This window comes from Cryptomeria japonica, chromosome 4 (genome assembly GCF_030272615.1).
Source record: "Cryptomeria japonica chromosome 4, Sugi_1.0, whole genome shotgun sequence".
Lineage (NCBI taxonomy): Eukaryota > Viridiplantae > Streptophyta > Pinopsida > Cupressales > Cupressaceae > Cryptomeria > Cryptomeria japonica.
In genome coordinates this window covers 22,761,743-22,905,921 of record NC_081408.1, presented here as the reverse complement: position 1 = coordinate 22,905,921, position 144,179 = coordinate 22,761,743, and the positions used below count along the sequence as shown (strand labels likewise).

The 144,179-nt window shown below is 35.2% G+C and overlaps 1 protein-coding gene across 6 annotated transcripts; it reads right to left on the bottom strand.

The window, feature by feature from the left end:
* Nucleotides 1-61,481: 61,481 nt before the first annotated feature.
* LOC131030845 (protein DETOXIFICATION 40) lies at nucleotides 61,482-123,328 on the bottom strand. Of its 6 annotated transcripts, XM_059219532.1 has the most exons (11): nucleotides 100,586-100,713; nucleotides 100,199-100,480; nucleotides 96,663-96,986; nucleotides 88,839-89,383; nucleotides 85,216-85,302; nucleotides 84,979-85,035; nucleotides 84,643-84,881; nucleotides 84,416-84,534; nucleotides 84,147-84,233; nucleotides 61,739-61,819; nucleotides 61,482-61,648 (listed from the first exon to the last, which is right to left on the bottom strand). In XM_059219532.1, exons 1-11 carry the CDS (start codon nucleotides 100,595-100,597, stop codon nucleotides 61,643-61,645), a joined length of 1,839 nt encoding a protein of 612 aa, XP_059075515.1. In that variant the 5' UTR covers nucleotides 100,598-100,713; the 3' UTR covers nucleotides 61,482-61,642. The 6 variants fall into 6 exon arrangements, with proteins under 6 accessions (XP_059075515.1, XP_059075516.1, XP_059075517.1 ...); XM_059219533.1 differs by lacking the exon at nucleotides 84,147-84,233 and having other exon boundaries at nucleotides 100,586-100,723; XM_059219534.1 differs by lacking the exon at nucleotides 96,663-96,986 and having other exon boundaries at nucleotides 100,586-100,681.
* Between the last annotated feature and the right edge of the window lie 20,851 nt (nucleotides 123,329-144,179).

The following is a 144,179-nucleotide window of genomic DNA, read 5'->3' as shown; positions in this document are numbered from 1 at the left end:
TTGACTTGTTAGGATCAACCTCGCAAGAGGATTAAACACTCAGATGTTGAGCTACCTGGTTAAAGGATTTATAATGTAAGGTCTGTTAGGACCTACCCAGCTAAGGGATTTTCAATGTTGCAACTGTTAGGGAACAACAGTGAATGATTTGGATATAGCACTTAGCTGCTTGCTTGATCAGATCCAATTCTACTCCAAATCTACAACACTCTGATAGATTTCTCACACTATAGTTCAACTTCACACTCTTCTCAAAAACCACTGACACAACAAACATCAACTGTACCGACAAAAAATAACCTTTACAACTTAATCGGTTACTAAACCCTAAAGCTTACAACAAAGATCATCACAGATCTCTTACAAATCATTATAGATCATCACATGGATCATTTCAATCAATTACAAATCAATATCAACCGTTGAGTGATTGTAACTCATCATAGCAACTCGATTTGATACAAAGTCAAACCCTTAGCTCATTTTGCTAAGCACTTTGCACATTCCCAAGAAATTCACTCTTGATTGCACCAAAACATAATTCAAACACCTCATGCGGGTTGTGCCATGTCATCACCAACATTTGAACTTGATGTAGATCACCGCCAAACCAAAAAATCATTACCGGTTAAGTCAATTCTTTACTGGTCCTTAAACCCTTCTTAAACCCTAGCAACAATATAACAGAAATCATAAACATGACTTCCTGTGACCAAAACATGACACGGTTATGGTCAGATACATATTACAATGATACAAACTCACACACCAAACCGCAACACTTAAATCATCACCAATCACTAGATCTAATCAAAAATATTTCCTCGTTTACCGGTTAAGGTCCTAATTCCCAGTTTCTTGTTTCTATACCGATTAGCTCTTTACGGTAGACCAAAAATACTAAGATGAAAAAATACAACATATTAAACATCAGTTGCCATCAATGACAACATATATAACTAATGAATATCATCAAGCAAATCAATCTAAATCTCTTCATCACAACTCAACTATATCATCACCAACAATCCTATACCGGTCCAACCATCATTCTCCATCTGCATCATCAGTTATGCCAATCATGCCAACATTCTCCCCCTTTGTCATTGATGGAAAAACCAACATAATCAACTGTCAATAGCACTCATCATGTTGTTGTTAGGTCTCGGAGACAATTGAGAGGGGGGGTGAATCAGTTGTCAAATTAAAAAAAAAAAACTTAACCAACTTAATGCTTAATACTGGTAAACCAGATTAATATGCTGGTAGACAGTTTTAATAGTTAATTGCTATACCGATAAGGATTAGTGCATGAAACATAAAGACAAAGTCATCCACAACACATAACTCCAATATTTGTACGTGGAAACCCTGTAAGGGGAAAAACCACAGTGGGAAACCTTACCCACAATCATATGATACTACTGCAGATAGTAAGTGTACATAAATGGGGTCTGCACATGCAGAAAGGCCAAGCACCTAGAGCTCACTACTCAATCACAAAAAGGGAGTCACACTGACTATAGTTGGATGGTTAAATCCAATAAGAATGTACTGCACAAAATAGCATCTTCATATGCTGGATTCAGTACCGATGTAGTTCTGATTGTCTTCACAAAAGCCCTTCTAGTTTTCACCCGCATTGCTAACTTCTTCTCTTCTATCACCCTGCCAATTTTCATTCTTTTTCGAGAGATCGTCCGATTTTTCAAAAAAAAATTGGCCTATCTCTCGAGGGGGCATACCACCCACTAAATTAACATTTATGGGGCATATTCTTCACACCTATTTTTCTTTCTTTGAAACGACGCGATAAACCGCACCGTCTCAAAGAGGGGCAAATGTAGTCACATAAATTTGTCCAATTTAATTAAATGGATATTTGCTATTTATTTGATTAAAAATCCACTAGCCATCAGTTAATTAAATTAATGTTTAATTAATACATCTTCAAACATTCTCCTATTAATTAAATAAATTATTCAATTTATTTTAATTAATTCATTAAACCAAATTCACAATCAATTAAATGAATAAATCATATTTATTTCATTTAATCCCCTATTCCTCTTATAAATAAATTAAATAAAACATTTATTTAAATCATTTATCCCCCCCCCACTTGCATTTTCCTACACATGCAACTTGCACACATTTATTGAAATAAATTAATTTATTTTAAATAAAAATCCTATTTTCTCTCACCCACCAAACCCACTTGCAAATCTAATCCCCTTCTAGATTATTCTAACCCCTTCCTAATTAGCCCAACCCATTCCTTAATTATTGTCACATTCCTAAGCAACTTGGAGTCACTTCTCAAAGACTTCAAAGTCTTTAAAAAGCATTTGGAGGTTCAACAATTTAACCTCCAAAGTCTTCTAAAACCACTAATGGCTCTTACATGACCGTTAATGGCTCTTACATAGGCATTTATGGTTATTTCAACTTCCACTCATGTGTCTCCTCAAGCACTTATTGCTTTGACCATGTTTATCCCTTTTTCCTTTGCACAAGAGTTTATCCATTGGATAAAAGCTTTATTCTTTGAATAAAGAGTTTATTGATTCAACTAACCTTGACCTTAACTCCCAAGTCATGTGAAACATTTAATGCTTATTCCCTCTCCTCTCAACCTATCTCACATTGACACTTGTCATCCTGGGATTGGGTTGAAAGCCCTCACATGGATCTCAAATCATTCAATCCTAACCCTTGTTGAGATTACTCAATCTCGACCATCCATTGCTCCATTTTTTCTATAAATAGAGCCCATTTCTTCAGAATCCAGATCCTGAAAACTTGTATGCATTTAAGCTATAGTGAATTTTAGAGAGCATTTTAGCATAATCAACTCATATATTGTCATTTTGGTTAAAATTAATCATTTTAGTATCAATAGCATAGTATTAGCTTTTTATTCACATTTAGAGCAAATACTTCAATCTCAAACCTCCATAAGCATCCATAGTGCAAAAATCTACTGAAAGCTACACTAGTTTGGAACTTGGAGAGGAGAGGAACAAAGGAGAAGGAGCCAAGAGTATGGTAGAAGGCATTTGGAGATGTCTTCTTGCATTTACATTCGTAGTTAAATGTTTTACCTTGTACTTGGTGTCTCTTTTGATATGCCTGCTTAGATTAGTTCTTGGTTGAATAACACTAATGATTTCTTGTGTGTTTTTGTGTGTTATATGACTACAGGTTTTGATCTAACACCTTGTCCTTTTTGCAGAACATCAATAATTAATTATCTCCATAGTGTGTCGTGCTGATCTGTTTCCAAGAAAGAATGCTCCATCAGTGGTGCTTTTTCTATCATCCACATATCCTACCCAATTTGCATTTGTGTATGCACATAATTCAAAGTTTTCATCTCTAGGATACCATAATCCAAGATTTGTAGCACCTTGTAAGTACCGGAAAATCTTCTTTACTGCTGATTCATGATTTTCTCTAGGATTACTTTGAGATCTTGAAACAATACATACTGCATTCATATTATCAGGTCTGGTTTGTGTCAAATACAGTAAACCTCCTGTCATAGATTTGTATCTATTTGGATTAATAGGTGTAGTTTCATCCCTTTGTGATAATTTGTCATTTGTTGTTATAGGTGTACTTACTAGTTTAGAGTTCTCCATCCCAAATTTCTTTAGTAACTCTTTTAAGTACTTGGATTGACTCAAGAATATACCTTTATCAGTCTGTGAAATCTGCAATCCTAAAAAGAATTTTATTTCTCCAATCATAGATATTTCAAATTCTTGTTGCATTTTAATAGAAAATTCTTTACATAATCCATCTTCTCCTCAAAAGATTATATCATCAACAAATACTTCTATAATCAAGATGTCATCATTAGTTACTTTATAATATAAATTGTTGTCTGCATTTCCTTTAGTAAAACCAATCTTCAAAAGATACTTATCCAATCTTGCATACCAAGCTCTTGGAGCTTGTTTCAATCCATACGGAGCTTTTCTTAACTTGCAAACCATATCATTGTCATATGTCAAAAAAAATCCATCAGGTTGTTCAACATAGACTTCCTCTTCAAGATCTCCATTCAAAAATGCACATTTAATATCCATTTGATAAACTTTGTAGTTCTTGTGTGCTGCAAAAGCCAAAAATAATCTGACTGCCTCAATTCTAGCTACCGGTGCAAAGGTTTCATTGTAATCAACTCCTTCCTTCTCAGAATATCCCTTACACACTAGTCTTGCTTTATTTATAACAACCTTACCATCTTCATTAAGTTTGTTTCTGAATACCCATTTGGTTCCAATTACATTTTTATCTTTAGGTCGGGGAACTAATGTCCAAGTGTTATTTTTCTCAATTTGTTCTAATTCTTCTTCCATAGCTTTAATCCAAAATTTATCTTCACATGTCTCATTAACAGATGATGGTTCAATTTGAGAAATAAGACATACCTCTTCATTTTCCAATCTTCCTCTTGTCATAACTCCTTTAAACTTGTTTTCAATTATCTGATCTTCAGAATGATTTAGTCTTACATACCAGGGTGTCTTTGTTTGTTGTGGTTCCTCAGTTACTGTGGAATCCTCAGATGATACTGAGGTAACTGGATCTTCATTCTGTACTGGTGGATTTAGTGTAGGTTCATTTTCCAAAATTTTTGTTGCCGGTTCAGAGTCTATATACCTTGAAGTTCCTCTGAATTGTTCATCAATCTTTACATTTGTACTTTTAACAATTTTCTGCAATCTTTTGTTAAAACATCTATATGTCTTGCTCTTAGATGAATAACCAAGAAATATTCCTTCATCACTTCTAGGATCAATTTTTTCAATATACTCATCTCTTCTGATATAACATTTACATCCAAAAATTCTTAAATATTTAAGAGTAGGAGTATTACCAAACCATAGTTCATGAGGGGTCTTATCGGTTTCACCTTTGATGTGAACTTTGTTGAATGTATAGACCACTGTACTAACTGCTTCTCTCCAATATACATGTGGTAGGTTTTCTTCTGATAACATACTTCTTGCCGCATCCAAGATAGTTTTGTTTTTCCTTTCAACAACTCCATTCTGCTATGGTGTCCAAGGTGCTGATAGTTGTCTTCTGATTCCATTCACTTCACATAATGTATTAAATTATTAAGATGTAAATTCTCCTCCTTGATCTGGTCTTAGACATTTGATTTTCTTACTGGTTTCATTTTCAACCTTTTCTCTGAATAGTTTAAACTTTCCAAGTGCTTCTGATTTTTCTCTAAGAAAAGTAACCCAACACATTCTAGAGTAATCATCAATGATTAGCATGGAATATCTATCACCTTGTAAGCTTTTAGTTCTAGCTGGACCACATAAATCGGTGTGAATCAAATCAAGAGAATTATTGGATTTTTCTTGAATACTTTTGAAACTAGCTCTAACTTGTTTTCCAAATTGACATTCCTTACATAATGTATTCTGAGGTTTGATAATTTTAGGTAAATCTTTAACTGCCTTAGTAGTACTGATTTTCACCATGCAATCAAAGTTTACATGACAGAGTCTCTTATACCATAACCAACTTTCATCTATATGTGCAATCAAGCATGTCTTTTCACTGTTATTCAAATGAAAGATATTACCTCTAGTCTGATTACCGGTTGCAATTTCCAAACTAGTTCTGTTCATGATTTTGCATTTTCCATTTTTAAATTGTAACTGAAATCCTTTCTCAACTAATTGACCAACACTCAAAAGATTATGCTTTAATCCTTCAACATAGTAGACATTGTTAGTGTTATGCTTACCATCAAGAGATATTGTACCCTTACCTTTGATTGTGCAAGCTTTGTCATCTCCAAATCTCACTAAGCCTCCATTGTATTCTTGAAAGTTCAAGAATTTACCTTTGTCTCCTGTCATATGATGTGAGCATCCTGAATCAATGATCCATTCATCTTTTACTTCAACTTTAGCTGCCAAGGCCTGTACTACCAGTTGAGTAGTAGGTGTCAGTTGATCTTCCGTTATAGCAACAAAAACCCATCCATTGTCTACTGGATCCTCATCAGAATCATCAGCCACACCTTCATCAGCAATGTAACAAGATTTGTCTTTATTCTTCTTAAATCTATATCTCTGATATTCAAGGTTAGGCTTGTATGTTCTTCTAGCTTCTTCTCTTATTCTAGCATGTCTATCAGGGCATCTTGAAGCCATATGACCAATCTTATTGTAGTTAAAATGTTTAAAGGGTTCTTTACCTTCATACTTATTTCCAACTGGACCTTTAGGCATTTTCCTTGCAAATAGTGCTTCAAGTTCTTTAAGTTCTTCATTCTCTTTCTTGCTTTCTTCAAGTTCTCTTGCATAAAAGGCTTTCCAATCAGATTTGTCAAATGATGGAGTAGATAATAATGATGCTTTAAAGGCCAAATCTGTCTTTATAGTAGCAACAGGACCAAATTCTTCAATTTCAAAAGCTGAAAGTTTCCCAATCAATGTATCCCTAGTAACTGATGTATTAGGCATTGTTCTTAACTCATTTATAGCAGTGACTTTCATTTTATATTCCGGTGGCAATCCTCTTAAAACTTTTGAAACAATTTCATCTTCACTTAAGGTTCCTCCACAACATTTAATACCCAAAACAATCTCATTTACTCTTTCCATAAAAACATAAATCCTTTCATCTTCTTCCATTTTCAGATGTTCATACCTAACTCAGAATCTTTCAAGTTTTGCAATTTTGACTGTGGAATCTCCTTTATTCAGTGCTTCCAAATGATCCCAAATAGCTTTAGCAGTAGACCTATCCATGATTTGTTGATCTGATAATGTGCTCAAAAGTGCTTCTCTTGCTTTGCAATCATTTTCCTCATCTTTAGTGAAGTTAGCTGGACTAGGCTGACCTTGTATAGCAGCAATATAACCATTCTTTGTAACATCCCAGATGTCCTTTCCAATGCAATTTAGATGTGCCTCCATTCTGATCTTCCATATGCCATAGTTGGCTCCATCAAGTTTAGGACTGTCCTTCCTAAAATAGCTAGTAGACATTGGATCTCCTCAAGCTGTTAAACTTCTACAAAAGAGGACTAAGCTTTGATACCAATTGTTAGGTCTCGGAGACAACTGAGAGGGGGGGGTGAATAAGTTGTCAAATAAAAAAAAAGAACTTAACCAACTTAATGCTTAATACCGATAAACCAGATTAATATGCCGGTAGACAGTTTTAATAGTTAATTGCTATACTGGTAAGGATTAGTGCATGAAACATATGTTGGCATTATAACAGACAAGAAGAGATTGTTGGCATTTCAATAAGGATATTGAGAAGGTTGTTGATGATTATGGATATAACTAGTTAAGGATGTTTACTATCTTAACAATATTATTTTGTCATTGATGTCAAGAAATTGATTTTCTGATTTAATTTGATGTTACCATATCTTAAGAAGTATGTTTTGAAGAGAATTAAGATGTCAGTAAAAGACACAGAAAGAATGTGATGAATAAGGGGAGGAATAATTTATTCAATAAGCAACTATTACCGAGTTAGACAATGATGAGATCATGATGTTTAGATTGTTTTGATATCCTACTTATGCTATTGTTTGTAAGGTTAATACTATACTATGTTACCGAGAAAGGAACCTAGTCAGTAAACCCTAAGGTTATCGCTATTGGTTAATGAAGGCAGAATGTCTACCAAGTGAAGTTTAGTATTTACCGAGTTGCAACCGAGTAATAACATAATGCATTAGATGAATACATACGATATTTAATGATAGAAGCTGATGAGTTGGATATGATTAAATGATTGATACAACGTGTATGAAGTTTGTTAAGGATCTATGGCATTGAAAGATTGGCAAAATGATCTACAACTTAGATTGAACCGCAATACCCCAGCACAAGTTCCAAGAAATATATGCAAGTTTCAAGGTGAGGTAAAACATTTTCAGACTGAAGGATACATTGAACCTAGTCAAGATTGAAGATCTGATGGCTATGATTGATCATGGGAAATGTGATCAAAGAGATTAAGCGGTTAGCAAATTGTTTATAAATAAGGAACTGTTGATAAACAATGGATGTAGGCAAGTGTAAGCATAGGGATGCTACATAGTGATTACCAAGCACAGAAGCTTGAAGACCTGTTTGAATAACATAGTAGAGGAGCCTAGCAAAGGGACAAGATAAGTCCTATGACTAGATTATATTGAGCAAATAAGAATCTGCTTTAGCATTTTAGATGCAAAGTTGCAAACATACTCATTACTATTGTTTATTTGTAAGTGACAGAAAATCTCTTAACCGAGTGGACTTAATAGTTTTGTTTGTAAATCCTCTAGCAAGGTGACATTCTGATTGAGTGTTTGAAACCCTTTAACAAGGTCACCTCTAACAAGGTGAAGATCCTAATAGATATGAGGGAAATCCCTTAACCGGGTCACATCTAGCAATGTGTTTGTAATCTTTAACATGATTTTCTTTTAACCCAACATACTCTAGAAGAGTATATTTTTTAGTGGATCCGAAATCCCATAGTGGTTTTTCCCTATTTGGGTTTCCACGTTAAATCTGGTGTTATATGTTTTGTGGTGTTATTTGTTTATGAGTTTACATGTTTTACAGTTTTTGGTTAAGTTGCTAAAGTATAAGTTACCGAGGTTGAATCTATTGATTTTATGGAAGTTTAAATTTGTATGATTCACCCCCCCCCTCATCTTATTAGCTATTGGCATCTATACTTTACATCAAGTATCAGAATTAACAACATAAAGACAAAGTCATCCACAACACATAACACCAATATTTGTACGTGGAAACCCTGTAAGGGAAAAAACCACGGTGGGAAACCTTACCCACAATCAAATGATACTACTGTAGATAGTAAGTGTACATAAATGGGGTCTACACATGCAGAAAAGCCAAGTGCCTAGAGCTCACTACTCAATCACAAAAAAGGGAGTCACACTAACTACAGTTGGATGGTTAAATCCAATAAGAATGTACTGCATAAAATAGCATCTTCATATGCTGGATTCAGTACCGGTGTAGTTTTGATTGTCTTCACAAAAACCCTCCTTCAATCTTCAAATGATGTCTACATGTATAGCTCTCCTTATTCTCGCATATACCTTTTCACAATCCTTTTTTGTATTCCACACTTGATCTTTCAAATAAGATCTTACATTTATACCATAACCTAAGACCAATTTTAGTAGGTTGGCTCTACAAGATATTACAATAAAAATATTTTACAAACAATACAATATCTGATGCAATAACCGATTCAACATGTCGTCTTGATGCATTTACAATAATAATTAATCATCTCCATAGTGTGTCATGTTAATCTGGAAAAGATAAACCTTCCAGTGTAACCCTGGACCTATTTGTCGGTAACAACAAATGTGCAAATATGAATATACTAATAAACAAAACTCTAGGTTAAAGTGTCCACATGATGTCTTCGACATAACCATGTGTTCTCCATATCATTCCAAGTGTCGGTGATCACTATATCTTGCCGGTGTACTAGATACCGGTGACTATGCATGAGTCACTTTCTTGTCAGTGAATGTTGTTGATTCTCCAAAGTGCCAGAGTTGATAAGTGTTTAGTAGGTGTTGACATCAATGACAAAACCATACCAAAATACCAACAGCTGTAATCATCTGAAACTTCTCTGTTGCACTTCATTCTTCTATCGGTCCTTCTTCTCATTCTTCTGCCCTAATTCTTTTCCTCAAGAACTAATACATTTCCCCCTATTTGTTATAGTTCATCTCCCTTATCATACTTCTTCTCCTAGTTATAATACTTCTCCCCCTTTGACAACATTGCCAAAGGTGCATATGTATCACCGGTTATCAAAATTGTTGATGTCTTCAACATTTCTGCAAATCTCATCTAAGCTACCCCCCCTGCGGAGTAGCCACCATTTCATCAATCCATAGTAAAAGGTTTTCAATAAGCATACTGGATTGATGTATCTCCTGCATCCTAGTTTTTCTTGTGTAGGGGTACCCCTAATTTATCTATGAGGTACTCAAAGGTAATCTTCAGCAATGGTTTTGTAAATATGTCTGCTAACTACTCTTTTCTTTTCACATACTCCATTCCGACTTGTTTCTCCTATACTCTTTCCCTTAGAAAGTGATATTTCAATTCTATGTGTTTAGTTCTTGCATATAACACAAGATTTTTTGAAATATTAATTTCACTTGTATTGTCACTATAAATAGTTACCGGTTTAGACATATCAAATCTAAAACCTTCTAACACATGTCTCATCAAGATTGCCTACGTGCAATTCATTAATGCTAGAACATACTCTGCCTCCACTATTGATTGTGAAACACAAGTTTTCTTCTTACTTGTCCAAGCAACCAATCTACCTCCAAGAAGAAATGTTCCACTGGTAGTGCTTTTCCAGTCATCAACATTGTCTGCCCAATCTGCATTAGTAAACACATTCAAAGTAAAATCTCCTTTATAAGGATACCATAAACCATAATCTAGTGTGCCTTTCAGGTATCACAATATCCTTTTCACCGCTACCAAGTCAGTCTCCTTGGGATCTTTCTTAAATCTAGCAACCAAACCAATATCATGTGCAATATCAGGCCTACTGTGAACAACATAATGCAACTTACTAATCATTGACCTATATTCTTTCCCATCAATAGAAGGTGAATAATCTTGTTTTGACAATTTACAGCCTATCACCATCAAAGTACCAACTAGTTTACAATCTTCCATGCCAAATTTTTTCAACACTTCCTTTACATACTTATTCTGACAGATAAATATTCCACCATCCAATTGTTGAACCTGCAACCCAATGAAAACTTTAATCTCACCAATAAGAGACATCTCAAATTCTTTCTTCATCTCCTCAACAAAAGCCATACATAAATCATCATCACCTGCAAAAATTATGTCATCCACAAATACTTTAGCTATCAACACTTTGTCTCCATCAATCTTAAGATATATGTTACTATCCTCACTGGTACGCTGGAATCCTATCTTGATCAGGTGTATATGCAATCTTTCAAACCATTCTCTTGGTGCCTGCTTCAATCCATACAACGCCTTATGTAATTTGCAAACCATATCTTTATCTTCAGACAAAGAAAATCCATCAGGTTGTTCTATGTACACTTCTTCCTCAAGGATGCCATTAAGAAAAGAAGATTTAGCATCCATCTAGTAGACCTTAAATCCTTTCAATGCAGCATAAGAAAGTAACATTCTTACACCTTCCAATCTTGCTACAGATGCAAAGTTTTCTCCATAATCTTCTCCTTCTTCTTATACATAGCATTTGCATACCAACCTTTCCTTCATCATTCAACTTATTTCTAAAGACCCATTTAGTGCTTATCACATTCTTTTATTTTGGTCTAGGAACAAGTGAACATGTCTTGTTCTTCTCTATCTGATCCAATTCTTCATTCATAGCATTAATCCAGTCATCATCCTTCAATGGCTCTCTTACTCTTTTAGGCTCAATAGATTAAATTAGACAGGAGTTTTCTTTGATTTTCCTTCTTGTTTGTACACCAACATTTTTATCTCCAATAATTTGGTCTTCTGAATGATTCAGTCTGACATATCTTGGTATTACCGATTTCAGTGATGTGCCTTCTGCTTCATGTTCTTCATCACTTTCTTCATTTACAGGTTGGGTACCTAATTCTGCATTGTTTTGTTCATCATCATTCTGCACTTCCAGTTCTATAAACATAAGTTTTTCTTCATCTTTATCATGTTTAGATCTGCTGGTCTCATTAGGTTTTCCAGAGAGTTCATCAATCTTAACATTTAAACTCTCAATGATCTTCTTAGTTCTCTTGCTATAACATTTGAAATCCTTACTCTTTGAAGTGTAACCGAGAAATAAACCTTCATCACACTTAGCATCAAATTTTCCAGTGAAATTATCACGTTTAATGAAACATTTACTCCCAATTTTTTTGAAATAGCTTACATTAGGAGTCTTGTCATGCCATAATTCATAAGGTGTTTTGTTTTTACCTCTCTTGACAAGTACCCGGTTCAAAGTGTAAACAACAGTGCTAATTGCTTCTCTCCAAAACATTTTCAGTACTTCACCTTGAATCAACATGGTTCTATCAGCTTCAACAATTGTTCTATTCATTCTCTCTTCTATCCCATTCTATTGTGGAGTTATAGGAGCTAAAATCTGTCTCTTGATTCCATGTTCATCCAAAAACTTCACAAACTCATCAAAAGTAAATTCTCCTCCCCAGTCAAATCTCAAACATTTCAAATTCTTTATGGTTTCTTTCTCAACTAAAGCTTTAAATGCTTTGAATTTACTGAATTCCTTAGACTTTTCTCTTAGAAAAGCAACCCACATCATCTTGGAAAAATCATCAGTGAAAATCATTAAATATCTATCACCATAATAGCTCTTAGTCCTCATAGGACCTTAAACATCAGTATGAACTAGATCAAGAATATTCTCTGAAGAGAAAGACTTACTTTTGAAAGATACAAAATTCATCTTTCCCATCTGACAGTCTTTACATAACACATCATCTAGTTTAACAAGCTGGGGAAAAGCTCTCACAATACTTGATTTACTAACCTTTATCAAATTGTCAAAATTCACATGATAAAACCTCTTGTGCCATAGCCAGTTGTCTTCAATCTTTGCCACCAAACAATTATTCACATTAGTATTCAAATGAAAAAGATTACCTCTTGTCTTCTTTCTAGTAGCAATCAATTCTCCATTATTGCCAAGAATCCTACACACTCCACTCTTAAATTCAAGAACATATCCCTTATCATTTAATTTATCAACACTTAAAAGGTTATGTTTTAATCCATCAACCCAAAACACATCATCTGAATTAATTTTTCCATTTAGTTAAATAAATCCCTTAACTTTAACCATGTAGGGTGAGTTGTTACCAAACCTTACTATACCTCCATCAAATTCTTCAAGGAATAAGAACTTATTTCTATCACCAGTCATGTGGTGTGAGCAACCACTATCTATTATCCATTCATCACTGCTATCCATGTGAGATTCTAAAGCCTTTTCATCAATCAGGTCTTCCTTTTTAGCAACAAAGGCTATCTCCTCATTGTCACCTTCTTATGATTCTTCATCAGTCACACCTTCATCCACTGCAACATAGCATTTCTTCTTTCCTTTTCCTTTAAATTTCTTGAACTTTTCCTTTTTATCACCGTTAGGACAATTTGCAGCAATGTGTCCAATCTTATTCCAGGAAAAATACTTCAAGGGTAATTTACCTTTATACTTATTGGTGCCTCTAGGGAATGTTTTAGCCAATAATGCCTCAAGTTCCATCAGATGATCTTCATCATCACCATCAACTCTTCTACCACCATGACTAGATTTGCAGTCATGATCATGACAAATATCCTTTCCTATCCTCACAGATGTATTGGTAACAAAAGATTTAAAAGAAGATTCAGACGGTTTTGAAACACTATTATCAAAGTTGTTTAACTCAAATGCAGTCAAATTTCCAATAAGAGAATCAACAGTGAATTTATCTTTAGAAATAGATCTCAGTTCTTGTATTGCATAAACTCTAATAGCATATTGTGGTAAGAGAGTTCTAAGCATTTTACTAACAACAACATCATCATCAATCTTACCTCCAACACTCTTAATACCACCTACAACTTCTTTAATCCTTTGACCATATTGTGCAATGTTCTCACCATCAACCATTTTCATATCATCAAACTTATCTCTTAAACTTTCTTCTTTTGCTCTTTGTACATGTTCATCTCCTCCATAAATCAAGTCTAATTTCTCCCATACCTCAAATGCAGTTTCTAATCCATGAACATCTATATATTCAGAGTTAGACAAAGTACTTATAATTGTTTCAAGTGCCTAGATGTTTTCTTGTTGGTCTTTAAGCTCATTCAGTGTCTGATGGTATGATGAAAGAACAAGGATCCGGTCAACTACTGAGAGGGTGTGTGAATCAGTAGATAGAAAAACTGATAAACTTCACCAATCTCTTAATCAATCTCTAAAAGTAAACTTAGAACTATCAATGCAATATCACTATCAAGATAAATATTGTCAAGCTAAACCGGTTGACTCTAATAACAGATTAATAGTAAACAACTTGTAACTCACAAACATCCAGATACTTTTACTGACATAAGTAAAGCTTCATTTCATATTTCTACTGGTTATCATAACATATCAAAGTGGATTAATTAGTTAAGAAAATCAACCATAGAAAACATAACCACAAAAAAATTCACCACTTGACACAATATTTTTGATGTGGAAACCCAAATGGGAAAAACCACGGTGAGATGAGACTCACAAGATAACTATCTGAACTCTTCTGAAGTTCGCCTTGTTAGGAGCCAAGCATGTTAAAGCTTTTACAAAAAGTCCTATTAAGAAATGATCCTGTTAGGGACCACCCGATTAAGGGATTGACTATAATGCCTTGTTAGAAGCAATTCCCTGTGAGGAGTAACCTTTGTAAAGGATTTAGAATCCAAGCTAATTGATCGCCTTGTTAGAGGATTTGAATAACACCAAGCTTATTAGAGCTTACCTGGTTAGGGGATTTAACTGTTGTAATTGTTAGAAGACAACAAGAGTTTGTTGATCTGTTTGAATAGCACTACACTTGCTTGTTCAGATCCTTTTCATGCTCCTATCCACCTTTACTCAAACTGCAAATACATCATCCGGTTCGACAACTACACACTCAACTAAAACTTTGCCAACTCTGAAACTAAACAACTCATCGACCTTATAAACATATCAACTAGGTTGGTAACACAACAAAATCCTAATTCTCATATAGAGATTACAAACAAGTTGGTTCAACAGTTGGATTACATAATAATCTCTACACATCATTCAAGAAAGCCTCGATCGCTCCTTGATCACCGCTTCATCGAACTTATTAACTCATCACGTGCTTTGCATTACATGTAGTAGACTTTCTCATTCCCAAGACAAAAACTGTTACCTCAACCTACCAAATCACTTTGAAACTCTCTTCATACAATATGCATATGTGTTATAATCATTATCACTCATTATCAGATCATAAACCAATATAACCAATTCACCAAACTTAATCAGTTAGGGTTTATCAAAACAACAGGTAGGGTTTACCGGTTCAACACTCCAAAATTAGCAATACCAGTTCACTCCACAAACTTACCTATCGGTTATAGTTTCCTTTCACTAGCTCTTCCTACCGGTTACAAAACAACATTACAATAATATCATTATCGGTTTAATTGACATCAATGACAACATAACATTTCATTAATGCAATCTTCATGCAAATGTCAACAATCTCCCCCTTTGGCATTGATGTCAATACAAATATCAATACCATTGATTGATGTGATTGTGAATAGGAATCCTGGTTTATATTTTACCATGTACTCTTCTTGTCTTCATCTTGTCACTGATTCTTCTCCCATAATCACATAGTTCTTCTCCCCCTTTGACAACAATGCCAAATTTAAAGTAAAACATACAATGTAAAACTCATTGTTCAGCATCAACAATGTGCAACTTGATGCTGCCCCTATGGAATAACTCCACTTCTACACCAATCTTGCTGTAAAATTCTACAAGTAGCTTCGGGACTCATGTACTCTACATCATGCTTAATTTACCTCATGAAGGGGTACAACCCCTAGCTGACTTCTAAGATACTCAAAAGTAGTATTAGGTAGAGGTTTAGTAGAGATATCTTCAAGTTGCTCCTTGTTAGAAACATGCTCCAAGATCATATCTTTGCTCTGCACTTTTTCCCTCAAGAATTGATACTTCAATTCATTATGCTTGGTTTGTGCATGCAAGATAGGGTTCTTTGAAATATTTATGGCACCGGTATTATTACATAAGATCTGTACAGGTTCTGTAAACTTCATCTTGAAACCTTCTAAAATGTGCCTCATCCAGATAGCCTAGGTACAATTCATATAAGTTGCAACATACTCAGCTTCAGCAGTAGACTGTGAAATACAACTCTGCTTCTTGCTACTCCATGAAACAAGTCTTCCTCCCAGAAAGAATGCTCCACCGGTTGTACTTTTCCAGTCATCAACATTACCTGCCCAGTCTGCATCTGTGTACACCTTCAAATCAAAGTTTCCTTCATATAGATACCATAATCCATAGTCAATAGTACCTTTCAAATATCTGAATATCCTCTTGGTTGCTATCAAATGTGTTTCCTTTAGATTCTTCTGAAATCTTGCAACTATATTAACTGCATGAGCTATATCTGGTCTTCTGTGAACAACATAGTGCATTTTTCCAATCATTGACCTATACTCTTTCTCATCAACAAATGTGGCCTCATCTTCCTTAGACAACTTACACACTATAACCATTAGTGTCCCAATTGGTTTACAATCACTCATACCAAATGTCTTTAATACCTCCTTCACATACTTAGACTGTGAAAATACCACTCTTCATTTGCTATATATGCAAACCTATGAAATTTTTTATCTCTCCAACTAGAGACATTTCAAACTCACTTTTCATTTCATTTGCAAATTCATTTCTCATGTCATCATTCCCTCCAAATATGATATCATCTACAAACACTTTACTAACCAGTATCTTATCTCCTTCAAATTTGAGATATATTTTGCTATCTTCACTAGTTCTTTGAAAACCTATCTTCATCAAGTGTGAATGAAGCCTTTCATACCATGCTCTTGGTGCTTTCTTTAATCCATATAATGCCTTATGCAACTTACATACCATGTCAATCTCATTAGTCAGAGCATAACCATCTGGCTGCTCAATGTATACTTTTTCTTCCAGTATTCCATTCAAAAATGTTGACTTTACATCCATTTGGTATACTTTGAATCCCTTGTGTGTTACAAATGCAAGTAAAGTTCCGACACCTTCTAGTCTAGCCACTGGTGCAAAAGTCTCACCATAATCATCTCCTTCTTCTTGTGCATAACCTTTGCAAACCAATCTAGCTTTGTTGTGAACTAAAACACCATCTTCATTCAGCTTGTTCCTGAAAACCCACTTAGTACCTATTACATTTTTATTTACCAGTTGGGGTACTAGAGTCCAAGTGTTTTTCTTCTCAATTTGTTCAAGCTCCTCCACTATAGCTTTAACCCAGTTATCATCTCCAAATGCTTCCTTAGAAGTTCTAGGCTCAATAGTGGAGATCATGCAAGAATTCTCTCTGATTATTCTTCTGGTCAATACTCCAACATCCTTATCTCCAATAATTTGCTGAGGATTGTGATTGAGTCTCACATGCCTCCAAATAACATGATCATTATCTTTAGGTTCTTCTTCATTGTTATCATCATCTTCTTCTGAATCTACCTATTCCAGTTGAATTGGTACAACAACATTCTCTTTACTGGTTTTAGGTTTCACAGGTTCAGGTTTCAAAAACAAAATGTATGGATCTTCATCCTTTTTCTCCACACTAGTTTCCCTTGAGACTTCAAGATAATCATCCACTCTAACATCAACACTCTTAATGATTCTTTGTGTCTGGTTGTTATAAAATTTGTAGGCCTTACTCTTGGTGGAATAACCAAGAAATAAACCTTCATCACTTTTAGCCTCAAACTTGCTAATATAGTCACCTCTTAATAAAATAGTTGCTACCAAATATCTTGAAATAACCAACATTAGGTGATCTACCATACCAGTATTCATTGTGTAGATAGTTGTGCTGACAGCTTCTCTCTAGAAAGTTTTCACTACACCTCCTTGTATCAACATCATCCTAGCAACTTCAACAATTGACCGGTTGTTTCTCTCTGCAATACCATTATGTTGTGGTGTCCTCGGTGTAGAAAGCTATCGTTTGATACCATTCTCTTCACAATATCTAGTGAATTCCTCAGAAGTGAATTCTTTACCTTGATCAGTCCTCACACACTTTATCTTCTTTCCACTCTCCTTTTCAGCTAAGGCCCTGAATGCCTTGAACTTACTAAATGCCTCTGTTTTATCCTTCAAGAATGTGACCCACATCATCCTTGAGAAATCATCAGTGAAGATCATGAAATATCTATCACCTTGAATACTTTTAGTCCTTATTGGTCCACAGAGGTCTATATGAACCAAATCTAACAAATGTTTTGCTAAAAAATATTTGCTCTTGAAAGTTGAGGATGTCATCGTTCCCAACTGACATTCCTTACATAGAGAATTAACTGGTTTGTCCAACTGAGACAAACCTCTCACTGTCTTTGACTTACTCACTTTAACAATGTTATCAAAATTTATATGACAAAATCTCCTATGCCAAAGCCAACTATCATCTACTTTAGCAATTAAATAGTTGCTGACTTTAGGATTCGGGTGAAACAAGTTACCTTTAGTCTTCTTTCCGGTTGCAATTAGTTCACCTTTGCTCCCATAGATTTTGAACATACCATTTTTAAACTCCAATGGATATCCTTGTTAGATTCAATGACAGTCCCAAAGACACTGAGAGGGGGGGGGGGGGGGGTGAATCAATGTCTAACTGGTTTAATGAATATTTGAACTTATTTATAACTTTGCAACCCAAAACAGTTTACCGGTAAACAAGAATTAATGCAGTAAACATAAATAACAAAGACAACATAGAGACACACCATAACACAAGATATTTTAACAAGGAAACCCGGAGTGGGAAAAACCTTGGTGGGATTTGTGACCCACAATATTTACTCAGTAGCCAATGAATAAATACTACTTACAATAAGGGCCTGCACATGTAGGAAAGCCAACTACCTGGAGCGCACTGCTCAAAAGAGTCTCACTAACTACAATATGAATAATTAAATCCAATACAATATATTGCTCAAAATTGCATCTCTAATGCCTGGTTCAGTACCGGTTTAAGCTTAGTTAGATACCTTAACCAAAACTTTCAATGTCCACTATATCACCTCATACAATAATTATATTCTTCCATTACTTTTTCTTACGAAATGACCTATGAGATCTCATACATATATGAGTCTATACAATTTACCAAGTCAACTTACAAATAGTTAATTACATTTACAAAACAATTCACATAAATAAAACGTTATCCCATGTCAGCCTGAGTGCCGGTATACTTCATTTCCGGTGTAAACTAGATGCCAGTGAAAGTGTCTGCCAGTGCCGGTCTATGATATCTGTGATGTCGATGCATCTAAAGAAACCTATTACCAGTTGGTTTCCAGTTGGTTGCCATCAATGAAAACATCAACTATTCTCATTAGAGTGTAGAATGCCAAAAATCTCCCCCTTTGGCATTGATGGCAACACTCATGAGAAAAATCAAAACTGTTATCCTAAAACTGAAATCCAAAATGATGTTCTCCCCCTAAGCAAGTGATCTCCTCTGTACATGCATTTTTCTCTCCACTACTCCCTATTTTTCTCTATACTACTACTCTCCCTTTGACATCAATGACAAAGGATGTCAAAAAGAATCAAAAATGCAAAAATGCTACCTCATCGCCTGTAACCGGTTGGTTATGTTGGTGTAAATAATCATTCATCTTAGATATTATTACACTTACTTAAGTTTACTTAGGAAATGCATTTCATAGTAGTTTGGGTATGAGACACTTGGGTGTTTGTGCCACATTGGGATAGTGTGTGTAGGAGAATTTCCACCTTTTATGGTGTTGATCTTGTTGCACATTCAGTGGGTGATCCACCTCATGTGGACTATTATATTGTTTCTCCTACCTACCCTTGTTTCTTATTGAGCCACATGTCATGTTTGTGTGCTCACATATCCATAAGCCTTGCCTATATAAGCAGGCTCATCTACATTGTATGTAAATGGAACAATTGATCATTTATCTATTGATGAGAATACAATTTATTCTTATCCTATATTTTATCTCTCTATTGTATTTTTCATTGAGCTCTTGATCTTGGCAAAATCTCACAGGTTACAATCTAAAAAATATCTGCCAAGACTAGGTTCAAACTCTACATAAACTTGTTGCTGTCAGTTAGAGTGGCTTCAGTTTGCTGGATCATACCCGTGAGATAGTTCATTAGCTGCTCCGGTGATCATTCTCCAAGAATTGTTGCCTTAGTCAGTTCATCTCTCAGAGTAACTAGACTATCTAACCTTGGACTAAGGTTATTCTTTAGTTCCTGGGCCTTCAGCCTTATCCTTGCCTTCTCTTTCTCAAGTTTCTCCAACTTCTCCTTAAAAACTACCATTTCCTGCTCAAAAACTGAGATAAGTTCAGATGAACCTATCATGTTGTTCACTATATCATCAATCTCTTTTTGTGTCTTCTTGATCTCCTCATCAATGTCCTATGTCAAATAGTGAGGTTTACATGCTTCTCTATATAGCTCCTGTAGTCACATAAATCTGTCCATTTTAATTAAATGAATATTTCGTATTTATTTGATTAAAAATCCACTAGCCATCAATTAATTAAATTAATATTTAATTAATTCATCCCCAAACATTCTTCTATTAATTAAATAAATTATTCAATTTATTTTAATTAATTCATTAAAATCCAATTCCAATCAATTAAATAAATAAATCAATTTATTTAATTAAATCCCCCTTTCCCTCTTTTAAATAAATTAACATTTATTTAAATCATTTTAAAACCCCCCCCACTTGCATTTTCCTACAAATGCAACTTGCACACATTTATTGAAATAAATGAATTTTTATTTTAAATAAAATCCTATTTTCCCTCACCCACCAAATCCACTTGCAAAATCTAATCCCCTTCTAGATTCTTCTAACCCCTTCCTAATTAGCCTAGTCCATCCCCTAATTATTGTCACATTCCTAAGCAAAATGGAGTCACTTCTCAAATGGCCCAAAGTCTTGGATAACCATTGAAGGTTTTCAACCTTCAACCACCAAAAACCCCAAAGTCTTTGAAAACCATTAAAGGCTTCCAACTTTCAACCACTTAATCCACAAAGTCTTCAATAACCATTAATGGTTAACCCAAACCCTCCTACATGGTTAAAACATTTGTTTTGACTCAACCTCTACCCAACCCAAGGGTCTCATCAGGTCATTAATGCTTTGACCATGATTATCTCTTAATCATTTGCACAAAGGTTTATCCTTGGATTAACTCCTAATCCAGTGGGTAATCCTAATTTAGGCTTGACCCTTAGCCTTTAGATAACCATGAAGTCTTCTCAGGCATTCAATGCCTCCAACCCCTTTCTTTCAACCCAATCTTGTGTTGACACTTGTCACTATTTTATTGGTGCAAATTGTGCACATGGATCCCCAACTTTCAAGCTTGACCTTTGATTAAACCTTTCAATCCTGGCCATCCATTGCTCCATTTTTCCTATAAATAGAGCCCATTCCTTCATAATCCAGATCCTGAAAACTTGTATGCATTTAGACTATAGCCATTTTAGAGAGCATTTAGCATAGCATTAACTAAATCTTGTCTTTTTGGTTAAAATACATCATTTTAGCATTAAAATAGCTTTTTATTTCATGTTTAGAGCTATTCTACAATCTCAATCCTCCATAAGCATCCATAGTGCAAAAAGCTGCTGAGAGCTACACTATTTTGGAACTTGGAGAGGAGAGGAACAAGGGAGAAAGGAGCTAATATCATGTTAAGAGATAGTTGGAGATATCTCATTGTCTTACTTCTTTAGTTAGATTCATTAGCATGTTTTTAGTGTCTCCTTTGGAATGCCTTCATGTTTTAGTTTTTGATTGATTAACTCTAACATCTTGTGTGTTTTGTGTTCTTTGATCTTAGACTAACCTTGTGCCATTTAGGAGGGCATCAGCTCCTTATACTCCAAAATTGTAGAATTAAGTATCAGTAAAAGTGTGTCCAAGTGATCGGTACATTTCTTTATAGTTTTCTCAAAGAATGTATTTTCTCGTTGTCAAATCTCTCCTTAATGGTATCCTCATTCACCTTTTCCAGAGTTAGAACATTTTCAGCAATAAATTTGGACAATGTGTCCAATTTACCTAAAGAATCATTAATGTGATCTATCTTACAAGTAGGTGCAATCATTTTCAAGATAGGTAAAGTGTTATCAATAGCCTTAAATGCTAAGGCATTGCAATCTGTTATCCTCTTGATAGAATCCAAAAGAACATCTATGATGTTAGTTGGGCTGAATTCTCCTGCTGATGTGCCAGATTGTCCAATTACCTTTATTATTTGTTCCTTATTGCCAAAAATTTGTTGTTCTTTACTTACATTTTCTTCTGGTGGATCTGTCTGTGTTTGTACCTCTGCCTTTGATGGTTTCTCAATTTGATTAAGCACCTCTGCAACTGCCAGTTTCCCAGATTCAACATGAACCTCTGCCTCAGATTGTTTCTTAGTCTATACAACTGCCAGTTTCTCCGATTCATCTTGCACTGTGTTAGTTGTCTTATCCTCTATAGGTTTCTCAATTTCTGGTTGCTCTTCTTGAGTTGATATCTCAGTGTTCTGAGAGTCTAAAGTGTGTATCGGTTTCTCAGAGACCTTTACATTTTCAATGTTAGCTGCCTGTTCCTTATTTACAACAATGTTTATATCTTGTGTATCTACATTCATTGTGAAAAGTATCTCAGACTATGGGTTAGTATCATCATGAGTTATACCTTCAGAAGCCATATCCGGTGGACTATCTGTGTGTACCAGAGGGATATCTTGAGGTGGCGGTCGAAGATTATATGTAATCTTTATAGTAGGGACACCACCCATTTTACCTTTTCCCTTGTCTTTCTGATATACCTTGAATGTCTTGTCCATTTTTGGTCTGTTTCTTTCCTCTTTCTCTTCCTTCTCAACAAAGAATATTTCCCAGCTATCTGCAGTCTCATATGCAATTTCCTTAACCCTTAAAGCCATTAGGCTTACTTACCAGTGTGCACTGACAAATACTGTCTGGTTAGCTTCTATATAAGCTCATCTATCTCTTCTTTAGAGTTTACTGGATGTACAACCAAAAGTGCTTGAGCTTTCAATTTCTTATCCAGTTCCATCACAAGTAGCCTTTTAGCTTCCAATCTCATGTATAAATCATTAGGTAAATCTTTAGTTAATTCTATCAAAACTTTCTTGTAAATATCCAAATGTAAAATAATGCTTTCTTCAATAGTTGCTTTGTCAGAATCCTTAAAAGAATTATACAATTTTTTTACATTTACCAGATTGCCATCTTGAGTTATTTCATTTAGTAGATCATCCAGTGTAGGGGTAATCGGTGTTTGTTTCTTCTCTGGTGTAAGCTTCTTCTGCGGTTCCCTAACTGCCTGTTGCTTCTTCCTTAGCGTCCTAGTTTTCATAGGAGGAGGAGAAGGTACCGGTGGGGTTTTCCTTTTCCTTTCCACTCTCTTAAACTCAACAACCTTTCCACTATCAGTATCAGAAGATGTCACAACTGGTAAAACATGTGCTTCTGGTTCCAGTCCTTTAAGTTCACTAGCTGATATACCATTGATATTCATGACATTTTCCTTAATTTTACTAGCCTTCTTAGAGGCGTCTCTGATAAACTTATCTCTTTTCTTCTTTTCTTTCTGCATAGATACATTACTTGCAATAGTTTCTACCTTACCTAATATTCCTTTAGATGGCTCCCTAGGTGTATCAAGTAGAGCTTTTGCATATGTTTCCAGAACAGGCAAGTCTACCTCATAACCCATCTCTGTAACCCAAATAGTTCTAGGGCTTACTGCTTCCATCCAAGTCTCATCTCTTTTAATAATAAAATAGATTTGCTTGTCATATTTATCAACTATGCTCTATGGTGATCTCTCTCTTGCTCTCATCTTAGTTTGAAAAGATTTGAAGTAATATGCAATGTTCTTATCACAGTCAGTGCCTATACCGGTGAAAGCTTTTTGTATTTGTTTTCCTATCGAGATGTCATAACCAAAATCTTTGTGACCTATGTCGGGTATCTCTTTGGTAAAGTATAGCATTAATCATACTAGTAGGTTCCCAAAACAAAAAGTACCTTATCTCCCTTAATCTTCTTCAAATTGTCAATTAGTTCATCTTTAAGCCATTCACAAACATCTATCTTAGCATTATTGTTCACCATCTCATATGCACTATGAATACAAAGGCTAGAAACTGAATTCAATCTATTGGCATGTGTTGCTTTATATCCAAGTATCATACTAACACATCTCACATTTATATCCTTAACATCATTAACTCTAAGTGACCTGCTATCAGATGTGGCTCCGGTTAAGCTTGTCACACTCTTGTTAGGTATTTTCTTGGTTTTATTAGGTCTACTACCGATTGAGTGTAAAAAGTGATTGCCTTAATTGCTTCCTTGGTTATCTTTCAAACAGATTCTAACCACATGAACTCTCCATGGACTCTGCTTAATACAAGTCGAACAACTTCCTTTGGAAATTCAGGAATGTTCAGTATTTCTACAAAACCTGTCTTCCACAATCTTATGTTCAGGTTTAATCACACGTTGTTCATCGGTAATAACCTCATTAAACATTTTCTTCAAATCCTCAATCCCTATGTCTTCTATGTTGCAATGGATGTAGATTATAGGGTCTTCTGCAAATGCGTCACCCTTCGGAATTTTTGAAAAAGCTCTGACAGAATCATCCTGCTTTGCAATCTCCGGGATACTCTTAAACATGGGTCTAGGGCGTTTGATGTTTTCAACAATGATAGGTTTTTCAATAAACTCAGGAACAGAAGATGAAGTTGTCATTTTGATAAATACCTCTTCACTTGATATTCTCTAAATGTCTGAAAAATCACTTCGCTGCTTCGCCTTAGAATGCCCTTGCTCAATTTCACGCTCTCTGAATGCTTGAATGCTTGGTGAGTCAAAATGAGGGTTTTCTGGTGCTTTACAGCCAAAAAGGTTCTTTAAAACCATATTAAATGCTCATCGATTAAGTGAAAACTTAGCATATCTGCCAGTAAAGAAGAAATGTGTCTTCTTCCCATCAATCGAGGGTAAAATGCATGATTTTCAATTTATTGTAATACCCCCTAAGGATTATTCCTTAATCAGATGAAGAATCTCCTACTAGTGGAGGGTTACTCTGGTCTACTGGTGCAGAGACAGTTTCATCAACTTTCTAATCTACCTTCTTAATCCATTATTTTGAAAATTCTTGCTTTATTTCATTTACCTATTCTTTTCCCTTCACACTAGATCCTTTATTGTTCACCGGTATAGTCTTGCTTCTAAAACATTTTGCAATATGTCCAATCTTTTTACATACATAATAAGTTACATTATTCCTCTGAATAGATTTTCCATAGCCTTGACCATTTTGTGTTCTGCATTGATTAGATAAATGCCCAAATCTACCACAAACATAGCATTTTACATTCATTCTGCAATTTTCTGAATTGTAACCAACTTTATTGCATTTGGAACATTGACCGGTGGGTAAGTTTGTATTTTTATTATTTCTAAATCTGCACTGATTTTCTCTATGACCATATTTATCACAAATTGAACATTTCCCATTAAATTAATAAGCATTAGGTTGTCTTACCGGTATACTGTGATCTTGATTGTTTGCAGTCCTGAAACCTTCTCCATGTTCAAATCCAAGTCCAATTGTATCTCCATTAGGTTTATGTCTTTTCAGCATGTCATCAAGTCTTTTTGAAATTTTCTTGAATTTGTCTTTGTGTTCATTTGTAGTGATCAACTCATTTTCAAGAATTCCAACTTGTCTCACAAGCTCAACTTTATCATGTTGCATCTGAATCAGATTTGTCTTTAGCATATCAATTTCATGATTGAGTCTTAGAATTTCATTACCTCCATCATTAAGTCTCCTATTCAAGTCTTCTTCATTCTTCTTCCTATCTTCAATATCCTTACATAACCTCATAGTCATATCTTGCATTTCATTCCTCATATTAGTGTTCTCTTGTCTCAATTTGTTTGCAATATCACTAAGAGTTTCCTTTTCATCATCATGTTTCTGCATTTGCTCATGAAGTTATTTTCTCTTATTTTGTGCAATAACTGGGTTCTCCTGAAGTCCTTTAATGAATTCCTTAGCATTCCTCAGATCATCTTCAAGTTTGGTATTCTTCAATTTTTCTGCATCAAAATCTTCAAGAGCTCCTTCCAACTGTTTTCTTAAGTTCTCCATCTGTACCAATTTCAAAATCTTCCTGAAGTTGTTAGGATTTTTCAAATAGAGGACCAGGCTCTGATACCAATTGTTAGATTCAATGACATTCCCAAAGACACTGAGAGGTGGGGGGGTGAATTAGTGTCTAATTGGTTTAATGAATATTTGAACTTATTTATAACTTTGCAACCCAAAACAATGTACCGGTAAACAAGAATTAATGCAGTAAACACAAATAACATAGACAACATAGAAACACACCATAATACAAGATATTTTAACGAGGAAACCCAGTGTGGGAAAAACCTCGATGGGATTTGTGAGCCACGATATTTATTGGCCAATGAATAAATACTACTTACAATAAGGGCCTGTACATGCAGGAAGGCCAACTGCTTGGAGCGCAATGCTCAAAAGAGTCTCATTGACTACAATATGGATAATTAAATCCAATACAATGTACTGCTCAAAATAGCATCTCTAATGCCTGGTTCAGTACCGGTTTAAGCTCAGTTAGATACCTTAACCAAAACCTTTGTTGTCCACTATATCACCTCATACAATAATTATATTCTTCCATTATTTTTCCTTACAAAATGACCTATGAGATCTCATGCATATATGAGTCTATACAATATACCAAATCGGCTTACAAATAGTTAATTACATTTACAAAACAATTCACATAAACAAAACTTTATCCCATGTCGGCCTGAGTGTCGTTATACTTCATTTCCGATGTAAATTGGATGCCGGTGAAAGTGCCTGTCGGTGCCAGTGTCTACCAGTGTATGATATCTGTGATGTCGGTGCATGTGTAGAAACCTGTTGCTGATTGGTTGCCAGTTGGTTTCCATCAATGACAACATCAACTATTCTCATTAGAAATTAGAATGCCAACAATCCTTTGTCATTGAGTTGGGCAACACTCAACAAATTGTGCTTTAGACCTTCAACCCAGTAGACACCATCTGCACTGCTCTTTCCATTAAGAGAAATAGTTCCCTTACTTTAACCATGCAGGGTGAGTCATTACCAAATCTTACAACTCTGCCATCAAATTCCTTCATAGAAATTTCTAAAGCCTTTTGATTAGATATTTCCTTTTTAATGGATACAAACACAATGTCTTCATTAGCATCACCATCAGATTCCTCATCAGTGATACCACCATCAACTGCAATAAGACAATCTATTTTTCCTTTTCCCTTGTACTTCTTGAAATTCTCTCGCTTGTGATCATTATCATCATTAGGATAGTTAGTAGCTATGTGTCCAATCTTGTTGCATGCAAAACATTTCAAAGGTAATTTAACTCTATATTTGTTGGTACCTCTAGGCAGCTGCTTGGCCAACAATGCTTCAAGCTCAACCAGATTGTCTTCATCATGTTCTACAAGATATTTACCTCAAATTGTTAGGCTTAGATCTTAGAGGACCTGAGATGCTCTGATACCAATTTATGGTATGATGAAAGAACAAGGATCCGGTCAACTACTGCAGGGGGGGGTGAATTAGTAGATAGAAAAACTAGTAAACTTCACCAATCTCAAAATCAATCTCTCGAAAAAAACTTAGAACTTATCAATGCAATATCACTGTCAAGATAAAAACAATCGAGCTAAACCGGTTGACTGTTACAAAAGATTAACAATAAACAACTTGTAACTCACAAACATCCAAATACTTTTACTAACATAAGTAAAACTTCATTTCATATTGTTGTCGGTTATCATGAGATATTTGTTAGAATAACCGGTGGACAATTGAGAGGGGGGGGGTGTGAATCAGTTGTCAGCAGATTATATTAATCAAACCACTTTATAACCTTTAACAGAAGCACATAAACTTGAATACCGGAATATCAAAAATAGATACCGATAAGCAATAAAAATTAAGAATAAAACAAAGAATTAATACAATACAACCATACCACATAACACCATGATTTGTATGTGGAAAACCTGGTAAAGGGAAAATCCATGGTGGGAAGCCTACCCATAGTCAGATGATTCTTCTACAGAAAGTATGTGATACAATAAGGGGCCTGCACATGCAGGAAGGCACACTACCTAGAGCGTACTGCTCATTAAAAAGGAGTCTAATTGACTATAGAAAGGTTATAACCACCTCACGATAATTGGACAATAATCCAGAAGAATGAATTGCCAGTGATAGTGTCTAGCATGCCTGATTACAGTCACAATTAAGCTCAATACTGGAGGCCTTTGACCTCTTACATAAACCCAATTCGATCACCTATGATAGACCAAATCTCCTTCACATATGATATTTCATTCCATGACCACGAACATTACAACCACAATCTACAATGAGATCTTACATCAATTTATACCAACCCTAAGGCCTAAACCAATTAGATCGGCCACCTAAAAGATATTACAATAAGATCATTACATACATCCATATTACAATGATATGCCATGTCGACTTTAGACCAAAACAACATTAACCAATCCATAAAACATCCCGATAACATGTAGAGAACACGTTAACATGATACCAGTCCATAACCTAGATAGGTACCAGAGTTAAATAGATTCATCACACCAAAGTGATGTCTCCAACCAGTCGAGGCACGAACAAGGATAACCTTTTGCATCCTGAATTCCATCTAGAAGCCACACCAACACCATTTATGCATCTTGTCAAAAATTCTCAGTAAAAGCTATGTCGGTAAAACCTTAAACCCTTACCAGTGACACTAGTTCTTCTATAGATAACCAAAATCTGTCTGTCGGTAACCAACCATAACAACTAGTGTTGACATCAATGACAAAACATCAATGCAACACATAATCAATTCCTCCATAATGCCATCAATCTCCCTCTTTGGCAGTGATGGCAACACTAGATGTGAAAAAGAAAACATCTAAGTGCCAAGAAATGCCAAACATTTCTCATAGAAGATATAACAATGAAAAACTAAAAAATCCTAGCAACTCCCCCTGAAGAGTGCAGTCCAATCTGAAAATGATCTAATTTTTCATATATAACTCTCCCCCTTTGACATCAATGCCAAAGATATGACATAGATATCAAAATCCTGTGAATCTCAGAGATGACTACTCCCCCTGAGTAGTAGCACCACTACATCAACCCAGAGCAAATGATAAAGTTGATGCATACCAGACTAATGTACTGCTCCATCAGTTAAGTTTTTGGCAGAGGGGTAGATACCCCTAACCTGTCTCTCAAATATTCAAATGATTCCTTAGATAGCGGTTTAGTGAATATATCTGCAATTTGCTCTTTAGTGTTCACATAAACTAGTTTGACTTTCTTTTCTTCCATCTTGTCCTTCAGAAAGTTATATTTTATGGATATGTGCTTAGTCTTAGAATGAAATACCATATCCTTAGACATGTCAATAGCTATAGAGTTATCACAATAGATAACTATCGGTTCACTACAACTTACCTTGATATCCTTCAACATTTGCTTCATCCACAAGAATTGAGTGCAATTAGTTGCTGATGCAACATATTCAGCTTCTGCAGTAGACAAAGAAATGCATGATTATTTTTTGTTGATCCATGAAACCAATTTCTTTCCAAGAAAGAAAGCTCCACCAGAAGTTCTCTTCATGTCATCAGTATCTCCTTCCCAATCTGAATCTGTATATGCACATAAAGTGACATTATCATCTCTAGAATACCATAAGCCATATTTTGTTGTTCCTTGCAAATGCCAGAATATTCTCTTTACTGCACATTCATGATTTTCTTTAGGATTACTTTGATATCTTGAAACAATACTTACTGCATTCATAATATTTGGTCTAGTCTGAGTTACATATAACAAGCCACCAATCAAGACTTATACCTTGTCGAATTTACCGGTGCATATGTGTCTTTGATAGATAATTTCTCACTTGTCACCATAGGAGTACTTACTGGTTTGGAATTATCCATACCAAAATTCTTCAATAATTCCCTTAGATACTTAGTTTGAGAGATAAAAATGCCTTTGTTAGTTTGAGTAATTTGCAAACCTAAGAAAAATCTCATCTCACCAATCATTGACTTTTCAAATTCATCCTTCATGTATTATTAGAGAATTCCATGCACAATTTATCTTCACCTCCAAAAATGATATCATCAACAAATACTTCAATAATCAGAATATCATCATCAGTGATCTTGTAATATAAATTACTGTCAGCACTGCCTTTAGTAAAACCAAGATTCAAAAGATATTTAGCCAACCTTACATACCAAGCTCTAGGAGCTTGTTTCAATCCATATAATGCTTTCCTTAACCTGCAAACCATATCTTTGTCATTTGTCAGTGAAAATCCATCAACCTGCTCAATGTATACTTCTTCCTCAAGTTCACCATTCAAAAATGCGCATTTAACATCCATCTGATAGACCTTATAGTTCTTGTATGTTGCATAGGCAAGAAATAGTCTAACTACTTCAATTCTAGCTATAGGTGCAAATGTCTCATCATGATCAATTCCTTCCATTTGAGAATATCCTTTACAAACTAGTCTAGTCTTGTTTCTTACAACCTGACCATCCTCATTTAGTTTATTTCTTAAAACCCATTTAGTTCCAATAATATTCTTATTTTTAGGCTGGGGAACTAAATTCCAAGTCTCATTCTTCTCTATTTTATCTAATTCATCTTCCATAGCTTTTAACCAATGTTTATCTTTACAAGCTTCGATAACAGATGTTGGTTCAATTTGAGAAATAAGACATACCTCTTCATTTGCCAGTCTTCTTCTTGTCATAACTCCCTTGTTCCTATCTCCAATGATTTGATCTTCAGAATGATTTAACCTTATATACCTTGGTGTCTTTTGAACTTCAGGTTCACTGTTCTGATCATCAGTCACGGTTGAATTTTCTTGTACTGGTTGAGGCATTGTCATCTTAGTTATGATCATTTCCACTGTCGGTTCCTTGTCAGATGATATAGATTGATCTCTGTATCGCTCATCCACTTTCACATTTGCACTCTCCACAATTTTCTGCAATCTTTTGTTATAACATCTATATGCTTTTCTCTGAATTGAATATCCAAGAAATATCCCTTCATCACATCTAGGATCAAACTTCCCAATTGAATCATCCCTTTTGATATAACATTTACTTCCAAAAATTCTAAAATATTTAACAGTAGGTGTATGTCCAAACCATAATTCATAAGGAGTCTTACCAGTTTCACCTTTGATATGAACTCTATTGAATGTGTAGACTAATGTACTCACTGCTTCTCTCCAGTATATGTGAGGCAATTTGGCTTCCATCATCATGGTTCTTTCTGCGTCCAAAATGGTTCTATTCTTCCTTACCACTACTCCATTATACTGAGGAGTCTGGGGTGTAGATAACTGTCTCCTAATTCCATTTGTCTCACAATAGCTACTAAATTCATGAGAAGTGAACTCACCGCCTTGATATGATCTTAGACATTTGATTTTCAATCCAGTTTTTGTTTCCACCTTTGCTTTAAAGATCTTGAATTTTTCAAAGGCTTCAGACTTCTCCCTTAGAAAAGTCACCCACATCATTCTAGAATAATCATCAATTATTAGCATGAAGTACTTGTCATCTTTTGGTCCTTGCTGGACCACATAAGTTAGTGTGAATCAAATCAAGCACATCATTAGATTTATCATGTATGCTCTTAAAAGAAGTTCTAACTTGCTTTCCCGATTGGCATTCCTTACATACCGGATTATGAGGCTTTATAATCTTAGGTATATCTCTAATTGCCTTTGTTGAACTGATCTTAACAATAAATTAACATGACACAACCTCTTATGCCATAACCAAATCTCATCAATATGAGCAATCAAACATGTCTTATTACCAATATTCAAGTGAAAGATATTACCTACAGTCTGAGTACCAGTTGCAATCTCCAAACCAGTTTTGTTAATGATTTTGCTTTTTTATCTTTGAACTGAAGTTGGAATCCCTTATCTACCAATTTTCCAACACTTAAAAGATTATTATTTATACCTTCTACAAAATAGACATTATCAATATTATGCTTTCCATCCAAAGAAATAATACCTTTACCTTTGATCATACATGCTTTGTCATCCCCAAATTTGACTTGACTGCCATTGTATTCTTGCAGGGACATAAATTTTATTTTATCTCCAGTCATATGATGTGAGCATCCACTATCAATTACCCATTCATCCTTGTCTTCAACTTTTTCTACCAAGGCCTTTTCTTCATTCTTGATAGCCGGTTCCGATTCATCTTCCTTTAAAGCATATAACACCCATTCCTTTCCATTTCTAGATCCACTAGCAGAGTCTCCTATTGTTTCATCTTCTGAGTCATCACTTACTCCTTCCTCATCCGCTATGTAGCATTGTTTGTTTTTCTTGAATCTATATCTATTCTGATTAGGCTTAAATGATTTCTTAACTCTTTCTTCAAATCTTACATTCCTTTCAAGACATCTAGATGCAAAATGACCAATCTTATTACATGCAAAACATTTAAAAGGTGCTTTTCTTTCATACTTACTTCCCGTCGGTCCTTTAGGTACTCTTCTAGCAAATAAGGCTTCAAGTTTCTCAAATTCTTCATCCTCTTTCCTCATATCTTCCAATTCTTTTGCATATAGGGCTTTCCAATCACTTTTGTTGGTAGATGATGATGCATGAAAAAAGGTTCAGACTTTGCAGCTCTAGAGGGTCCAAATTCTTCAAGCTCAAAAGCAAATAATTTCTTAATCAGAATGTCTTTGTTAACTAAAGTGTTTTCCATTATTCTCAATTCATTAATTGCAGTAGCCTTCATCTTGTAAGTCAGTGGTAGGGCTCTCAAGACTTTAGAAACTATTTCATCTTCACTCAAAGATCCTCCACAATATTGAATTCCCACGACAATCTCATTTACTCTTTCCATAAATGTAGCAATTCTTTCATTATCTTTCATCTTCAAGTTCTCATATCTTACCTAATAACCATCAAGTTTAGCAATTTTCATAGTAGCGTCACCTTCATTCAGAGTTTTCAATTTATCCCACATAACCTTTGCAGATGATTTATCAATCAATCCCATGATTTGCAGATCAATGAGTGCACACAAGACAACTTCTCTAGCTCTGCAATCATTTTCAATATTCTTGTCCAAGTCTGCAGGAGCAGGATTCCTAGATGTCAGATCATAAGGTGTATAATCTTTCTCAGTTATCTCCCAAATATCCTTGCCAAGACATCTAAGATGAGTCTCCATTCGGATTTTCCATAGCCCATAGTTTGTTCCATCAAGTTTAGGAATTTCTCTTCTGAAAATAGTTGTCAGTGGATTTGAAGTATTAGTTGCCATAGAATCTACCTCAAGAGGTTAAGCTTCTACAAAAGAGGAGCAAAGTTCTGATACAAATTGTTAGAATAACTAGTGGACAACTGAGAGGGGAGGGGGGGTGATCAGTTGTCAACAGATTATATTAATCAAACCACTTTATAATCTTTAACCAAAGCACATAAACTTGAATACCGGAATAGCAGAAATAGATAGCGGTAAGCAATAAAACTTAAGAATAAAACATATAATTAACACAATGCAACCGTACCACATAACACCATGATTTGTATGTGGAAAACCCGGTAAAGGGAAAAAAACACAGTGGGAAGCCTACCCATAGTCAGATGATACTTCTGCAGAAAGTATGTGATACAATACGGGGCCTACACATGCAGGAAGGCACACTACCTAGAGCATACTGCTAATTACAAACGAGTCTCACTGACTACAGAGAGGTTATAACCACCTCAAGATAATTGGACAACAATCTAGAAGAATGAACTGCCATTGATAGCATCTACCATGCTTGATTACAGTCCCAGTTAATCTCAATATTGGAGGCCTTTGACCTCTTACATTAGCCCAATTCAATCACCAATGATTGACCAAATCTCCTTCGCATATGATATTTCATTCCATGACCATGAATATTACAACCACGATCTGCAATGAGATCTTACATCAATTTATACCAATCCTAAGGCCTAAACCAATTAGGTCGGCTACCTAAAAAATATTACAATAAGATCATTACATACATCCATATTACAATGATATGCCATGTCAGCTTTAGACCAAAAACACATTAACCAATCCATAAAACATCCCAGTAATGTGTAGAGAACACGTTAACATGATACCGATCCATAAACTAGATAGGTACCAGACCTAAATAGATTCATCATGCCATAGCGATGTCTCCAACCAGTCGAGGCACAATCAAGGATCACCTTTTGCATCCTGAATTCCATCTAGAAGCCGCACCAACACCACTTATGCATCCTGTCAAATATTCTCAGTAAAAGCTATGTCAGTAAAACCTTAAACCCTTACCAGTGACACTAGTTCTTCTGCCGATAACCAAAATTTGTCTGACGGTAACCAACCATAATAGCTAGTGTTGACATCAATAACAAAACATGAATGCAACACATAATCAATTCCTCCAAATTGCCAACAATATCAAAGTGGATTAAGTAGTTAAACAAATCAACCATAGAAAGCATAACCACAAAAACATTCGCCACTTCACATAATATTTTTGACGTGGAAACCCCAATGGGAAAAACCATGGTGAGATGAGACTCACAAGATAACTATCTGAACTCTTCTAAAGTTCACCCTGTTAGGAGCCAAGCCTGTTAAAGCTTTAACAAAAAGTCTTGTTAATAACTGATCCTGTTAGGGACCACCCAATTAAGGGATTGACTATAATGCCTTGTTAGAAGCAATACCTTTTGAGGAGTAACCTTTTTAAAGGATTTAGAATCCAAACTAATGGATCACCTTGTTAGAGGATTTGAATAACACCAAGCTTATTAGAGCTTACCCGGTTAGTGGATTTAACTATTATAATTGTTAGAAGACAACATGAGTTTGTTGATCTATTTGAATAGCACTTCACTTGCTTGTTTAAATCCTTTTCATGCTCCTATATATCTTTACTCAAAATGCAAATACATCATCCGATTCGGCAACCACACACTCAACTAAAACTTTGCCAACTCTGAAACTAAACAACTCATTGATCTTATAAACAAATCAACTAGGTCAGTAACACAACAAAAACCTAATTCTCACATAGAGATTAAAAACAAGGTGGTTCAAGTATGACAGTTGGATTACATAACAATCTCTACACATCACTCAAGAAAGCCTCGACCGCTCCTTGATCACCGCTTCATCGAACTTAGTAACTCATCGTGCACTTTGCATTACATGCAGTATACTTGCTCATTCCCAAGACAAAAATCGTTACCTCAACATGCCAAATCACTTTGAAACTCTCTTCATACAATATACATACGTGTCATAATCATTACTGCTCATTATCAGATCATAAACCAATATAACTAATTCACCAAACTTAATCAGTTAGGGTTTATCAAAACAACAGATAGGGTTTACGGGTTCAACACTCCAAACATAGCAATACCGGTTCAGTCCACAAACTTACCTACCGGTTACAGTTTCCTTTCACTAGCTCTTCCTATCGGTTACAAAACAACATTACAATAATATCATTACAGGTTTAATTGACATCAATGACAACATAACATATCATTAATGCAATCTTCATGTGAATTGCAACAGTGTCAAGGGACTGGTAGTAGGAGCAATATACTTGTTTACCACATGATTTCAGTATTGAGAACCCAATCCTTTAATTTATATCTTCTTCTAGTCTTTCCATATCTGGTCGCTATCCTTGGTAAACTTGAGACCCTCTTTCTTCATCATTTTACTTAGGATCTTTCCCTCAAGCTATTAGGCTTTCTGCACACAGACGACCAAAGCTCTGATACCAATTGGCAATCTTAGAGGATCCGATTAATATTGAGAGGGGGGGTGAATCTGTTAGATAGTTCAAATAATCAGAACACGTAAGATAAATACCAGAATGCATAAACTAGTTACCAAGATAGAAAAATATACCAATTAAGCACAAACAACAATTAGAAAATAGATACCATCCACATGACACTAATATTTGTACGTGGAAAACCCAGTAAAGGGAAAAAATATGGTGGGAAGCCTATCCACAGTCATATAATACTTTTGTAGTAAGTATGTGATTACAAATTCATAGGCATGCACATAAAAATCCAGACTACAATCTGGAAGAAAGAATGAACTGCAATGATAGCATCTCCTACGCCTTAATAAAGTTCTGGTTAAGCTCAATACTGGAGGACTTAATCCTCTTGCATAAACCCAACTCGATCACCAATGATCGATCATATCCTCTACATGAATGATTATTACATTATTCCCTCCTATACCATCTTATATATTCCATCATGGTCTATAATGAGATCATACACATATATATACAAACCCTCGACCATAAACAATAAGTTTGGGCACCAGACACTAAAGCAATTACATAATTACAAAATATGTCAACCTGAGACCAAACAAATATTATCCAACCCATAAGACATCTCAGAAACACATCGAGAAGTCCCAACAACGCATTACATTAAGTCGGTCCATAACCTAGATAATACTGGACCCAATTTAGGTCCACACACGCTAAAGCAAAGATCCCAATCAACCAAGTCTTGAACACGATCACCATCAGCACCCTGAATCTCTGCTAGAAGTTGCACCAACACCACTCATGCATAACATCAAAAGATCTTCAACAAAGATCTGTCGGTGAAACCCTCACCAGATCAACAAACCAATCTTTCTAGCATATAAGATAGCATCTGATCACCAAATCAAAACAAAACTAACTAAACATGAATCTTAGTAGCATTAATAGCAGATCTAAGCCAATTCCATAAGCCAAAGCATACCAAAGTATACCGTATCAACATGATCTAATCCAACCAGAAACCAAACAACTTACCAGGACCAAAAGGATACCAGTAAAGCAGCCAAAGCAGCTAGTGTTGACATCAATGACAAAACATTAATTCAACACATAATCAATTCCTCTAAATGGCCAACAATCTCCCCCTTTGGCATATATGGCAACACTAGATGTGAAAAATATCCAAGTGCCAAGAAATGTCAAATAAATCTCCCACACAAGAATGTACCAATGAACTTCTGATCCATACTCTCCTTGTAGATAATATCATAGTTAAGTTCTGCAAATTTCTCCCCCTATTGTATATATTTCCTTAAGTTTTTCACATGAATATCTCTCCCCCTTTGACATCAATGCTAGAAATCTGACATAAATATCAAAGCAAAATCATAAACCACTGAATCACAAGACTAAATACTCCCCCTGAGTAGTAGCATCACCACATCAATCTAGAATGAATAATATCTCTGATAATGCATACCAAACTAATGGCAAATAGCATCAATTGGTTTTCTGCTAGGGGGGTAGAAACTCCTAATCTGTCTCTGAGGTACTCAAATCATTCTTTAGGCAAAGGTTTAGTGAAGATGTCTACAATCTTCTCTTTAGTGTTCACATAAACCAATCTACATTTTATTCCACCTTCTCCTTCAAAAATTTATACTCAATAGATATGTGTTTTGTTTTAGAGTGAAATACCAGATTATAGGGCTTCACAATCTTAGGTATATCTCTAACTGCCTTGGTTGAACTGATCTTTACCATGCAATTAAAATTCACATGACATAGCCTTTTATGCCAACGCAAACTGTCATCAATTTGTGCAATCAAACATGTCTTCTCACCGGAATTCAAATCAAATATATTACCTTTTGTCTGAGTACCAGTTGCAATCTCCAATCCAGATCTATTAATGATTTTGCATTTTCCATCCTTGAAATGTAATTAAAATACCTTTTCCACCAATTGTCCTACACTCAAAATATTATGCCTTAAACCTTCAACATAATAAACATTATCAATATTGTGCTTACCATCTAATGATATAGTTCCTCTTCCTTTGATCATGCATGCTTTATCATCTCCAAATCTAACTAGACCATCATCAAATTCTTGTAAAGATAGAAACTTCCTTTATCTCCAATCATATGATGTGAATATCCATTGTCAATTACCCATTCATCCTTATATTCAATTTTAGCAGCAAGGGCCTTCTCTTCAGTTACATTCTCTTCTAGTGCCGAATCATCTTCCTTGATATCCAAGAACACCCATTCCTTTCCATTGTCGAAACCACTAGTATATTCTTGTGTCGTTTCATCATCAGAATCAATCACACCTTCCTCATCCGCAAAGTAACATGATTTATCTTTGTTTTTCCTGTACTTATGCTTGTTCTTATATCTAGGATTAGGCCTAAAAGATCTTCTAGCTCTTTCTTCAAATCTTGAATTCCTTTCAGGACATCTAGATGCAAAATGACCTATCTTATTACATGCAAAACATTTAAAAGGTGATTTTCCTTCATACTTACTTCCTACCGGTCCTTTAGGTACTCTTCTAGCAAATAGGGCTTCAATTTGCTCAAATTATTCAAATTTTCTCTTCATATCATCTAATTCCTTTGCATACAAAGCTTTCCAATCTTTCTTTCGAGTTGATGATGTAAATGAATGAAAAGCAGGCTCAAACTTCACAGCTCCAGAAGGTCCAAATTCTTTAAGCTCAAAAGCAAATAATTTCCCAACCAAGGTATCCCTATTGACAAAGGTGTTAGCCATTGTTCTCAATTCATTAATTGCAATAGCCTTCATCTTATAAGCCGGTGGTAAAGCTCTCAGAACTTTAGAAACTATTTCATCTTCACTCAGAGATCCACCACAACATTGAATTCCCATGACAATTTTATTTACCCTTTCCATGAATGCAGTAATCCTTTCATCTTCTTCCATCTTCAAATTTTTATATCTCACCCAATAACCATCAAGTTTAGCAATCTTAACAGTAGGGTCACCTTCATTTAGAGTCTCCAACTTGTCCCATATAGCCTTTGCTGATGATTTTTCAGTCAATCCCATTATTTGTTGATCGAAAAGTGCACACAAGAGGGCTTCTCTAACTCTACAATCATTCTCAAGCTCTTTATCCAAGTTTGTCAGAGGAGGATTGACAAATGCCAGTTTGAAAGGAGTAACACCATTCTCAGTGATCTTCAAGATTTCCTTACCAACACATCTCAGATGAGTCTCCATCTGAATCTTCCATACTCTGTAATTTATTCCATCAAGCCTAGGAATTTCTCTCTGAAAGACAACTGCAGGTGAACTAGATGAACTTGAACTATTAGTCACCATAGGATCTTCCTCAAGTGGTTAAGCGTCTGTAGAGAGGACCAGAGCTCTGATACCAATTGTTAGACATTTCAAATAACCGGAAGATAATTGAGAGGGGGGATGAATCCGTTGTCACCAGATTATCGAAACCTTAAGAAAATAAACTTAATATCGGAACACATAAGATCAATACCGAAATGCACAAACCAATTACCGAGATAGCAGATATACCAATTAAGCACAAATAGAAATTAGAGAATAGATACCATCCACATGAGACCAAGATTTATACGTGGAAAACCAGGTAAAGGGAAAAACCACGGTGGGAAGCCTACCCATAGCCAGATAACACTTTTACAATAAGTATGTGATTACAAATTGAGGGGCCTACACTTGAAGGAAGGTCAACAGCCTAGAGCACACTACTCATTACAAAAGGAGTCTCACTGACTACATAAAAATTCCTACTACAATTGGAAGAAATAATGAACTGCAATGATAGCATATGTTATGCCTGAATACAGTTCCGGTTAAACTCAATACCGGAGGACTTAATCCTCTTGCATAAACCCAACTCGATCACCAATGATTGACCATATCCTCTACATGAATGATTATTACATTATTCGCTCCCATACCATCTTATATATTCCATCATGGTCTACAATGAGATCATACACATATATATACAAACCCTCGACCATAAACAATAAGGTCAGCCACCAGACACTAAAGCAATTACATAATTACAAAACATGTCAACCTGAGACCAAAGAAATATTATCCAACCCATAAGAAATCTTGGAAACACATCAAGAAGTCCCAATAACACGTTACATTAAGCCGATCCATAACCTAGATAGTATTGGACCCAATTTCGGTCCACACACGCTAAAGCAATGATCCTAATCAGCCAAGTCTCGAACACGATCACCATCAGCACCCTGAATCTCTACAAGAATTCACACCAACACCACTTATGCATAACATCAAAAGATCTTCAACAAAGATCTATCGGTGAAACCCTCACCAGATCAACAAATAAAGATTACTAGCATATTGTTGGCAATTTGGTGGAATTGATTATGTGTTGCATTGATGTTTTGTCAATGATGTCAACACTAGTTGTTTGGATGTTTTACCAGCACCCTTCTGGTCTCGGTAGGTTGAGTGGTTTCTGGTTAACTTGGATCCAGCATGATTCGGTATAATTTGGTGATGGGAATGGCTTGTTCATGATACTTATACTCTTACTTGGTCAGTTGGTTTTGGTTTGGTGATTGGATGCTATCCTGCTTGCTTAGAAGATTGGTTTTTGGTTCTGGTGAGGGTTTCATCGGCAGAGCATTTGGTGGAGATCTTTGATGAATTTCATAAGTGGTCTTGGTGCATCTTCTGATAGAGTTTCAAAATGTTGTTGGTGATCATGTTTCAGACTTGGTGGATGGAGATCATTGCTGAAGTGTGTGGACCTATGCTTGGTTTCGGTTGATCTAGATTATGGACCAACATTAATGTAACATGTGGATAGGACCTATTGTTGTATTTATGGGATGTCTTATGTGTTGATATTACTTGTTTGGTCTAAGGCCAACATTGTTTGTAGTTATGTAATTGGTTTATTATCTAGTGGCCAACTTGATTGTTTATGGTCGAGGGTTTGTATAAATAAGATGTAAGATCTCATTATAGATCATCATGGTTAATGTAAGAGGTCATGGTCAAGGAATCTAATGTGCAAATAATGCAATATCATTTAGGCAGAGGAGTTGGTCGATCATTGTAGATTGAATTGGGTTTGCGTAAGAGGATTTAGTCCTCCGATATGGAGCTTAACCGGAACTATACTCAGGCATAGGAGATGCTATCTTTTGTAGTTCAACACTTCTCCGAATTGTAGTCAGGATTTATATGTAGTTAGTGAGGCTCCTTTTGTGATGAGTAGTGTGCTCTAGGTTGTTGGCCTTCCTACAAGTGCAGACCCCTTCATTGTAATTCACATACTTACTACAAAAGTATTATCCGATTGTGGGTAGGCTTCCCACCGTGGTTTTTCCCTTTACCGGGTTTTCCACGTATAAATCTTGGTATCATGTGGTTGGTATTTATTATGTGATTATTGTTTATGCTTAATTGGTTTATCTTCTATTTTGGTATTAATGTTTTGGGTTCCAGTATTAAATTTTTAATTGTTAATGCTTCCGGTAATCTATGACAATTGATTCACCCCCCCTCTCTCATTTGTCTTCTAGTTATTTGAACTGTCTAACAATTGGTAACAGAGCTTTGGTCTTCTCTACACAAAGCTTAACCGCTTGAAGAATATCCTATGGTGACTAATAGTTCAAGTTCATCCAGTTCTTTTGGAGCTATCTTTAGAAGGGATATACTGAGGCTTGAAGGAACAAACTACACAGTATGGAAGATTCAAATGGAGACTCATCCGAGATGTCTTGGCAATGAGATTTGGGAGATCACGCAGAATGGTCTCACACCCTATAATACGAGATCTGGCAATCCTCCTTAGGCAAACCTAGACAAGGAGCTTGAGAATGATTGTAGAGAAAGAGAAGCCTTCTTGTATGCACTTTTGATCATCAAATAATGGGATTAACTGACAAGTCATCTAGAAAGGCTATATGGGAAAAGTTGCAGACTCTTAATGAAAGTGACCCTACAGTGAAGATTGCCAAACTTAATGGTTACCGAATGAGATATGAAAACCTAAAGATGGAAGAAGATGAAAGGATTACTGCATTCATGGAAAGGGTAAATGAGATTGTTATGGGAATTCAATGTTGTGGTGGAACACCGAGTGAAGATGAGATTGTTTTTAAAGTCCTAAGAGCCCTACCACCGACTTACAAAATGAAGGCTACTACTATTAATGAATTGAGAACAATGGTTAATACATATGTCAACATAGATACTTTGGCTGGGAAACTATTTTCTTTTGAGCTTGAGGAATTTGGACCTTCTAGAGTTGTGAAGATGAACCTTCTTTTCATGCATCTACATCTACAACCGGTAAGCAAGACTAGAAAACTTTATATGCAAAATAATTAGAAGATGTGAAGAGAGAAGATGATGAGTTTGAGAAACTTCAAGCACTATTTGCTAGAAGAGTACCGAAAGGATCGGTAGGAAGTAAGTATGAAGGAAAATCACCATTTAAATGTTTTGCATGCAATAAGATTGGTCATTTTGCATCTAGATGTTCTGAAAGAAATTCAAAATTTGAAGAAAGAGTTAAGAGATCATTTAAGCCTAACCCTAGATATCAGAACAAGTATAGATTCAAGAAAAACATAGACAAATCATGATACATAGCTGATTAGGAAGGCATTACTGATTCAGATGATGAACCGGCAGAAGACTCTGATAGTGGATCCGGCAATGGGAAGGAATGAGTATTCCTGGCTATCAAGGAAGATGATCCAACACTAGAAGAGAATGTACCTGAGGAAAAGACACTTGCTGCTAAAATTGAGGACAAGGATGAATGGGTAATTTACAGTGGTTGTTCACATCATATGACTGGAGATAAAGGGAAGTTTTTGTCTTTGCAAGAGTTTGATGGTGGACTAGTTAGATTTGGAGATGACAAGACATGCATGATTAAAGGAAAAGGAACTATGTCATTGGATGGTAAGAACAATACTGACAATATTTATTATGTTGAAGGATATAAAGGTGGATTGTGATGCACTGGTAGTTATTCACTATGATAACTCTACTACTATTGATATATCAAAGAATCTAGTATTTCATTCTAAGACAAAGCACATATATATCAAGTATAAATTTTGAAGGAGAAGGTGGAAGAAAATGAAGTTAGACTGGTTTATGTGAACACTAAAGAACATATTTCAAATATTTTCACTAAACCTTTATCCAAGGAATCATTTGAGTACTTGAGAGACAAATTGGGGGTTTCTACCCCTCCGACAGAGACTTGATTGATGCAGTTTGGCATCAATCTGGCATGCATTATCAGAGATACTATTAATTTCGGCACTGTGGGATGCTACTGCTCAGGGGGAGTAGTCAGCTTTGAGATTCAGAGGCTTATGTTTTTTCTTTGATATTTCTATCATATTTCTGGCATTGATGTCAAAGGGGGAGAGATAGTGATGTGAAAAAGTAAATATCAAAGGGGGAGAGATATTGATATTCAAAGCTATATGTAGGTGATTTTTGGTTGTCTTCCACAGGGGGAGGCTTGTTTGGTATTTCTTGGTACTTAGATGTTTTTCACATCTATTGTTGCCATCAATGCCAAAGGGAGAGATTGTTGGCCATTTAGTGGAATTGATTATGTGTTTCATTCATGTCAACACTAGATGTTTGGATGGTTTACTGGCACCCTTCTGGTCCTAGTAAGTTGAGTGGTTTCTGGTTAACTTGGATCCAGCATGATCCGGTAGACTTTGGTGTAATCTAGTGATGGGATTGTCTTGTTCATGATACTTATAATCTTATTTGGTCAGTTGGATTTGCTGTGGTGATTGGATGCTATCATGCTTTCTTAGAAGATTGGTTTCTGGTTTTGGCGAGGGTTTCACTGACAAAGCATTTGGTGGAGATCTTTGATGAATTGCATAAGTGGTGTTGGTGCAACTTCTGATAGAGTTTCAGGAAGCTGTTGGTGATCATGTTTGAGACTGTTAGGATTAATGATAGTCCCAAAGACACTAAGAGGGGGGGTGAATCAATTTCTAACTGGTTAGCAAAATATGTAAACTCATTAAGAATTTTGCATCCCAAAACAGTGTACCAGTAAATAAGAATTAATACAAAAAATAAGAATAAAAGAGACAGCATAGAGAACACACCATAACACAAGATATTTAATGAGGAAACCCAGTGTGGGAAAAACCTCGGTGGGATTTGTGACCTAATATATTTGGTCACTGGCCAATGAATAAATATTACTTACAATGAGGGGCCTACACATGCAGGAAGGCCAACTATGTAGAGCTCACTGCTCAATAAGAGTCACACTGACTACAAAAGTGGATTATGAAATCCAATACAATGTACTGCTTCAAATCAGCATCAACTATGCCAGGTTTAGTACCGGTTTAAGCTCAGTCTATAACCAAAACTTTCACTGTCAACTATGTCACCTTATACAAAAATATTATCCATCTATCCTCTCATACATACTTCCTTACTACACAAAATGACCTATAAGTGTTAGGGATCCCACAGATACTAAGAGGGGGGGGTGAATCGGTATCTAACCGGTAATTAGAATTTCTTAACTTAAAACATGCAGAACATAATATAACAGTGTACCGGTATGCAAGAAATAATGCAATAAATAGAATCAAGAACATCCACATGAAAAGTACACCATAACACAGGATTTTAACGAGGAAACCTGGTGTGGGAAAAACCTCAGTGGGATTTGTGACCCACAATATTCACTCACTGGCCAATAAGAGAATATTACTTACAATAGGGGCCTGCACATGTAGGAAGGCCAATTGCCTAGAGCTCACTGCTCACTGGGAAGTCTCACTGACTTACAAATAAGGATTATACAAATCCAATAACTTGTACTACTTTACAATAGCATCTTCAATGTTAGATTTAGTACCGGTTCCTGCTCTATTCTTTACATATACCCTTGAGCTATATTTCGCACATTAGGTCTGCCTAATATTTTCCTTTTTCCTTCTACATCACTCCTTCAAATGTCTACAATGATGTCCTTTATATATAAGGGTCATTTTACAATTTGCCAAGTCAACTTGCAATAATAAACAAAATATTATATAACAAAAATCCTATCGACCTTTGTGCCGGTATACTTATTTTCTTTTGTCCCGGTGTCGATATCTTGAGTGCTAGTGTGGAGTGTGATCTGCTGATGCCGATATAATGTCTTTGCCAGTGCCATGGGATTGCAAGGTTGCCATCAATGACAAAACCTTCAATCACATACAATGTCTCATTGGAGTGTACATATGCCAACAATCTCCCCCTTTGGCATTGATGGCAACACTCATGAGAAATTTCAAAAAGTATCCAAAAATGTGTAGTCCAAAAATGTTACCAAAAATGTGTGTGCTCCCCTTGAGCATATGATTCCTATGATTTGAATTTTCTCATCTCACTACCCCCCCTTTGGCATCAATGACAAAGGTTGTCAATATGTCAGTAGAGTTTGTAGTTTCAACTATCCATAACCTCAACCTTGTAGCTGGGTAGCTATAATCTGAAAAAGACCTACCAAAATCAAGTTCATACTATCCATAAACTTCTTACTATCCTTTATTGTTGTCTCAGTTCTCTTCACTGTACCAGTGAAATGCTGCAAATGCTCTGTCGGTGTTTTGCTTCCCTGTGTTAATGCCTCAGAAATTTCCTTCTGTAGAGATGCTAGATAGTCCAATCTTGGACTTAGTTTAGATCTCAAATGTTTTGCCTTATTTATTATTCTTTCTTTCTCTCTTTCCAATTTGAGTAGATCTTCCTCAAAATTTGCTATCTTCTCTTCAAAAACTGATAGTGTATCAGGTGAGTTGACAAAGTTGTCTGCAAGTTTATTTATCTCATCCTGTACCTTGCTCATTTTCTTGTCAATATCTACAGTCAAAAAGTTTGTTTTACAGGTATCTTTGTACATATTTTTGTACTCTTTCAATAAATTACATAGTTCTAGTAGAAGTGTGTCAAAATCTCTATTACACTTCTTTATTTCCTCATCAAAGAATTTCTGTTTTTCAATTTCTACCTTATCCTTTACTGACTCTTCCTTTATTTTCTCGATGTTTTCTGAGATATATTTACACAATGTATCCAATTGTCCTAAAGAATCTTTATTATCTATATAAAAGTTGGGAGCTATTACCTTCAAAATTGGTATGGAATCATCAATTGCTTTGTAAGCTTGTGAGTTGCAGTCGATTATTTTCTTGATAGAATCTAGTAGCACCTCAGTCACATTTGTTGATTTGTATGTTGATGATGATCCAACAATCTAAGTACTGGTGGAAGTAACCAAGCTTGTATTGACCTCTGGTAGGTCTGTTTGAGTCTGCATTTCTTTAAGCACTGGTTTTCCTACTTCACTAGTTGTCGGTGGCACTGTTTCCTTATGTACCTATTCCGGTTGATGTTGTTCCGGAGCCTTTAGCTCTGTTTGTTTCTCTGTATGTTGTATTGCCTCAGTCTGTGACTCAGTCTCTATCTTTTTCTCTTTATCTTCTGTCGTTTTCTCTGTTTCCCCTGCTACCGGAGGCTCATTAGCCATATCTGACTTAACAGTTGTATCTTTGTCTACTACTATGTTGATCTTCTGAGTATCAACATCCACAGTGTATAGGACTTCAGAATTAGGATTATTATCCTCTACATCCATACTCTCAACTGTCGGTCGATCTTCAGTAGTTGTTGTTTTCACCGGTGGAGTATTTAAAGAAGGTGGGGGTAAGTTGTCTTTAACTTTGATGCTTGGTGGTCCGCCAACTTTTCCTTTCCCCTTGTCTCTATCTTTCTGATATACCTTTATAGGTTTAGGGTTCCTATACTCTTCTTGTTTTTCTTTCTCAACCAGGAATATATCCCATCCATCTTATGTTTCCTCTATCACTTCATTAACTCTTCCTACCATTAGTGAAATATGTCGATGTGCAGTAGAGAATAGTAATCGGTTTGGTTGAGCAATTAAATCATCAATTTCTTGTGGAGAGTTTACCGGATATACAACACGTAGCTTCTCAATTTTTATTTTCTTATCCAATTCTATCACTGCTTGTCTTCTTGCCTCAAGTCTTTTGAATAATTCATCAGGAATTTCATTGACTACTTCCATCAAAAATTTCTTGTACATATCCATGTGCAATATAAAATTGTTTTCAACTTGTTCTTTCTCATCAGCTGTTAGAGTGTCATAAATTTTCTCTACGTTCTTCAATTTACCTTCCTCTATGATTTCATTCAGCAGTATATCAAGAGGGGCCAAGTCTCTGTTTGTCCTTTTCTTCTTCTACATCACTCCTCCAAATGTCTACAATGATCTCCTTTATATATAAGAGTCATTTTACAATTTGCCAAGTCCGCTTACAATAATAAACAAAATATTATATAACAAAAATCCTGTTAGTCTTTGTGCCGGTATACTTCTTTTCTTTTGTGTCGGTGCCGGTATCCTGAGTGTCGGTGTGGAGTGTGATCTGCTGATGCCAGTATAATGTCTTTGCTGGTGCCATGGGATTGTAAGGTTGCCATCAATGACAAAACCTTCAATCACATACAATGTCTCATTGGAGTGTGCATATGCCAACAATAAGATCTCATACATATATATGAGTCTTTTAAAATATGCCATGTTGGCTTTACAAAATATAATTACAATATAAAACAATAAACAAATTTTATTCCCTGTCGGCTGGAGTGTCGGTATGCATTGTTGCCGCTACTGGTGAAGTGCATGTCAGTGTATGTAAAAGTCTATTGTTGGTGTCGGTAACTGCCAGTGGCTTACCAGATGAATACCACTTGGTTGCTAGATGGTTTCCATCAATGACAACATCAACTATTCTCATATGAGTGTAGAATGCCAACAATCTCCCCCTTTGGCATTGATGGCAACACTCATGAGAAAAATCCAAAAACTGTTCCAAAAACTGAAGTCCAAAAAAGTTTCCAAAAAGATTTGCTCCCCCTAAGCAAATGATCTTCTCTGAATTAGTATTTTTCTCTCCACTACTCCCCCTTTGACATCAATGACAAAGGTTGTCAAAAATAGTCAAATGAGTGTAAAAATTTCACCTCAAAGTTTGTAACCAATTGGTTACAATCTGAAAGATGTTTGCCAAAACCAAATTTAGACTCTGCATTAATCTTTTGTTGTCGGTAAGGGTTGCCTCAGTCTGTTGGATCTTGCTAGTGAGATAGTGCATGTGTTCTTCCGGTGATCACTCTCCTTGAAGTAATGCCTTAAATATTTCATTTCTCAGAGATATAAGATTGTCCAGCTTAGGACCAAGTTTGTATTTAAGCTCTTTGGCATTAGACTTAATCATTGCTTTCTCTTTCTCAAGTTTCTCCATTTTTTCTCCAAAACCTACTATTTCCTGCTCAATAACTGACGTAGGTTCAGATGAACCAATTATGTTATCAGCTATATCATCTATTTCTTTTTGTACTCTGTTGATCTCCTTTTCTAAGTCCTCTATCAAAAGATGGGGTTTGCATGTTTCCCTGTAAAGTTCCTTGTATTCCAAAATTGTAGAGTTCAGTGTCAGTAATAGTGTATTCATGTGTTTTGTGCACTTCTTTATTGTGTCTTCAAAGAATTTGTCCTTCTCCTTTTCAACTTTCTCCCTGAAGGTGTCCTCATTGACCTTGTCAATGATTATTACATTATCAATAATAAATTTTGATAGTGTGTCCAATTTTCCTATAGAATCCTTGATGTGATCAGTGTTACAATTTAGTGCAATCAACTTCAAAACTAGTAAAGTGTTATCAATTGCCTTGTAGGCCAATGCATTGCAGTTAGTTATCTTCTTGATTGAATCTAAAAGTATTTCAGTAACATTTGTAGGTCTAAATTCACTTGTTGAAGTGTCGAATGTCTAACCAATTACGTTTATTACCTATGTGTTTCCATCATTAGTAACCATTTTTCTTGTGTTTACCTCCCGTGGATCAGTCTGAGTTTGCATTTCAACCAGTAAAGGTTTGTCTGATTGTTTAGGTGTCTCAATGATTGTCGGTTTTTCTACCTCAGTATGTACCTCTACCTCTATAGGTTTTTCAGTAAGTTCTATTGTCAGTATCTCTGTCTCCAGTGGCCTTGTGCTAGCATCTTTTTCTTCAGTAGGTTTTCCTATATCTTATGTTTTCTTTGTTCGGGTTGGGATCTCAACCTCAACTGTCTCTACTGGTTTCTCAACTATGTTGCCACTATCAACATTATCATTCTTAACCTCTGTACTATCCTTATCCACAACAATATTCACTTTCTAAGTATCCACATTCATGGTGAATAGTATCTCAGATTCAAGATTAGTGTCATCATGTGTGATACCTTCAGTGTCAGAGACCAGTGGATCATCAGTATGTACCAGTGCAGTATCCAAAGGTGGTGGCGGTATATTATCAGCAATCTTGATGTTTGGAATTCCACCAACTTTACCTTTTCCCTTATCCTTATCCTTCTGATACACTTTGAATGTCTTCTTTGGTCGGTTCCTTTCCTCTTGTTTTTCTTTTTCCACAAAAAGTATATCTCATTTATCAACAGTCTCCTCTGCAATCTCATTTACTCTTCCTACCATTAAACTTACCTGTTGGTGCCCACTGGCAAAAATGGATTTGTTAGCCTCACAAATCAATTCATCAATTTCCTCTTTTGAATTCACAGGATGAATAGCTAGAAGTTTTTCAATTTTTAGTTTCTTATTCAATTCCATTAGTGCTATCCTTTTTGCATCCAATCTTCTATACAATTCACTTGGTAAATCATCCACAACTTCAATTAAGACTTTCTTATATATGTCCAAGTATAAAATAATATTGTTCTCAATGGTTTCCTTGTCAGAATCATTAAATGAATTATACAGTTTACTCACATTAGCAAAATTTCCATCATCAGTTATTTCATTTAACAAATCATCTAATGAAGGTGTGATTGGTTTCTGTTTCTTTTTTTGGAGTTAGTTTACTGGTCGGTTCCCTTACTACCTGTTGTTTCTTCCTCGAGGTCCTTGTTCTCTTAGGTGAAGGAGAGGGTACCGGTGAAGGTTTTCTCTTCCTCCTTTCTACTCTTTTGAACTTTGTTGTCTTGTCACTGTCGGTTCCAGAAGATGTGCTAACCGGTGAAATGTGTGCCTCTGGTTGTAGTCCTTCAAGCTCACTAACTGATATCCCAGTAAAGTTCATTACATTTTCTTTGATTTCCTTTACTTTCTTACAAGCATCTCTCATATATTTTTCTCTTCTCTTCCTTTGCTTCATTGTTTTTACATCACCTTCAATTGTTTCAGCATTGCCAAAAACTTGTTTTGATGGTTCTCTAGGTGTATCTAGTAATGCTTTAGCATATGTCTCAAGAATGTTTAGATCTACCTCATATCGCATTTTAGTTACCCATAGAGTCCTAGGGAGTACAAATTCCATCCATGTCTCATCTTTCTTGATAACAAAACAGAATTCTTTGTCATACTTGTCTACTATACTCTATGGTAATCTTTCTCTAGCTCTCATCTTAGCTTGGAAATTTTTTAAGTATTCAACTATGTTGTTGTCCTTTGCAGTTCCCATGCCGGTGAAAGCTTCATGTATTTGTTTTCCTACCGGTATATCATCGCCAAAGTCTTTGGGTCCTGTACCGGGAATCTCCATAGTGAAATACAGTATTAAACATACCAAAAGGTTTGCAAAACAGAATGTGCATTTCTTGTCACCTTTGATCATTTTCAGGTTGTCAATAAGTTCATCTTTCAATCATTCACATACATCAATCATTGCATTGTTGTTAACCATCTCATAAAAACTGTGTATACAGAGACTGGAAACTGAATTTAACCTATTAGCATGTGTAGTCTTGTATCCTAGCACCATACTCACAAATCTCACATTGATGTCCTTAATATCATTCACTCTTAGTGATCTACTGTCTAATGTTGCTCTGGTTAGGCTTATCACTATGTTGTTGGGAATCTTCTTAGTTTTATCAGGTCCTTTTCCGGTTGAGGATAAACTAGTTAGTCCCCTAATTGCTTGTCCGGTTATTTTACAAACCGAATCCAACCATAAGAATTATCCATGTGCTCTTATTAAAACAATTCTGACTACTTCCTCCGCAAATTCAAGGATATTCAATATCTCAACAAAACCTAAAGTTTCTACAATCTCATGTTCTGGTTTAACAACACCATTTTCATCACAAATTACCGTTTTAAACATTTTCATCAGTTCCTCAGAACCTAATCCTTCAATGTTGTAATGAATATAAATCCTAGGGTCTTCAGCAAAAGCTACACCTTTAGGAATTTTCAAAAATGCCCCTATGGAATCATCTTGCCTAGCTACTTCGGGAATTATTTTAAACACAGGCCTAGGGCGTTTCACATTTTCCACAATAGTAGGGTTTTGAACAAATTTGGGAGCATAAGAAGAAGCCATTGAAAAAATACCTTTAGCTACCCGAAAATATTTTGAATGCTTGAAAGAAATCACTTCGCACCTTGCTTTGAATGTCGTCACTCAGTTTTCGCACCCTCTGCTAATTCGAATGTTTGGTGTGTCGAAAAAGAGGGAAATCAGCTGATTTATAATGAAATTTCTCTCAACAACCGCACTAAATGCTTGTCGGTTAAGTTAAAACTTAACACATCTACCGGTAAGGAAGAAATTTATCTTCTCACCATCAACCAAGGGTACTTTGCATGATTTTCAACTTTCTGCAATACCCCCAAAACGGATTACTTCTCAGTTGGATGAAGAATCTCCCACTGGTGGAGTATTACTCTGTTCTACTGGTGCAGAGACAGTTTCATCAACATTCTAATCTCTCTTCCTAATCCATTGTTTTGAAAATTATCGCTTTACCTCATCTGCCTTTTCCTTGCCTTTCAAACTGGATCCTTTATTGTTTACCGGTGAAGTTTTTCTTCTACAGAATTTTGCAATATGTCCAATCTTGTTACAAACATAACAAGTTACATTATTCTTCTAAATATCCTTTCCATATCCTATGCTGGTTTGTGTTCTGCATTGATTAGATAGGTGCCCAAATCTTCCACAAACATAGCATCTCACATTTATTCTGCAGTTTTCTGAGTTATGACCAACTTTGTTGCATTTGGAACATTGACCGGTGGGTGCATTAATGTTCTGATTGTTTCTAAATCTACACTGATTCTCTCTATGACCATACTTGTTATAGTTAAAGCATTTCCTATTAAATTTAGAAGCACTAGGTTGTCTTACCGGTTTACTGTGATCATGATTGTTTGCAATACCAAAACTTCCTCCAACTTCAAATCCAAGTCCATTAGTATCTCCATTAGGTTTCTGATTTTTCAGCATATCATCAAGTTCCTCTGAACTTTTCTTGAATTTCTCTTTGTGTTGATTTGCAGTAGCCAACTCATTTTCCAAAATTCCCTTTTGTCTCATAAGCTCAGTTATATCATGTTGCATGTGTATTAGATCTGTCTTCAACATATCATTTTCATGACTGAGTCTTAGATTTTCATTTTCAGCATCATTGAGTCTCCCAGTCAAGTCTTCTTCATTCGTCTTCCTATCTTCAATATCTTTACATAACCTCATAGTCATATCTTGCATTTCATTCTTCATATTATTGTTCTTTATTCTCAACTTGTTCACAAGTTCATTAAGGGTTTCCTTTTCATCATCATCTTTTTGCATCTTCTCATGAAGTTCTTTTCTTTTATTTTGATCTATTGTAAGATTCTCCTAAAGTCCTTGAATAAATTCCTGTGCAGTCCTTAGATCATCTTCAAGTTTGATATTCTTCAATTTATTTGCATCATAGTCTATAAGAGCTCATTCCAATTGTTTTCTTAAGTTCTCCATCTATACTGGTGTCAGAATCTTCCTCAAGTTGTTAGGCTTTTGAAAATAGATGACCAGGATCTGATACCAATTGTTAGGATTAATGAGAGTCCCAAAGACATTGAGAGGGGGGGGGGTGAATCAGTGTCTAACCGGTTAACATAATATTTAAACTTATTAAGAACTTTGCATCCCAAAATAGTGTACCGGTAAATAAGAATTAATGTTGCAAATAAGAATAACAGAGACAACATAGAGAACACACAATAACATAAGATATTTAATGAGGAAACTCGGTGTGGGAAAAACCTTGGTGGGATTTGTGACCCACAATATTCACTCACTGGCCAATGAATATATATTACTTACAATGAGGGGCTTGCACATGCAGGAAGGCCAACTGTGTAGAGCTCACTGCTCAATAAGAGTCACACTAACTACAAAAATGGATTATGAAATCCAATACAATGCACTTCTTCAAATCAGCATCAACTATGCCAGGTTCAATACCGGTTTAAGCTCAGTCTATAACCAAAACCTTCGTTGTCAACTATGCCACCTTATACAAAAATATTATCCATCTATCCTCTCATACATACTTCCTTACTACACAAAATGACCTATAAGATCTCATACATATATATGAGTCTTTTACAATATGCCATGTCGGCTTTACAAAAGATAATTACAATATAAAACAATAAACAAAGTGTATTCCCTATCGGCTGGAGTGCCAGTATGCATTGTTGTCGTTGTCAGTGAAGTGTCTGTTGGTGTATGTAAAAGTCTATTGCCAGTGTCGGTAACTGTTGGTGGCATACCAAATGAATACCACTTGGTTGCTAGATGGTTGTCATCAATGACAACATCAACTATTCTCATAAGAGTGTAGAATGCCAATAGAGACTTCGCGGATGGAGATCATTGCTGAAGCGTGTGGACCTATATTTGGTCCCGGTTGATCTAGGTTATGGACCGACATTAATGTAACATGTGGATAGTACCTATTGTTGTATTTTTGGGATGTCTTATGTGTTGATATTACTTGTTTGGTCTAAGGATGACATTGTTTGTAATTATGTAATTGGTTTATTGTCTGGTGGCCGACTTGATTTTTTATGGTCGAGGGTTTGTATAAATAAGATGTAAGATCTCATTGTAGATCATCATGGTTGATGTAAGAGGTCATGGTCAGGGAATGTAAAGTGCAAATAATGTAATATCATTCAGGAAGAGGAGTTGGTTGATCATTGGAGATCGAATTGGGTTTGTGTAAGAGGATTTAGTCCTCCGGTATTTAGTTTAACTGGAACTGTACTCAGGCATAGGAGATGCTATCTTTTGCAGTTCAACACTTCTCTGGATTGTAGTTTGGATTTATATGTAGTCAGTGAGGCTCCTTTTGTGATGAGCAATGTGCTCTAGGCTATTGGCCTTCCTGCAAGTGCAAGCCCCTTCATTATAATTCACATACTTACTGCAGAAGTATTATCTGACTGTGGGTAGGCTTCCCACCATGGTTTTTCCCTTTACCAGGTTTTCCATGTACAAATCTTGGTGTCATGTGGATGGTATTTATTTTGTGATTATTGTTTATGCTTAATTGGTTTATCTACTATTCCAGTATTAATGTTTTGGGTTCTGGTATTAAAGTTTTAATTTCAAATGCTTCCGGTAATCTATGACAACTGATTCACCCCCCCTCTTAGTTGTCTTTCGATTATCTGAACTGTCTAACACATAAGATAGCATCCAATCACCAAATCAAAACCAATGGACTGAACATGAATCTGAGTGTCATGAATAGCAGATCTAAGCCAATTCCATAAGCCAAAACATACCAGAGTATACCGCATCAACATGATCTAATCCAACTAGAAACCAAACAACTTACTGGGACCAAAAGGATACCAGTAAAGCAGCCAAAGCAGCTAGTGTTGACATCAATGACAAAACATCAATGCAACACAATCAATTCCTCCAAATGGCCAACTGAATCAGTATTAACAACAATTTCAAACTTACAACTTGCACTTATAAAACTTCACCGAATCAATCATAAACCAGTAATAAAATCTTTACCATTACCCGTAATCACTGAGAACCAACTGCTAATCTGATTTATCAAGTTTGCACATTAAGTGTTCATAAACATGGAATAAACTAAAAATAAAACATAACAACACATAAAAACATTCACCATATGAACACCATGTTTTCACGTGGAAACCCAAATATGGAAAAACCACGGTGGGAATCAGTACCCATAAGAATTATGCACTCTTTCAGAATGCGCCCTGTTAGGTGCTTAGCCTGGTTAGAAGCTTACAATGATGCCTTGTTAGGAGTCACCCAGTTAAGGGATTTAGATGTTGAGCCCTGTTAGGAGCTTTGACCTATTCGGATCAACCTCGCAAGAGGATTTGACACTCAAATGTTGAGCTGCCCGGTTAAGGGATTTACAATGTAAGGCATGTTAGGGCCTACCCGGTTAAGGGATTTTGACTGTTGTAACTGTTAGGGAACAATAGTGAATGATCTGGGTATAGCACTTAGTTGCTAGCTTGATCAGATCGAATTCTGCTTCAAATCTGCAAGACTTTGATAGATTGCTAACACTCTGGTTCGACTTCACACTCTTCTCAAAAACCACCGACACAACAAACATCAATTGTACCGACATAAATAACCTTTACAACTTAGTCAGTTACAAAACCCTAAGACTTACAACATAGATCATCACAGATCTTCTACAACTCATTACAAATCATCATATGGATAATTTCAATCAATTATAAATCAATATCAACCGTCGAGTGATCATAACTCATCACAACAACTCAATGTGATAAAAACTCAAACCCTTAGCTCATTCTACTAAGCACTTTGCACATTCCCAAGAAATTCGCTCTTGATTGCGCCAAAACATAGTTCAAACACCTCATGCGAGTTGTGTCACGTCATCACCAACATTTGAACTTGATGTAGATCACCGCCAAACCAAAAATCATTACCAGTTAAGTCAATTCTTTACCGGTCCTTAAACCCTTCTTAAACCCTAGCAATAATATAACATAAATCATAAACATAACTTCCTGTGACCAAAACATGATCTAGTTTCGGTCAGATTCATAAATTACAATGATACAAACTCACATACGTAACCGCAACACTTAAATCATCACGAATCACCAGATCTAATAAAAAATATTTCCTCATTTACTGGTTAAGGTCCTAATTCCCAATTTCCTATTTATTTACCGGTTAGATCTTTCCAATAGACCAAAAAGACTAAGATGACAAAATACAGCATATTAAACATCAGTTGCCATCAATGATAACATAAATAACTGATGAATGTCACTAAGCAAATCAATCTCAATCTCTTCATCACAACTCAACTATATCATCACCAAAAATCTTATATCGGTTCAGCCATCATTCTCCATTTGCATCATCAGTTATGCCAATCATGCCAACATAAGTAGTGTTGAGCGTACATGCATAACAAGGTTTTCAATGTGTAGTCCAGAGGAGACGACAACATGAAGACAGATGGAAGAAAGCAAAGCAGATGGAGTATATTGGCTTGGATTCCCAAGGGGAGACAAATTATTGCCATTAAGGGTCATCAAAATGCATATGTTGGTGATGTATCATAGGGGGAGCTGAGAAAACTTGATCACAATTTATTTTTATAATGTTGGATCTCTTCCAACATATATTGCAATAATGGTTCATCCAACATGCAGACAATAGAGGTGCACATTGTCATTAGTCACAGAGGGAGAATGTACATGCCTAGTTGCATGTCAATATTTTGTTTCTCAAAGTGGGGGAATAATTTATTTTTTTAGAAGTTATTGACACTGTGAGTTATTGACCATGTGAACAATGCAATTTGTCAAGGAAAAGATCTGAATAGAAGGGAAGGAGAAGAGAAAATCTAAGTATAATGGTTGCCAGACCCTTTGCCATTGTTGTCAAATGGAGAGAGTGATGCTTGGTGTTGACATCAATGCCAAAGGGGGAGATTGTTGGCATTAAGGTTGTCATTGATGTCAACATGTGTGTGTGCATGACTGAGTTGATTGATGTCAACAACATATAATATATGTGTCCTAGAGAACAAGTGCAGCATGACAGATAATGTGCAGAGGAAAAGCTTGACACCCACAGAACTGTGATACAGAGACTTGCAAGACACCCACTAGATGGAGATGTAGAGATATGCAAAGGAATGCAGAGACATCAGATTGGACAGAGATGCAGAATGATGACTGCCCCATAGGAAGTTCAAATTAGCTGATATGGTGTTGCATTAGGTGATTTAAGGACCGAGGCCATGGTGTTATGATTGCTAGAGCAAACAAAGTTGTCCAAGAGTATAAGTTTTGTTGCAACACCATATAACACAACACACCAAAATAACACATTGTGTTATACACAAAAGGAGATACAAGAGGAATGCATGAAATATGCCCTTGGGACAGACATTTGGATGAAGAAAGAAAAGGTCAATAATGTGGTGGAGGCATTGAGCAAGCTCGTCTAAATCTGCAAAAGTAAATTTGCAGTTGCATATAACACAAAATTTATTATTGTATTGGTTCCATGTGGTTACAGAAAGTATCAATTGCAAATATCAATAACCCGCAGGTTATCAAATTCTATGAAACTGCAGAAGGGGACTAGAGATGTCAATAATACGCAGGTTATCCGATAGGAGTGGTTAATAACACGAGGGTTATATAACTGCAAATATCAATAACACGAGGGATATGTGACTGCAGATGTCAATAACACGACAGGTTAGTCATGTTCTTGTGATCAAAGATATCAATAACATGAAGGTTATCACAGTAGAAGAGTGCAGAAGAAGAATAGCATAACACGATGGTTATGTAGGTTATCACACTGTGTTAATGACTGTTGCTATCTTATCAAGGTGTTACCCCACGAAATGATTATCATTCCTTGGTTGGTTGTACAGGATAAGAGATTCAAAGAGGATGAAGACTCCAGTTATCCTGCATCATGTTAGTTAGAGTGGAAAAGGTCACGCAGGATAACTCAATGTCTATGGAATGAGGTGGCCCTTGTTATCTCACATCACTAGGTAACTCAAATGCAAAGAAGAAATGGCTATGTAGGATAAGATGTGTAAAGAGAATTGTGGTGGCTCCCACTATCCCACACAGGTTAAGGAGATACACAAAGGGTCATGTGGGCTAACAAAAGTAAAGGAAGGCTTTTTGAGGACAAACAGAAGCTTCTCGCACGAGTTAAAAGGGCATGCAAATGACAATGCAGGGTAAATAAGAACAAAGGAAATAATTAAATCTCTTATCCCGCATGGGTTAAGAGTTCATGCATAGTTGTGCGGGCTAACAAGAATGATTGAAGTCACTTGAAGATGCTTACCCTGCTCGGGTAAGTTAGATGCATAAATGATGATGCGGGATAATAATGATAGCAACCCAATAGACATAGAGGACCATGTGGAATTGACCAAGTTTGACCCAACGACGTGGCATGTACGGCATGAATCAAAGGTAAGTTGACTACAGTTGAATGAATATTTTTTAAGGAAGATTTTTGGCACCAAATCTGCATCCCAATAGATGAACTACTCACGCAGATATTTGACCAAAGTTGACTGAGCAATTTAGACACCACCTTTGCAAGCCGATAGACTCAGTAATCCACATGGTGGTCAACCAAGTTTGACCAGATGACTTGGATGACGGCTAAGAAGACTTATGATGCCACAAATGTCTATTGATAGACTTGATACTCCAAATGGACGATAAATGGATGTGGAACGGGCTTGACCAAGTGAATTGGACGCTGAAGGAGATGATTCTGGCCACATGATTGCATGTCGATAGGCAACATGATCTATGTGGTGATTGATCGAGCTTGACCAGATGTTTCGGATGGCAAAAATGAAGACATGTGGATCCCAAGAGATCAAGGTTGAAATTCGATATTTAGAGGTCGGTGCTTATAGAGATGATAGTCAATTTTAATGAGGTGGTTGTCGATCCAATCAGAGAAGGTTGACTAAGGAGATTGCATTGATGGCAACCAGGCCAAAGTTTGTTGTGTGGCTCGAGATGATCCACAAAGAGGTAATCAGATCTCATTGGACAAAGAATATTACTAAAGTTAGTAATCAAAGTACAAAGTCGATCGAAGAAAATGATGTAGCATTTAATATGATCATTCTGCAGAGGGAGTTGTTGAGCCTTCTTTTGAGGCTCGATGAAATCTGTCAAGCTGAAGTTTGCTAAGTATAGCAATCCTATATTGATAGCATGATCTAAACACAATTGTTTCCAAAAGAATACATTTATTGCGAGAACTTTTCTATTTGAGTGATGTGTATAGAGTATCTGATTGGTATGTAGACATGATCTCTCAAAGGCCAATGAGATTAGATTTTGAATCCTTTTTTGGAGGGAAATCTTGTAGGTACATAGATGACCAAGAACAGTGTACAAGTGATGAGATTTGACAGCCAAAGATGAGAAAGATGAGTTGGTAGATGTAAGCTGGGGGGTGTTGATCAAAAGAGAGAAGTGCATTTAGTAAGTGTGTTGTTGCTAAAGGTGTGAAAGAGAAGAGAGAAGAGGGTCACAGAGAAGCAGCTCACGCAAGTGTCAATAACACGATGCTAGTGCAAACCTAACACAGTAAGAATAGTGCATGAAAAATGTTCAGATGTGTGGAGACAAAAGCAGTTGATAGTTAGAGCAGAGAGAAGATAGAGAAGAGCATGAGATAGAGAGTGGAGAGCAACAAAAACCAATCTAAAAGTACAGAGTTGACGCATATAGCATAGTGGGTTATATACACTGTGAGAGGAAGAGAAAGAGGATTGAGCCAACTACAGAACATAGAGCAGGTTGCAGAGATAGGAAGAAGGTAGAGTGTTGAGATTGAGGCCTAAAGATCAGAGAGCAGAAGAGTGTCATATCAATCTCAAGAGTAGAACAGTAAGGTGTTACAAAACTCATTTGTAACAAGGTGATTAATTTGTATTTGTAATTTATCTTTATTGTAATCCTCTGAGTGGGTTCTCAGAGTAGGGGTTGTTGATCCTTCGAGTAGGTGCCTATAAAGCTAGGGGTTGGTGCCCATAAACTTCAAGGGTTGATGCTCCTCGGGTTTGTGCCCTAAACATTGTAATCAATTTTCATTATGAGGTTGGATTGAAGTAGTAGACTCCAACAACATTTCTCACCGAGGTTTTTCCTCACTATGGGTTTTCCTCATATATTCTTGTGTTATGATTTTTCTGTGTGTGTGTGTAATAATGTGTTTTATATCTCTGCTCATAGCTTTGTGATTACAGTTATTAGAGTTTTATTTAATCCAAAGAGTTAAAGTTTTAGATTACCACTGATTCACCCCCCTCTTAGTGGTCCACTGTGTTCCTTCAAGGAGGATTCTATGAGAAGCAAATTTTCACATGGAAGGTGCATTGCAATGTGTTACGAGAGTCTAAATGCCTAAGCTTTAAAATACATTTTAAGATTTTTTGGTTTTTAACTTGTGGGAGGCAAGCTTTTATCATGCAATGAAATGTTTGCAAATGCATATAATTTGCACTTTTATGGAATTGCATCAAAGTTCCACAACTTTATAAATTGATCCTACAAGCTTAGGTTACCTTTTTCAAGATTGTGGGAATCAAAAGTAGGATCACAATTTACAATATTTCCTTTGCTTGACTTGCAAGCTAGTTCCACCCTTTCATCTTTTTTTTGTTGTGTTTGGGGCATGGAAATAAGTAAGCAATTTGCAGATTTTGCTTCAAGTATGTACTTCTCCTCCTTATGCATACTCTCATCTTGATGATGGATCACGAAGTGTGATATGAAAGGTTGATGTAAAAACTCCCACATAATCGAGAATCCAAAAACCACAAAATATGAACTTAATGGGATTGTGGAAATCTAATGTCATTAATTACCAGGTTTTTCTCTTCAAAATACAATTAAAAATTATATGCTTGAAGGGGTATGACTAAATGAAAACAATACTAACCTCCAAAGCTCCTATGTGATATTTATTGACACCGCCCATTTTTAGATGCAAATTGCAAACTTGCAAGTCAATAAGTTCTACAAATAAATTTATATAAAGAACATTTCTTAATGTAAGGTTAGAAATGCAAGGGTTTAGATCCACACATCTAAAATTAAACCGAAGTAATAAATATAAATAAATTACCTATATAAAGGGAATCATTTGACATCACCTAAGACTCAAACAAACTAATATATCAATTGAAAATATCTATCAAAGGAAGTCTTCACAAAATTTAAAACTAAATATTATCATTTCATTTATTTATTTTCTAACATTTACCTCAATAATATTATACCGCTCAACAACTTAAATTTTATTTGTTATTTGATTTTTTAAATAAATAAATATAGACAAAAAATACACTCTTTTTTTTAAATATTTAATATTAAAAATTTTATTTAACTCTACTTTATTTGAAAAGGAAAACGTTTTGAATTATATATATTATTTTATATGAATAAAAAATCTATCATTTGCATTTCCTTTACAAATAAGACGTGTTTGCTTCGTTTTTCCCTACAATCAAATTTAAATTTTAAAATGATTTTTAAGATATATAATCTTAAAATATTGATCACCCAAAATCGCCTCAAGCTATCATAAAAAAAGCATCCATATTAATGTTGTAATACATAATACAAGACATTCGAGCATATTCTCTTCCTCCTTATAAAAGGGGCCTATCAAAACTCGTATATCATAAAGCAAAATGTCTTCCTTAAGCCTACATAAAAAAAAAACATAGTTAATATGATTATATACTTTCATGCTATTAACTACTCTTAAAGCGAAGACAAAATTACAAAATTATCACCTTATCATTTGTTGTATGTTCTTGATTCATATCTTCAGGTTTAGCATCCCAAACAGACAAGCGTTGAGAAGCTTTTTCCACCTACAATATAGTTTTAAAAACATATAAAAATTAAGAGCAATTTGTTTGTAATTTATTAATGGATAGGCAAGATATAGTAAAAATTAATAGTGCAAAAACACTTAAAATATTAAAATATCATAAATTTATGTTATTCTATAAATTATATATCATTTAATAAAACAAAATGGATTTTGAAAATTACATATATAAAGTGGGTTTTACGAAAGGGTTTAATCCAGTTTACAAATGTTTATATAAATATAGTATTGATGCCTAATAATTGATAAATAAATAATTATATAGACTTATAATATGAGGATTGTAAATTAATAACAAAGTCAAAATAATAATATAGATTCACTTAATATAATAGAGATCATAAACATTGAGCTAGTCAAAAGGCTTGAAGTCATAGAGCTTTAGAGAATCTTGAATTCAAGCATTAGTTTTGTCTATTAAATCATTGAAGTGTGATGGTTTCTTGATCATTCTTCCTTTATTGGGAACTAATCCTATATTGGAAGATATCTCAAGGAACGTTTTTCTACCTTCATGCCAAACTAAAATCTAAGGTTGGAATCCTCCATTTTTGTTTTTTCCTTGTTTGGTGATGATAAGATAAGATAAGGTAGAATTATTTGAGTGTAGTAAAAATAATCAACTTCCATCCTTTGAAACACATCCTTCTTACTAATAGAGTCCTCCCCATTCTCATATCATATGACCCATTATCCTAGGGTTGAAAAGAGAAAGCTATCCTCACCTTCAAGATCTTTCAAGATTAAAAAATTTGTCACTTTCTCATTTAAACTTCTCTCTTCCAACAAATCAACTTCATTTGGTCCTAGCCAACTCATTATACTTGGTTGGATAATCTCTCATAATGACATATGTTAAGATAGTTATAGTAGACAAAAGGAGTGTTTTAAAATTCAATTGGTTGATACTAATTACCAAACTTGGAAGAAAGAATAATAAAAAGGGGAAGGTTCCTATCTATACTCACATGTTAGACTATGCAAAATAGGTGATAACTCCATATATAGTGTAATAATAGAATCAATTAAGCATAAATGCTAATCAAAGAAATGTTAATATCATTATAGAGTTGGTCTCCAAGAGAGTAATGCAAATGCTCAAGAAACAAAATAGCATGAGGAAAGCATAAAAAAATGATCCTACAACATATAAATACAAGCTAGGAAAGTGACTTTATATAGATTATGTGAGAGGGGGGGAGGTGGAAAATATAATGTTTAGGGAGAGAACACTAACAATATCTAAGAATAGTAAATTTAAATCTCATAGAAGATTTCAACACCCACGCCACTCACAAATATTCATTTTATAAACCCAAATAATCTTAATTAATATTGTTGAACACAAGATGTCACTGAGAGGGGGGTGAATCAGTGATATCCAATCTTAGCCCTTTGCTAACATGTGTGTAAACCGGTTAATAGATCTAACATAAAGCAAACATATCAATTAGAAGGGAGAATGACACAAATGCAACCACACATAAAAAGGACACCACATAAAACCATATGTATGAGGAAAACCTAAGATGGGAAAAACTTCGATGAGAAACGCTGCTCGAGACTACTGCTCCAATCCAACCTCACAATGAAACATTTGGATACAACATTTAGGGCACCAATCCAAGGAGTACCACTCCTGCTTTAGGGCACCAACCCAAGGAGCACCAACCCCTGCACCGAGTTCCAACTCAGTGATCTACAATAAACATATATCAGATACAAAAGTAATATCTTTGTTACAAGAGAACTTTGTAACTCTTATGCAAATATCTCCACCAGTTCTCTCTTCAATCCCCTGTCGGTTCTTTGTTCACCTTCTCACTGCAGCAACCTTATCTCCTATTGCAACCCACTCTCTATTGCACCCTTGCCGGTTTAGCCTCTTCTTCTTCTTTGTCGATTCTCTAGCCTTTCTGTCACACAGCTCCTGGTCACCACCGGTCTTCTTCACTAAATCAATTGTATGATGTCTAAATGCTGCCAATTCTCAGCTTACCTTCTCTGCAATCTTCTTTGCCTCTTCTATGTCGGTTCTATTACCACCGATATACTCCTCTCTCAGACTTAATGGTAGGCTATCGGTTGCCTCATTGTCGTCAGTTGAACTCTTCAACCCGATTCTCTCTCTCACACTCAATCTCTTCTCTAATTATAGATGAGCACTTGACTAATTTTCTCTCCCATGCAGCAGCACCAACATCTTTGGCTCGCACTCTTATAGCCAGATTTCATCGCCAAAACGTTGGTTTGAACATCGACATGCTAGGGTTTCCGCCATGCACTGAATTTGCATCCGATCTGATCTTTGATCATTGTGACATATCACATCCAATCTGATATCATGCCTTTGATCGATGTTCAACACTCAATCAATGAGCATCACCCAACTGTTTTCCTTGTGAATCATGTCTTCTCTCTTTAGCCGTCTATAGCATGATTTTTGATCTTTTGTCTGATCAATCATGTGCGTGATGTGGTTTCCTTCATCCTCTTCAATATGCAAGATTAGTCTGTACTGGATCTCTATTGTTTCCTTGATCTCGAGCTGCAATGCTCTGCCTTCATTCCTTGAGCTTCGCAGTCGCCAACAACTTCACCGACACACCACACCAACATGTGCACGCATGCCACTTCACCTCCACGTGGCCCCTTTGTCGGCATCCACCTTTGCTAAGTCTTCTATGTTGGTTTGGATAGGATCATTGACCAACAACATAACCAGATTCATCTACGGGTTCATAAACCCTGTTGGTTATACCATAACCGGTCTGCCTTCAACCTTGCACTCTGCTTCTCTTCTGGTGGAGCACCTAAACTGGTCAGCACACATGCCAACCAATCTTATGCACATCTTCAACAGATGGGAGCCTTCTGCATCTGCATTTTGTTAGCATTATCGATGAACATACTTACCAGTAAACACCTTGATGACACCATGTTATCAATTTTCAACAAACTCCATCTGTCTACATCTGTGGTAACACCTTTATTCACCACTAGATCAGTTCTGCTATTAACATGTTTGTCAAAGTGACAAATATATCATTCAATCTTTGTATCAGCAAATCAACATGTCTACCCGGCTGATCCAATGCATATCTTTGATTTCATGACTAGAAGCATTGTTGTAGAAACAAATTGTGTTCATGCCAAATGCATGATTGGGGGACCTTCTGTCAAACCGGTTTGACCATCTTCTTCTGGTCATGACATTGTAACCGGCTACTGGAACCGGTGGACCTCTTGATCCTACGAGAGAAAAACCTCTTCTCCTTTTGTTCCACGCATCATTTTGTCTTTCAAATGTTGTAAACCCATTTTCATAATGACATAGTTGCTATACCGGTTACCATATGATTGCACTTTCATCCTTTTGCAATCATGACTTTTATGGCCAGACCTATTACACCTCCGACAGACAACAATATTGTCTCTAGGAAGAGCAAACTGTCTATTCCTAGACTTCATTCTGCATTCATATGCTCTATGGCCATATTCCTTGCATGCAAAACAATAACCGAAGAAAGGAGGCTTGTGACCTACAAATTTGTTTTGCCAAGCATGAGGAGATCTTACCGGTTTAGTATCTCCATTTCTGCTTCTTCGAGGATGAATCTTGGATTGTCCACGCTCTGGAGCTCTTCCATCTAATCTCTTCTTTTCCCACACTTGCTTTGTCTTGTGGGCAGTAGCATTTTTTTGTCTTCTACCGGTAGGGGGTCTTCTATGCTTACCTCTATTGTTCTTGCTTCCAATGAAGTTGCCTTCTCCCATCATCCCTTTTCCTTTGGGATTTGCATTGTTCCTCCTTCTTGCAGCACCTGTCTTCATCCTTTGCTTCATGTCTTCACTAGTTGTAGTTAGATCAACCTTCTTCCGGGGAGTATTCCAGATAGTGAAGGTTTGTCCCTTGTTATCTCCATTTGAGGAGAGAAATAGAATGTCATTGTGAGGGGACATTCTTGCTGGTGGAGCATTCACCGACACCACTTCCTATTCCTCTAGTGTCCTTGGAGTGCTTTTGCTTCTTCAACATTTTGTCCAAGGCATCATTGTTGCCATCAAACCGAATTCTTACCTTGAACTCATCTTGACATTTCTCCAGGGCCTTTCGGAGATGCTCCATTTCTCCTTCTAGCTGCTGAAACTTTTTATCCTTGGCCTCTAGCTCATATGCTAGATCATTACACTGGCACCCCTTGGTGTCTTCTTGTTGAGTCTTCAACTCTGAGATACATTTCTCCAATTCTTCAAGGCATCTGATCAACCAATTTTGTTCCACAACTGCAACATTCTTGAATAAATTGTATTCATTCCTCACTCTACTAAGTTCTTCGAGTGCACTTACAAGTTCTCCTTCAAGATCTACTTCTGCTTCATCTTCACTATCACTTCCAAACACATCTTGTCAGTAGGAATGATCTGCATGATCATTCTCAGACGTGTTCCTTTCATCCTCTGATTCTTGAGCCATGAAGAGGTGGGTTCCTTCTTTATCATTGTTGCGACTGCTAACAGACCTACATTCATCACCTGCAAACACATGAGTTGCATTTCTCATCTTTGTTGGCATTCTACACTCTTATGAGAATAGTGATGTTGTCATTGATGGCAACCAACTAGCAAACATCTGTCAACCCACCGGCAGTTACCGGCACCGGCAATAGACTTCTACATACACGGGCAGGCACTTCACCAGAAGCGGCAATAATGCATACCGACACTTAAGCCGACATGGAATAAACTTTGTTTATTGTTTTATATTGTAATTATCTTTTGTAAAAGATGACATGGCATATTGTAAAAGACTCATATATATGTATGAGATCTTATAGGTCATTTTAATAGAGAATATATATGAAAGAGAGAGCATATTGATAATATTTTGTATAAGGTGATATAATTGACAGCGAAGGTTTTTGGTAATAGACTGAGCTTAAACCGATACTGAACCTGGCATAATTGATGTTGATCTGAAGCAGTACATTATAATGGATTTTGATAATCCATTTTGTAAGTCAGTGAGACTTTTGTTTTGTGATTGAGCAATGAGCTCTAGGTTGCTAGCCTTACTGCATGTGCAGGCCCCTCATTGTAAGTAATATTTATTCATTGGCCAGTGAGTGAATATTGTGGGTCACAAATCCCACCGAGGTTTTTCCCACACCGGGTTTCCTCGTTAAATATCTTGTGTTATGGTGTGTTCTCTATGATGTCTCTATTATTCTTATTTGCTGCATTAATTCTTATTTACCGATACATTGTTTTGGGATACAAAATTCTTAATAAGTTTAAATATTCTGCTAATCGGTTAGACACTGATTCACCCCCCCTCTATGTCTTTGGGACTGTCATTGATTCTAACAATCTTGTCTTCACAAACCGATTCTGCAGTGGTAGGCTCATTTCCATAGAGCTTCCTTAATTTGTCCCATAAACTCTTTGTCGATTTGCATTTGTCCACCCGTGAGGAAACATCATCTGATAACCCACAAAGTATAGCCTTCATTGCTACATCATTGCACTGGTATCTTTTTTCTACTTCTGAATCAGTGGGAGGACTCACTTTACTAAGGCAACCATTAGCAACTGACATCCACACATCAAACCCTAAAGAGGATAGCTAGACTTCCATCCTACAACTCCAAACAGAAAAATTTGAACCATCAAATACAGGAGTAGGGATTGACACAAAACAAACCATTGTGTTCAAATACCAAAATCTACCGAAGCTAGAGAAAGCTTATCAACAAGGAACCCAGGCTCTGATACCAATTGTTGAACACAAGATGTCGTTGAGAGGGGGGGGTGAATCAAAGATATCCAATCTTAGCCCTTTTCTAACCTATGTGTGTAAACCGGTTAACAAATCTAACATAAAGCAGACATGCCGATTAGAAGGGAGAATGACACAAATGCAACCACACATAAAAGGGACACCACATAACACCATATGTATGAGGAAAACCCAAGATGAGAAAAACCTCGGTGAGAAATGTTGTTGGAGACTACTGCTCCAATCTTGCCTCAAAATGAAACATTCGGTTACGACATTTAGGGCACCAACCCAAGGAGCACCAACCCCTGCACCAAGCTCCAACTCAGTGATCTACAATAAACATGTATCAGATACAAAAGTAATATATTTGTTACAAAAGAAATTTGTAACTCTTATGCAAATCTCTCCATCGGTTCTCCTCTCTTCAATTCTTTGTAGGTTCTCTGCTCACCTTACTGCAGCAACCTTATCTCCTGTTGCAACACACTCTCTTTTGGACCTTGCTCTTTGTTGCACCCTTGTTGGTTCAACCTCTTCTTCTTCTCGGTTGGTTCTTCTCTCTACCAGTTCTCCAACCTTTCCGTCACACAGCTGCTAGTCACCATCAACCTTCTTCACTCAATCAATTGTATCATGTCTGATTGCTTCCGATTCTAATCTTACCTTCTCTGCAATCTTCTTTGCCTCTTCTCTGTCGGTTCTATCACCACCGGTATACTCCTCTCTCAGACTTAACGACAGGCTATCAGTTGCCTCACTGTCGTCGGTTGAACTCTTCAACTCGATTCTCTATCTCACACTCAGTCTCTTCTCTGATTGTCATTGAGCACTTGACTGATTTTCTCTCTCATGCAGTAGCACCAACAACATCATTGGCTTGCACTCTGATAGCCAAATTTTCCCACCAAAACGTTGGTTTCAACATCAACGCGCTAGGGTTTAATCTACATCCGATTTGATCTTTGATCATCGTGACATATTATATCCAATTTGATATTGTGTCCTTGATCGATGTTCAACACTCAATCAATGAGCATCGCCCAACTGTTTTCCTTGTGAATCACGTCTTCTCTCTTTAGTCGTATGTAGCATGATTTTTGGCCTTTTGTCTGATCAATCACGTGTAATGCGGTTTCTTTCATCCTCTTCAATCTGCAAGATCAATCTGTATTTGATCTCTATTGTTTCCTTGATCTCAAGCCACAATACTCTGCCTTCATTCCTCGAGCTTCACAGTCACCATAAATGTTGGACCAGTCGCCAACAAATTCACCGACACACCACACTGACCTGTGCATGCATGCCACTTCACCTCCACGTGGCCCCTTTGTCGACATCCACCTTTGCTAAGTCTTCTATGTTGGTTTGGATAGGATCATTGACCAGCCACAGAACCGGATTCATCTATTGATTCATAAACCCTGTCGATTATACCCTAACCGGTCTGCCTTCAACCTTGTACTTTGCTTCTCTTCTGGTGGAGCACCTAAACCGGTCAGCACACATGCCAACCAACCTCATGCACATCATCAATAGATGGGAGCCTTATGCATCTGCATTTTGTCAGCATTACTGGTGGACATACTTATCGGTAAACACCTTGATGACACCATGTCATCAACCTTCAACAAACTCCATCTGTCTACATCTATGGTAACACCTTTCTTCACCACTGGACCGGTTTTTCTATTAACATGTTTGTCAAAGTGACAAACATATCCTTAAATCTCTGTACCAACAACTCAACATGTCTACCTGGTTGATCTGTATCTCTGATCTCATGCACCTAAGGCAATTTAGTGTTTCACCAGTTCATCTGGTGGGAGCCTTCATTCACCTGCCTTTTATTCTTTTGTCTTATCTTAGAGGAATATGATGCATTCCATGCATAATAGGAGATAAGCTCCACTTACCGGTGGGAGTGGATCCTTGTCATCTGCATCTTGCTTTGCACCAATGTGGCTTCCCTGTTTGAGCAAGCCTATCTTCAAATAGGCACATGTGATCCGGTTGGGCACATTCACTGTCAATCATCTCTTCATTTGTGACTGCATCTTTATCTGATGGGAGACCTGTTGTTTCACATCCACACAGCATATTGGTGGGCTGCACATACTTCTCCTTCGGTGTTGATGTGACTTTTGTAACATTCCCTCTCTTCATCATGATCAACAACCCAACATCTTTCTCTCTTGTTGTTTGGAAACTAAGCAATGCCAACATGTCACTTACTGATCTACAGTCCTTTATGTCTTCAACACAAGTCAATCACTAACTTATGTACCGGTAACTCTAATGGTCATTATACTAGATGACCTTCTCTTCCATACTGATGACCTGCTATGCTACTTGACATCAATGGTGCCATTTCTGATATTCATCATTGACAACACTTCTCATCAATCTCCCATATCGGTTGCCATCCTATACCGGTTGACATCAATGACAACACAATGCCAACAAATATATTGTAGGATAAAACCTAGATAATAGTAAAATAAAATCCTACACTAACATACACCCTTAAGCATAGCTTAGTCGGATGAAAGGATGGTACCTAACAAATAAAGCCTTATGATGTACACATGTACCTAAAAATGCCTCCTAAAGAGAAGAACCTCTGAGAAAAGAGACAATACCCCTTTCCATTAGTCGTTCCTTGCAAATAGAGGAAAAGACCACAAGAGTAAGGAACGAATAGGTATCCCTACTAGGATATGTAGCCTCTTGCACCCTTAGAAAATATCACAAATAAAGATACATGATTTATGTGAAGAGTTTACTGAATTCAAAATTCAAGCAATAGAAAAGATCGATGAACTATTCATGAATGAAGTCTCAAATGTAGTGCATGTGGACATCAATATGCTCGGTTCTCTAATGATGGATTGAATTTTGTGATCATCAAAATGGATGAGAAGATTATTGTTTGAATAGCATCAATAGTTAAATTTATAACCCCCTAATAATCAACCTCAATATAAGATAGATAAATTGTACACTATTTTTTCAACTTGAACCCAGAGAAAAATTGTAGCCTAAAGTAGACTTGTAGTCTAAAGAGTCACTTGCCTAATATAAATCTGCATATCCCTTAAATATGATATCAATGCTCAATGTGTAGTGCATCCCAAAACTATAAGTATCTTAAATATAGTGGAGAATCTACTAGGCTACTTTCTATTACAACTCATGGGGCTTCTAAATGAATTAAGAGGTCATGGATATAGCATATGAAATGTAAAGAGTCATATGAGTCATGTAGATGAGACTCCCAACAAATTATCAATACAAAGGGGCCATTACTAATAGGTGAAGAGAATTGAGCCTCAAGTTTGAATCCAAAAAGAACTTGGGAGTTGAAACAAGCCTATAGTCTTCCATGTGAAAAATGAAGAGAAAATCTAGAGCATACTTGGATAATGTGGTGGGCTCCAAAAGTTGATTCATATATCTCAATCCAGATAATTTAATAATGCAAAAATCCTAGATCAATCATAAAATACCTATCTCATATGGTGGTTTTCATAACTTTGATGATGGATAACTTCTCATGACCAATATGTTGGGAACTTGAGTCATTGTGTTGTGTTGTCAATGATGTCAACTTGTCTTGTGTTGTCATTGATGTCACTATGTGTTGCAGATGGTACAAAAGTGTTGTGATATTTTTGTGAGGTCTGGTGAAGAAATTGAGGTGTTTATGAAAGGTTGGTGTAGTGGAAGTTTCAATATGTAGAAAATAGTATTTATGCGAGAAAGAGTTTTTAATAACCCAGTGGAAGAATGCTTTGCGTTCCTCGAGTATGTCAAGATTATGGAGTGTTATTTTAAATATAATTTATATGATTTGTGTATATTGTACTATCAAGTTTACATGGCATCTATTGCTTAGATGGTAGAGTTGGTTGTTGCTATTTTTGGCAATGGTTGTCTGTCAAAACTGGTCTAGAGAATGCTTGGTGGTTTTTTGATTTTTTTATTCAAGTGTTGTAGCTTGGAGGAAATGTTTATTTGGTTTGTAAAATGTTCCAGTCCGGTTTTTTTGTGATGGTTTGATTAGCAAGAGAAGTTGTGGTGGCCTAAGTTCAATTTTGTTAGCTAGTTTAGTTTCTAGTTAACTATGGTGGTGTATCTTATTTGAATCATGCTCTTTCAATCTAGATATTCTTTGGTGGATGAGTTTGAAGGTTGAAATCGGTCTCACTGTGGCATGTGTAGATCTACATTGAGTTTTGTGCATTGAAAGATGTTTTTGGGCCGACTAGTTGGTGTGGTACATTGTCTATCTAAATGTTTTATTTGATGTCAACCTTGGAGGATGTGTGTGTGTGTCATTCCTTGGAATTGCTTGGAAGATATGTGTTGTGATGTGTTTCGGTCCCCTCTATCTCTTGGAGTGGATCGGAATGGTGTTTTAGGTCTAAGTGGCCAAGTTTATGTAATTTTATATATTTTGTCTGTGGCCGGCCAAGTTAAGGGTTTTAATGAATTATCTTGTATATATATATTTGTGTGGATGTATGAGTTGAGTATGGGATGAATGTGAGTTTATGTGAACTGTATTTTAATGATACACAAGCAAATTTGGTATAGCAGAAGTGTGAAAGTCAATTGTGGAGAGCTTTGAGACAATGTTTGAGATCAGATGTGTTTGGCATGATATTGGTCGCTTAACACAATAGTTCTTGAGGATAATTTCATAATCAAAAGACCTTGTTCATTTTAGCTCATTGATCCTTTGCACCTATCGAAAGGTGTGATCCTTTTGGCAGCTAGTGCATTCATTTGTATCTTGTCTTGAGATAGTGATTCTCAATACTACAAGTCCTTTGTATCTTGCCCTCAAGTTGTGCACCTTTGTTTTGCAAGTCCTTTCAAGGGTGGTGAGTTGCTTGTCCTCTAGCTTAAACATTGTAATCAATTATTCATATTGTGAGTGTGATTCTCACCATGGTTTTACCTTGATTAGGGTTTTTCATGTAAATTTGGTGTTCATGTGTATGTTGTTCTTTGTGCTTTCATGTTTCATAATTACAGTAATAAGTTGTGTGGTTTGAAGTTTAATGGATCAGAAGTAAAGTGTTTTGAGGTCCAAACTGATTCACACCGCCTCTTAGTCATGTGGTGTGTTCAATGCGATAGGTCATCAACATAAAGAACCAAAATAAGAATCATCTTGCTACAAAATGTACATGATTGGATTCAAACGACAATGAGAGAATCCAAGAGTGAGAAGAAAAGAATCCACCTTGGTATACCAAGCTTCAGGGGCATATTTTAGGCCATTAATAGATTTATTTGAATCTAAAAACCAAATAAGAGTCCTAGATAAAACCATGTGATTGCTACATTTATATCTCCTCCTCAAGCTCTCTATGAAGAAAAATATTCTTCACATCCATTTTGTAAACCTTTCATTGATATGTTATAATTATACCAAGTGTTATCCAAATGGAGCTCCACTTGCCTATAGGTGCAAAGGTCAAGTGAAGTAATGAACACCAAGAACCTAAGGTAAAACCATTGCAATTAACCATGCCTTATACTTACCCACTAACCTAACTACTACAAATTTTGTATGATAGATCTACTTGCATCAAACAAGTTTCCTTCCCTTAGGAAGAAGGACAAGATCAAGTATGGTTCCTAATCAAGGAACTATATACTCCACTTAGGAATACAAAATTCCTCTTGAAAATACTATGGATCAAATCTAGTAGCAATGAAAACATGTGGAGACCTGGGAAGCTCTTAACAAGTTTTTTTGTGTCTAATGGATCCCCAATGTAAGCACCTACAGTTTGTAGTCTCTATCAAGTCTAGAGTGGACATGAAGTCAAAAAAATTGGAGGAGAAGCATCAACCCCAAGTCTAAATGGTGACTTGGAGAGGACATAAGTTAATCTTCAAAGCATGGCTCTCAACATCTAAATTGCAGAAAGTAGATTCTTCATCAAGACTCTTCCTAAGTGGATCTAAGTTCTTAGAAGATTTGTCATTAAGTCCAAGTTACTCCTATATAAACTAAAGGTGTGGAAAAGTGACAAGTAGAGCTTGAAGAGCCATTTTCAAAATTTCTATGATCAACTTATATGTAGTTGAGTGGATAAATTGGTAGCGCTTTCCATAATTTGGATATTCTACAAATATCTAAGTCCTACTGTATAGATCCATGGCCTTATATTTCTCTATATGAATGTGGGCCCATGAGAGAAGAAAGAAAACATTAAGGTGCTTAAGGATGGTTTTAGACCATTCCAAGATTCACAATGAATGACTCCCTTTAAGGCTCGATGAAGAATTAAATGTTGGAAACAACAAACATAATCAATAGTCTTGACCCAATAATATGGTATAAGAGATCTAGATACAATTCACCATTTCCTCTCATTTTCTTTCTGCAACACCATTCTAGTAAAGACTATACTAAATGCTACAAACCAATACTTTCTAAAGTGAAAAACTACTCAAAATGTGGTTGCCATATTCAACGCCATTATCAATGCACAAAAATTTGACGACTTTTCTTAACTATTTCTCTACAAAACAATTGAAATCCTAAAAATTATCAAAGACCTCAAAATTTTGGTTGTAAAAATCAACCAAAGTTTACCAAGAAAAGTTATCAGTTAATGTTAATACATAAAAGAGTTGTAAGAGGGAATTATACTTGTTGACCAATTTATGATGCATGTTATGACACATCATAAGGCAACTTTGAATGAAGATAATGCAACCAAAATAGAATACCCAAGTTGGTCAGTGGATTACAATGAGCTTATGATAGGTGGAAGGAATATGTTGTTTTTAGCCTATGGAGTCATCTTGGGATATGGGTGACACATTGGTGGTTCTAACTAATGATTTTGTAATAATCATTTCATAGTTTCATGTATTATGTCTCCTATTTATTAGGTTCTTGAGATGGATGTTTTAATAGTGATGTTTGTAGGTATTCTTATGCTACCAAAATCACTCTGAATTCTAATGGCAATACTTATGTAAAAGCTTAGAATATACAAGTGTATTGTTACATTTTACAATTTAATAATACATTAAGTTGTGTTGGAGCAGGGCCCATTTTCTCCCAAAAGGATTTTCCCCACACAAGTAACTATGCTATTGTATATTATTTTTGTGTTTAATTTATTGTAACTATATCATTACTTTAATATTCAAACATATCTCCTCTCATATATTAGTGTAGAAAACATATCTCATGCCTCTATTTTCTTTCAAGGAACATCATCCCCACCATCTATATCCACAACCTACAAGTCAATAACAATAATCTCCCCTACACCCTTAAAGTTCCAAATTAACACTCTAAGCCAAACAGGGAAGGATAAACCTATCACTTAATAAATGTCTCACAAGGGGAAAGAAGGACCACTTCCCTAGCTCTATTTAGCTCTTTCTTCAAATAAATCCATCACAAAATACAAACCATTGACACTATTAGTGTTGTTATCAGCAAAAATCAAAGATTTCCCTACATCACTTACTAACACGAGGAGAAAACCTCATTTATGACCTTGCACCTAAACAAATCCATCCACAAAACCAATTTCCTTCTCAACAACAAGAAGTAATGAAACAAAGAGTCCTTTCCCAAGAGCACAAGAAGAAAAACCGTGCGCCTTTATTGCAAAAACATGTTGATGCATAAAGGAATTATGAGCCTTTTAGTTCGCCTCCAACTAGACATTTGTAAACCTTTCTTCATCATCATCCAAAGATCCATTCCACTCATCCTTGACCTCCCTAAATACATTGTTCTAGATCCACCTATTCTACACCTTCCTATCTTTTCTTCCTTAACCCCACAAAACTTCTATGGATTTTCCTATTAAACAAAATTTATTTACTGATTTGATATTTTTTTATGATCAAATGTATTAGTTAAAAACATTATATAATAGAAGGCTAATGTGAAAAAGTGGTTAGTATTCAAGATAATCAAAATACAATTGAAAAATAATCAAAACATAAGTTGATAAATTTACATAGAATTGTATAATAATTAATAATCTTTCCACTTTTGTAGTGGTTTTTTTAATCATGTTACCTTTGATTTATCACAATAAAAGTTGGTTTTAGATATTTATTTATCAATAAAATCACTATTTTTTTACTTATTGTTGATAATTTTATAGTTGTACTTATGTTTACATGCCTTTCATTCTTGTTTTTGTAATTTTGTAGTTGTCTCATAGTGAAAAATTATAGGAAGTTCATTCCTTTCTTAGGGTTAGACTTGAAAGTTATTTGTAAATAATTTTCATATTAACTCTCCCGCTCTGCAACTCTCTCGCCTGTTTTGAGATTCTTTGTGCTTGGATGTCCGTCCCCCCTGGGGAGGCCCCCCCTCCCCTGCTGGACCCAACGCCCAATTCCACGGTCGATGCACATGCCTTTGGGCCTGTTGCGGGGTCCCCATGTTCTGTGGACCATACGGAAGAAAATGACAGTCTCCACACCCTTTCCACTCCTCCAAGTCTGACTAATTCTGGATCGAAAGGGGAGGAAAGGAATATACCCCATCCCGGACCGGAAACTTCTGTCGGTCAGATGGATAAGGATACTGGGGAGGTGAATCCCAAGTCTAGCTGGAAGAACGCCCTCCTTGGGTCAACAAATTCGCTCCCTCTTGATGTTGTGGCCTCCTTCTCCCAAACGAAAGACGGAACGAAAATCAAACTCCCGGACAACCTAATGGATAGAATCGCCGCCTCCCTTCACCTGGTAATAGTTGGTCGCTGCTTCTCCTTCCGACCTTCTATCGACATGGTCAGGCATTGTGTAAAATCTCGTTGGAAGCTCAAAGGAAGCCTGGAGGTTTCAGCCATGCCAAAGGGACTCTTTCTATTCAAATTTATCACTAAGGAGGATCTGATTTATGTCTTGTCAGGGTCCTGGGCTTATGGAAAGCACTTCTTAACCATGGTTAAATGGAAACCTGGTTTTGACCCCTCTGCAAAACTAAACCACATGGCCCCTGTATGGGTTAGGCTACTCGGACTCCCTCTAGAGTTCTGGGATGAACAAATCTTTCGATGGATAGGAAACTCGTTTTGTTGCTTTGTTGCAGCGGACTCGGTCACTCTCAACAAGTCCAGGTTGGTGTATGCTCGCTTTTGTGTCAATGTTACGATCAACAAAGCCCTACCATACTTTATCTCCCTAAAGTCCAAATGGGGAAAATGGTCCCAGGCCATTGTGTACGAAAATGCTACCCTGTACTACTAGAAGTGTAACACTTAGGGGCATTCCTATACGGATTGTAAAGCCCCTATGGTAGCAGAACCCAAGATTAAGAATAAAGCCATTTGGGCTGAACCCATCAACCCTGGTGACCCATCATCCTCGGCCCCTCCTGAGCAGACTACTAAGAATATTATTCTTGAAGTTTACCAGCACACAAACAAGAGCCTTGAGATCTTAAAAGCCCCAATAGACGCAGTCAAAAACCCTAACTACACCCTGGAAGAGGGGGAGATCCCCCAGGCAGTTTCCCTCACCATGTCCCCCATCGCTCTCCCTTCTGCCTCCCCCCCACCCCATGCCCTCCCTGACCCCTCCCCAGTTGTGGTTAAACCTCTCAAGATTGGAAGTTCCTTACCCACCACTCCAACCCCTTCCTCCCCTACAGCTAGGGATGGAGAGGAGTTCTCTGGAAACTCACTGGCAACTCCATTGAAAGTATCCCCCCCGTGTTCTCCGTGGACGGATAGCGATGAATGGATAGCCCAGAAGAAGAAAGTCAAAGCCAAGAAAGCTGATGTGGGGGGAAACGAAAGAAAAGTTGGGAGACCTACAGTAAGAGTCCTGAGACACAAGGTGATGGCAAGGGACATTGCAAAGGGCAGAGAACTGACCCTGGACGGACTTAGCAAAAGTAAGAAATGAAGTTCCTCTCTTGGAACATAAGGAGTCTAAACAACCCCCAAAAGCAATTCGCCATAAAACAACTCATTCTTGAGATGAAAATCGACATCTGTCCAATTCAAGAAGTTAAGATGCCTTCCCAAACCTTCGCTGCAATTGCTAGTAAACTATGGCCTGGAGCGGACTACCTATATGTTGACGCCTTGGGTGCATCTGGAGGTATTGCTACCCTGTGGAATCCCATGAAAATAAAAGGCAAGCTATTCGCTAGCTCCCAATATTTCCTAGCGGTTTCTCTCCACTATGGTGATCTCTGCTGGCATATGTTCAACATCTATGCCCCCAACTCTAGGGCAGGAAGATAGAACCTATGGGAGGAAATTTCTAAGATCACTATGACTAACCAGAAGGACAGGTTGATGCTTGTTGGGGATTTCAATGCCCCCCTCTACCCTTCCGAGAAGTGTGGTGGCCTGGAGGATTTCTCTGACAGCATGAGCGACCTTGCCACCTTCATCAATGCTTCAAACCTAGTGGATATTGACCTTCAGGGTGCCCCTTTCACTTGGTCGAATAACAGGAAAGGCAAAAACCTCATCCAAGTCAGACTGGATATATTCCTGATCTCCACCAATTGGGATTTGGGAACGAGTTCCTTCCTTAAAATCCCTCCCAAGGATGGCATCTGACCACAACCCCCTTCTTCTCCACTAGAAAGACAGACCCTACCAAGGTCCACCCCCCTTCTGCTATGAAATCATGTGGGCCTCCCATCCTGACTTCAGGGATTTGGTTAGAGGTTGGTGGTCCACCCCAATCCAAGGGACTGCCATGTTCAGAATAATGGAGAAACTAAAAAGAATCAGCAGGGAAGTCAAAGGGTGGAATAGGAACACCTTTGGAGACATCTTTAAAATAGAAAAGGACCTGGGATCCAGACTGGAACAACATCAAATTCTAATGGCTACTGGTAACCCCCCGGACCCCATTTTGAAGGAGGAGGAAGATTGTTGCAAAAGATGGAAAAATATCCTTGCCAAGGAGGAAGTGTACTCAAAACAAAGATCCAGGATCCAGTGGTTGAAAGAAGGGGACAAAAATACTGCCTTCTTCCATAGATCGGCTTCTAACCACAAGAGGAGGAACTACATCAAAAGTATTAAGGATGAAACTGGCCAGGAGATTTCTAAGGACTCTCTGATTGGACAGAACGCGGTGGACTTTTTCACCAGCCTGTATGCGGACAGTGGAACGGCCTCGCCGCTCCAAGACTACCTCATTAGTAAATTGTCGATGACCATTGAGGAAGACGACAACCAGCAACTCATGTCCTCCATCTCTTCTGAGGAAGTTCACAGGGCGGTCTTTGCGATGGGAGCTTATAAAACACCGGGCCCGGATGGTTTCCCCCCGGCCTTCTTCCAGGAGTATTGGGATATCGTTAGCTATGATGTTACTAAAGTTGTCCAAGATTTCTTCAAAACAGGGAGATTGCTTAAAAAGATCAACAACACTTTCATTGTCCTCATCCCCAAGACCACCACTCCCAGCTGCCTGAAGGAGTATCGGCCCATAAGCCTCTGCAATACCATTTACAAGATCCTCTCCAAGGTCCTTGTAAACAGAATCAAACCTTTCCTAGAAAAATTTATCAGTCCGTCTCAGAAAGGCTTCGTCCCAGGACGACAAATTCTAGATGCCGCAATTACAACTCATGAGATAATCCATTCCATGGATAGGAGCAAATTACCAGGTATGGCCTTTAAACTTGATGTATCAAAAGCTTATGACAAGGTTAATTGGGAATTTCTTTTCAAAGTGCTCCTAAAATTGGGATTCAACAAAAAAATGGTGAGTATGATTCGTGAATGTGTTACGACGGTCCAATTCTCAGTCCTGATAAATGGGACTCCTAGGGGAGGCTTCAAAGTTGAGAAGGGTATCCGGCAGGGCGACCCCTTATCCCCTTATCTTTTTATCATGATAGCTGAAGTCCTAAACAAAAATGTGACTCGTCTAGTCACCAATGGTAGGCTCCAAGGATTCAAAGCGGCCTCCACGCTCCCCCCTACTAATATCCAGCAGTTCATGGACGACAGTTTCCTTTTTGGCAGAACTTCTGTCATGGAGGCTAAAGGTTGGAAGACCCTTTTGGAGGACTATGCCAAGGCGTCGGGACAATGCATCAACTATGAGAAGAGTAATCTATACTTCTTCAACACTCTAAATGACCTCCAACTCATAATCCTCTCCATCCTCGGATGCAAAATGGCTACTCTCTCAGGGACCTACCTGGGACTCCCTCTCACTATCAAGGAAGTCACCCCCACCTTCTAGAACTCTATCTTGGAAAGAATGCAAAAAAGGCTTGCGGGATGGAAAGGAAAATTTCCCAGTAGCGCGGGGAAGCTCTAGCTCCTCGTTGCCTCCCTACAGAGAATTCCGGTCTACTTCCTCTCCATGTTCAAAATATCAGGGACCATGGGAGAAAAACTTGAAAAAATTCAAAAAAACTTTTTATGGACTAGCTTAGAGGAAAAGAAACGCCTGGCTCTGGTCAACTGGGATACTATGTGTCTACCCAAATCTCTGGGAGGTTTCGGCATATGAAAGATTAATGCCCTCAATAAGGCGCTAATTGCCAAGGTGGGATGGACCTTGGCTAAAGGGGAGGCGGCCTGGTGCAACATCATCAAAGCTAAGTATTTGGACTGGGAGCATTTCTTTTACAATCTCAACACTTCTAACCTCCCCCAAGCTTCCAAATTATGGAACAACATCCTAAAAACCAGAATGATGGTCAGAGATGGTCTAAAGTGGCAGCTTGGAGATGGCAAAAAGGTGAGATTCTGGGAGGACTTTTGGACTGAGGATAGACCGTTAATCAACACTCGCTTCCATCAAATCAAGAACCATTTCAAGGCTATCCTAGGGGATTATGTTGTGGATTATTTGATCCTAGGAATTGGTTGGAAGGACTTAGTCCCCATCTGCAACAATCAACTGAACCTGGTCCCCCTGGCTCAGGAATTGCAACTCTTATTGCTGAAAACTAGAATTCCCATGACCACGAACGAAGACAGCTTCATCTGGAAAGAGACTCAATCGGGCCTGTTCTCGATCAAATCTGCATACTCTCAGCTCCTAAAACCCCTCGCAGATGTGGAAGGTTGGAAGAAAGTCTATAACCCTCAGTTAATTCCCAAAATTAATTTCTTTTGGTGGTCCCTCATGCATGGCAAAACCCTCACGCTCGATAATTTGAAAAAGAGGGGATTCCATCTCCCTAATAGATGCAGCTTATGTAAAAAGGATGAGGAATCTATTGAGCACCTTTTTATTCTTTGTCCCTTTGCGGCTCACATTTGGTCTGTCACGCTTCAAAAATGTGGTCTGTGTTGGGTCTTCCACAAAAATATAAAAAACTTTGTGTTTGATTGGACCCCCCCTTCCCATCATCCCCTCATCATTCAACTTTGGAAACAAATTCCTCCTCGCATCTGCTGGGCTTTGTGGAAGGAGAGAAACAATAGAATTTTCAAAGACACTGAGACCCCTTCAGACTCTGTTTCCCTCACTTGCTTTAAGTTGATATCGGAGAATCTAGAAGCTACAAAATGGAAAATCCCGCCTTATCCTCCTGATGAGACGAATAAGAAGATCACTCGAGGCTGGAAGCTCCCCCTGGATTCGACCGTTTCAACAACAGCACCAAGAAAAAGAGACAGATGACTAGGTGGTCTCCCCCCCAGAATTCACTAGTTTAAATTGAATTTTGATGGCTCTGCTCAATGCAACAGTCAGGCTGGTGGTGGAGTCATCAGGGATCATCTAGGGGACATGGTTGCAGCCTATGCTGGCAACCTCAGTGAAAGCTCGGTCACCCAAACTGAGGGAATGGCCCTCCTCTAGGGGCTGAAAATGGCTAATGACATAGGAATAAAGCATCTGGAAATTGAAGGAGACTCTAAAGTTATTATCCACTCTATCAAAGGGAAGGTTTCAGCTGGGTGGAAAGTGGAACCCATTCTGAGGGATATCAGGCACTTGCTAGTCAAAATGGAGGACTTCACCATAGACCACATCTTTAGAGAAGGAAATAGAGCGGCGGAAGGAAGGCTGCAAATGGGCTTACGATGCTGGAGGAACTCCAATACGCTGCCAATCACAATTAAGGAAATCATGGATAAGGAAAAAGCCTTATGCCAGGAAAGGACTAACCCTTCCGCCCAATGATGAAGGAAAATATGTTAATTTTTTCAAATTGGCGCGGAGATCCCGCCAATTTCTACCAAAAAAGGACACGTAGCAGAGATATGCGGAGTCATCACTACCATAGGGGATGAATTTATAAAGAAAGGACTGACATCGGGAATGATTACCATTCATTTATGACTTGGATGGTGCCAACTGGCAACGACAAAGGCGGTGTTGAGGAGCTATCAACTCACATTGGCCCGAGTGAAGGCTCGCACGCTCTGAGTAGATTTCAAGCCAGCGATATCTACGAGACCTTAAAGGTTAATAATCACTATGATTATTACAACCGTTTAACCCAAGTCTAGCACATTTTTCCTAACCATTTCATCTTGAGTTTGCTTCGGCTCTGCGTTCTGGCTTTCTATTATTTTCAAACTGTGAAGCTGGAGAATTCTAAAATGGGGTGGGACAGGCTCAGGCTGGAACCCAACAATGTTGAGGAGTTCAAAGCCAAACCTGCGGCTTGGTTTGTGTGCACCGAAGGAGGCATTGACAAATTTATGGAGAACATGAAGGGCAACGATGAGAGACTCTCTAAACAATTTGTGTCCTCTTGGGAGGACAGAAGGGTGACTGTGGGAGGAATCACCTTCGAAATTAACAAAGAGGTCATAGCCCAAGCTACGGGCCTCTCAATGGAGGGCAAAAAATGGAAAAAATAGAGCCACATTGCAGACTCTACCAGCCTTAACCAGTTTTTCCGCCACGACGAGAATCCTATCAAGAGGGCTAGAGGCTTTAACAGAGAGAAACTCCCGCACCCTTGGGACGAAGTCTGCTACATTGTGATGAAGTATTTTATGCTCAAAGGCAGGTATGGCATTTTTTACTATTACCACCTCCCCTTCCTGAACCATTTGAGGAACAAAGACCTCATTTCCATTTCGTTCTTTTTGTTGCACTCGATGGATGCTAACATTAAAGATATAGCTGAAGCCAAAAAGAAAGGAAAAGACTTTCCTATCCTGCACCAGGGCCTTATGCTCTGCCTATTCAACTTCCACCTCGCCCTCTACCCGCCCCGTTCCATTTCTGTGTAGAGTGTCGGCCCCTCGACTTAACCTCTGGCCATTAATGATTCAAGCCCCCGTGGCATGAAACTTGGCTCCTCCAGTAAGAAAACCAAGAATCGCTCCTCGGAGGAGGTCAGAACCCCTAAAAAAGTTAAAATCCAAGAAATTGATTCGGACCCGGACTTTACCGAAGATGCCAACATGCCCCGCCGCTCTACCAGATTGGCCTCGAAACCCTCTGATAAATCCCTAAGAGACCCCTCCTCCTCGTATGACACGGGCAACTCCATTCTGACTGATAAAACCCCCCAGGCCCAGCATAAGCATTCCCCCCTTTCTGTGAGCTCAACCCATGTTTCCAATAGTCCGGCCGCCTCTATGAGTCTGGAACCTACCAATTACCCGTCCCCAACCTTCAGGATTGAGAAGGTGCTGGTTGTTGAAGAGGCCAATAGTGTGAAGGAAGAAGATCCCAACCTGGCAGAGCTCGAGAAAAAGATAGAAGCTCTCTCTGACACCATGCAGGTGATTACCAGTAGATTGGAGGCGACGGAGTCCAAGATGCATGATGTGTCTAAATTCGCTCTGAATGTCATGAGATGCTCGGCCACTACTCTGTGCCTTTTGCAGGATAGCGCGGACAAAGGAAAAGCCAAGGAGGACGAGAACTTTAAAGGCTTGTTCAAGTTCCTCACTAAGGAATGGGCGAAGAAGTTGCTCCCTAAGAAGAGTCATGGGAAAAAGAATTAACTATCTGCATGTGGAGAAGTTTTTTGTCTATGCAGTGTAGTAGGCTAGATAGGTCTAGTTTCGGCTTATGTTTTTATTTTAATGCTTATAGCCCTGCGTGGCACTGGAAGTATACGCTGACTTGTAATATTTTATTGCTGATAAACTCTCGTATGATGGTTTTTGTTTTTGATAGAGGTAAAAGGCTGCTTCTGTGCTGATTGTCTGCGGACAATGGTCCTTCCATTGTTCTCCTAATTGTACCCATGGGTTAGCCCCCTTGTTTGTGGTTGCTTTTATTATCAAAAACAATAAACTATATACATCGTAGTGTTGGTACTTTTGGATTCTAACTTAACTAAAATAGATTAAGGTCATAAATGGTGTTATAAATCAACTATGTTTTAGATTAAGCATATACTTTATTAAATAAGTCTCATGAATACTTCACTTAAATTCATTTCAAAAATACTTTATTAATTGGATTGAATTAAATCTAGATTCATTGTATGATCACTAATAGCATTATTTTAATCAACCTAGGTAAAGAAAATTTATTTCTTATACAATTATATGTAACAATTAAAATAAAAAATCTAATAAAACACTCCTTTCTAAATTTTATAACTTACCTCTTTGGTCCAATTTGTTCTAAAAGTGATCACTAATAAAATTATAGTTTGTAAGGTTGTTCCACCTAACATTCCTGACCAAATTCCCTGTCATTTGAAGAAAAATAGTACCTCATATAAGACATTATAATACATTTCCTCTCACTTTCTAAATCAACCTCGTATCCAAATCAATTTAAAAATTCAAAACTAAACTTACATGTCTAAGAGTTAAACCAAATCAATTTAACAAATTTCTAATTTTATAAGATTTATATGTAATTTCTTACCTTCACTCCAAGATCAAATTTGAAACCTAGCACACATCCCACAGGAACACCAATGATATAGTAGCAACCCACATTTATATAAGCCACAAGAGCTTGCCATCCACAACCAACAGCCACACCTAAAATCACATTTTAAATAGCTAATAGATTACAAAAATATACAAAATTAATGCATATAACTTCATGAATGAAAATTTGAAAATTAAAAAACATAATTAAATGATAACCTGAAAGTACTGGTTGTACACCATTGAGGACAATAGATACAGCAAGAAATGGGGCAAGTTCTGATACAGCATCTGCTACTTCCTTCCCTTCAGTGAAGGCATAGCTCATCACATTTCGTAGAATAATAACAGCAATGGCAAACATCAATGATATCAAGAAGGAGACCATGTTCACCATTACCACTGAAAATGCTGCTGCTCTTGGGTTCCCAGCACCAAGCTCATTCCCTACTCTAACACTAAATATATAACAAGGCAACAAAACAAAAAATATATCATGTCTTGCATTGATATAAACCATCTCTTTAAAAATGCATTGAAATCAAATTAACTCACCTGGCAGCAGCATTAAATCCAACAGAGACCATGTATACCCAGCCCAAAATTGACATGCTGCATGAAGAAAGATGAATGAATATATAAGTAAATGAAATCATTTTTCCCAAATGTGGGATCAACAAATCTAACACTAGAAATTTTATTGATGTGAAACTTGTGAACTACGTTTTAGTATTATTTTAAGACCAAAAAGATCATTTTTCAGTAGGAAGTGAAGGCAAAAGAAAAAAATACCATATAGCCAATGAGTCCAATGCAATTTCTGCATCTTTCAAGAGGCCAGCTATGAGCACAAGTATCTGGAAGTACCATGTTTCCAAACTGATATAAACAAAAACAAAATAACATGATTCAGAAAATCTGTCCCAAATTCTTGCATATTTGACATCTTTTCTAATTGAACATGTAAATTAGAGGTAAGCAACCCATTAAAGTGTAATTTAGTCAATATGATATACATTACAATATTATTAAAAATTTAATATAAAATACATTTAAAATATGATTGTACTCATCTAGATGATGGAACTTTATTTATTAGAAAATTTAGGTTATACAGATATAGATAATGAAACTTTATTTATTAGCAAGTTTAGGTTGTACTTATCTAGTAGAGCTTAAGAATGGTGGTATCCATCTTACTTTCAATATTCATCATTTTCTATTTGGATCATTTTTGCATTGATTATTTCTCTCACTAGTTCACATAAGAATATCGTAGACTTGCAATTATCTATAGTGATTTATCTTTTGATCTTTGTTATATTAAAAAAACTTCTCATCATACACATGGATGTGCTACATATATGGATTTGCATTCCAACATAAAATTCATGAATTAATAAAGGAAAGATACACATTAATGTCACACATAACATAAAGAGAAACCACTTGATATGAGAGATAAATAAATTCCTTAGATATCACTCTTACTTTTCTTTGTTATTTTTTCTTTTGACCTGTCCATCGTCATGTTCACTTTTCATATCTACTTTATCTTTTGGGCACAGTCCAACATATCTATGAATTTCACCTTACTTATGGGGCATGTGTGATCTTTTGGTTTACTTCATATTTTCTTGCCCACATAGGTGGCTTGTTGGATGCATTTTATCTATTCATTATCATGTCTTATCTTACTTTACCCTTTATATTTCTTATCCTTTATTTTTTATCTATTGATCCTTGCCTTCATATATTTTGATATCTTGACTTGTATGATCTTGTCTTGTCATTCTCATTATCCTTCATCTTCACCTTTAGAACTTATCTTATGATTCTCACTTCTTGTTTTATTAGTGTATTCATTGATCTATTATCATTGAGGATTGTCTTCTACACACAAATTGATTATATCTAGCTATTGTGAGCATTTATGATCTACTATTGATGTCTTTTTATTTTAGAGCTTGTCTTACATTATCACTTGTTTATCTAATATTGTTGTGCATATTGCTTGTGTTATGATGATATTACCTTACATTGATATTAATAACAATATTTTACTTTGATCCTTTATCATTGCTCCTTATATATGGCTAGACAAGGATCATATTATTCGGCCCTTCTCTCTTGATCTTACATTTGCATGTGTTATGAGTGATCCTATTTGCATCAATCTTATGTTTTTATATCATATATCTTGATCACATCATTTCTTGTGGCTACATTGCTATATCATTTTTTATCCTATACAACACACTTCTATGATAACATCTTTTGACACTTCTTTATCACCCTACATTGGAGAGTAGCATATATTTCCATGCCATCACATTCATCTCTATTTTAATACTTGATTATCTAAATCTATATCACTTATCTCACAATCATATTTGCTATGTTTGGGAATATGCCCTACTGTCAAGCCTTTGTGCCATCTACCCTATCTATTTATATGATTTAAGTACCCTATTGACCATACCTATGTAAATGATCTTATTTATCATATTAATTTTATATATCATCCATCTTATCCTATTAATCATGTTCTATGTGTGCTTATGCTCATAGAAAGCTCATTAGGAACTCTATTTACATAAGTGTTTTTGACCATTGAGGAATGTATCACATTATCATGCCTATGTTGGGGCATTAATCCTATAGCCTAGTCTAACCCATCCCTATCATTTCATCCATTGGATTTTATCTTTATTCCATTTCCATGCTTCTCATGATGTATTTTTCTAATACAATTGTTATTATTTTATGCTTGAATTATTATATATGCTTATAATGTGTTACTGTATTCTTTTATGATTATTATGATGATTATCTCATGATATATCATATTGTTAATTTATATATGCATTCTTTTATTTATTATTGATATATCTAATAAGATCTTCCTTCTATTAATATAGCTATACTAGGGGCAATTTTTTGAAAGGGAGCATACATGATCACAAGCATTATCCTTTTTGTATTCAGTTTATCTTGTGAGTTAGAAGATACTCTAGAATCTTAAATATCCATTGAATATTGAAACTTATGTGAGAAAAAAAAGACTTGGAAGGAGAATCTTCATCATGTAGAATCTAGAGATTTCTCTATTTTTTGCATTTAATTTATGGATGTTTAAAAATGCTACATACTTAGAGATGTGTTATTCATTTAAGATTCACATGCAACGCATAGTGAGGCCATAATGTAATGGTGAGAAATGTGCCCTTACTGTATTTCCTCATTTAGTTTTGTGCCTAGTTTGGGGAAATGTCTAGACACATTTATATAGGCTACAAATGACACATTATTGTGCATAATTTGACCCACATACATAATCTAGATTGCACTTACCCCTACACTCATCAATTTTATGTTTGATTATGCACATGCACTCCAAATGATGTAATTGTCTAATCTATCTAATTTTAATCATTAATCCTATCCTAACCTTTAATTCATCCTATTGGACACTTTGACTCATGTTGTATCCATATCTATGATATCTTTCGTGTAAGCATCATCTTGATCCATCTAAACGCAAAACTAAAAATCAAGCATTTTAGCCAATTGGTGGACCCCTTTACATACTACTCCGAAGCTAACATCAATTTGCATTCAATCCAATATAAACAAGCTGATCTATCTCTATGCACATGGAGAACCGTATCTTGAGTAATGATTTTCCTTATCATCCAATCTCTAAAATCATATAGGAAATCTACCACATTTGATTATAGACTTAATGTAGCACATGTAAATCAACTAGCAAACATTCTATAATCCATGTACATGTTTAAAGCTTGTTATCTATTGACATGCTTTTAGATACTATTCTTGAGAAGATTTACTATCTAGCAATCTATCTCCTAAAAATATTCAAGGAAAAATCCAAAGATCATTAGATACTAAGTTCCTAGATTCAGAGTGAATTCACAGGCATAGAAGTAGGTCTAAAACAGTAAAGTTGACCTAGCACAAAATATAAAACAATTTATTGTAGAAGTCTTTAAGTTTCCACAATCCATGAAATAATAGCCATCTATTTCTGGATTCGATTGTGTGAGATTTTTTGCATCAATGTTTCGAATCACACTCTGTGATCCATCATCAAGGTGAAAATAGAGCATGCAGAGTGAAAAAAAATGATAGTCATGCAAAGTAATTTATTGTAATTTTGATATGTACACGTGACTATCTAAGACATTTTCAAAGTTTGACAAGTATGAACCACTATTTTCATCAATTGGCATTTATTCTTTAATTACCAAACTAGACAATCTCTCCCTTTTTATTACAATTTATAGTGTGATCATACTTTCTAACTAGTATTGTCTAATTTCTAACTAATAATGAATGACAACTTTTAAGTGCGTTAAAAATAATGGGCAAAAGAAAGAAACATGTAAACTTACCACAACATGACGGCAGAAGCGACAGAAAGCTTGACGAACGACGACAATCCAGTGAAGGCCTGAAGAGAAAAACCAGTCCATGTTTTCTTACACCTCGGACTTTTCATTATATAAACATACTGCGCTATAACAACAATCCACCAAGATACGCTCAAAATAAACGCAGCCCCGAAAATTCCCCAGCCAAGCTTGTAAATAACCAGCCAACTCAAAAACACGTGGACAAAGATTGTGCAGAAGGAAATGTAAGCGCTGGGCGCCACAATGCTCTGTGCCTGCATAAACTTCTGGATCGGAAAATTAGCAGCATACGCGTAGATTTGCGGTATTAGACCATATACAAATATTGCGGCTGCCGCTGATATTTTCTCAGATTCGCCCAAAAGCAGCAGTAATGGCTTCGAAAATATGTAGATTACTGTCAGAGGAATGGCGGTTGCCATGAGTAGGACTGTGGATCTTTGCAGATATATTCCCAGCATTTCATATTTTTTTGCTCCGTAAGCTTGCCCACACAGAGTTTCTACAGCGCTGCCCATGCCCAACTGCATTTCAAATTCGAAATTTATACATTAATGTCTGCAACGTTTATGAGTAGATCATATCATCATATTCATTAACTGAACCACGTAAAAGTGCTGATTAAATATTTAACTCAAAAATATTAAAGTTGACACATGTTTGACTTTTGTTGAAAAATGTGTGTGAAAAAATTGTTAAAGACATATTTCACATTATTATGATATTATATTACATTTATTTAATTAAAATTTAAGACAAAATATTTAATAGATTTCTAGAGGTCATATATATTTTATATTAGTATAATTATAAGAACCTACAAAGGGTTAATTCATTTAATAGAATGTCTTTGTTAAAATATAAATGCTTTCAATTCATTAAATAGAAACTTTTGTTAAAATATAAATACTTTCAATTATTATAATAAAAAGGATCCACAAGGTATATAATTGCAACCTACTCCATGTTATTATAATAAAGAGAATCCACAAGATATATAATTACAACTTACTTCACATTATTTTACTACAGAAAATCCACAAGATATATAATTGCTACCTACTCTAGATTATTATAATTAAAAAAAAAACCACAAGATATATAATTGCAATCTACTTTAAGTTATTTTAATAAAGAAAATCTATAATTACAACTACTCTACATTATTATAATAAAAAGACCCACAAATATTAAAACAATTTGATAAAAATAATTGATTTGAAACATAATCTTCAAAAATATAAATACCTTCATTTATCATAATTCACAATTAAAAAAACAACAAAACTATATAATACTCTTACAAAATATTAAAATTTATATTAAAAACACTAAAAACAATTATACATCCAATTTATTTTCAGGGGTATGACTGATCTAGACCTTGATTTCTTTTTCCCAATATATTATGCTCTAAATATTAATACAATAAAAAACAATAATAAGAATTTTTTGAACAAATTATTAATAATATTTTTATGCAGCTTCAAATCTTTAAGTAGAGTGATCAACTCTAAACAAACATAAAATATAAAGTTCCACACTTTACAAGCTTAAAACTTCCAGTTCTACTCCATTCCAAATAAGCTTAGAAATCAATGTTCTTTTACAAATAAACAGAACTTTGTGTTTTAATCTAAAAAAGTTTCAAACTACTTAGTAATATCAGTTTTCCACAATCTATCAAGTTGTTGTGTGTTGTTTCTGGATTGCCATTGTGTGTTTTTATTTACATCAATGTTTCATATCACACTCTGATCCATTATCAGAATATAAAAAAGTTCAGAAATGAAAAAAATCAAACTGCTTATTCTACTTATACATCTTAAAACAATTCTTAGAAAAACTACAATAAAGTAGAACTGATCATAATGTTACATGCAGATTTAACATTTTGATCTAAAAAATTTTATTTACAAGTTTATTTGATAAGCATTCTACAACTAAATCAATAAGAAATCTTCTCTAATTTGTATTGTAACAATCTAAATAGGAAACATACCATAACACCATAACCAAAAACAGAGATCCCTGTATTTCCAAGAGAGGCTGCAGCAAGTTGCATGTTGCCCAAACGTCCACAATATATCCTTGTGACCATGCTAAATGTATACGTTATCATATAAACTATTACTGTGGGTGCAGCAAGCTTCCATAGCTTCTTGGATTCCAATAACACTGCATCTCCCATTTTCTTTGGCCATGACTGATTGGAATCAGATAAAATCAGTTCCAATCTGTTATCTACAACATTAGGAGCTACAGTTAACAGAGGCTGCTCAATTTCAGGTTCCATCTTAGTTGCTCCTTAGGGGAGTGGGGGAAAGAGCCTTGAATTCAGATGATGTTCTATGTAATGAAAAATAGACTTGAAAATGTGTATTAATGGTACCAGTCATTCAAATGGTGTGAATGACAGTATTATAATGGTAGTAGCATTTAACATTTGGTGTGTGTGACAGTATTATAATGGTGCTAGCATTCAAATGGTGTGAGTGACAGTATTATTGTTAATATATTCTTACTGGTATTGCTAATAAAACGGAATATAGTTCTATCTTTAGCAGACAACTGTGGGACCTAATCCTTGAAATTTCCATGCTATAGGGCCTTGCATTTTTCTCTTATTGGTTGGACTGAAAGTAGCAGCATTTCTGTCTTTCATCTTCCTCACAGGTCTTTTCACAAGACTCTGATCTTGGCATTGTTTTCTACTTGATGAAATAAAGATAATTTATGACACCAATAATTGAAGAAGTTTTTAAGATTATTCTTGTAAGAGATTTATAAAATAACATTTTCAGGGGTTTTTAAAAATGTTCATGGCTCTCTGGTCAAAGATTTCTGAAAACGTTTGTGGGAATCTTCAAAAGTTTATAGTTTTGGGATTTGAAATTACTATTTCAATTATTTGATTCCAATATCTTAAATAATGTAAAATTATTATTTAATTAAAAATATATTATTATTTTCATTAATTAAATTACATATAAGGTGTTGATTAAATATTCAATTCAAAAATATTAAATTTAACATATATTTCATTTTTGTTTTCAAGCTAATATCATTTTCTCAATATTTACTTAGAAAAATTGGTATTGAAACTTATGGATATCTTAAATGTTATACTTTTAGTTGGTTAAAAAGGGTGGTGATTTGCTCATTAATAAGCAATGCAGATTGGATTTTAGTGTTACTTGTAAATTTGTTGATAAGGTGTTTTTAGGTGTGTATGTGAATGTATATGGAATTGTCTTGATCAGCAATCTTTAAATGGTATTCAAGAAAAGTATTGTCCTACGAAAAGACAACAAGTATTGTTTATACAAAGGTGGTTAGTGATTGCGTCATTGTGAATACTTTGAGCACGATGAACAGTATAAAGCCTTGCATTGCCATTCAAGGAGAATGTCAAGTGGAAGCACATAAATATATTATCTTGAGTGTGAGAAATTCAATTATATTGATATGGTTCCTTCAAAAAGCTCAAGCAGTTTTGATCTTCCAAACTCTTTCAATAGTTTGGGAGAAAAAAATTTCTAGATCAAGGTGAAAATGGAGTAACATCAATAAAAGAACACAAGGGTTGTTTGTTTGTATTAGAAGTTGGAAGAATAGAAAAAAATGGAAGTTTTTGTAGTCATTAGGATAGTTTTGTAATCTTTCAAACAACTTTTTCAGATGTTTTAAAAGAGCATTAATGCTCAAATTAATGCTCAAGAATGTTTTGATCCATCTACCTAGTAGGTTTAAATGAATTTTGGGATTCCTACCAAGATTTAACAAGTCTTTATTACATGTGTAAATGCCCACAAAAATACATGAGAAAAACTTGGGTGGGTTTTTTAAATTTCAACGAATTTCATAATTTCATTTAATTATCATATTAAATAAAATCTCTCTCCAAAAATATAAGTAATTTAAGATAAATTGTTTATTAATAAATTGATATAATTTATTGATTTATCTATTTGTATTCGAGCAAATAGAGCAAAATATTTCTCTCATATTTTCTTACAGCGCCCTTTCTCTTGGGAGCTTTGGCATCACTGGTGGGGTTTATCTTGGAAGCTTTGGCATCACTGGTGGGGAGTCTGGAATCAAACCTATTCTCATGCTTCCTCTTTGGCTGAATTTTGGGAAGACCTATTTTCTTCAAGTTGCTTGGCTTATTGGCCCTACTTTTATTATATGGAATATTTGGTTGGAAAGAAATCAAAGAATTTTTCAAGGAAGGAAATTGATGGCACAACATTCATGAGAGAAGATTATTAGCAAGCTTCAGGAGACAATTACTGCTAAGTGTGAGATTATTGTGATAGTAGATCATGGTGATGGATATGATATGCCAATTGAACATTTATAATGTGGTTAATCTATGGGTGGGAGGGGTCGAAAAGGTAAGCAGAGGATTGATTGAGTGGTCCGATGGCTTCCTCCTTCTCAAAGATTTTTGAAATTAAATATTGATGGCTCTTCTAGGGTGAATCCTAGGCCTATAGGAGTAGGTGAGATTTCTAGAGCTAGTTCTCGTGGTGTTTTGTTTTCCTTTTCCATTTATAAGGGGCCACATTCGAATAATCTCTTGGAGGCTCTTGTTCTTTTGTATGCTTTGAAAAGAAGGTGTGTCCTTTGTTGGAAAATGGTTATTTGTTAGTCTGATTCTAAAGCGGATGTTGACATGTTAAATGGCCAACAATTGGATGGTGTTACTTGGCACTTAGATTTAGTTGTTGAAGGGATTTTGCACTTGAAATCTTCTTTGCAATGGGTTGCTAATGGTCATTTGAACATATGGAAGGTAGGTATATTGAGCATTTACTTCATTTACCTCCAGAATTCTCTCATATATTAAAGGGTTTAATTAATGAAAATAAGAATGATTAGATGTTTTGTTTTATTGAACTGATTGCCTTTCTTATTATATATTTGTTTCTAATAAATTTTTACCTTCTTTTGAAACAGAACTACTGAATTTCTAATAATTTTTTACCCTTTTTTTGAAACAGAATCATTTAAAAGAAAACAAAAATAAGATTGTTTAGATATTTTTTTTTATTGAACTGATTACCTTTCTTATTATATATTTGTTCCTAATAAATTTTTACCCTTCTCTCAAAACAGAACACTGAATTTCTAATAAATTTTTACCTTTCTTTTGAAACATAGCCATTCAGAGCCAGTCAGAAGAACAATAGTGGTGGCTATTTTAGATTGTCAGTCAAATTTTCATTTTGGTCACCATATTCACGTTACATATCTGATGTATTGATTGACAAAACATTCTGTTCACACGGGGAAACATTTTTCCTATCGCTAGTATTTCATCATTTTATGGACAAAACTATTCTGAGTGAGTAATGCCCACGTCGCCGTATTGAAGAAAAGCTGCAATACTAATGGAGAGCAAATGCGGCTGTGAAATTTGACTTGTAATAGTGTAAGACAGATATCGTTGAGAAGTAAAATTTGACTTGTTTATATTAGTACAATTATAACGATCTACAAAAGACATATCATTTGATAGAAACTTTAAAATATATAAATACTTTCAATTGGATTGGAGGATTGGAGTTTTATGGAGGAATTTCTTAAAAAAATAAAGTTGAGTTGTTGAGATTGTTTACAAATATTTTAAAGCTGTTGGAAATTTAAAGAAGCTGGTGGTTTCATGAATACAGAGTATCTTTGTCTTTCATAATATGTGCAGTTGATAAAAACAAGTAAATAAAATTATTTTCCCTCTTAAAAAAAATTTAATGGAAATTAAATTTAACTGTTTGACAAATGGCAAAGAACATTCCTAAGCTGGTGGAGCAATTTATAGCCCCACCCCATTTTCAGCAGCTGAAATATGCAAGCCTAAAAGTAAGGAGCACCTATTTTCCATAAAAAAAATTCAGAAAAACAGAATAAAAAGCTTAAAGATTAATGTTCTTTATACAAATGAACTGAAGCGTCCCCATCTACACAAGCTTCAAACTACTTGTTCTGCTTTATACCAGCTTTATACTTTTCTTAGAAACCAAAAACTAGTGCCTATGGTTACACCATTTACTATTTAAAAAAAAAAAAGGATTTGATGGAAGTTTAGACTTGCGAGCACACCAGTCTTGCAAGACCCTTGACAAAATAGTTTTTGCCACCGGATATGGGGGCACAAGCCTATAGGCTGAAACCTCTTGACTGAAAGAGCCTGCAAAGTAGCTTTTGCCAACTGATATGGGGCACAGTCTATAGGCTGAAACCTTTTTGGCTAAGAGCCAAGGACTGAGGGAAATCTATTCCACCAAATTCGCCCTGGCACAATCTCAACCTCATCCTTATGATGTTGGCACCTTGTATTCAACAAGACTAGTAGACTCATTTGAAACCATTCAATTTCACCAATATTATTTTAATATAGAATCTAAGATTTACAAATTAACTAATAGATATCCTACAACTAAAACAATAGAAATCCTTCTCTAATTTATTCGCTTATAGTAATGTAAATAGGAAACATACCATGAGACCGTAAGCGAAAGTTTGGATCCCTGTATTTCCAAGAGAGCATCCAGCAAGTTGCAGGCTACCCAAATGTCCACAAAGTATCCGTGTGTTCATGCTCATTGTATAGTTTATCATGTAAACTATTACTGTGGGTGCAGCAAGGGGCCATAGCTTCTTGCATTCAAATAGCACTGCATCTCCCATCTTCTTTACCCATGACTGATTGGAATTAGATAAAATCAATTCCAATCTGTTAATGTCATCTGCAAGATGAGCATTAGTAACACTAGGAGCAGGAGCCACAGCTAACAAAGGCTTCTGTACTTCATCCTCCATCTTATCTGCTTCTTGGGGGAGTTAGGAGAAGAGCCTTGACTTGAGATCTATGCCAGGAAAAAGGACTTAAAAGTGTGTATTAATTGTACCAGCATATAATATGGATACAACGTGGTTATATGGATATTGCATATTGAAAGGTGTGAAGGAACAGAGCATTGATATTTTCTTAATAGGATTTTTTAATATAGTGTAGCTATCCAATGATGAATAGATTCATCATCAGATTATCAGTCTTTAACTTTAGCTCTAGACGACTATGGGACATAATCATTCAGTTTTGCACGCTATGGATCTTTTCCTTTTCCTGTTAGTGGAAGGACTGAAAGTAGCATCATTACTGTGGTTTATTCTCCACCAATGTCCTTTCGCAAGTTTCTCTAGAAGTGTGTAAGAGAGTTGATATAGTGATCTTAAAGATTCAATTTTCCTTTTCCTGTTAGTGGAAGGACTGAAAGTAGCATCATTACTGTGGTTTATTCTCCACCAATGTCTTTTCGCAAGTTTCTCTAGAAGTGTGTAAGAGAGTTGATATAGTGATCTTAAAGATTCAATTAGATTTACTGAAGAGTATTATGTGTTCAAAAAGTCTAAGATTGCACTATTTTACCATTAATATAATGAAAAGTAAATGTTTTACCTCACTCTTGCTGGAGTTCGTTTTCCAAATTCAACTTGTAAAACTTTAATTTGTGTACTACTTTGTTAGCCTAATACAAATAGACCCACATATAGTATAATAGCCACTGCAGCAATAGAAACAAAGATAAACTATCCAGAACTGAAAATTCTGTCAATCTTTTCTCTATCAGATAAGAAAACATTAAAGCTTCTTATAGTTTCTTAAAGTATCATAAACACACATTAAATTAAATGTTATATAATAAGCCTTCCACATAACTAAATCAATAGAAACCCTTCTCTAATTTATATTGTTATTAAAATAAACTGTAGTAATGAAAATAAAAGACATACCATGAGACCATAAGCGAAAACTTGGATCCCTGTATTTCCAAGAGAGGCTGCAGCAAGCTGCAGGTTGCCCAAATGCCCACAAAATATCTGTGTGCACATGCTCATGATATAGTTTACCATATAAACTATTACTGTGTGTACAGCAAGCTGCCATAGCTTCTTGGACTCCAATAACACTGCATCTCCCATCTTCTTTGTCCATGACTGATTGGTATTACATAAAATCATTTCCAATCTGTTAATGCCATCTACAATATGAGCATTTGTAGCAGTAGGAGCCACAGCTAACAAAGGTCGCTGCACTTCAGACTCCATCTTATTTGCCTTTTGGGTGGAGTGAGGAAAGGAGCCTTGAATTAAAATCAATGTTTATCTTATATTTGTATATTATTTTAATGGGTAAAATAAGCTTGTATCTTGAAAGTTTTGAAGGAATAAGAGTATTAATACTTTTTTAACAGTATTTCTATTCAAGTATTGTTCTCTATGATGAATATATCCATCCGAATATCACTTCTTAACTTTAGGAGACAAGTGTGGGGCATTTTATTTTAATTTTCCACATTCATTCATCACTGTCTTTTATCCTCCACCAATGTCTTTGCACATGATTCTGATTTGGGCATTGTTTTCTACTTAATGAAGTAAAGGTAATTTATGACACCAATAATCGAAGAGTACTAATACTTTCTTAACAGTATTTCTAATCAAGTATTGTTCTCATGAATATATCCATCAGAATATTACTTCTTAACCTTAGGAGACAAGTGTGGGGCATAATACTTTAATTTTCCACCCATGACACTTATAATTGAAGAACTTTAAAGATTCTTAAACATTGTGAGTATCTTCAAAGGTTTATAGTTGACCTTTAATTATGACATTTACTATTTTGGTTATCTGATTTCAATCTTTAAATACCAAATTTACGACATTTGATATTTTGGTAATTTAAGTAATTTATGACACCAATACTTTCTTAACAGTATTTCTAATCAAGTATTGTTCTCTATTGATGAATATATCCATCAGAATATCACTCTTTAACTTTAGGAGACAAGTGTGGGGCATAATACTTCAATTTTCCACCAATGATTCTGATTTGGACATTGTCTTTCTACTCAAAGAAATAAAGACACTTTATGACAGGTTTATAATTGAAAAACTTTCAAAAAGTAAAGACACTTTATGACACCTATAATTGAAGAACTTTAAAGATTCTTATACGATATTTATAGAAGAATCTTTTGATGGGGTTTTTACATATTCATGCCTCTCTAATCAAGAATTTTGAAAACATTGTGAGTATCTTCAAAGGTTTATAGTTGGCCTTTAATTACTACATTTGAACTTACTATTTTGATTATTTGATTTCAATCTTTTAAATAATGTAAAATTTATTTTTAAAAAATATCATGAAGGTATAATGTTTATGATCATAATGGTTTAATAGGGGTTTGAATCTTGATAGCTCTAATAACAATGTCATAATTTAACCATCACACTAGGTCATGAATGACATTATTTTTTTTAATTTACTTAAGTGTCCCTCAATAAAAACTAGAAGCATTTAATTTGACATGTTTGTGACATTTAAATGTATGAAAAAAATTTAAAAAATTATTTTATCTTCACTTCCACCTCTCAACTCCCATTTTAACTAATCGATCAATTTTGTCTCTCCATTATGTAATCAATTAATTTTCTAATTTTTTAAATGAAATAATAATAAATTTGATATCTTCCATGTTTTTTACCTATATTCCTCTAAAAATAAGTATGCTAATTTGATTTACTTCTCAATATTAAATTTTCTAATTACTTTTTTTATTTAAAAGATTATTTTAAATTAATATATAAATTTTGATTTTACTTTTCATTTTATAAAAGGGTGTATTGTATTTGTGAAATGAATTCTTTACTTTCTACGACTTGATATTATCTTACTGAACTTTTATAAAATTTCTTATTTTAAATAACTTATAAGACTAAATATATGTTACTGCAAATGTTGTAGTGAATGTAACTAAATTGATAAAGAGAAATAAAATTATAGTGTACGCATTGAATGTCATGCTTGGAGATTGCGTTAAAAACTTAATCGTAATAAGATTATTCTGCAACAGTGAAACCTCACGATCAAGTATGAAGATTAAATCATGTTTGTACGTAAATATTTTACCCAGAATTCTGGCTGTAGATTTATCGAGCTGAGTAACGTCTATTGATTATATCTAGCTTGGTGAATCCGGATTTGAGAACCCAAAATTAATTAGAACACGAAAGGGCCTCGCATCCGTGGAAGCCTTCAGGAAAAATTTGTCATGACTCCCAAAATCGAGACACCCAGAAAATTCGAGCTCGTGATATTTTCGCGTCTTCCGGAGATCTGGAACGAACTCGGCTCAATCTATGTTTAATTTTATATAATGTCCGCATCCGTAGGAAAATGCTAATTAGAAACTAATATTAAATACATGTTTAAAAATTAAAATATATGTTAAAGATTAAAAAATACAAGGTGTAAAATTAAAAAAAATATATATTAAAGAATCAAAATAAGTGGACAAGGAAAGAAAAGTTGAAAATAGAGGACAGGACAAAAATAAGAATTAAAGTGAAAGGAACCAAGAGGTAAATTAGAGGATAAGACAAAAACAAGAAGAAATCAAATAAATTATGAATAATAAATATTTTAAAAATATAAAAAATATTTATAATAATCACAAGAATACAGCTACAACAGATAGCTTTAAAAAATAAAATTATCAAATCATTAAAAAAAATTTAATACAATAATCATTCTTTGTAATAAAGTTATTTTAATGATTTAATAAATTTTTATTATTATTATGTAGTTTGAATAGTAGTTGGGGAAAGTATGTTAAAAAGGTTTTATGATAATTATATTAAGCTATGTCAAAAAAAAAAATCTTGTGAAGAGGGGGAGACTGATTAAGAAGGAAATGCACTTCACAAAAATGGTTAATAAAAATTCTGCCACTACTACACAGATCTCAGTGCCTTTAAGTTCCTTGTTAAAATTATATTTTAATTTTTTAAACAATTTGATTTGATTTATTGTTTTATTTTATTTTTCCTTCTATTTCTTGAATTCTCCTGAGTTTAATGCCTTTCTCTCTGTACAAATAAACTTTTAAATATATTTGAAGTTATTATACTTGACTGTAATATCAATACTTTCAAGAAACCCATTTCACCCTCTATTTAAAATTAAAAAAAAAAACCAGAACCAACTCATTTTCCATTCTACTCTAAACTAAGTTTAAAAGTACTTGTTCCACTTTAGACCATCATAAAAAATCCTTACAGAAGCTATAAAATGAATTACAAACTGTAAGTGACTACGTTAACACGCACTCCGCTATTTTGATTTAGATGTACATTTAGAGCATGAGATTTGATATTTTGATCTAATTTGCATTCAAAAGTTAATTGATAGTATTCTACAGCTAATTCAATAAAAAAATCTTCCCTAATTTGTATGCTTAAAAAAAAAGCAGTAGGAAACATACCATGAGACCATAAGCGAAAACTTGGATTCCTGAGTTTCCAAGAGAAGATGCAGCAAGTTGAAGGTTGCCCAAATGTCCACAAAATATCCTTGTGACCATGCTCATTGTATAGTTTATCATATAAACTATTACTGTGGGTGCAGCAAGGGGCCATAACTTCTTGCATTCAAATAACACTGCATTTCCCATCTTCTTTGCCCATGATTGATTAGAATCAGATAAAATCAATTCCAATCTGTTATCTACTACATGAGGAGCCACGGCTAACAAAGGCTGCTGCACCTCAGCCTCCATCTTCCTTGCCCATGACTGATTGGAATCAGATAAAATCAATTCCAATCTGTTATCTACTACATGAGGAGCCACGGCTAACAAAGGCTGCTGTACCTCAGCCTCCATCTTAAGCTAATTTGTTGTTGTACTTATTTTTTATTTTTTTTTGGTAGAGGGAAAGAAGAGCCTTGGCTTCTCATGTATAATTTCTGAGGAAAAAGACTTGAAGTGTACTAATGGTATCATAATATTATGTGACATAATCAAGTCACATAATATTATATTAATATTATTAATTGTGTCCAATCTGATGAACTACAATTGTTATACATGAATTTCTTTGAACTAAGAATTATAACCATTATGAATCAATAAATTCTTTAAACAAATTATTTCTAATTATAAGATTCATATTATTAAAATGATTAAAGAATAATTAAAATGATCAATTTGACCTAATTAATAATTAATAATAATGATGTGCAATACCATCCACTAAAATAATATCCTTCTGGAATTAATTCGCACTCATTATAAAAGATAAAAAGAAAATAATGTGAATGAGGTGATAAGATAGAAACATACGGAAGCCATTTCAGTATTTGAAAAGGACTCTCAACTACAAGTTTTGGTAGGTGTATATGATGCTGTGGGTGAAGTCAACCAGATTGAAGTGTTAATATTTTCTTAGTAGCATTGTTAATAAAGTGTTTTTATTGTGATGATGAATAAATTCATCAGAATATTACTCTAAATTTATCAGATTATTCTTATTCTTGGGTCAAAATCATTCAATTTTGGATGGTGTGGGAACTTCTTTTTTATGTTAGTGGTCTTTGGCTTTTTATGTTAATGGTTGGTGTGAAAGTAGCTTTATTGCGATCGTTTGTTTTCACTCTAAGGCTTTTCACAAGATTCTAAATTGGACCTACTATTCTTTTATTACTTGACAATTGAAGAATTTCTAGAATTATTCTTATGAGATAATATAAGAAAGAAATTTTTGATGGGATAGTGTACATAGATGTCAGCATCTTTGTTTTTATATAGTTGATTACAATGATTTGAGTAAGAATATATCTAAACTACAAATTTCTTTTGGCTAAGCAATTACATGGAGGGAGCTCAATCCATCAAATTCACCCAAGGGTCGAATTTGGCCTGAACACACCTCCCATGGTTCAAACCTTGGTGAATGGCTTTCTATATCTCATACCATCATCATCAACAATTGTGCTCAATCAATTGAACTACAACCCTTTGCATTTTTGTGTTTCTTTTAGATTGTTTAAAATTTGATACTCTTCACTTGAATAAATGATAAAAATTTATCATCTAAAATATTATTTTAAAATTTTAAAATCAAATTATTACAATAGTAAATCTATATTTTAAAATTGATCTCAATTATTATAAATAATATGAACAATATTTTTGAAAATATTTTAATAATTAAGGGACGAAGAATCAGGGCCAAGTTGAATTGGATAGATGTAGGGGACAAAGGTTCCAAATACTTTTTTCCACATGTTGAATTCACAGTATCTGGGAGGATAATATGAACATCTCAGATCCCCAAGATATCCTTAATTCTGTTGCACAGTTTTACAAGAACATGCTCACCTCAAAACATGGGGGGGACAACAATCTAGGGCTAGGAATATCATTAATATGGTTGTTCCGAAGAAACTTTCAGTGGGGATCAGGAGTTATTGGGAAAAGCTATTACTAAGCATGAAATAAAGATTGCCATCACCTCTTTAAATAATGACAAATCGCTTGGTCCGGATGGTTTCCCAGTTGAATTCTACAAAAAGAACATCGACTGGGTAGCTGATGATCTTCTTCTTTTATATGAGGAAGCCATTGGGGCTGGCACTCTAGGGAAGGAGATCAATCAAGGGCTCATTAAACTTCTTCCTAAAGATGGAGACAAGACCTTAATAAAAAATTGGAGACCGGTCACCCTTCTAAATTTTTCTTATAAGATCTTGGCAAAAGTGATTGCTCTGAGATTGGAAAGCATTCTGCCTAGGATTATTTGTCCAACTCAAACTGGTTTTGTTAAAGGCGGGTATATCTTGGAAAATCTGGTAACTTGTTGGGAAGCTTTAAGTTGGTCCAAACACTTTGGGCAACAGAGTTCCATGCTACTCATCGACTTTGAAAAAGCCTATGATAGGATAGAGTGGGATTTTATCCTCCAAATGCTTAAATCTTTAGTTTTCCTGGTTCATTCTATAAGATTATCAAGACTCTTCTCTCTTATGCTAATGCCATGGTTGAAGTTAATGGATTAAGATCTGAAAGCTTCCTACTCTCTAGGTCTATCAGACAGGGGTGTCCCCTAGCACTTGCTCTCTATGTTCTTGATGCTAATGCTCTTTTCTACCTTTTGAATAACAATGAAGTTTCTCCCAGGGTCAAAGGTATCAGTCTCCCTAATGGGGATGAAGTAAGAAACATTCAATTTGTTGATGACACAACAATTTTGATGGAAATGGAAGAAGGTAATCTATCGGCCTTATTGGAGAACCCAGATATATTATGCCATGCTTCTAGAAGCAAAATGGCACTACATAAATCATGTTTCCTAGGATGGGAGGAAGCTCCACCGAGATGGCTTTGTAAATTCTCTCTCAAATGGGAAGGTCCAAATCAAATTGTGAAGTACCTTGGCATTCCCTTCTCTATTGTCCCTAATTTGAAATAAATGTGGGAGTGGATTAGAAACAAGATTGATAAGAAATTATCTAAATGGAATAGAAATTTTATGTCTTTGGCAGGAAGATTCCAAGTATGCCAAAAGATTATGTCTTTATATAACATTTACTATTCCTTAGCCTGGCTCTTTTGCAACTACCAAATTAACTATATCCATAAACAAATCAGATATTTTCTTTGGTTGATGGGAAAGGTAGCAGGATGTTAAATGGGAATGGTGTATTATCAAGAAACAAAAGGGTGGTATGGGCCTCAAAGATCTGAGGTTGCAAGGTAGTGCTCTAGCATCCAAATAGATTTTCAGGGCCATGGATGGCAATGAGCCTTGGAAGGTTCTTATTAGACATAATATTTCCCAATCAGTTCCAAAGAGAGCCAAAAAATGGAAGAATCTTACTTTAGGTGGCTCCATTTGAGTCTGAGGTATTCAAGTCACTATGGAAAGCCTGGGAAGCTGTAAGGAAGTTTATTAGACCGTCTGCTAATTTAGATTCTATCACAAGGGATAAATCCATCTAGTGGAATTTGAAGCATAATGGTAAACCTCTTGCTAAATTGCAAGGCTGCTCTGCCCTCAATTGGCATAACCGAGGCATCAAGGTATTGGATGATATTATGCAGAATGAAATTTTGCTCTCTTGGAAGGAGCTCTCCGTCAAATTTGGTATTCCTCACTCTCAATCTAGAACCTTTAAAGTCTTGAGAGATGCCCTTTCCCCTATCTTGTCCCAGCACCCCTACTACCCCTCTCAATCTCCCCCCGTTGTCCTTTGTTGGTCAGATGCCCCTACCCCTCCTCAAGGCCAAAACTATCTATGATTCTCTGTTAAATATTGACTGCATCTTTGATTGCATCTTTGATTACCTTAACTCCTCTTGGAACCTTGTCTGGCACCCACAATGTTGTTTCATGAGATTATGGGCAAGTCCCTCAAAACCAAAAAAAAAAATTCTTTGGCTGGTAGCTAGACTTTGAGAGAAACTTCTTCATTTGTAAAATATGCCACCTCCCTGAGACTGTAAATCATGTGTTCTTTGACTGTCACTTTGCTAAGGAAGTGTGGAAATTTTTTGGTATAAAATTTGGTGATAGCTCTGTTTTTTTCTTGGATGCTTACCTTGGATTCATTAAAGGTTGCAAGAAGATGCTGGTCTCTTTTGGTCTTGTCTTTCTCTAGAGATTTTATCGCTGATATGGAAAATTTGCAATGATGATGTCTTTACTGGTAAATCTAGGAACCTTACTAAGTCTCTAAGGAGACTCATTTCTCACTTAATTTCCCTGCAGGTTACTATGGTCCTTAGGTTAGATGAAGGCGGATTTGATCAATGGATGAAGGATGGCTCTACAAGTGTTTATTTGAAGGAATTATCTGATGGTTGTACATGGGACCGGGTTGGTAGCAACAATACAGTGTTTGAACATGCCTTGTTGAGGTTCATGCACCAGCTGGAACAAAGACAAGCTAGGATGGATGTTGTTTGTGGAGAAGAACCAATTCGTACCCAGAATGCACCCCCTTATGTAAAACAGATTGTTAATGGTCTGATTGAAGTCTGGATGGAAGGGGACCATGGATGGATTGCATGGGTTCCCCTAACTATTGTGAAAACAAGAAAAATCAAATAAACTATAAATAATAAATATTTTAAAAAGATAAAAAATCTTTATAATAATTAGAAGAATACACTATCTGTGAAATAAAAAATTATTGAATCATTAAAAAAATTTAATACAATAACCATTATTTGTAATAAAGTTAATTTAATGATTTAATATTTTTTTATTATTGGTTTGAATAGCAGTTGAGGAAGTATGTTAAAAACGTTTTATAATAATTTTATTAAGATATGTCAAAAAAATCATGTGAAGAGGGGAGACAAATTAAGAAACAAAAATGGTTAATGAAAATTAAGCCACTCTACATCTCAGTGCCTTTAAGTTGCTTGTTAAAATTATATTTTAATTTTTTAGACAATTTGATTTGATTTTTTATTTTTTATTTTATTTTCCTTTATTTCTTGAATTCTCCTGAGTTTAGTGCTCTTCTCTGTCTGTACAAATAAACTTTTAAATATATTTGAAGTTATTAAACTTGACTGTTAATATCAGTACTTTCAAGAAACCCGTTTCACCCTCTTTGGAAAAGAAAAAAAAGAACCAACCCATTTTCCATTCTACTCTAAACTAAGTTTAAAAGTACTTGTTCCAACTGTAAGTGACTACGTTAACACACACTCTGCTATTTTGATTTAGATGTACATTTAGAGCATGAGATTTCATAATTTTATTTAATTTGCATTCAAAAGTTAATTGATGGGTATTCTACACAGCTAATTCTATAAAAAAATCTTCTCCAATTTGTATGCTTAAAAAAAAAAGCAGTAGAAAACATACCATGAGACCATAAGCGAAAACTTGGATTCCTGAGTTTCCAAGAGAAGATGCAGCAAGTTGAAGGTTGCCCAAATGTCCACAAAATATCCTTGTGACCATGCTCATTGTAGAGTTTATCATATAAACTATTACTGTGGGTGCAGCAAGGGGCCATAACTTCTTGCATTCAACTAAAACTGCATTTCTCATCTTCCTTGCCCATGACTGATTGGAATCAGATAAAATCAATTCCAATCTGTTATCTGCAACATGAGGAGCCACAGCTAACAAAGGCTGCTGCTGCACTTCAGCCTCCATCTTAAGCTAATTTGTTGTTCTACTTAGATTTTATTTTTTTTTGGCAGAGGGGAAAGAAGAGCCTTGGCTTCTCATGTATAATTTGTGAGGAAAAAGATTTAAAGTGTATTAATGGTATCACAATATTATGTGACAAATCAAGTCATATAATATTATATTATCAATTGGGTTCAATCGGATGAACTACAATTGTTATACATGAATTTCATTGAACTAATTATTCTTAATAAGAAGATTTATACACTCAAAATCTTTATAGAATTATAACCATTTTGAATCACGAATTTCTTTAAACAAATTATTCCTAATTATAAGATTTATATTATTAAAATGATTAAAAAATTATTAAAATAATTAAAGAATTATGATCAATTTGACCTAATTAATAATAATGACGTGCAACACCCTCCACTAAAATAATATCCTTCTGCAATTAATTAGCACTCATTATAAAAGATAAAAAGAAAATAATGTGAATGAGGTGATAAGATAGAAACATAGGCAAGCCATTTCAGTATTTGAAAAGGACTCTCAACTACAAGTTTTGGTAGGTGTATATGATGTTGTGGGTTAAGTCAACCAAATTGAAGTGTTAATATTTTTTCAGTAGCATTGTTAATAAAGTGTTTTTATTGTGATGATGAATAAATTTATCATAAATTTATCAGAGTATTCTTATTCTTATTCAATTTTCGACGATGTGGGAACTTTTCTTTTATGTTAGTGGCTTGTGGTTTTTTATGTTAATGGTTAGAGTGAAAGTAGCATTATTGCGGTCTTTTGTCTTCACTCACTCTGACAATTGAAGAATTTCTAGAATTATTCTTATGAGATAATATAAGAAAGAAATTTTTGATGGGGATTTTTTCATTCTTTTTTATCTAAACTACAAGTCTCTTTCAACTAAGCAATGGCTTTCTATATCTCATACCATCATCATTAACAATTGTGCTCAATCAATTGAGCTACAACCCTTTGCATTTTTATGTTTCTTTTAGATTGTTTAAAATTTGATACTCTTCAATTGAATAAAAGATAAAAGTTATCATCTAAAATATTATTTTAAAATTTTAAAATCAAATTATTACAATAACAAATCTATATTTTAAAATTGATCTCAATTATTATAAATAATATGAACAATTTTTTTGAAAATATTTAATAATACATACAAACTTCAATATATTTATTCTAGTTAAGCTTTTAACATTATACTTATTTGTGTATTTGTCTCTAAGCATCCATTATCTATTGTGACCTTACAATTCTTATATTTTAGAGCATTTCCATATACACAAGGTTGACCTTATGACACTTAGAATTTTAAAATTCAAATTCAAATTTTGGTTGACTCCCACCTTTCCTTTCTTACCATAGACTAACTAAATATGCACATTTGTGGAATTTATTTTAATACATTCATTTGCACGTATAATCATCATTGAATAGCCAATTGCCCAATCGTACACCCTAAATCTCAATCTTGGTTGTATAGACAGTTCCTTGAGCTAATGAGAAACGAAAGCAGGAGACCACACTATATTTGATTCTTATTTTTGTCAGCATTAACTATTCTAAAAGTTGGTCAGTCAAAACTCCAATAAAACTGTTTAGATGCGTAGTTGAAACTCCTCTAAAGAAGTGTTTTCATTAAGAGAGGTCATAAATTCAAATTTCATAAAGAGTAAGATATCTATGTCTCGTGCACAGTTAAGTTAGGTGCTTTCGACAAGGAGTACGGAGTAGTCCTATATTACTATAATCTATAAGAGAATCTTTTTCTTTCTTTCTTTCTTCATATTTGAATGTTAAGCATTTTCAGCATTAATTTAGTTTGAGTGTATCATGAACAATTGTGTAATCTATGACCTTTTATCTCAATTCAATGTGTAATATCCTCATATAAATAGATAGTTGATAAATATAAATCCATTAGACATAGATTTTTTTCCTTACAATGATAGTCATATAAGTTTATGATTATGTATAATAAATATATGTTTATTCTTTACAGTCTTACCTACAAATTATTTTTTTATATTTTTCTATATATCCAAAAGAATAATTTGTAAGATATAAAAATAATATATTTTTTACAGTCTTACTTACAAATTATTCTTTTGAATACATAGAAAAATAAATGTTAATCTATCTTTTTTCATTGGAGGATACTTTTATTCGAAGATACCTTTGAATGAAGGTACCAATATAAAAATTTATGACTATACCTTGACTGGAAGGTATTCCCTGACCTTCTTCAAAGGGATGACCCCAACTATAAATTTAAGGTATTCCCTGACCTTGTTGGAAGGGATGACCCCAACTATAAAAAATTTATAAGAAATATAAAAAAAATCATATTTAACTTAAGAAGATGAAGAATCCTCCATAAGCCCAATTCTTGGCCATGGCACCCAAAACAGGAGATTTGCACATGACCACACGCTGAGACTGTAGATAACTGGTAATATTGTGCGTTTAAAGAAGATGAATGAAAGCGGGAAAGTCGAGAGCTCGAATCCCCGCAAACATACCTAATTCGCTCCTCCTGCCAGCTGTGAACTTAAGTAAAAGCCTGCCGCCGTAGGCATCACCAGTTTTAGATGTTTGTGCCTCTGAAAGTTCAAAAGTTGATTTTTATTTTTAATTGGTAAGGTTTTTCATGTTTTTTAATGTGGCAATGTGAAAAGGAATTAAGTTAGCAGTCGGTTGAACAAATCTTTCACCGTATTTCACGAGTCCTGATTATCGACAGTCCGTCAAAATGCAAATACAAGAACGGAGGGAGAACTGATACGATCCTGCAATATTTAAAGATCGCTGCAAACCTACGAATTAGAATGTAGCGTGGTGTGCATTAGAAGAGGTTTAAACGATTCAGACCCCCTTCTTTTTACCAGTACGGCTAAATTAAAAAAAAAAGAACCTGCTAAATTTGAAAACATGCCAAAAAGAACGGCTAAAACTAGAAAAGCTGCAAATTTGAAGAAGCTGCCAGATGCAGCCAAATGTCACCAAGTTAGGAGGAGTCGTAAAGATAGAAACCTTGTATATTGAACAGGGAGACCACCGTACAAGTTTTAAATGTCTGAGTTCGAGTTCAGTTGAAAGCATGGAAAACATATATGAAGATACAAAACAAAATTTTAACTAGAGGAAAGGACTTAGTAGTTGTGCACCCTAACTTCGCACTTATCAAAATCTTATGTGGAAATTTCAAATCACTCTGATTTTTTTACAGCAGCTTACTGGCAAATCCCTTGCTTATAACTAAGGTTTCAGGACCACATCATCGAATATGATGCCACATCAACATGTTTTTTGTCAAGGTGTCCAAAACAGCCCAAAACAAAAGTGAGACCAATAGGTGTGCAAAAGGGCCCCAATACTTGTGCAGCTGATGTGGCATCACATGATTGGTTATTTTTCACAACAAATGGTATATTTCATTCAATTATTGATACTTATCATACAACTATTGATACAATGTTATACAAAAATTGAACATTAAATCTGAGCTATTAAATCAACTCACTTAAAGATTTAAAATTTTAATAGCTTTTTACAGATGTAGACCAGGGGACTGTGGATTCTGGCACTGGCTATGCAGTCAGCAGATCAGCAGATCGTCTTTATGTTTCTTTAAGATCTTTCTTTCTAGTCTGTGCTACAGATCCGTAGTCATGGATCAGGTACTATCCAATGTCTGCGAATGAAATCTGACGGACAATAAATGACGGACAAAGAATGTAGCGTGTTGTGCATTCGAAGAGGTTTAAACGATTCAGACCCCCTCTTTTTACCAGTTCGGTTAAATTAAAAAAGAACCTGCTAAATTTGATAACATGCCAAAAGCACGGCTAAAACTAGAAAAGCCGCCAAATTTGCAGAAGCTGCCAGATGCAGCCAAATGTCACCAAGTTAGGAGGAGTCATAAGATAGAATTGTTGTATATTGAACAGGGAGACCAACGTACAAGTTTTAAATGCCCGAGTTCAGTAGAATACTAGAAAGCATGGAAAACATATATGAAGACGACAAAACAAGTCTTAACAAAAGGTTCAAAATTTTAATAGCTTTGTACAGATGTGGAGCAGGGCACGGTGGATTCTGGCACTGGCTATGCACTCAGCAGATCGTCTTTATGTCTCTTTAAGATCTCTCTTTCTAGTTTGTGCTACAGATCCGTAGCCATGGATCAGGTACTGCCCAATGTTTGGGAAAGAAATCTGACAAATAATAAATGCCTCGATTTTCACATATGCTGATGGCAAGATATACTTTGGGTAATATATTTGACAAACACTAATTTTGTTGGAAACTTGGGAGTAATTATTTAGAATACAATTGAATTGATCTTGATTCCACATTTTACATGCATGTCTACTTAACATTTCTAATTATAATATGTGACGAAAATCTCCCTACCATAACCTCCATATCATGTTTCAAAGCTCCCATTTTGGATATAACCATGTCATCTTATTTGATGCAAGTGATAGTAATTTGGTACTTTCTGATTTTCTCATTGATAGATCATAAATGCAATTAAACATGTTGACTCACGACTTCAACATTTTTACTTAAACATCTTTGCAAAGATAAATATTCATCTTTGTAGAACCCTTTATCCAACTTGTTTCCCCTTGTGTGTTTTGTGATGTTCTCCTACTTGTTGAATAACATGATAGATATATAATTGTAATGGACACATCTCCACATCAAAATATTTTTTATTAATAAATATGTTTAAATAATTAAGTTTTATGATAAACATTTAGATTTTTTATTATATTTATTGATTTTCTCCTTTCCAACACTAATCAATCTCACACCCTTCACTTTAGCTAATTAATAATGTGGTAAAAATCTCAATCTTGGTTGTATAAACAGTTCTTTGAGCTAATGAGAAACGAAAACAGGAAACCAAATTAAATTTGCTTCCTTACGGTTGTCAGCGTTAAGTATTCTACAAGTTGGTCAATCAATGCTTACCAGTAATACCATAAGAACATGTTAATGAATACTGAACAATTTAATGGCTACACCGAAATTCTCTTATTTAATACTGAGCAATTAAATCTGAATCCATTAAAACTGTCATTCTGAATTTCAACAAAATTGTATGTCTTCTGTATGCAAGCTTCTGAAAGTGATTGTATGCGAGTTTTTATCACACAATCACTTTCAGAAACTTGTATACAGATAATCTATAGATTGTGGAAATCTCACTTCATCAATTGTATATCCTGTTTTATATCTTATTATGTGTTTCCTTTGAATTCTTGATGTTCCATAGCTGAAAGACAAACAGATTCTACTCTTTCTTAAAGCTTGCTTGTTTTTCTACCATACTTGGAATTTGATATACCCAACCAAAGATTCAAACCCCTTATTTCTTGATTCACATGCAATATAGTGTAAAAAGAAATGATACATACCATGAGTCCATAAGAAAAATCATGAATCCCATTGTACCCAAGAAAAGCAGCAGCAAGCTCCAAGTTCCCCAGATGCCCAGAGAAGATTTGTGTGGCCATGCCCATTATATAGCTTATCACGTAAACTGCAACTGCAGAAGCAGCAAGCCGCCATAGAAGCTTAGATTCCAAGAACACTGCATCTTTTATCCTCTTTCTGTATGGCTGATCAAAATCAGACAGAATGACTTCCAATCTGTTAATGTCATCCAAGTGACTGCCATTAGCAGAGGTAGGAGATCTCTCTAACAGAGACTCTTGCACTTCTGGCTCCATACCATGGCCTGCTGATATGGGTCATTTTCCAAATAGCCCAGCCGTTTCATTAATAAAGTAGGCAATCAATAATGTACGAATGCTTAGATGATGTAGGCAGCAGTATGTATGTGATTGGTTTCAATTAGTCAATTTGATCACATTGGAACCATGAATATTCAGATATATTTGCTTGATTATCATTAAGAGATGTCATAAGTTTGAATTTTTTTAGGAGTAAGGTATTCATGTTTCATTTTGTAGTACAATTAGATACTTTCGCTATATTATTATAATCTATCTGTAGATCCATTGAATCTATCCTAGACCCATTGAATCTATCTTAAAGATTCTTTCTTTCTTTCTTCATATTTGAAGTCCTCCAAATCCAAGTCCAAGAGCAGAAGAGGAAGGGTCTTTGGCTAGATGTTTGTGCCTCTGAAAGTTCAAATTTTGATTGAGTTTTAAATCGGGAAGGTTTTTCATGTTTTTAATGTGTCAATGTGAAAAGGAATTAAGTTAGCAGTCAGTCAAACAAATCTTTCACCGTATTTCACGAGTTCTGGTTATCGGCAGTCCGTCAAAATGCAATACAAGAACGGAGAACTGATACGTTCCTGCAATATTTAAATATCGCTGCAAACCTACGAATCAGAATGTAGCGTGTTGTGCATTCGAAGAGGTTTAAACGATTCAATCCCCCTCTTTTTACCAGTACGGTTAAATTTAGAAGAACCAGCTACATCTGAAAACATGCCAAAAGCACGGTTAAAACTAGAAAAGCGCTTAAATTTGCAGAAGCTGCCAGATGCAGCCAAATGTCCCCAAGTTATGAGGAGTCGTAAAAATAGAACTGCTGTGTATTTAACAGGGAGATCCATCGTACAAGCTTTAAATGCCCAAGTTCAGTAGAAAGCATCGAAAACATATATGAAGACGACAAAACAAAAGTCTTAACTAGGTAAAGGTTTAAAATTTTAATAGCTTTGCACAGACTTGGACCAGGGGACGGTGGATTCTATGGCCTACTTTGCAATAAACGGCTGTTTAATAAGTACACTGTTTGCATGTAACCAGCTATTCAATGTGTGAATTTTATTTTATTTTTTATTTTTATTTTTTATTTATTTATTTATTTTTAGATTCGATTGTGGGTTTTAGTTTTACTTAAAAAGTGATTTTAAATAAAAGGGCTTAATTATCATCTATGTTTTAATTGTGATTTATTGAATTTGTTAATTAGCAGTTTATTTAGAAATTATCTTAGCAGTTTATTTAGAAATTATCTAGTGGATCAACAGTCACCTCTTAAAAAAATGAGTAATTAGATTAATTCTACAATTTTATTGGTATCCATAATGCTGAAGTATTGGATTAGTTGTGCAAATTTTGTGGTGGTAAACAAAAATGGTTAACTAGGGGATAGGGAATATGTAAGTGATGTCAATTCAAAATGACCACTTTTTGACCTTTGGGTGCATAAAATAATAGATTTTTTAAAAAATAACCAATTCATGATAATCAAAAGCCCACTAGACTATTTCACATACTTACCCTTTGCCGACCTAACTTTCAATTACACTCTTTAAAAATAATCAATACATGATAATTAAAAGCTCACTAAACTGTTTCATATGTACCAATAGCTATCCACTTTAGACCCAATTGTTCAATTTGAATATTTAATTGGAGTTGTGTAACTTTTCTCGTAATGATAATTTAAAATGCTCCATATGATGGCTAGTTATCTTCAAAGTGCCTTGGCTACTACTTGTAGTAGATTAACCATGACTTTTTCAACCCCTACTTTTATTTCCCGTTTGTAAGAATAAAGAGAAAAGTAAACATGCATTTTGGCTCTACCCTTACTCCTCAACTTTGTGGAGATCTATTATTTGTCATTTTCAACCATGTTTAGTTACATTATCCCCTAGAAAGATATTAGGTTTTTTTTTATAACATGCAACTTCTTAAAGTTACTAGGTATTCCAAAAAAAAATTAATATTTTGTTTTGGGAGGCAAATCTTGTTGAAATTTTACAAGAAACCTTACAAATTAATATTGAGCTTCAATAACAAATGGACCTATGTAGAATTAGATAAGAACATTTGGGAAAAGTCAATTAAATATTTTCAAGAAAACAAATGAGTTGATTGCTAGTAAAAGACACTTAAATCCAACAACTTTTCTCTCAATCAAAAATGTCCAACTCAAATATCTAATATTAATTTTGATTTACTAATAATAATTAAATAATAACAACCACTATTCAAACATTATTACTATTTTATAATATTAATAAAATTACATTTTTATTATATTATTTTAAGCTCTTGATTTACTACTAATAATTAAATAATAATTACCACTATTTAAACATTATTATTATATATTTAACTTTTTTAATTATAATAATAATAGAATTTAGGTTGCTTTTGAAATGAATTCTTTTTGTCTGTGACTTCATCAATACCACCAATTAACTTCACAGAATCTGTCTAAAAAATATATTTTTATATTTACATTGATTGTAAAATTATTAACTCTACCCTATTTCAATCATGATAAATATTTGCCCCTCATAACTAAGTTTGACCATCTAGAAGATTTGAAAGTTAGTTAGCAGGTCGTGTCTTTATGCGGGGTATCAAATGTTTTAATTTCGTACGTCATTCTGTCTCTTGCCTCAAGCAGGGCCCACCTAAAGTCAGGCCACTCCAAAGAATAAATCAATTTCAGATAAAACACTTATTCCCAAGAAGTCACATCACTCCCAACTTAGGTTATTCCTATTCCATTATTTTTTTGGTTTATTTTTAATTATATAATTATAGATTTAAAAGGTTGGAGATAGTGATAGCATATAAATTTGATTTTAATAAAATTAATAAAGAAAGTCGTATCGTTTTTCTAATTGATTAAAATTGAAATTTATAATAAGAAATGAAGTTATAAGGGGTTATTCAAAATAATAAAAGAGCTTAATAACATTAATAACCCATCCGATTCAATCCCCCTCTTTTTAGCGGTACGGCTAATTTAGAAGTACCTGCTAAATTTGAAAACATGCCAAAAGCACGGCTTAACAGAAAAGCTGCCAATTTAGCAGAAGCTACCAGATGCAGCCAAATGTCACCAAGTTAAGCAGAGCCGTAAAGATTGAACTGTTGAATATTGAACGTACAAAGCATGTAAAACATATTTTTTGGGTCGCTTCAAATGTGTCGTGGTACGTGTTTTGTATCGTTTTCGGTCCGTCCAAATGTGGTGAATTTACATTCACTCATCAGTTATGATGTCTTTCGGACATTATGGTGCCTTTTGTTTTATTCAAAATTGTTTTTATTATTATTAATTATATTCGTTTGCATGTAACCAACCATTCAACCTTTGAATTTTAGTTTGCTAATGTATTTTGGATTCGGTAGTAGGTTTTATTTTCACTTTAAAAGTGATTTTAAATTAACCCATCTAGGGGAAAGGACCCAGTAGTTGAGCATGTTCCAATTGTTGTGAGGGTTGTTGATACCTTTTGTTCCAAAAATTGAACAAATAAAACCTATTGTTTGAAACAAAAAATATCAATTTTTGTTAGGAAATGTACCAACAGTTGTTAGGAAATGTACCAATAGTTGTTAAGAAATGTACTAATATTGTAAAAAGTAACCAATCAGGTGATGCCACATCGGCTGCACAACTATTGGGGTCTCTTTTGCACGCCTATTGGTCTCACTTTTTTTTGGGGATGTTTTGGACACCTTGGCAAAAAGCATGCTGATGTGGCATCATATTTGATGATGTGGCATCATATTTGATGATGTGGCCCTGGAACCTTAGTTATAAGCAGGGGACTTGCCAAGTACGCTGCTGTAAAAAAATCAGAGTGATTCGAAATTTCCAAGTAGGATTTTGAGAAGCGTGAAGTTAGGGTGCACGACTACTGGGTCCTTTCCCCTAATCATCAATCATGTTCTAATTATTGTTTATTGGTTCTATTTAATTAAAAGTCTATTAAAAAAATCTAGTGGGTCAATAATTGTCCTTGAAAAAAAAGTACAATTGTACAACTTTATTAGTAGCAATTGTGCATGATTATTGGGACATTTGCGCATAAGTATTGAATTAGTTGCGCAAATTTGGGGTGGTCAACACAAATGATTAATGAAGCATTGTGCAACTTTATTGTTACCAATAGTGCATGATTATTGGGACACTTGTGTGCAAATTTTGTGGCAGTCAACACAAATGGTTAATGAGGCAATAGGGAATATGTATGGGATGTCATCTCAAAATGACCGCTTTTTGACCTTTGTGCGCATAATGAATCCCACATCGTTCTCAAAACTACCTTTGAGCTCATTTCACAATAGGTTGTATTATTCATCATCCTCTAGAAAAGGTGATCAAAATAATAACAAGAAAAATTGAATTCAAGAACGAATAACAAACAAATTAATAGAATTTAGAAAAATTATAAAGTTTTGTTGATAAATAAATAAGACACACATAAATTGTACTATGAAGCCCAACATAGGGGAAAGGATTTAGTAGTTGCTCATGTTCCAATAACCACTTGCCCTTTGCCCATCAAACCCCCAATTACTATCTTTAAAAATAACCAATACATGATCATTAAAAGCCCACTAAACTATTTCACATGTACCAGTAGCTACCCATTTTATACCCAATAGTTAAAATTTGAATATTTAATTGAAGGAGTTGTGCAAATTTATAGTAATCATTTTGCACAATTATTAGGACATTTGTGCATAGGTATGAATAAAAAACTTTATGAGGGTAATTGTATTAGATCAATTGTGCAAAAAAAAAATGTAATTGTAATGCACAATTATTATAGTGTATGAATAGATATCGGGTGTCACTTTGACATGACCACTTTTCTACCTTTGAGCACATAAAGAATTTTCACATTCATCATAGCTAACGACAAGCTAAAACAATATATTTTTGCTTTTAATTCATGTACAAAGAAACATAAAAAAAAATGTCAAATTCCAAGTACTATTTGGAAATTTAAAGACACAAAATTAAAGTGGACATGCAAATTCAATGTGGACAACTATTAGATCCTTTACCCTAACGCCCTCCCCCCAAAAGTAGAAAAAATAAAGACTTTAAGAGTAATTGGGGAGAGGACCCAATGGTTGAGCGTTTTCCAATAGTTGTTATGGCACTTGTTAATTTAATGTCCAATATTTTACCAGATATTGTAACTTTAAAGTTGTTGATGGTGACTACCCATAATTGAATGAAATGTATTAATTAGATCTAAAAAGCAATACATCGTGTGATGACACATTAGCACCTCAATAAACATGATTTAGTGCACAAGTATTTGCCTCACTTTTTGGGGGGCCTTTTTTGCACACCTTGACTAAAAGCATGCTAATGCGGCATCATATTTCATGATATGACCTTGAAACCTTAGTTATAAGTAAATGTAATTAAGATAATTAGTTAAGTAATGATTTAATGTTGCATTATTTAATTTATGCTTGACAAATTTTTCAGTTTATTCTTAGTATTTCTAATGACTTATAAAAAGAGATAAAGTGATTCAAGAAATTTAATTATTTTGAATGTGCAAGTTATAGATCATGTTAGTGTTCGGTAGCTTCGGGTGAGATTTTCTCCTTAATTAAAAGTAGGTCACCCTACATATTGCAATTATTATTTTATAAGGGAGCCAACCTAGATGAAAGCTCGCCTAGATTGGTATATATGTAAGGTGGTGATCATTCATTTCATTTTATCAATTTAATCGATTCAATTCATTCCAATTTGCATCTCCTAGTAGCAGCAGCAAGTTCGCCCTTCAAGTGTAGCAAATTTGACTCAAGGAGAAGAGATACACATTTTATATTCAAGAAATTGCACCATATATAAGTGTAGATCCATTGTATTGTATTCGGCCCTTCTAGAGCTTGATATTATTATGATTTATAAGAAAATATCTTGTTGGGTTTTTCTCCCTTGAGTAGGAGGGTTTTCCCAAGGTTTTTTACTATGTTCTTTGTTCTACGTGTTTTGTTTTTTTTGCTTATTACATTTCCGACTTGAAAAGCTAACAAGTCAAACAATTGAGAGATAAATAAATCATATTAATTATTTTAATGAATATGTGTATTTTTAATTATTAATAGTAACTGATGTACCTATTCATCAAAAAGTTTAAAAAGATGTGAAATTGAATATCAAAAGTCTTTTCTAATCATATCTCCAATCCCTTTTGAAATCACAACACAATTTTAGACATCGACATAATTTTGACAAAATTGAATGAATAGATTCAACACAGAAGTATCTTATCAAATACAATACTTCTTATGATATTGCTAATCATAATTTAATTTTTTCTTCTTTTATTGAAATTGAACTCAATGTCATCTAGGGGGAAGGGCCGAATAGTTGAGCGTTTCCAATGGCTGTGATAGCATTTGTAGATAAATAATGCCCACTTTTGTTGATTTAGTGCCCAATATTTTTTACAACATTGCACCAATAGTTGTGACTTTAAAGTTGTTATTGTGATAATGACTACACATAATCGAATGAAATGTATCCCTAAGCACTAAAAAGCAACAAATCATGTGATGCCACATCAACGCACAAGTATCAATCTCACTTTTGGGGGGCTCTTTGGACTCCTTAAAAAAAGCATGCTACGTGACATCATATTTGATGATGTGACCCTGAAACCTTAATTATAAACAAGGAGCTTGGCAAGTAAGCTATTGTAAAAAATTCAAAGTGATTTGAAATTTTCACATGAAATTTTGAGAAGAGTAAAATTAAAGTGCTCAGCTATGAATCGTGTCCCTAAAATGCGTATAATACAACTATACCATTACACCAAATGCCTTTGGACAACTTAACAACACTTCCAATTTTTCAACGCTACAATATTAATGGCCCAGTTCTTCCCATGGCACCCAAAGCAAGAGATTTACACGTGACCACACGTTGTGACCATACATAATCGGTAATGTGCATTTCACGAGATGATTGAAAGCTGGACGTCGTGAACTCGAATCCCCGCAAACATGCCGAAACGGCCAAAACTGATAACTTGCCTACTTCAAAAAATGGCTATACAAGCGGATAAAAAGTAACCCTAATTCGCTCCTCTGCAAGCTGTGCACTTAAGTAAATGCGCGCCGCCATGAGTATCACCAGATTTATATGTTTGTGCCTCTGAAAGCTTAAAATTTGATTTCCATTTTTTAATTGGGAAGGTTTTCATGTTTTTTAATGTGTCAATGTGATAAAAAATTAAGTTAGCAGTCAGTCAAACAAACTTTAAACCTAATTCACCAGTTCTGATTAGCCGCAGTCGGTCAAAATGCAATAAAGAACAAAGGACTGATACGTTCCTCCAATATTTAAAGATCGCTGCAAACTCAACTCCTCCAATATTCACTTTTTCGATATGCGCAACAAGCTAAACTCTGGTTTATACCTACCTAGTGTGCAGCGATCTTTAAATATTGCAGGAAGGACTGATCAGTTACTAATTTTGGAATGACGAGAAAGTGAACTCAAGTCCAATCAGTTGTACATAGCTGACCGTTTTTATATTAATTAATTGATGTTGTGTCAAGATTTCACTTTAACACAAGTACAATTTTTTGGTTATACAAATCCAAGCTTAGCACTATTAGATACTTGTTTGTGCTGGTCGAAAAAAGAAAGGATACGTGCTTGATTTTATATCATTCGCTGAAAAGCCCTAATCTTATGTTTATAACTATAGGAATATAGCTAGGCAAATTACGCCAAAAATATCATATTTTAGAAGCTCCTCTTAAATTTTAAAAAATGCCAAAAACACATGGCTAAAATTTGCAGAAGCTGCCAGACGTATATGAGACGATAAAGAACAAACAGAATGAAATCCACCGTCAAGCATTAAATGCCTGAGTTCAGCTTAAAAAACATATATTTGCCTACTGTCCGAACAGACAAAAAACAAGAATCTTAACTAAAGGTTAAATGCTCAATAGCTTTGCACAGACGTGGGGATTCTATAGCCTACAAATTCTCACACGTACTCATTCTGTATCGTTTAATAGTTTAACTTGAAGAATAATGCGTATTTTGTATTTTTAATAGTTTTTCTTTTTGTTTTTAAGCAAGTGTTTTTGATTGGAGCTATGAACTAGTGAGATCACAAGGAGGACCTCATTTCTGAATCGAGGGTCAAGGCATCCTCTTTGAAACATCCGACACAGCCTGAGAGCCAGAGAGCAATCGACCAGGGAGCATTGGGGGGACCAAGAGCACACTCCAGATTTATCAATAACTCCTCCGCGTGCACCAACAACGAACTACCTCTCCCGCCAAAGCAAACCGTTGTCTCCAAGTCAGCAGACCAGTGTAGAGACAGACAATGTGAAACGGCTGGGGCAGAGAGGGGCCAAGCCCAGCCCAGCTGTACCACTGCGCTATGGGGTGAACCCATATTCTTCTACATTAATGGATATTTTGTATGGTGGTTTATTTGGGTATTTATGTGTAAGTATTGGTAAGAAGATTTATTAAAAGAATATATAGTTATGTAACAAATTTTGTAGTTATAAATTGGGATGTCACTTCTGAATGACGACTTTTTGACTTCTGCACAAACACCTAATCTTCCTATCTTGGTGTAGCTACCTTTAAGCTTAACCAATAGCTTTAAGCTCTTAAAGTGTCCAAAACAACGGAAAAAAAGTGAGACCATTACTTGTGCACTAAGTCATGTTGTATTGTTGTACTGAAGTGGCCTCACATGATTCATTACTTTTTAGATCTAAGGAATACATTTCATTCAGTTATGGTAGTCATCATCAACAATAACAACTTTAAAGTCACAATTATTGGTAAAATATTGTCAAAAAATTCGAGATTAAATCAACAAGTGCTATCACATCTATTGGTACTCACTCAACTACTTGATCCTCTCCCCTATTAGATACTTTCTCTTACACCCTCCTCCTGCAAAGAATAAAAAGATTTAAGACTTAAAAACTTAAACTTTATAGCTAAATGCTCTTTATTGTCATAAGAAAAGCTTCATCTTTAGATGGACCAAGTACCCGCTTTTCTATTAGACAAACAATATGACTTAATCCATCAGATTTCCATAATCTACACTATTAATTATGACAGATTTCTGAATTTAACTGTACAAGAATACGTTTGAATGACCAGTGGCTTCACACATCATAACAGTATAGCACTGAAAAACAAAATGCTCTCTTGAGCATTTTGTTTTTCAGTGCTATACTGTTATGATGTGTGAAGCCACTGGTCACTCAAACGTACCAGCACAAGGCATGTGAGCAGAGTGCTCAAGTGAAATGATTAAAGCAGCACAAGTGTTTATGTTGGAGATGATTAACACCTGTTACTTTCAACCGGCTTGCATGTGCTATGTGTTTGTCTGGTACTCGTCCAGAAGTCGATGTCTTGAAAAGCAAAGTGTAAAATTGGTGAATCGGTTCAACAAGATACGACTGATAATTATGCTATTTGTGTTGTGCCAATTTGGCTGTTTCCTCTCTCTGTTATCTTCTTTAATAAAATACTACATTTTTTATTGGTCAAAAGGCATGGCATAATATATGTATAAAAGTCCTATCATCTTTCTTTAAAAATACTTAGCATAAAAAAAAGACTACATACAGAATAGCAGAAGTCACAGCTGTCACAGATCATATCTTAGCAAGTTTTTCATCATTTGCCTTGGAAGTATCCACACTTGTTAGATCTTCTCATCCCATTTTTATATTATTAGAATCTAAATAAATAATAATACCTCCTTATCTCTGGTTGTTGAGGATAAAGCTTATCCACTTGCCCAACAACCAATCCAAAATTAGAATGGTTCAGATGTACTCAAAACGTTTTTTCTTTTTTTTTCCTTTTTTATTGAAGAAGAGCACTCAAAACGTTTTTATGGTCACTGGTAGTGGTGAATATAAAATCATTGGACTGATACATTCCTGCAAATATTAATTGTCTGTCAATGGATCAGTCAGTTAGGAATTGAATTCTAGATGTTGGGTACCACCAAATTATCGGCCTTTCTATTAATGGAACCACCTTTACATCAATTCTATTGATGAGTCTTTAACTTTTCATGGATCAGTAAGAAGCTGAATTCAGGACCTCTTGGTTCGCTGCTATGGAACACCACCAACCCTCTTAATGACTAGACCATCTTTGTTTCAGGTCTGATTCATTTTTTAACAGAAGTTTACGTTTTTTTTAATCTTAAATCTGTCTTTTAATGATGATAATGGCATTTTTCTAATATCTATAAGTTTAAAATGTCAAATAAATTTATGCTGATAATAATGTTTTTGTAATACCTCCACACAATCTATATTTTCACAGAAAAATTGTCAAATCTTAGACACAGGGAGATTCCTAGAAAGAAACAGCTTTGTATTTTTTAACTGACAGCTTGGAATGATAACAAAGTAATCCAGAGCTTGAAAGGGACTTTTACCTGGCCCGTCATGATGTTACTTTTGACACAACTACAAATATTAATGTATAATAAACCCCAAGCCTACCACCATTAAACATTATCTTAAGCTGCGTCTACCACTTCCCCACGTCTTTCTTATTAACAATGTGGCAAAAAAATCTTAATCTTGGTTGCATACACAGTTCCTTGAGCTAATGAGATACGAAAGTAAGAGACCACATTAAATTTGCTTCTTACTGTTTGTCAGCGTTAACTATTCTATAAGTTGGTCAGTCAATGCTTGTCAGTAATAACGTTAAGACCATGTTAATGAATACTAATGGATACATTAAAACTCTGTTATTGAATACTGAACAATTAAACCAGAATCCACAGTCAATGCTTATCAGTAATAACATTCTTAATAAATAGCTAATGGCTGCATTAAAACTCTGTTATTTAATACTGAACAACTAAACCAGAATCCATTAAAACTGCCGTTCTGAGTTTCAACATTCTTTTCAATTCTCTTTCTCCTCTTATCTGTTTATCTGTTCTGATATCTGTTCTGATATTAGATCATAGTGTTTGATCTGAAATGTTAACTATGTCTAATCCAACAGAAAGTACATTGAAAAGTATATCCCCTGTGTTTTCTTTGAATTCTTGATGTTCCATAGCTGAAATCCTGTACTTAATTTTATATACCCAACTAAAGATTCAATCCCCTTATTCTTTGATTTGCAATTTTGCATGCAATAAAATACAGAGTAAGAAAGGAATGATACATACCATGAGTCCATAAGCAAAAACTTGAATCCCAGTATTCCCAAGAGAAGCAGCAGCAAGCTCCAAGTTCCCCAGATGCCCAGAGAAGATTTGTGTGGCCATGCTCATTATATAGTTTATCATGTAAACTACAACTGCAGGAGCAGCAAGCCGCCATAGAAGCTTCGATTCCAAGAACACTGCATCTTTTATCCTCTTTCTCCATGGCTGATCTAAGTCAGAGAGAATGACTTCCAATCTGTTAATGTCATCCAGGTGATTCCCATTAGCAGGGGTAGGAACCCTTTCTAACAGAGACTCTTGAACTTCTGGCTCCATAACATTCCCTGCTAATATGGGTCCTTTTCCAATAGCCCGAGGAAAACCTGAGGTGGAGATGAGAGGCCAGCCGTTTCATTAATTAAGTAGGCAATGAATGATGTACAAATGCAAACTAGTACACGTAGAGTATATCAAACGGCAATGGACACTCATCACCGTATATCTAACTTCAAAAATTTATGGACAAATTTGTGGTTAATTGTGAGTTGATTTTTTAAGGCCTTGGAATACGCCATGTGTGGCTTCTTATTGCAGCTGTCTAGTCAATTATGTGATTGGTTTCAACCAGTCAATTTGATCACATTGGATGGTCAACTATCTGATTGGTTTCAACTACTGAATTTGATCACATTGGAATTAGTCTACAATTTTTGACTATTTAGGTGGGATTAGCTGGAATGACAATTGAGTATTTAGGTACGAACAATCTTGTGAAGTATTTAGTATGTATTTTTTATCATATTTATTAATTAATTAAAAATTAAAATAAAATAGTTTTTTTATTTTTGTTAATAAATGTCTCTCGTTATTAAACAAATTCTTCTTCTTTTTCTTCATGTTTGAATGTTTTTTAAGCATTTCTAGCATTAATTTGGTCTAGTGTAAGTATTTGAGCAAGTGTATAATCTACATTCTTTTGGCTTGATTCAAAGTTAAATATTCTTATAGAAATAGGTGGTTGATAAGTATAAATCTACTATACATAGAGGCTTTCCCTTACCATAATAGCCATAGAGTTTATAGTTATATCTAATAGATGTATCCATGACACTCTATGTCTTCTTTTACTGAGGCTAGTCATTCATTGTTTATGATAGGATGACGGGTCAATCATAAAAGGTTAAAAATAGAAGATTTATTTGGAGATAGAAAGAACAAAAGATTGAGTTTAAGTGGATGGTCAAGATTTATCGACAAATTTTTTCTTAACTGTTGATTTTTAAGGCCCTTGGACACATTAGATGTTCCATCGTATGTGGCTTCTTATTGCAACTATATGGTAAACTATGTGATTGGTTTCAACTAGTCAATTTGATAACAATAGAATCATGAATAGTCAATCAATCAATAATTTTTTACTATTTAGTCAAGACTAGTTGGAATGAAAATGTCTATGAAGCACCTAAGATGCACCTTTAACCATATTTATTAATTAATTAATTAATACAATCAAAGGTTCATCCTAGGTGTACCCTCACTACTCAACAAATTCTTCTTCTTTCTCTTCATGTTTGAAATTTTAAGCATTTTTAGCACTAATGGTTTGAGTGTCAGCTATATTGAGTAACTATGTGTAATCTACATTCTTTTGGCTTAATTCATTGTTAAATATTCTCATAGAAATAGGTGATTGACAAATATAAATCTATTAAACATAGAGCTTTTCGTTTACAATAATAGTCATAGGGTTTATAATTATGTATAATAGATGTATCAATAGCACTCTATGTCTTTTTAATCTAATGCTAGTCATTCATTGTTTATGATAGGATGATAGCTCAATCATAAAAGGTAAAAAATAGAAGATTTATCTAGAGATAGAGGGAACGAAAGATTGAAAGTTTAAATGGATGGTCAAGGTTTATCAACAAATTTGTTCTAATTTTTTGTTGACTGTGTAAGGCCTTTGGACATGTTAGGTGTCCCATCGTGTGTGGCTTCTTATTGCAACTGTATGGTCAACTATGTGATTGGTTTCAACTAGTCAATTTAATTTCTTTGGAATCATGAATAACCTGTTAATCAACATTATTTTTTTACTATTTAGGCAAGGCTAGTTGGAATGACAATGTCCATGGAACACCTAGGATGCACCTTGGACCATGTTTATTGATTAATTAAAAATTAGAATAGAACATTTTTTCCTTTTTAATTAATTAATAAATATGATCAAAGGTGCATCCTAGGTGCTACATAGACATTTTTAGTTGGAACTCCTTGAAATAGTTGATCCCATAAGAGTGAAGTTGCAACTCTCTAGATGCACCCTTACTATTAAATAAATTCTTGTGTGTTCTCTTCATGTTTGAATGTTTAAGCATTTTTAGCATTAGTTTGGTTTGAGTGTAAGGTATCTTGAGCAACTATGTGTAATCTGCATTCTTCTAGCTTACATAGATCTTAAATATTCTCATAGAAATAGGTGGTTGAAAAATATAAATCTATTAAACATAGAGGTTTTCTCTTACAATAGTACTCATATGGTTCCTTTGGCTCGCTTCATATAATGATAGATCACAGAGTGTGCTCCAAAATATTGATGCATAAATCTTAAACACAATTGAATCTAGAAAAAACATTCTTTCTCAATAGTCATAGAGTCTATAATTATGTATAACAGATGTATCAATGACACTCTATGCCTTTCTTTTCTAATGATGGCCATTATTTGTTTATGATAGGTTGGCATGGGTCAATCATAAAAGGAAAAAATATAAGATTTAATCAAAGATAGAAAGAACATAAGATTCAAAGTTTAAGTGGATGGCCGAGATTTAAAGTTGGTGTGGATTTTGGTTAGATGATAGTTGGAAATGGATGGTTAGGATTTAATTGATTTAAAATGGTGCATAAGATAAATAGGATCATTTTTTTCAATTACAAATTGCTAATTTTTTTCAATTACATTATCAAATCAATCCTAAACATTCATTTCTAGCCACCAACAAATTAAAGAAAATGGTTGGTGGCTAGAATAAATGGTTGGTCTTATTTACAATTTTTAAACTAGAAAAATGGATGATGTGGATTATATATTTAATGGTTCAAGATTAAAAAAAAAATCTTTAAATAAAGAGGGGGTGGTGGAAATTAGCTTAATTAAATAAATAAACTGATTTATTCAATTAAACAATGTTAATATGGTTGTCAATATTGGTATGGTGTGATAGTTAAGTTGTGGTGTTGTTGTTATTGTCATCAAGGTTCAAAGCCCGCTAGTGTGTTATTGTTGAATGTTTATATTGCGGACAAGGTCCCTCATTTGTGACCTCACTAGTTCATAGTTATGAATCATTAATTAAATAATTTAGGAGGCACAAACTTGTATGATACTAATGAAATGTTAATAAAGAGTTCTCCATTTGGTGGCTTAGTTGTCTTTAAAGCACTTACTTGTAGTAGATCAGCCATGTTTTTTTCGACCGCTACTAAACTGGCTCCAAAACGACATGAAAAGTCAATAACACAAAATTTGTCAAAAAATACATATCAATCATGATCAGTAGAATTAGTTGCGGCTTTGATTTTTTGAAATTTTTTGAGAAAGTCAATAACATGAGTTTTATAACCCCATTTTGAAGCCAATTTAGCCACGTCCATTTTTTTCTACCCTTACTTTTATGTCACTTTTGTAAGAAGAAAGAGACATTCAAACATTTATTTTGGCTCTACCCTGACTCTTAAACTTCATGGCTCAAATCTATTATTTTGTCATTCTCAACCATTTTTACCTACATTATCCTCTGGAAAGTTGTTCTATTAGGTGTCAATTTATTTCAAGTATATTATTTCATAGTCTCGCCTATAAATTATTCTTTTGGATATATAGAAAACAAAATGCTTAGACAACTTTATTCATTACATAAAATCTCTTGAAGTTGCTATTCCAAAACTTAATTTTTAATATTTTGTTTTGGGAGGCAAATCTTGCCAAATATTTTACAAGAAACCTTACAAGCTAATATTGAGCTTAAATAACAAACATATTCACATAAGATCGAATAAGAAAACTTGAGAAAAACCAATTAAATCTTTCCAAGAAAGCAGACAAGTTGATTGCTAATATAAGACTTGTCTTTTCTAAGAGATGTCTAACAATGACAATGACAATGACAATAAAAGACACCTAAATCCAATAATTTTTCTCCAACATTTGAAATGAATTCTTGGTGACTTTTTGCCAACACCCTCATCTAACTTTGGAAAAAAATTCCAAAAAACTCTATTTTTATATTTACGTTAATTGTAAAATTATTAACTCAACCATCTTTAAATCATGATAAATGTTTGCCCCTCGTTACTATGTTTGACCATATAGAATATTTGAAAGTTAGTTAGAACGTCTAGTTTCTCTCACCCAATATTCTTTATGCGGGTTATCAAATGTTTTGATTTTGTGAAGATCATTCCATCTCTTCCTACAAGCGGGGCCCACCAAAAAGTTAGGTCACTCCAAAGAATAAATCAATTTCAGATAATACTCTTATTCCCAAAAAGTCACTCCAAAATTAGATTATTCCTAATTTTATGGGTTTTGAAACATATATTTTTAACATATATCATTTTTTCTTGCGCTCTAAATAAACATATAATTTCAGGTAAGCATTTATGTAAATAAATATTAATAATTATATAATTGTAAGTTAAAAAAATAAAGATAGTAATAGCATATAAATTTGGTTTGAAAATTAATAAAGAAAAGTAGTATTATTTAAGTTTCTTTTAATTGGTTAAAATTAAACTTTATAATAAGGAATGGAAGTATAAGGTTTACTTAAAATTCTTTCGAGCTAAGAACTAGTTGAGTAGACTCAAACTCAAGAACTCCTATGTAGGAAGCTCACAATCAATCATTGCATTGTGGGGTCATCCCAAAAGAACATAACAATATTATTAATGAATAGTATTAGTAATATGATGTATATGTAGTAATCTAATATTTTGATGTAGATTGTGTTGAATAATCTAATTTAGTGTTTTGAGATTAAATTTAAGATAATTAGATTTTGATAGACTACAAAATATCTATTTTCTAACTTAGTTTAATTTCATAGTTATAAAAACAATGTTTGCATGTCAATTTGAATCTATGGTTTTGGCCTTCTATTTGGAATCAATTTGTGCTCATATAAATCGTTTATTCCTATTTGCCCTTGATATTTGGACTTGTTGGTGTTTAAATATTCCTTTGATGTTTTTTGTGTTATGAATTTCACCTCAATTGAACTGTTATAATTGATTTAACAATTTGAACAAGATCAAAGACAAGTCAAAGTTGGGGGGGGGGGGGTCTTATCAAACTACCCAATCTTGCAGCCTCAACATGTTATCTAATCTACTATATGCAAAAAAAATTGAAACATATCTTGATTGAAAATTTCATTTGTACATTTATGTAATTAAACATCTCAAGAACAATTACAAAAATTGAAGATTTCAATAGAAACAAAATTCAAAATTTAACAATGTTTTTTGACACATCCTACTTGAAAGTCTTCAAATCCTCATGTCTTCACACCTTCTTAACTTCACTCATCCTTTGAAATCTAAGATTTTTCCTTCATCCTACAACTCTCATGGCTGCCATGAGCACCAAAAACACACATACAAATTCATTCTTATCTTCCTTGCATTCTTCTCCTCTTGGCAAGTTGATTTCCTACACCCTTATCCAATTTTTTCTAGAGCAACCTGCAAGTTCTTTCTCCAACCTTGTTTCTATTGGTGATTCTTAACACCATTAAAGGTTACATTTAATAGAAGTTAAAACAATTGTGAGATGCCAAAATGTGGCACCCAAATCTTCTCTTTCATTTCCCTCAACTCGACCTCACAAATTCCTTCAAAAACATGAAATAAAATATGTTTTTTTCTTTCAAAATGTTATTGCACTATATACAACACCTTGTTGATGTATTTTTCTTTGTAAAATGAATAAAATGCTAAACCAAGTCACGCTCCTTTGGTAATAAAAGAGTCATTAATTTTGTTTCTAAAATTCACTTTTCTTTCCTCCATTTTGGCACCCAAATCAAGTGAATAAGACAAGAATGGAATGTAAAAATTCACTTGTCGTAGGAACACTTATATTGGCATCAAAATGAATAAAATAAATATTAATTCTTCTTTAATAGTTCACTCTAACATACCAATGAACCCCTTCAACCCTTCAAACCATGAAATTGTGTAAAATATTTTGGCATGTGGTGACCGATCATGTTGTTGGGCTTAAATTTTGGTGGCTTTGTCAGCCGTGTTTATGTTGGCATTATTGGCATTAAGTTGTCATTGATGTCAACTGGTTTGGCAAGGTCACCAGTAAGTAAGAAGTGTTGACCGGTATAAGAAGAGAAAGACACATGATGGCAATGCACGTGTGAGTGAGTAGACAGAAGGAAGGCTACCGGTACATATGAATTGTGTCATCTATTGGTAAAGCAGGCTTACCGGTAAGGAACAAACTGGGATGAAGGTTGGTTGCTTGTTTGTAATGAACATGCAGAATGCTAAAGGAATCACAACAACATCCTATGAGCAAAACAAAGAGGATGGCATGAAAATAGACCAGAAGGCATGATGAGTTGTTAGGAGGATGTGTTGTCGGTATAGAGGATATTTGTTGGTTATACTGATAAGATGAACTGAGCCGATAGTCAACATTCAAGCAAAGGTGGATGTCGACAAATATGATGTAATTGGATGCCAGGTGGAAATATTGCACAGGTCGATGGAGTGTGCATCGACGTAACAAGTCGGCAAGAAGGTTGACTTTTATGAAGAACCCGCAAGTCACAGAGGATGCCAGAGGATTGCGGCTCGAGGAAGGCAAGATATAAAGCAACTGAACTGATCCTACAAGATGATTTAATCTTCATACCCATTTGCTGAAGGAAACAGCAAAGCCATTAATGGCATATGACAGAGAAAAGCAGAAAAGCATGGTGCAAACCTCCACATTTAGAAAATGCACATTGGAATGTGAAGCTTTGTTGGTGTTGATCGATGTCATGAAGATCAAATCCCTAGAAAAGCAGATCGAATCAAATCAAATTTGGTTCAAGTTAGAGAAGGCAAAACCTAACACGACATTGTTGAATGCGATTTTAGGCGGGAATCCAAGATTATAAATAGGGGAGCTCGAGACAAAAATGATTGATGCTTGATGTGAAGAGGTAGAGTGAAAAGAGCTTAAGCACAGAGAAGGATCATCTTTCTTAGAATTTATTCTAAGAAAGTTACAGAGTGAGTTAGCAGGCTAATCGGTGAGAGGGTTTAACTGACAGAGATAGAGTACCAGTAAACTATTGAAGTTTTAATAGTTAAGCTAACCAGTGAGGAGTGATTGATTAAGAAGGCATCCAAGTGTGACATAGTGTGTTGTGCGGCTGGGAGAGAAAGAAGAGTAGCTAATAATCAGAGAGATTAATCTCATAACCAGTAGTGTGAGATCCAGTGAAGAAGAGAAGACTGTTAATCGACAGAAACCTATTTGATCAAGAGTTGCAAAACTCATTTGCAACCAGAAGCTATAACTATATCAAAATTGTATTTCACTATACATCACCAAGTTGGAGCTTGGTGCAGGGGTTGGTGCCCTAAATGAGTAGGGGTTGGTGCCCTAAATCTTTGTAATTCAGTGTTTCACTTGTGAGGCTGGATTGGAGCAGTAGTCTCCAGCAACATTTATCACCGAGGTTTTTCCCATATTGGGTTTTCCTCGTACATCTGGTATTGTGGGTTGCATTTGTGTGTTTGCCTCTTTTGATATCCATATTTGTCTTACCAGTTTGATTGTTTAGTGCCTAGGGTAATAATTGATACTCTAAGGTTGTTTTAAAAAGGAAAAGAATTTAGGAACCACTGACTCACCCCCCTCTCAATGGTACATTGTGTTCAACAATTTACCCCCCAAATCAATTAATGTGTCTAGGGGCAACAATGCCTGTAGTCAAGGGATTTAGGACAACACATTTGAAGAAAAAATTTCTCATTATTTAATAAAGGAGTTGACTATTATTTTAGCATGTAAATCGACCTTTGTAAACTACCAAAAAGGCTTGATAAATAAATAGTTGTGTAATGTGAAAGATCATCAAATTGTAATTTATTTGCTAGATAATAAAAGAAAGTGGATGGTTGTTTCTCTATGGATGTAGCCCACATTAGGTGAAGCACATTAAATATGTGTGTTATTTCAACATGAGTTGTTATTTTTGTCTCTTTTATTCTACATTATATTTAATATGGTTTTTCTTGGTAGTTGTTGGACCATTGATGTTGACTTTATAGCTTATGTGTTGTCATTGATGATATGTCTAGTATAATGATTGTTAGAGCATGAGGAGATTGTTGGCAAGGGTTGTAATTGATATAAAGTACAAATGGATGATGGTTGCAAATGCTATGTATTTTGGATGTCCACCTTCTTGGTGTCTTATGCCTACACTCAGTATGATATGTTGATAATGTGTTTGATGACAAAGATGGTATAATAATCATATCATATTAAGATGTAGATTAGAAGCATTATGATGAGGATTAGAAGCTGTAGCGTCGTAAAATTGCGACACTTGTAATTTTGACTGCATTTGGGTCCTCACAATGGTGGCGCAACGTTGAACCTGAATGGAGACCTCGAAACCTGTTTACGACATCAAAAACTGCATCTTTCTGCACCTTGGCCTGATCCTCCTTGCACCCTGCTATTCCGGGAGGTGGGACCATGGCGCCCAACGCCCTGGTCCTTGGCCCTATTTTGGGCCCGGTCTCTTGTTGGGCATCGGGTCTTCAAGTTTGCAATTTGGAAAATAATGCTCCTAGGTCGGCCTAAGGTCGGAAAAATCAGTCTCCTAACCCTAATTGACAAGTATATAAACTACATTTCCCCTCCCAGAAAAAGAGGAGGAAAAACATATGTGTGCAAGAGGCGGAAGCAATAGGCAAACATTAAAACATTCAAACATTCAAGCATTCCTTCAAGCAATTGAGCATTCTAGGTCTCCATTCAAGGCTAGGTGTTGCATTCAAGACAAGGATTCAACCATCGAAGAGGAGATCACCTACAACATACAACATCATTACACCTTCGCATGTAAGAATACAAACATTCTTACAACAAGGTATTAGTACTTGATTACATTACAAACATTTACATTTACAACATTCTCATTTCTTGGTTAATTCCAAAACCGGGGTTTGACCTGAAGGCAAACCCCTAATCCCTAACCCCCCAATCGTCCTCTCTTTTTTGTGTGTAGGTTGCAGGTACGCGGCTGTAATTGAAGATCTGGAATCCTTGTGCAGAGACGAACAGATCCCCCTTCGTTTCGCGGATTTTTCGGAGGACCGTGTGCACTCCGGGCGCCATCGTCCTGTCAACTTTTGCTCAAACTTGTAAGACAGCATCGTCTCGACATTTTACTGCTAATTTCAGGTCCGCAGCTTCATCCCATGTCCCTATCTCCATCTACAAGCAAATCTTTCTTACTTTCACATACACTCCTAGTTCAATCCTTCTATCTACATTCTTTACAAAAGAGGGTATCCTTGCTGTCTCAACCCTTGAAACTCATCTAGAATTCAATCTTGCATTGTGTGGGATTGGATCTTGTGAGTTTCAACCCCTCTTTTGAATGTAAAGTCTCTCCTAAGTGAAAACCGTCAATCCTAGTGACCTCCTTTCTCTCTCTTTGGAGTGGGGGAACACCTAGGGTTCGATTTTCCGCTTTACATTTTGGTGAACCCGATGTGAACATCCTAATTCTGATTATTTATGGTTAGATCTGAAAAATTTTGCTTCCTTAATTACATTTCCATCTTTTGCAAATTTTAGAGGTTAATTGCATAAAAACCCTAAATTTTCTTTTTAGTAATTGAGCTTGTGAAATGTTTAATTGTTAATGCTTGTTTCAGATCTACCCTTCTATTGCAAATTATCAATTCATATTTGTGCCTTAATTCTGAAAATTAAGTGGTTAAGTGTCAAAACCCTAATTTTTAACCCTCTTGATTCAACCTTTGACCGATGATTTCACTGATCAAAACACCTCCAAATCGGCTGTAACTTTGGATTCCGCAACAAAATCATAATGTCTCTCATCCTTGAAAATTTTGAAAAAAATTGCGAGGACCATGTGCACCCCGAGCGCCATTGTCCCTGACATTTTTTCTGAAATTTCGGGAGTTAGATCTTACTGTATTTTTCTGCTAGAATCCAGAATCTTGGCTGATTTCATCAATTCTAACACTTTCAAAATTAAAGTCAAAGTTGGTCTAGTGATTGCTTGGATTAAGGCTTCTAATCATTCAAAAATTGTTGAAATTGAAATTTTGTGTTAAAATTGTGTTTCTTACTGTCCTAAATCTGAAAAGTGTGTTGGCATTCATTCAAAGTTTCAGTGCTTTATTCAAATTTTTGCAATTTGTGACTTTTGAAATTAAGTGTTTAATTGCAACAACTTTGATTTCCACTTTCAAAACTGAATTTTGCATGAAATTGAGTCAACTTTTAAATTTCAAAGCTTGCATTGCTTTTAGTATTCCCTCTAAAATCATAAAATTCAAAATTTCAGTTTCCCTCTCTTTTTCAAAATTCAAATTTTGCATTTTTCAATAGTCTTGGTAGGATTCAATTTTGAGATTGCAACTTTAATTTGGCCTATCTACAGATCCTAAAATCACTCAATTTTTTCAGATTAGCTTTAAAATCATCATAACCTTCATCCCTGAAAATTTCGAAAAAAGTTGCAAGGACTGTGTGCACTCCGTTCGCCACGGTCCTCGACATTTTTTTCAAAATTTTGGGAGATTGTCATGATTGCATTTAACAGCTTAAATCTAGGAGATTGGCTGATTTTATTGAAATTTGCTACCTCTAAATTCGAAAATAAATTCAAAATTCAAGATTTCAATTTTCAAGATAACAATTAAAATTAAGAGCTACCCCCCTTGGCCCTAATTTTTCAATTGTGCCTACCTTTCTTGGAAGTTGTGTTTCCCTCTTCTTTCACAAAGTTCAAATTGGATAATCATTATCTCATTGTTTAATTTTGCCAACTTTATTTTCAAAATTCAAAATCTTCTCTCTCTCTCTCTAGTGCATGAGTTTTACAACAATAAGCCCTACTTACACTATTCCCGTTAGACGAAGCCTTAGAATTAAGTCTTTCCAAGGTTTAATTACTGAGGAGATGGAACCTAATTTGAATGGCCTTTTAAACGAGGACATGGGTAATTCCTCTAATCCTCTTAATGATGAAGAAGCTCTCCATGAGGTTTCTGTAGAACAACTTTCGAAATTGGATAACCAATTTGATGATTTTCAGCAATGGATGTCTCAAGAATACCCCGATAGTCAAGCTCTTTCATTAATTGAGGGTCTAAAATGTATGGTTCAAAGTGATAAGAATGGAATTGATATCTTGCGTAGTATTGCACACATTGTGGATTCGAATGTGATGCCTATGAAGAGTTGTGCCGAAACTTTAGGTTATACACAACCTCCTACTCAACTCAATCATTCTATCCCTTTGACAACTTCTATTGCTAGTATACCTACTTTTACATCAAACATAATGACTACTTCAATACAAAACATTCCACCTATGATCACCAGTCATGGGGGCAATCCTTCCTCTTCAATCAACCCTCTTCCTTCATTCAATCTGACTTCTTCATTCATTCCTTCAATGAGTGTCCCTATTACATCTCCACGAATGAACATGACGCAAGGGGGCAATTCATTCAACCATTCCATTCCTCCTTGTAGTGTTCCTTCTTTCCAATCATCTCCTATGACTAACTATCATAGTGTCCCGCCACCTTACTCTCAATCAATACCTTCTTTCAATAACATAATACCTCCATCACAATCTAACATGTCTAATATGAACTCTTCGATTGAAGTGACCATTAACAATCTTGCACAAACCGTCTCTTCTTTACAGCAACAAATTGCCTCTATGAATCAATCTAAGTTTAGTGTGCCCACATTTGATGTTGCGAGCCCACTTTCTCTTGACATTGTTCAAGCTATCCCCCCTAAGCATGTTGAAATCCCACAGTTGGAGCTTTATAATGGTAAAGGTGATCCTCTAACACATGTTAAGACCTTTCAAACAATATGTACCGATTTTGCTCATGACCAAAGGTTGCTTGCAAAACTGTTTACTAGAACATTAAGAGATAAGGCTCTACAATGGTATTGCTCGTTGCCTTCCTATTCTATTACTTCTTTCCAACAACTTGCAAATGCTTTTATTCAACAATTTCAAAACAATATAAGTCCTAAAGTTACTTTGATTGATTTAATGCATTGTAAACAAGGTGTTAAAGAAAAAGTGATTGATTTCATTGGTAGATATAAGCATTTGTGTGCTCAAATTTCTTTTCTAGTACCTGACAATGATATTCAAAGAATCTTTATTTCTAATTTACAAAAAGATATTAGAGAAAAACTTCTGTTTTCCGAGTTTACTTCTTTCCAACAGTTGTGTGCAACTCTTCACAATTATCAACTGACTGTGAGTCAAATGGAATAAGCAAATCCTATGGCTCCGAGTGATAAGGGTGATAGTAGTCAACAACCATTTGGGAAGTTTAAACCGAACAAAGGGTTCATTAAGTTCAATGAAAACATCATCAACAACAATGTGAATGCAGCATCAGGTGTGCCTCCTATTTCTAAGTTTTTCAAGAAAGAAAGAGAGTTTACTCCTTTGAATGAATCATTGCATAGTATTATGAATAAGTTATTGGAACAAAATGTGCTTACTCTCCCTCCTATAAAGCAAATAGATCCTGCAAAGATTAATTCACCCTATTTTGATAACAAATCTTTTTGTCAATTTCATCGTCAACCTGGGCATGATACTGAAAAATGTTTTGCTTTAAAGGGTAAAATTCAAGATTTGATTGATAATAATACTATCTCTGTTGCAGGTGTGAATGATAAAGGCAACACATCTGTAGCTCTTCCTAACCAAAATCTTAAGATTTTTACTGATCCATTACCTTCTCATACCTCTAATGTGATTGAGACTAATGATTCCTCTTTCTCACTTGATGGTCTTGTGTCTATGACTCCGAATGTGATTAACTTTGTAGAGCAGCAGAAAATCCCTAAAGAACCTTCCATCACATTTGATTCCAGTGAAACTATTAGGGCACCTGATGGTCCTTTATATATAGTTGCAAAAGTCAAGAATACACCTTGCCGTGGAGTGCTTATTGATCCTTCTTGTATGGTTAATGTCATTACTGAAGAATTTCTTTTTACTTTGCAATTAAATCAAGTGATCTATGACAAAACAAATGTGGTTGTGAAATTATTTGATGCATTTTCTTCTCCTGCAATTGGTTCTATTACATTACCTATTGAGGTCCATAACAAATCCCTTGATGTGAGCTTTGCTATTATTCCATCATCCGAACAATTTCGTGTGAAGCTAGGCTATCCTTGGCTATCTTCCATGAAAGCTATTGCTTCTCCTATTCACAAGTGTTTGAAATTTCCCCATAATGGTGAAGTTGTTACTATCAATCATAGTCTCTTTAAACCAGCTGAAAGAACTTCTAGCGTTCCTATTGATTATTTTTGTCCTAAACAATTCCAATCTCTTCCATCGTGAAGTGATCATCTTTTCAAATCTTATCAAAAGTGGAAAAAAGATATGATCCTATCTCTAAGTGAACCTCGAACACCCAAACTTGATATTCCTATCGTTCCTGAGAAGGAAGTTCTTCCTTTGAAAGATAAAACTAATGTCTTTCCTCAAGAAGATTCCCAACCCATTCCTATGGATGTGACTATGTCTATGTCTAATAAACTTTCTAAAAGTAGACCTATACCTCCTCGTCATGATGGACTTGGTCTTCTTCCTAAACCAAATATTCCTCCTTTATATGGAGCAGTTCCTCCTCCTTCCTCTTATAAAGAGAAGAGACCTTCCTCTTCTCCTATTACCCAACCTAAGAAACCACAACCTAAACACCCAAGTGATAAGGATGAGAACATTCCTCCTCCTCAATCTTCTCAACTTCCTACTAAGACTAGACGAAATCGTTCTGCGCGTGAACGCCGATGAAAGCGTCATCTTAGAGCTCGTGCAGCTGCTTCTCAAACTTTACAATCCCCAAAAACACCTTCAGCTAGTATTATTCCATTTTCTCCTCAGCTGAAGATTGAGCCAAAATCTCCTAAGCATAAGATGCATGATGGTTTTGATCCTGTGTGAGTTAAAGATCCTATTTTTATAAATCTTGATGATGATATAGATGAAAATGTTATTCATGATGAAAATGTTACTTCTCTTGCTTCTGATAGTGAATATGAATATGTTGATATTGATAACCATTTATCTAACGAATTTTCTAAAGCACTTATCTTAGCTCCTAGACAAGAACAACGTGGCTTGGAACATGAACATAGCCCTTGTTTGGATCTTGTGATAGCTCCATCTGTTGTGTTGGATGTTCCTCCTCTAGCGTGTTTCCTGCCTTCCCGAAATATTGATCAGCAAGATTGGGGGGTGGATGACGTGCTAGACTAGTTCATTAGCACAACAGACTCTCTCCTCCTCTCTTGATCTCTTTTGTTACTTCTTCTATGCGTTATTCTCATTCTTCTATTTGTTGTCCTTAGTGTTGTCTACTTGAGGACGATGCAAAGCATTGAGATCTCTTTTGGTCTTTCTCATGTTGACTCAAAAGACACATGTGTTCCCTTCTTCTAGGTGACCTTCCTTGATTGGGGAATGAAGAACAATTATGCATACATACATATGATATACATGAATTATCATACAACATACTGACCCCAAGGAAAGCGAAGTCACCTCGTGGTTTGTGTTTTGTGTCTATTATCCTTGGGTTTATCTCACACTTGGGGGCTAAATCTTTGTGATAACATGCTCCTTTCCCTTCTCATTTCTTATGTGTATCACTACCTTAAAGCAATCAGCCCCGATGAGGCATGTGCGATCGCTTTAACGTAGGGGGCATACACTCCATTCATATCTCTTCAAGATTCTTAAAAAAATTTCTTGGCGAACTTAGCTTTGCCTTGAAAATTTTTGGTATTTTTTCTTGCATGACTCATAGTGAGGGAACCGTACTACTGTCAGTCATGGTTCTCCCTCGTGATCTTCCCTTTTACTTTGTCTATCGAAGTCGTAAGATCCTTAGTCCACTGGGGGCTTGGTGTATCTTGCCTCCTTGACGTGGTGAAAGTCTTTCAATGTTGTTTCCTTGTACTTTACCGGAAGTATGGGCGTACGCTTATACTCCCACTAAAGTGGGGGCTAAATGTAGCATCGTAAAATTGGGACACTTGTAATTTCGACTGCATTTGGGTCTTCACGATGGCGGCGCAACGTTGAACCTGAATGGAGACCCCGAAACCTGTTTATGACATCAAAAATTGCATCTTTCTGCACCTTGGCCTGATCCTCCTTGCACCCTACTATCCCGGGAGGTGGGACCATGGCGCCCAGCACCCTGGTCCTTCAGGACCATGGCGCCTAGCTCTCTGGTTCCTCAGGACCATGGCGCCCAGTGCCCTGGTCCTTGGCCCTATTTTGGGCCCGGTCTCTTGTTGGGCATCGGGTCTTCAAGTTTGCAATTTGGAAAATAATGCTCCTAGGTCGGCCTAAGGTCGGAAAAATCAGTCTCCTAACCCTAATTGACAAGTATATAAACTACATTTCCCCTCCCAGAAAAAGAGGAGGAAAAACATATGTGTGCAAGAGGCGGAAGCAATAGGCAAACATTAAAACATTAAAACATTAAAACATTCAAGCATTCCTTCAAGCAATTGAGCATTCTAGGTCTCCATTCAAGGCTAGGTGTTGCATTCAAGACAAGGATTCAACTATCGAAGAGGAGATCACCTACAACATACAACCTACAACATACAACATCATTACACCTTCGCATGTAAGAATACAAACATTCTTACAACAAGGTATCAGTACTTGATTACATTACAAACATTTACATTTATAGCATTCTCATTTCTTGGTTAATTCCAAAACCAGGGTTTGACCTGAAGGCAAACCCCTAATCCCTAACCCCCCAATCATCCTCTCTTTTCTGTGTGTAGGTTGCAGGTACACGGCTGTAATTGAAGATCTGGAATCCTTGTGCAGAGACGAATAGATCCCCCTTCATTTCGCGGATTTTTCGGAGGATCGTGTGCACTCCGGGCGCCATCGTCCCGTCAACTTTCGCTCAAACTTGCAGGACAACATCGTCTCAACATTTTACTGCTAATTTCAGGTCCGCAGCTTCATCCCATGTCCCTATCTCTGTCTACAAGTGAATCTTTCTTACTTTCACATACACTCCTAGTTCAATCCTTCTATCTACATTCTTTACAAAAGAGGGTATCCTTGCTGTCTCAACCCTTGAAAATCATCTAAAATTCAATCTTGCATTGTGTGGGATTGGATCTTGTGAGTTTTGACCCCTCTTTTAAATGTAAAGTCTCTCCTAAGTGAAAACCATCAATCCTAGTGACCTCCTTTCTCTCTCTTTGGAGTGGGGGAACACCTAGGGTTCGATTTTCCGTTTTACAGAAGCATGATGATGACGAGGTTTAGAAATATTAAGATGAGGTTTAGAAGCATGACAATAAAGTGGATGTGATAATGATGATCTTGTGTATACTAAAGGGTGGTGATTTATATCTTGTTTTCTCTTGAGTGAGAAAATGACGTTTCCAAGACATTCTGGTCTTTGGAAGATTATTAGAGTAAATAATTATAGAAATGTATGGTGAAGACAGTTTGGAAGAATGCTCTACATTCCTCTACATTTGATGACATGGTCTTGTAGATTTGAACATAATATGTATGCTTTGTGGATGTTGCACTTCTATCTTTTTTAGGTCCTTGGTGTTGCAACTGATGTGATTGGTAATTGTAGTTGGGTAAAGTACGAAGTTGTATCACACTTTTATAAAGAAAACGGTCAATGTTGATTCAACTTTTTAAATTGAATCAATAGAAAGTGAAATATATGTTTTGAATTTTGAAATGATGTAAACTAATAAAATGTATATTATTTTATGCATTTTATGTTTGTAATTTTTATAAAAATTACCAAAATTGTTTGAATATAGTTTTGTATAAAGTAAACACTGTAATTTAGTTTCTAATAAAATATTGAAATTGAAGTTACACAAGGTGGCACACCTTATTTAATAAATTTTACCTTTTCTTCTTTAATTTTTTTGTGCATATTGATAACTTGAAGCTTTATTGCATGGATATATTTTTTACTATTTTTATAAATATAATTTTTTCAATAAATTTGAAAAGTTGCATGTATTGAAATATAACTCTTTCCATTTTCCGCCACCTTATTTATTCATTATTTATCCAAATTAAAAAAGAATTATATCATCTTGACATAGATTATTTTCTCTAGTGCATCATAATTGAAAAAAAAAAATTAAAAAAATTGTAGTATTTTTTCTTGTCAAGATAATCAATCTTATATTTAAGTGTTGATGATCTACTTTCAACAAAAGTAAAATGTAAAATATTTAAAATATTTAAAATATTAAAAGAGATATATTTTGGAATATTCACTTGTAGATCTATAAAAGGGTATTTTATATTTTAAAAAAAATATTATTTATAAGAATAGGAGTTATTGAAACATCGAGTTTTTAAAATAAAAAAATGGTAATAAGACCCAAAGTGATATAAAATATACATTTAGTAAACACTTCCAATTGGAAAAGTTGTGGTCCATATATAACTTATCTATGATGAATCTATATAGACCATATGTTTAACTAAAATTAACTTTTAGTTAGAAAATCTTATATTCACTTTTCCTAATAAGTTGGCCTGAAACGTGACATAGTATTGTACTTTTACCCAATTTGTTAGTAGTTTGGTTGTCTATTAGAATTGGTCCAAAAAATTATTTGCATTTCTCCAAATTAGTGTTTCTATTGCTACGACTTGGAGGACATTCTTAAAGTGTTTGTGTTGACGTGTCTCAGTTCAAGTTTTAGGTGTTGAAGTATTTTACAAATGTAGGGAATGTGGAGGATCATGGTGGGCCAAACAGGCCCTTAAATGGCAATGATATTTCAGAAAATCAGAGTTATGCAAGTTGACATGGAAATTTGAATAAGTTATGAACATTGTTTTAAAAATATGTAAGAAGAGAATCTGTAGCAAATTGAATGTAGTTTCCAAGTTACTAGTTTTTTTTTTTTTTTTTAAATCTATTTGACAAAAATTTGAAATTTCAATGCAGTAGTACTAAAATTTCAGGAAAAAGATAAGAAGTAGGTGTATGTCTGACCACCCTAACCACAATAAAATCATAATATTTTTTTATAAGATTTTTAATATAAGTAGTAGACTGATTTTTGGATGTGACACTTTTTTTTCTAATATTTTTTTAAGTAAATAATTAATTATGAATTTTTACTACAACTTTTCAAAAACTCATACGTCTGACCACCTTAACTTGGTCTAAACTTTATGAAATTCATTTTTATTGTTTATCCTATCGTAGACGAAACATGGAATGTGACATATTTTTCGAATTCAAAAAATGTGATATTGTTTGAAAGTTATCCAGGTATTTTTCAATCAATCTATCAATAAGGACTTTAGTCAGAATTCAATTAGAAAATAAATAATAATTATTTATTAAAGTCAAAATAAGGAAAACCTTATATTGTTGGAAAGCTGAGAATGTCCTTAAAAATCCCTTTTCATTTTATCAATTTCGACTAAAAAAAAATCTTTAGCCACCAGGGCAAAGTCTAGAAAAACAAGGAATACTCAAAAACACTTTTTTCTATTGACTTTCCAGGCTTGGCATTTCCTAGCCAAATCCCAAAGCAATCTCGAGCTAGATTTCAAGATTCAAATTTTTGTCAGAGAAATCGGATATCCGATTTTAATAAGTTTTTATTATGAATAAAATTAATAATATATTATGTATGTTACTATATATTAATATACAATATATTCAATATATTAATATATAATAAAAATGTTATATATTAATACTATAATATATAAATCTATATATTAAATATATTATTGATATTTTTGTTAGGGGTCATATGGTGTTGTAAAGGGTCATATGGTGTTCTGAGGGGTCACATGGTGTCGTTAGGTGTCATATGGGGTCGTAAGGGGCAACACGTGTTATAACATCATATGAACCCTTAGGACACCACATGGACATCATATGGTCCTAAAGGGTCATATGGTGTCCCGAGGAGTTGTTGGGAGTACTCATTTTTGTTGTGCTTGTGTCTTCCTTGTTTCTTAAATATCCATGGTGTTAGGGTTTTAGAAGGGTTTTAAAACCTCTAGTGTAGCCTTTGTTTTATCCTCAACTCTGTTATAATTTTTTGTTGATTGTTGGTAGCTGATCTTCATATCTTAAGTTGCTCTTGGAAGGGTCTTAATTCATGTTTCTATTGGCCTCGCATGTTAGGTCTCTTTTTTCGAGTCAGTTGCTCTATTAATTCTCCCACAAGGTATTGTGTTTTGCCTATGTATTCAAATCTCTAAGTCTAAATACACTAGGCATGCCCCATACTATGACCCCCTCACCCTTTTAAAATTACCACGTCTCAAAAATATTTCTCTTGAGTATCACCCCTGTATGATTGGTCCCTATGGGCTATGGGATCACTGTCTAAGAACCCTTAGCTCTTATCCCGCAGGTTCTGTAATGTATGTTTTCAAAAGGTGTGGGATGGTGGGGAACCCATTTGGTAAGAAATTTTTACCTCGCAAGGTGTTCATTCTAACCAATTTTGGTTTGCGGGATAGCGAGATGTGCTTCAAAGCTGAAAGAACATTACCCCGCAAAAAATGCAAACAACGGGAAATGTTCGTGTGGGATAGCGGGAGACTATTAATAGCAGTGACTTCCTTCCCCGCGGGCTCCTTCCCTCAGAGAGAAACGTGCGAGATAGCGAGACCAAAGGGATGTGAAGGCCTACCACCCCGCGACATACTACTAAGAAGATAAAACCCTTTGCGAGATGGTAGGATGCCAAAGGAAGTAAAGAACCCCGCAACATCCTAGAATTTGGAAGGATGGTCTTTTGTGGGATAGCAGGATGCAATTGAGAGAAGATAAAACCTTGCCCCGCAATGACTTAGTGGACAAGAGGAGTATAAAGCGGGATAGTAGGCAAGTATGCTACAAAGACAGAATAGAGACCTTGCCATCCCACTACTTGGAAAGCGATGGAGTCAAGACCCTGCGGGATAACCTTGGCGTGCAAATGATTGAGACCCCGCTATATCGCGAAAAGGAGAAGCATAGGTAACAGGAAAGCAAGGAAAAGTGACAGTGTTGTAAAGACATACCATGCGGGCTAGCGAGATATTATTAAGATGCTAAGAGAAGGTTATCCTGGGGGTGCAAAGACACTTCAAGGAGAATAAAGCAGGTCAGCGGGACAAGTATTTTATCTTCCTCGCCATCTCGCAGGTAGATTATAGGTAAAGTGAGGATGTTGCGAGGTGACAAAGCATTCAAAGAATAATGAATCCTCACCATCTCGAGGGGTGAAAAGCGATAAGACAATGACACTACGAGATAACAGATAGCAAGGAGATAAAAAAGTCTCGTTATCCCGCAGCTTGAAGCAGGGCATGTTGAAGACCATGTAGGACATTAAGAAACAATGAAACATGAGGGCCCCACCATCCCGCATGGGTCATAATTTTATGAAAAGATGGCAAAATTGAGACTATGAACCAAAAAGAAGAAAGGCTCCTACAAAGAAAACCATGCCCTCAGCTGTAGCAGCATCATGACAGGCTCCCAAGGCAGAGCAAGCACCTTTTGTTGGCATTATAATAGATAAGAAGAAGGTTGGCATTCCAATTACAATGAGAGATTGTTGGCATTTCAATAAGGATATTGAGAAGGTTGTTGATGACTATGGATATAACTGATTAAGGATGATTACTGTCTTAATATTATTATTTTGTCATTGATGTCAAGAAATTGATTTTCTAATTCAGTATGATGTTGCCATATCTTAAGAAGTATGATTTGATGAGTATAAAGATGTCGGTAAAAGACACCGAAAGAATATGATGAATAAGGGGATAAGTTATTCAATGGGCAACTATTATCGAGTTAGACAATGATGAGATCATGATGTTTAGATTGTTTTGATATCCTACATATGCTATTGTTTGAAAGGTTAATACTATACTATGTTACCGAGTAAAGAACCT

Bases quoted from the DNA above. Each gene is read 5' to 3' on its own strand.
- LOC131030845 (XM_059219532.1), bottom strand. The intron at 84,882-84,978 runs GTGAGTTAATTT...TTATATATTTAG, and splicing joins GGATTTAATGCTGCTGCCAG to TGTTAGAGTAGGGAATGAGC. The intron at 61,820-84,146 runs GTAAGTTATAAA...ACTATATTGTAG, and splicing joins GAACAAATTGGACCAAAGAG to GTGGAAAAAGCTTCTCAACG.